The 144,179-nt window shown below is 39.0% G+C and overlaps 2 protein-coding genes across 6 annotated transcripts; one reads left to right on the forward strand and one right to left on the reverse strand.

The window, feature by feature from the left end:
- The first annotated feature begins 22,384 nt into the window (after nt 1-22,384).
- Nucleotides 22,385-100,026, forward strand: AKAP7 (A-kinase anchoring protein 7). 5 transcript variants are annotated; one of them, XM_070733522.1, is made up of 8 exons: nt 22,385-22,996; nt 28,532-28,669; nt 31,802-31,947; nt 38,693-38,829; nt 47,388-47,548; nt 59,152-59,261; nt 71,785-71,932; nt 98,766-100,026. In XM_070733522.1, the coding sequence occupies exons 1-8, from the start codon at nt 22,495-22,497 to the stop codon at nt 98,918-98,920; spliced, it is 1,497 nt and encodes a 498-aa protein (XP_070589623.1). In that variant the 5' UTR covers nt 22,385-22,494; the 3' UTR covers nt 98,921-100,026. The 5 variants fall into 5 exon arrangements, with proteins under 5 accessions (XP_070589623.1, XP_070589624.1, XP_070589626.1 ...); XM_070733523.1 differs by having other exon boundaries at nt 22,411-22,780; nt 97,849-100,026; XM_070733525.1 differs by lacking the exon at nt 98,766-100,026 and adding an exon at nt 78,021-78,091 and having other exon boundaries at nt 22,413-22,780.
- On the reverse strand, nt 62,404-64,842 carry MSH5 (mutS homolog 5). Its single transcript, XM_070739742.1, has one exon. It carries the CDS (start codon nt 64,840-64,842, stop codon nt 62,404-62,406), a length of 2,439 nt encoding a protein of 812 aa, XP_070595843.1.
- Nucleotides 100,027-144,179: the final 44,153 nt, after the last annotated feature.

Genomic DNA, 144,179 nt, shown 5'->3' on the forward strand with positions numbered 1-144,179 from the left:
CCTTCCATTGAGGACCTGTATACTGCACGAGTCAAAAAAAGGGAGGGAAAATATTTACTGACCCCTCACATCCTGGACACAAATTGTTTCAACTCCTACCCTCAAAACGTCGCTACAGAGCACTGCACACCAAGATAACTAGACACAAGAACAGTTTTTTTCCAAACGCCATCACTCTACTAAACAAATAATTCCCTCAACACTGTCAGACTTTCTACTAAGTCTGCACTTCTATTCTACTAGTTTTTCTCATCATTCCTTTCACCCATTTCCTCTCATGTTGACTGTATGACTGTAACTTGTTGCTTATATCCTACGATTTTTATTAATATTGCTTCTTCATTGCTTATTTGATCCCTATGACAATCATTAAGTGTTGTACTACATGATTCTTGACAAATGTATTCCTTGTGTGTCCAATCACACTTGGCCATTCTATTCTATTCTATTCTATTCTAAACAGTCATTCTATAATGTTTCTCAGCTGAACTACATGTGATATCCTACCAGTTTCTTTAATAGAGTACAGTAGTACTGTAGAAGAATTTTATGAATTTTTAATGGATTTAAAATTTTCAATGGATTTAATGGATTTAAGCCCCCTTTGAAAACTCATGAAGTAGCGAATCCGCAAAAAATGAACCCCGAAGTAGCGAGGGATTACTGTGTTTATGTTGTCCGTTGTTTTGATTTCTGTCATGGGTCCCAGGTTCAAGGGAATAATATACTGAAAATACATAAATTAATATTAGAGGTATTTAGAAGGAAAAGCAAGCATAATTTTATGAGGAATACATAAGAGAACATCAACATTGTCCCTCAGGTCTGCCAATTATCACATTGTCTTTTCCCTGAATGATTAACTGGTTGGAACTTCGGTAAAATTTCTTCCCTATTCTTGCAAATAGAGGATTCCAGTTCCATATTAATGTGCACCTGTCCAGATTTACTGAATTATTTGAGCCCTATGACAATCATTAAGTGCTGGACCTCATGATTCTTGACAAATGTATCTTTTTCTTTTATGTACACTGAGAGCATATGCACCAATGACAAATTCCCTGTGTGTCCAATCACACTATTCTAGTATATTAGTAATACTTCAGTGGAGACGTGAAAGTCATTAGCAGGATAGCACTAACAACATCCAAGAATGTACTAACTCCGCTCTACTGCCATTCATAATGATCATAATGGCTAGCCTCTTCTTCCAGCTAACAGGCTGGGCCTTCAACAACATTATATTTCTGGATGACGTAAAATTTAATTTGTATTTTTGAGTTAGAAGCCCCTTAGAGAAATGCCTCCCACTTCCTGGTCATTTTAATTTTCCTTCTGCTTGCATTAATGCCATTACCTACTTTCTAATCAATGTCTGCACATTAGCTTGGTTTGGAAGCGGCATGTTGAAATAGCTTCACTAAATCATCTGTGAGCGTTTAACATTTATTGCTCTGATGAAAGGTGGCTGATAATATGTACAGCAAGTCTCCTTAATTGAAAAACAATAAAAGTCTATTGTATCCTAAGCCATGAATACAAACATGGGGCCCACACTCGTTTTACTTTGAAGAACAAGCAAGAGTGGCACTTGCAAGTGTTAATTGAAGGAGGTGACAGGTCATATGCTACCCCAAGTCCGGCCCTCACCAAGCCAACCACTGTCATCAGCTCCTATAAGTAGGGAAGCAGAGACCAACAAAGGAAACTGCCACCTGAGAATGTGATGCCTGTAACTCCTGCTCCTTCCTCGTCCCAAGTTAGACTGCCTTCTGCTGCACGAATCCCAGCGGCCAATTAGGTCCCACAGAGTTGGCCTTCTCCGGGTCCCATCAACTAAACAATGCCGTCTGACGGGACCTAGGGGTAGAGCCTTCTCTGTGGCGGCCCCAGCCTTCTGGAATCAACTCCCCCCCCCCTGGAGATTTGAATTGCCCACACCCTCCTTGCCTTCCACAAGATGTTAAAGACCCATTTTTGCCGCCAGGCATGGGGGGGGACTAACCCTCCCCCCCATCTTTCTGCCTCAAGCATTTGAGAATGGTGTGTTTGTGTAGAATTGAATGTTTTTTTAGTAATAATGGGTTTTTAAATTAGTTTTAACATTGGATTTTTATCATATTGTATTTTGTTGCTGTTGTGAGCCGCTCCAAGTCCTTGGAGAGGGGTAGCATACAAATCTAATATATTATTATTATTGTTATTATTATTATTATTATTATTATTATTATTATTATTATTATTATACCGTGTTTCCCCGAAAGTAAGACAGTGTCTTACTTTCTTTTTACCCCCAAAAGCCCCACTACGTCTTACTTTCGGGGTATGTCTTACATTGGAAAAAAATTGAAAGGGTCGCGTTCCCGAAGGCATCTCCCCAGAGTCCAGAAGGGCAGCCGCGGGACAGGAGCCTCGTGAGCCCTTTTCCAAGTTCAACCTCAGGGCTCCAAGCGGCGTGCACGTGTGGAGCCGCAGACGCGTGTCGGGGAAGCGTGTGTCTGGAGGGGAGGAGCCGCTCTGCGCAGTTGGGCAGCCCCACCTGCCTGCCGGAAAGGAGGCGGGCGAAGGAGGGCGCAGCTCCGGCCGCTCGCCTCGGAGCCGGTCGGCCTCGCTGGCCACTTGCAGCCGAGCCTCGGCAGGACTCGGTTGCTGGGACAAGCGCCTTCGCTGCAAGCCACCGCCCGCTCGGCTCGCTTCGGACCAGAGCCGTCCTTCGCTTTGCCAAGCCGGGGAAGAGGCGGTGGCGCCACGGTGAGGCGAAGGCGAGGGGCGCGCGGGGAGCTTGGAAGCAACGTCATCGGGCTCCCTCCCCCGGCAATACCCCCGTGTTTTCCCGAAAGTAAGACATATGTCTTACTTTCGGGGTACGGCTTATATTAGCCGACCCCCCTGAAACCCCCGATACGTCTTACAATCGGGGGTGTCTTACTATCGGGGAAACAGGGTATGTAGTGGTATGTGGGGATAACCTTGGGAGGCAGGAGGAGGAGTTGTAGATTGGACAACTGGCATATAAAAGCCCACAGGAGAGGAGGTGGGAAATCATTTCAGAAGCTACCCTCTCTAGTTTTCCGGAGAGTAAAAGGAAAGAGGGGGAAGACTTTCAGCCTTGCCAGATTCTGTTAATGTAATGCTACAGTATAATAAAGGCAGAGTTAGCCGCCCCGAGTCCGCGGAGAGGGGCGGCATACAAATCTAAATAATAAATAAATAAATAAATTCAGTTATGTCCCTGGCCTGGACTACCTTGATGGGGCCATTGAAAACAAGCCAAGGTCAAGTTGCCATGGATGAAAGTTTAAACTGAAGCCACGAACAGGCACAATAGAGACATATGAGTAGTTCCACTATTTACAATAGTAGTTCCATTTAAAGATGGATAAGTATCCATCTTATCCCTTTTATGCCTAGTCTGGCAATTTGTTGCTATCTATGATCAATGAAAAACAGTAATAACCACCATTGGGTTGCTACCAGAATGGGCTGCTGCAACGGTAGTGGAAATGGAGCTGCACGCGCAGCTCCAGGTGACTGGCGGGTGTCTGCATCGGAGCAAGATTTGGCTTCTGCGCAGGTGCAGAAACCAAAATCTCACTAGACGACGCGTGCACGATATTTTGCATTGGCTGCCGATCGGTTTCTGGACACAATTCAAAGTGTTGGTTATGACCTATAAAGGCCTACATGGCATAGGACCAGATTATCTCCGAAACCGCCTTCTGCCGCACAAATCCCAGGGTCCGGTGAGGTCCCACACAGTTGATTTCCTCAGGGTCCCATCAACCAAACAATGTCAGCTTGTGGGGCCTAGGGGAAGAGCCTTCTCTGTGGGGGCCCTGGCCCTCTGGAATCAGTTCCCAAGAATATTTGCACTGCCCCCCCGCCTTCCAAAAGAGTTTAAAAACTCATCTTTGTTGCCAGACCTGGGGTCATTAGATCTTCCCCCGACCAACGAGTGTTTTAAGCGTAAATTATTGGGTGAATGTTAATGAATATTTTTAAAGTATTTTAGAATTTTTAAAAGTTTTTTAATTGTATTATTATTATTATTATTATTATTATTATTATTATTATTTATTAGATTTGTATGCCGCCCCTCTCCGAAGACTCGAAGCAGCTCACAACAGACAATATACAGAGTACAAATCCAATATTAATTGGATCTACTGTAATCCAATATTAATTAGATATACTGTATTGTTTGTCTTCTATATATGCTGTGAGCCGCCCGAGTCCTTGGAAAGGGGCGGCTTACAAATCCAATTAAACCTAAACTTAAACTTTGGCAATTTTCGGCAATTGTTTTGGCAATTGTTTTGATTCCATGCCTGCGCGGAAGCAAATCGCCAAAATCCTGCACGCATGTGCGTCTTCTTGCGAGATTTGCTTTCTGCACATCTGCACACTCCGACGTGCGCACACACCCACTGAATGCACATGCATGCATGCCGTTCACCCGAAGCTGCACACACATCAGCACTGGTAAGTTGGAACCCCTACCTGGTCATAACCAAAACAATAATCTAAGGAGGTCATGAAGTGTAACTGAGATGTTCAAGATTTCATACAGATGTTTTGTACTCAGTTTTCTATATAGCAGTGATGGCGAACCTTTTTTTCATCAGGTGCCCAAAGAGCGTGCATGTGTACAATCGCCCATGCGCGAGTGCCCACACACATAATTAAATGCCTGGGGAGGGTGAAAACAGCTTCCCTTGTGGAGGCCTGTTTCCCAACTTTCGGTGAGCCCAGTAGGCTCATGTTTCACCCTCCCCAGGCTCCAAAAGGTTCCCTGGAGCTGGGGGAGGGTAAAAACGTCCTTTCCCATCTCCCCGGAAGCTCTTTGGAAGCCAAAAACGCCCTCCCAGAGTCTCTGTGCGAGCCAAAAATCAGCTGGCTGGCACACACATGCACATTGGAGCTGAGCTAGGACAACGGCTCATGTGCCAGCAGATATGGCTCCGCGTGCCCCCTGTGGCACCCGTGCCATAGGTTCACCATCACTGCTATGTAGCAACTAAAAATGGTGGAAACATATTTTTTTTATATACTCAATTTATTACATGTAGGTTTTTGGGAATATTTGTTTATTGCCTGCAAATTATCCTACATCTTCCTCCCCCATTCCCCCAAGCTGACAACTTTACATCCAGGATAGCATCTCCATTCGCTTTCATTCAGATGAAAGTTTCATCTTAACTTTCAATTAAATACTCCATTGCCTTTGAAATAGCTTATTGCAAGCTACATTTTGAAAGGCAAATAGTAGTCAGAAGTAGGGCAGCAGGCATCTGTCACATACCTGGCCTGGATTAAAAGCATATTTTGAAACAAGCCCTTAAAGCTGTTTTTGCTTCAAAATAAAAGCAGTTAATTTATATGATGGAGGTGTGGCTAAACCCAAATGGGAAAACAGGTTTGTTGGCTACAAATTTTGTTTTGTTCTGTTTTGATATTCATGAAACATTTGCTTTTCCACTCAACGTTTATTTTGCAATTCAGTTATTATCAGCTTAACTCAGTGCAATCCTCCTCTTTGACACATAAATAAAACTTAATTAAAACAGAAAGGAAACATTGATTGATCTTAGTTATTCTTACCTAAGATAATGCTGTTTTACATAATATATTACATGCTACATAGATCTTTCTATTTTTATAAATAAATGAGATAATTTTCATACCTTGCACAAATTGCTTTGATTGGGAGATGAAAGCCTCTAAAATTCTGGACAATTGTATTTTGATCGTTGTGTATCTGGGATTGTTTACATATTGTCCTTGGTGACTTTACAGCTGTCATGAACTAACCAAATAATATTCCTAAATTCACCTGCACTGATTTGGCTCTGATTTAATAATCCTTGAAATATCATTTAAGTGATTCCTTACATCAGTGTTTCCCAACCTTGGCAACTTAAAGATATTTGGACTTCAACTCCCAGAATTCCAGCCAACATTCGCTGGCTGGGGAATTCTGAGAGTTGAAGTCCAAATATCTTCAAATTGCCAAGGTTGGGAAACACTGCCTTACATTATTAATCAGATGGCTATATAAAATTGGATGGTATATAAGCTTAATAATTCAATATCATTTTGGAAAAAGAAATGCTTTTAACAAGCAAAAATCTCTCCTCATATAAATCTAATAAATAAATCAATTAAATAAATAAATATATATATATATAAGTATGCTTAGTCCAGGTTTTTAAAAATTCTCCTAGATCCTGTACAGATGTTTATATTAAATAGAATATACATATAGCAGTTAAACTACAGGCGGTTAAAGTACAGTTTCAAAACTGCCTATACTTTAACTGCCACATGTATACAAAACTTGTAATGTTAGTATTTATTTCCAATATAATTTCATTTTTGCAAAAGGTATGCCCAAAGTTAAAAAATATATATTTTTACAAAAAAATATATTTTACAAAAACCATTCTACTGATCCTGGTATAATCATTGCATGAAGTGTTTTTGATCATTTATGAACTTCTTAAAGTGTATTTAACAAACTTCATACTATATTTCATCATCAACACTGTAGGCACCACTTACTTGAAATTATAGGGAAGAAAAAAATACAGCAGATGAAAATATAGCATACAACTCAAAAGTATTTATTTATTTATTTTATTTATATCATTAAATAGAATTTTACCTTAGATTTTGGCCTTTTATTATTCCATTAAGGAAAACCCGGCAGCCTTTGTCAAGTGACTATTTATGCATAATTATGCTCTCGGCAAAGCTTATCCTATTTATCTTTGATGCTTCTAATGCAACCCCTTATAATATTTAATACGTAACTATCACTAGTCTTGTTATTTTACTGTGCCACTAATCACACACTTTGAAATGAACAGTGTTTAAGTGGAATAAAGCATTCCTAGTTATCTATATCAAATAATCCACAAGCCTTATGATTCTTTCAGTAGTTGTTTAGTCATTCATATTTGGGTCTGTATTTCAAGTGCAGAATGAAAAAGAAACCATCAATTAGAGAATTAAAATGAGATGACCCAAAAGCAAGGTTTTTTTAAAAAAAAAAAAACCCTTGAGTATAAAAGAGTTCAAAATTCCATTCTTTATAAGCTGGGATCTCTCACATATCAGCTGCAATCTTATTTGAGAATCAGTACAATTGAGTTCGGAGATCATAACATATTGGTTTGCACAAACTGGATTGTGCTGAAAGTCAAATAAACAAGACTTTTTCTGGGAGCAAGATCCAATGTTGTAAAAACAGATGTTCACATCAGTAACAGGATTTTGTGCTCATACTTCCTGTCTCGAAAAGAAATTGCTCCAGAGGTCCTCAAGTCCTCCAGAAATAGAATCTGAGATGATAATACAGAAAGCAACACACTGGGAATCTTTGATTCCACTGATGGAGTAGACTTCTCAGATGGAACAAAAAGTTCCATCAATAGAAACTGATTCTCCACGTAACATGTTGTTATTCACATATAACACTTTGCATCTTTCTTTAAAACCAGAAACTTAGATTTCTTACATGTTGTAGATTTGTTTCTTCTTTATTCTAAACGTGTCATCAGTATACTGGAGCAGCCAAGGGTTACAAAGTTTAATAGGAAAATGAACACAAGAACAAGGGGGCACAATCTGAGGTTAGTTGGGGGAAAGATTGGAAGCAACGTGAGAAAATATTATTTTACTGAAAGAGTAGTAGATGCTTGGTACAAACCTCCAGCAGAGGTTGGTAAATCCACAGTAACTGAATTTAAACATGCCTGGGATAAACATATATCCATCCTAAGATAAAATACAGGAAATAGTATAAGGCCAGACTAGATGGACCATGAGGTCTTTTTCTGCCGTCAATCTTCTATGTTTCCATGTTACAGTTCTGATCCCTCATGATTACATGCTATAATTGCCAATTCAGCAGATAAAGCATCAAAATATGCTGCCCCCAAGTCCTTGTAGATGGTTTATTAGGATACCATGTTTGACCATATCAAAAGCCAATGGGGCCCTGAGTGGTGATTTCCCTCTATCAAGATCTTAGGGACAGTCATTAACTGGAGCATCCAGTGCCATTTCTGAATTATGTAAAAATGATTAGGATTGGACTTTATATGGCAAGGATTCAGATAAATGTTTTTTTATAAGATCCTCTGAATATGAATTACATTACCTTCTCAATAGCCTTCCATTAAAAAGGAACAGTGGGAGATTGAGCAATAAATATCAAAAATAGTCGCATCAAGTGAAGTCTTTGGTTGCTGGTACACTCCCACCATCTTCAGGGCTGGAAGCTGACCAAAGCGAGATTTAACCTGGAAATAAGGAGGAACCTTCTGATGGTGAGAGCAGAACAGCTGAACCAGTGGAACAGCTTGCTTGCGGAGGTTGGGACTTTCAAGGGGAGATTGGAGTGCCATTTGTACAAAGTGGTGTAGGGTCTCCTGCTTGAGTAGTGTTCTGCTGGTGTGTTTCAACCGCCCGTAATTACAGAGTAATTAGTCCAGGAAGACACACACCACACGATAAAACCCAAAAGTTTTTATAAACAGAAAAACAGAAACAACTCCCTTTTTAAATGTCAAAGGGATTTTCTGGTACACACAAGGCACAGGTTAAATGCAATCCAATTGCTCACCCAATAACTGGGAAATTGAGTCCAATTCTAAAGTCCAGAGAGTCCACACACAATCTTGAACAGCACAAAAACCACGATCTTGATGAAACAATGAATCAGATAAACTGCCATGAGGCTAAAGCACCAGTCTGCATTTTTATCTGTAGCACTACAGCAGCCCCACCCAACCATAGGTGGCCTCATTTTCTCTTGTAATAATCCTTCAGTTGTTGTCTCCTATGCATCACTCTACGCATGCATGCATGTGTCATTAATTCTTGTTCAGAATCCAAGGATGATACAGATGATTGATCTCCTCCTGGGCTGTCTGCCAAACTCCCCTCTTCCCTGTCACTCACACTTCCTTGGTCAGAGGAGGCTTTGTCGGCAGATTCTACTGGGAGCAAAACAGGCCTGCGGCATGTGGATGTCTCCCCCACATCCACCTGCACATTCTTTGGGGCAGGAGCTGGACCAGAGCTAACCACAAGAGGCAGGGGGTTGGACTAGATGACCTACATGGTCCCTTCCAATTCTTTTTTTTTTTAAAGGCAAGGCAACATTCCCCTTTCCCTCAAAAAAGGAGTGTCAATTTACATGCTCACATCCCAAAAGAGCCAAGAGGACAGATTATAAGAGAAAGGCTCTTACCCTCTTTCTCGGGTTCTACAAGTTGGGGGAAGTGGGAAAACCCAGTTAACTTAATAAGACCTTGCCTCATTTCCCACAGTAGAGTCTGCCCAGCCAGCACCCATTTCAAAGTGGTAGGTAGTCCAGACAAGATGCACACCCAGAAATAATAGCTCTAACTTTCTTGTAAAGTTAATTTGAAACAGCATTTGATGGCTCCAGGGTCACATCTGGTACTTCGGCTATCCGCTGTTGGAAATTAAAAATAAAAATAAGTGTATGTCAAGCCTGCAATGCAACTACATTGCTTTTATTTTGAAGGTGACTCTTTATGCAGTTTGCAAGGTCAGCATATTGCCAGCAATCTGGGTCCTCATTTTACCAACCTCGGAAAAATGGAAGGCTGATTCAATCTTGAGCCTAGTGAGATTAAAATCACCCTGGCATAACCAAATATGAGAGGAGCTTAATGCTTCCTTTTGCCTTTCCGCCCAACCCAGGGCAGTTAATGTTTTCATAGCCGACAAACTACAGTATATTCTGTATGTGTAATATATTTTTGCTGAATTGAAAATGAAGGGAGACTAGCATAGATCTATTTTGTGGTTGTTTCCTCTCATCAGCTAGCCATACCTTCACTGGGATTTGAACCAGTAAAGCTGAGGCCACAAGATCTCATCCTGTCAGTTTTGTATCAGGGAAGTGTTATATGTTTTTTTTCCTGTCAACAGAAATCTCATAGTGTGATGGATGGCTATATAAGTCATCCATCACACTACAAGATGACTCTGGGCAGATTAATAATAATAATAATAATAATAATAATTTATTAGATTTATATGCCGCCCCTCTCTGAAGACTCGGGGCGGCTCACAACAACGATAAAAACAATATTATAATGGCACAAATCTAATATTAAAAAACTAAAAACCCTATCATAATTAAAAACCAAACAGCACATACATACCAAACATAAATTATAATAAGCCTGGGGGAAAGATGTCTCAAATCCCCCATGCCTGATTAAAATGTTAAAAAGCATAAAACAATACCAAAAACATCAGAGCAATTTCTTATTCTGTTCACTATCTGGTTTACAATGTGGAAATAACATTAAAGAAATCAAATGACCTATAAGTACAATATCTCTGCTAGTGGACGGAGCACTCTGTTGTGAAGTTACAAATAAAAATTAACCACAATATGACGTATTTCAAAACATCACTATCAGCAAATGTTCTTTTTCTCTATTTCCAGTCCAATGGTTTACATCACCATTGGACATTCCATTACTATCCCCTGTGTACATATATACACCACTAATGCAGCTCATAATTCAAATATATTCTCCAGGTTAAACATGTGAGGGGATTAAAGTGTTAATTTTCCTTTTAAAGACGTTAGCTTCATGTTTTTATCTCAACAAAGTTCTTGTTTCTATGGAACCAAGAATATGGAACTATCTGTTCAGGGACCATCGCCAAAGTACAATATTATAGGTTTGAATTTCAGTCCAGCTGTTCTCTTGCAAATCAGTACTGTATACAGTATATCCTTGTGAATAAAATATCCCTTTATAAACAAGGATAAAAGAAAGGCTTTTCTGCTCTAGTAACGTTACCCAGAATAAAGAGACTCAGAAAAGTGCCAAGACACAGAATATAACCAGCTTGTGTTGGCAAAGAAGAGTGAAAGTCTATCTGCTTTTCCCATAATGTTTAGCTGCTGGCTCTGTCAGAAAAGACAATCAAAAGTTATGTTCAAATGTTTGTGCAAGAAAAGAAAACTCCCTCTAAGAGTCTTAGGATCATGGATCTCCTTGGTCAAAGCAACTGTGGCCAATTGATGGGAAATATTCAGAGAACAAATACATGAGAAGAAGAGAAGAGGTGCAAGATTGAAGGACACCCTCTGCTAAGAGCTATATAGGAGTCTTTAAATGTTGTGATAATTTAAAAAAATGTGGTCATCACTAATTTTTTATATTTGGTAGTGAGGCCTGATCCTCTTAGTGGTGCTGCTGGATGCTGGCCACCAACTCGGGTGGTGCTAAGATGAAAACAGATCAAACTAACATAAATCCAGGTGACAAGCTATTACATACCGACGTACATAGTGCGTGTGGACGTACATTTGCATAGCCACCACTGATTGGCTAATCTAGCAGTGGGAGAAATAAACTGCTGTCAGTGGCTAGTAGCCTCCAGGGAAGCTCTTAAAAGCAGCTTCCCTGCAGCCTGCCAGCAGTCCATGTTAGTTTTAGCTAATAGACAATAAAGGTGCTGAACTGTTCCTGTGACTTGTCTCTTCATTTGCACACAAATCTAATATAAGCCAGTTGGTCATTTTTTGTCCCAACCCATCTACAACCATCTCTGTCAAAATGCAGACATGATCTGGATGCTGTCATTTCAAGATGGTGTTCTTTGATCCCAAAAGCAGGAAGAATGCTAGGAGGTTGAAAGTGAAGACAATGACGATGATGCCATTTATCCTTTTAGTTATCTCACTCTAAGTGTAGCAATACAAAATATTAAATTGGGCTCTCCTAACTTTCTATAATAAAAAACAGGATATGGACTTGCATTTTGGCTGTTACAACTGAGATTCAGATTATGAAAACCCATACTAAATCAATTTAAATAAGCAATGTACATTCAATAGTTTTGAGTTAATATTATTGCCTAGCAAGATTGTGCCTGATCAGAGGTCACCAAACTCTTCAACTCATCATGAAGTTTCAGATTGTTCATTGATACCCAAACATCCGTTATGTGAAAATAATTGCATAAATACTAGTTTAATAGTACCATGAATAAAAATAATGATCATAGATCATAATGACTTCATAAAAATAGGTAATATTTAAAATATGAATAATATAAGATTTAGCTTTTTTTAAAGAAACTGAAACTGTTAATATCCAACTCATGTTCAGGATTAGAGACTGGTGTAGAACTCTACACCAATTCCCAACATTGATCACAGTCAACCTTCCCTCATGATTGTTTATCTGCTGATCTCCAAACATTTAGTGACCCCTTGATGGTATCTTCAACCCAATGATCAATACTGACTTCTTTGAGGAATCCTGGCCCAGATGAATCTCTATTACTTATGAGTCCAAATATATATTTTTGGCTTACTATTTACACATGTCAACCTTCTTGCACAGATTGAAAGAGAAGTTTGCAAGGTATTGCTATCTAAGAAAGCTATTCTACTGCAAGTCCCCCCTCCTAAAAATACTTGCATGATCTAATAAGGTAATCTTTAATAGGAATGTATAATTCTACTTTCCCTTTTAAATGGGGAACAGTCTTGGAAAGAGAAACATAGAATGTGTTGTGGTTAGCTCTGGCCGAGCTCCTGCCCCAAGGACTGTGGATGTGGGGGAGACATCCACATGCTGCAGGACTGCCCCCCCCCCCCGTGGAATCTGCTGATGAAGGCTCCTCTGACCAAGAAGACATGAGTGACAGGGAGGAGGAGAGTGTGGCAGACAGTTCAGGAGATCAGTTATCTAGCTCCTCCCTGGATTCAGAACAAGATGATGATACAGCCACGCATGCGGAGAGCGATGCATAGGCAACAACAACTGAGAGATTATTATCAAAGAAAATGAGGCCACCTGTGGTTGGGTGGGGCTGTGGTAATTAGTGATTAGGGTTTGGCCATTGTGGAGGATTATCTGATCGTTGTGTTTTGTGACTGCTTTACTGACTTTGACCTTTTGTGTGCTGATTTTTCCCCGCTTTGAAACTAAACCAGAGCAAAGTGTGTTTCACTTTGTAAAAGAAGAAGGACTGTGAATTGCCTCACAGCTGCAAGCTAAGTATCACAGAACTGATAAGGGACTTGTACAAATTACCAGTTTGTTTGGAGACCAGTGCTCTTTGCTATACCAAAAGAGGGCTTAGTTTAAGTGACTTTTCATTATAAAGAACATTGTTTTGAATTTTCAAACGTGTGTGTGTCTGAAATTTGTACCTGTGAATTTTTGGGAGGAGTGTACCAGAGAGCCCAACAGAACAGAATGGATGCCCATATTTGTTTTATACATTCGGATCTTAGAAGGAGAGTTAGTCTGCCAATTCATATTCTATGAAGATGTATAAAATGATGCTGTTTTTCCTCTGTATAAAAACAAAGGATTACCATTGGGGTTTTTTCTATATTCCCATATAAAAGTGTTCCTAAATTACATGCATTAACCTAGTTTTCTCATTACTTATGAAATAACGTGGATTTTTGCATTACTTTGGTTAAATATTGTTGGGAGTTTCGAATGAAAATTTGAACTTCATTTGTGATTCAAAATATGTGTGAAATAAAAATAAGAGGTCCTAAATCCATTGTTTGCCTTGGATAATTTAGGCAATTGATTATACAATGAGAGCATCTATCAATTTCTTTCTCTGTGTTTGTGCACACACAGGTATACATGAATGAATGAATTTGTAACTATATGGGGAAAGAGGAGCACTTGCAAAACGAGACCAAAAATGAGCAAACTGAGTTTAAAAGAAACTGCATGCATATTCAACATGTTGCTGAATTTCTATAAACTTCTTTTCATTTTGGTCAACTAGCATTCTGTAGTTACTGGATATCATTAATATATCTTTTCAATGTATCCCTCATCTACTGTTTTCTTTATCCTTCTATAAAAGTTGACCTTCCCTATTTCATGGTATCCTACCTAATGCTATCAATATCTTCTGCACCTAAAAAAATAGGTAACAATATCTTTTATTTCATCACATAGCTCATAGACAGATAAAAAGTAAACATATCAATTTTTTTAAATGTTATAACTGTAATGAAGGATACATTAAAAAAACATACATAGAAAAATAGAAAGCATCATGTTTCATAAAAAATAATGTTATGGAAGCAGGTTTTACATCTGGATTTTTATCCAACAATGAATTTAGTCTTAAAACAATGGTTGCAAAAACCCATCTCTTCCAACTGGAACAAGAAAAATTTTGGATCCAGTTCTGCATTCCTCACTGAAAATCCCAGTGAAATCAATTAAGAGCGTTCTGTTTCGTTGGAAAGGATAATCATGTATACGTATGAGCAAAAAATGCAAAATCTAGTCTTGTTCTCGGAAAGGAAATCACTACACAGCATATGCATCAAGCTGAAATTATGCTTTATATTGGGGATGTTGCTTTTTAAATGATCTATCTGACATTTTCTCTGCATTCCTTTTGAGACTAAAGATTAATTCAAAATACAGTGTTGGAAGATTTCCATCCTCCCCCCTGCCCCACCTTCTCTCTTCAGAGTGCAAAGATTTGCCAGTGTTCTTGTACGAGGCACATTTTCCCCCATTAACCTGTTTCAAAAGTATGAGATTTTTGGATTTCGGTGAGCTGTTTCATAGCATCTTGCTTTGGTGAATAACTTCTGATAATGGCCTCTCAAGCTCATATCCTTTTACTTAGATATACATTTTCCTTTCAAAAGGCAGGAAACAAAAAGGCAACAGACAACCCATTGAAGCAGTTTCCTGCTTTGTGCTGACTTCATACAGTAATGCAATGTGGCATCCTGGAATGGTGTCAAAACTCTGTATTCAGAAACTGTACACTATATGGATTTTTCTTAGAAGAATAATAAACCTTCACCATCCAATGCTGAAGATCAGCATTGGAGATCAATAAGACCTGGAAGTGTCTTGGATCCTAAGCATACAGAAAGCTCTCTGATAGGATCAGATCAGTGGTAAGCAAACAAAAGTGAGCCATCAAAAGCCATGCGCCACTGCAGCCCAATTAAAGACATCATCATTCTTTGTTTCCATACAAAAGATAAGATTACATGTTTTCAAAATAAGACAACTGGAACCATTGTCTTCATATCTTTACAGGATTTAAAAACACACACAAACCCAGCTAGTTTTCCATAGCATGTTAGGGAATTTGGAAGAGCCGCAAGAATACAATTTTGAAAATTTAATTGCAATAGTTAAGAAAAGTAAACATCCCAAATTCATAACATTGCAGCTCAAGCCTACAGGCTAAGAAGAACACACATTTTACTGCATAATGCTCTCCAGTGAGCACAAATGATTTACTAGAAAAATTAAATGCAAACTCAGATCTGTCATTGCTAACCCCCTGACTGATTTGTTTAACCAATACCTTTTTAACAGGAGATGTTCCTGATGATTGGAGAATGGCCAGTGTTGTGCCTATCCACAAGAAGGGCAGTAGAGAAGAAGCTGGTAACTACAGGCTAGTTAGCTTGACATCAGTTATAGTTAAAATGATGAAGACTCTACTCAAAAAGAGGATAAATCAGCACCTAAAAACCAATAACTTATTGGACCCAAACCCATATGGCTTTACTGAGGGCAAATCATGTCAGACAAACCTCATTGATTTCTTTGACTATGTCACAAAGGTGTTGGATGAAGGTGGTGCTGTGGATATTGCCTATCTGGATTGGACTTAATCCCTGAATAGTTCAGTGGATTTGAAACTGGCTGAAGAATAGATATCAGAGGGTTGTTGTTAATGGCAAGTATTCTGAGCAGAGCCTGGTTACAAGCAGTGTGCCAAAAGGGTCTGTTCTGGGTCCTATTCTTTTTAATATGTTTGTGAGTGACATAGGGGAAGGTTTGCCTATTTGCCGATGACTCTAAAGTGTGCAATAGGTTAATATTCCTGGAGGCATCTGTAATATGGCAAATGGTTTAGCTTCACTAGATAAGTGGTCAAAGTAATGGAAACTGCAGTTTAATGTTTCCAAATGTAAAATAACGCACTTGGGAAAAAGGAATCCTCAATCTGAGTATTATATTGGCAATTCTGTGTTAGCAAAACGTCAGAAGAGAAGGATTTCTGACAGTGTTAAAATGGGTGAACAGTGCGGTCAGGCGGTAGGGAAAGCAAGTAGAATGCTTGGCTGCATAGCTAGAGGTATAACAAGTAGGAAGAGGGAGATTGTGATCCCGCTGTATAGAGCACTAGTGTGAGATCACATTTGGAATACTATGTTCAGTTCTGGAGACGTCACCTACAAAAAGATAGTGATAAAATTGAACGGGTCCAAAGATGGGCTACAAAAATGGTGGAAGGTCCGAAGCATAAAACCTATCAGGAAAGACTTAATGAACTCAATCTGTAAAGTCTGGAGGACAGAAGGGAAAGAGGGGGGAGGGACATGATCGAAACATTTAAATATGTTAAAGGGTTAAATAAGATTCAGGAGGAAAGTGTTTTCAATAGGAAAGTGAACACAAGAACAAGGGCAAACAATCTGAGGTTAGTTGGGGGAAAGATCAGAAGCAATGTGAGAAAATATAAATATACTTTTGTTCCTTTTGTTCACTTTTGTTCCTAATGCTAATGACATATAAGAGAACCCTAAAACAGTTTTGTTTTGTTCGTGAATATAAATTTAGACAATATTATGAGATACTCATTGCAAACAAGCAAGCAAAAACAAACAAACAAACAAATAAATAAATGCACAAAGTTATTTATCAGTTGAAACTTAGTTTTCCTTATAGAACTTGGAATAAACTAAAATTATGTCTTCTGTATATGATGTGGTTGGTAAATCCACAGTAACTGAATTTAAACATGCCTGGGATAAACATATATCCATCCTAAGATAAAATACAGGAAATAGTATTTATGAGGTCTTTTTCTGCAGTCAATCTTCTATGTTTCAACAACAACAACAACAACAATAATAATATCTCTTTTATTCACTAAAATGAAACTCAGTCAATGGAACATTTTAAAATGTGTCACAAATACCATTGACTGGTGCTAATGGTTCATACGGGTTGCTGACAGCATCCTAGGTATCAACCAAGTATCTTCTTAAAATATATGATGTCCTGAGTAGCAGTTTTTTGCAGTTCTGCTGGTGTTATTGCAGGAAGCTGCAATTTTTTTTATGTTTTGTGAAATTCTTGGACATGTTACCAAGTGCCCATTGACAATGGGTATCACTGTTACCTGTTTTATCCATAGCCATCTAGTTTCAATGTCCAGGTTACATTATTTGTAGTTTTTTTCAGTTCTTTTTGTTCAACTCTGGCATCTCCTGGTACAAAGATATCAATAAGCAATACTCTTAAACCCTTGACAACCATGATATCTGGCATGTTGTGCTGCAAATGACAATCTGTCAGTATTTGAAAGGCCCACAAGATCTTCACCTTCTCATTTTCAGTATCTTTTTCTACTTGGTGATGACTTTTCATATTTTTTTATGAAAGGTGTGTCGTATTTTTTACATAATGACCAGTGGACTAATTTAGCAACTTGATCATGTCTAGCTTTGTAATCAGGAATTGGGGATTTTGCTGCAGTCACATAAGTGTGAAAGAGTTTCAACTTTGTCGTTGCAAAGTCGGCAGATTGGATTGTCAGTGGATTTTTGTATCTTCACTTTCATAGCATTAATTTGTAGTGCTTGTTCTTGAGCAGCGAGTATTAAGCCATTTCTTTCTTGATGGTTCCCATCTTAAGCCTTTCCAATGTAAGGTTGTCATCACATTTTCCTTCAATGTTTTTCAAGTGTTGCCCATGCAAAGCTTTGGTTTTCCATCTATTTAATCTGTAATCCAGCTGTTTTTTCTTATATTCTGTTTTATATTGTTAAATATTATTATTATTATTATTATTATTATTAATAATATTATTTGTAGAGTATAGGCTCAGTCATAGATAGTCAATATAAATTGAAGCTTGAAATAAGAGAATATTCACTACTTTCTTTTGTGACACAAATTTCAGTTGTGTTTCCCTCATCTTTTTAGTTTGTATCTTCATTAGGTCTGTCAATTTCTCTAGGGTTCCATTATATCAGTATTTCTCCATAACATTTAACCAACATTAATGCCAACATATACCATGACCATTGATTCCTCCCTTGTCCATTTTTCAGCCATTAGATGAGGTGACATCTGCTAGCTTTATAAAAGACTCATAAATCACTATGAAGTCTAGACTCCAATAACAAATCCATCTCTCAAACTCCAATCACAAATACCTAACCAAATAAATCCACAATGGCATTTTCTGTTGTAGGGTGTACCATATAAAGGTTAAGCGGTGATTGGTAATATTTTATTTTATCAATGCCACTTGGCGTTTAGACTTCCCTATTTCTGTTCCACATGCAATGCAAGTTTGCTGACTTTATAAAATCTTTGCGATAATTAATAAGAAGTCACTCACAATTAGGTTTGCTCTTTGAAAAGAGCCATTAAATAAGGAACTCAGGCTACCAGGCCAGGTTCAACTGGTCTTTTAACATTCTGTAGCAGAGTACTAATTTTGATGAAAAACATGTCTCAAGCCTGCTGTTTAATTTAGTGATAACATACCTTGAAAATAACTGAATTAAATAGTAAAGAACCAAGATGAATAAAACTACAGTGCTATAAATATCCTTCCCTCCCAACCAATTCAAAATCTGGAAACTGGTAGAAAATGGGCTGCACTCAAACTGTTTTTCTGGAAGAATTTGCTAGCTCCATCTTATTGGTGACTCTTTCCCTTTAATCTCTAACAAAGGGGTTTAAAAATGTTTCAGTTCATTGCCAGCTGTTCAAGATGTGTGTTGTTGCATTTCCAGAAAGATAACTCTTCCATTAGCTAGCTTTCTTCCTCTGGAGGGAACATCCTTTATAATACCACTGTAATTGGTTCCATATGAACACTTTCCCCCTTTTCTCTCCAATGCTTTATTAACTCTTTCCTTCCTTGTTAGATGCCTGCTGCAGCTTCAGTTCTATTTATGCTCTTGCCAGTGAATTTGCAAGGGACATAAACTTGCTTGGTTTTATTTTGTTAAATCATTCAGAGATTAATTGAAGTCTTTTCCACCTTGGGAATTTTGGGTACTGTAATCCCAACAGATATGAAAGGACCAGGTCTCCAGGCAGACAGGTTAAATGCTATGTGAAAACTCAAAACTGTTAAAAATTACAGCATATTGATGGAAATATGTTTCAGAATACCAGAACCATAATATTTTGACAAAGTTAAGGATTATTTTATTTTATTAGATTTATAACTTGCTTTTATTTAGCAGTTCAACAATGCATGCATGATTCTTCCTTCATTATCCCCCCTCCTCCCCAACCCAACACCCCAGTGACCTAGATTGTGCTAACAGAGAATGACTGGCCCAGTGAACTTCCAAGGCTAAAGGAGAATTAGAACTTGTTTACTAAGTTCTAAGTTACTAAGGTGTTTACTACTGAGGGATAATTAGAACCATGTTTACTAATGGGGAGGGAAGAACATGGAGATTAAATATTTTGGGGCTCTTCCCAAGATATTACAGGTGCTTGCCCAAGAGATTATTTATTTAGTTTTCCTAAAAGGCAAAAACAGCTGTTTCAGATTTGCATATACAGTACTCAAATGTTTGGCCAAGACCACAAAAAACAAACAAACAAATGAATTTAATGGGCTACGAATGATGGGGGCTTGAAGGATAGAGCGGCCAAGTAGTAAGAATATTTCAAAGATTATCTGCTAGGAGGGAGATTCAAAAAGCAAGAAGGTGGAAACAAGGTAAGCTATACAAACTCAAACTCAACCCAGACAAGACGGAGTGGCTGTGGGTCTTGCCTCCCAAGGACAATTCCATCTATCCGTCCATTACCCTGGGGGGGAGAATCATTGACCCCCTCAGAGAGGGTTCACAACTTGGACGTCCTCCTCGATCCACAGCTCACATTAGAGAAACATCTTTCAGCTGTGGCCAGGGGGGCGTTCACCCAGGTTCGCCTGGTGCACCAGTTGCGACCCTATTTGGACCGGGAGTCACTGCTCACAGTCACTCATGCTCTCATCACCTCGAGGCTCGACTATTGTAACGCTCTCTACATGGGGCTACCTTTGAAAAGTGTTCGGAAACTTCAGATCGTGCAGAATGCAGCTGCGAGAGCAATCATGGGCTTCCCTAAATATGCCCATGTCACACCAACACTCCGCAGTCTGCATTGGTTGCCGATCAGTTTCCGGTCACAATTCAAAGTGTTGGTTATGACCTATAAAGCCCTTCATGGCACCTGACCAGATTATCTCAGGGACCGTCTTCTGCTGCACGAATCCCAGCAACCAGTTAGGTCCCACAGAGTGGGTCTTCTCCGGGTCCCGTCAACTAAACAATGCCGCTTGGCGGGACCCAGGGGAAGAGCCTTCTCTGTGGCGGCCCCGGCCCTCTGGAACCAACTCCCCCCAGAGATTAGAATTGCCCCCACCCTCCTTGCCTTTCGCAAGCTACTTAAAACCCACCTCTGCCGCCAGGCATGGGGGAATTAAGATTCCTTCTACCCCTAGGCCTTTACTATTGTATGTATGGTATGTTGGTATGTATTTTTGGTTTTATAATAAGGGGTTTTTAATTCGCTTTTAGTATTGGATTATTATTGTATACTGTTTATGATTGCTGTTAGCCGCCCCGAGTTTTCGGAGAGGGGCGGCATATAAATCCAATAAAACTAAACTAAACTAATACAAACTTCACTCTTTTTTGTATATGCATTGATGTCACATACACACATTTAATTTAATTTAATTTATTAGATTTGTGTGCCACCCCTCTCCGGAGACTTGGAGCGGCTCACAACAACATGTGTAAAAACTGCAGGGCGTGCACTTTGACTAGAATTCCACCATCTCTTTTAGTGAACACCTTTGCTCTGGCTGCGTTCACACAACTTACTAGCTCATGATTGACAACCTTAGCTTCCTGAGTTAACATGGATTTACATGATTTAATGGAGCATAAATTAACTACTAAAACTACCACAGTACATCGAGCTACACGTCAATAAACACATCCAAGTTTAAAATGTTGTGATATTGTCTTGGCATTTATTTGCCTACATTGAGTAAATTTGCAAAATATATTTAACATGTAATTTTTAGGTGCAATGCATTGTGGAAATGCACAAATTGATTGCATATCCAAATGCCAACCATTCTAGCATCACCGCATTCTAAGTAAATCATCAATTAAGACATCTCCCAATGAAACCTTGTTCTAGAAACCTCTTCAATTCTTGTTCATATTTCAAAGCCAGGTCAGTGGGCAGGTGTAGAGCAGCTGAAAGTACAAGGCACTAATTATGAAGCTGGCTGCTAAGGGGCATGCAACAGCAGCATGCCATATTACCTTCCAAAATTGTTTGGCTGCCATACCTATCATTTCTTGTTTGAACCAGTTGTATTGCTGTAGTGAAGTTACCAGGGCTTCCCTGGCACAAAGGCTCGTGGGATTTTTATTTATTTATTTGTCAAACATGTATAAGATAGTAATAGTTTGTATAAACGTAAGTAAAAAGTAACAATAAGAGGACAATAGGAGAGGGACAGTAGGCACAGTGGTGCGCTTATGCATGCCCCTTACAGACCTCTTAGAAAAGGTGAGAGGTCAACAGTAGATAATCTAAGGTTAAAGTTTTTTGGGGTTGTTTGGAGAAGAAACCATTGTCAGGTAGTGTATTCCAGGCATTGATCACTCTATTTCTGAAATCGTATTTTCTGCAGAAGTTTGGAGCGGTTTACATTGAGATTGAATCTATTACGTGCTCGTGTACATTTTGGTATATGGTTTTATGAACTACATTTAGATACCACAGAGGACAAACTATTTTCCAAAACGGTTAAAGCTTGATCTGGTTAACAGGAGTGTGTTGCCACCTCCATATGCACCAAGACAATTTCTTTGTGTGTCCAATCACACTTGGCCAATAAAGAATTCTATTGCAACCATTGCAATAAAGAGCAGCTATAGCGGGAATTACGGGTTATTATGTGGCTCAAGAATATTATTCAGGTGCAGTCCATGGACAAATAAATAAATAAATAAAAATTAAATAAATAAATAAATAAATGTTCCACACCAAGAATTTTGCATTCTTCAGAGAATACGACAGAGAACCCCCGAGAGGGAGAAGGAATAATAGCTGGGAATTATTTTCACACGAGCGTAACACGCGAACCAAACTGATCAGTAAGGCCTTAACGCCGTTGACTCCCAATAAACATTCGAAGCGGCGTCATAATCCACGGCTCGCTTTTCCCCCTCGTTTATCGAGCCCACTCTGAAAGCTTGCGTTGCATGCCGGGAGTCGTGGTTTTTCCCTAAATTAGACGCGCGCGGGAGCAAAAATCGTGTCTATTGAGCGGCGGCGACTGGTGGAGCTTTCGTTTGACTCCTCCGTTTTGCCGTAGGTCGGAGAAGGCGAAAGAACCCGAGCTATGCTATCGAATCTGCCGCGATTTCTTTTCCGGACTCTCCGCTCCGTTCGCTTCTGTGCGGGGGCAGCTGCGTCATTTACTCCCCAGATCCCCTGGGCGCCCCCAGAGGTTGGACGGAGATTTGTGTTCTACGGCGCCGTTATGGCTGCGCAGAGATCCTCCCCTCTCCAGGCGGATTCCCAAAGGCTGGAAGTAGAGGAGAAGGAGGAGGAGGAAGCTGGGCGAGGAGGAATGGACGGAAAAGTTCAGCCTCCAACTGCCAGCGAGCCGTTGTCACAACAGATCGGTGAGAAGGAGAAGATAATAAATACTAGCAGCGGCCCCAAAGCCAAGAGAAGGAGCGTCCAGCAGACCCGCCCTGCTATTCAACTTTTCCTTCCTTTTAACGTGGGAGGTGGAGGGGAGGGCACGTCCATTTTGCCTCTCAACGGTTTGGCAGTCGCAGATAGCGAAACCTCCCTTCCTCGTCTAAAACTTGTGCAATGTTTTGTTCCGACTTTAGGTAACCAAAAAAAGGGAGATCGGTCATCATAAGGGCATCAGAATCTCTCTAGAGAGAGAGACCACCCGATGAATGAATAATTATGAGTGTCCCCCCTATGCAATACGAGTAATTATTCCACAAAAGGGGTGAAAATCCTGTTAAAAGAAATCGACAAATTGGGGCTAAAAATACTTTATTTATTTATTTATTTATTTAGTTAGTTAGTTAGTTAGTCCAATACACAATAATACACAATGAAGGTTATAGAGGATATAGTAGAGAAGATATATGAGATATAGAAGAGACTATAGGACAGGGTATGGAAGGCACTCTAGTGCACTTATGTACACCCCTTACTGACCTCTTAGGAACCTGGAGAGGTCAACGGTGGATTCTACTTGAGTAGAAAACTTTGTGACTAAAGGAGGATCTAGTTTTGAGTCCAATTCAACTTCTGGATGTTATATAGACATGTCCCCTTATTGCTTTCTTGGCAAGAGTAACAAAGTGATTTTCCACTGTCCTCATGTTAAAAAAAAAAAAAAAAGTCTAGCTTGCTCTTCAGATGTTTTTTGATGGCCTCCTTTCCAATTTAGTGATCAAGTCTAATCCTGCTTCTGGTTTATCATGTAACTGGCAGCTGGAGGTTACCATTAGGAGTGGGAGTTACGATGGTCTTATTAAAGTGCAATATTAAATAACTACCAAACATGCCACTATTTATTACCCCATGCTTTTAAAAAGCAAATGGTAAGGGAAACCTCAATTTGCACAATTTTTCTGTGCCCCAGATTGGCATAGAAAGTAAGCAACTGCCTTAAAAGTCATTGCATTTGTTTAAGTCACCTTTTAGTTTTACATGTATTACTTCATGTGGGTCCCCCCCCCCAAATTTTTTTAGTGGGTATAACACATGAACTGGTTTTCTTTCACTGTATGATTATCCTGTTAGAAAAATTTGACTAAAACTTGGTGGCATGTAGTAAACTTTATGGTACAATATGACATTGAATTTTCTATCTATCTTATTACATTATCTCAAAGTATTTTAGTTTCTATTAAAATTACAGGTATTTTTTATGCTCCTTCTACTTTCTCATAGAAACCAAATTGCTGAGAGAAATTAAAAGTTTCTATCTTTTAATTTCTCTCAGCAATTTTAAATCCACTTAGAAAGAAAGTGGTATTAATACCTGGTCTGCTTTAATACCTGGCAGCAACTCAGATTTTGTAATAGACTTTTAAAAGTGTCAACGAGATACATTCATATTTACTACTTAAGATAGCAATTATTCAGGTACAACTTACAATTGGTTTAGCCCTGCTAGTTACAATAGTACTGGAAAAAAACCTGACTCACACTTACATCTCTGGTAGCATCCTTGTAGTCACATGATCACAATTGGTTGCTTAGCAACCAGCAAGTATTACAATGGTTGTCACATCCTGTGGTCATGTGATCACCATTTGTAGTCTTCTCAGATGGCTTCTGACAACCAAATTCAGTGGAGAAAGCCAGATTCACAACAACCATATAATTCACTTAATAACCAAAGTGATTCGCTTAACAAGCATAGCAAAAAAAACCCAGACATGATTCAATTAACAACCACTTTTATTAGCAATAGAAATTATGGTTTTGAGTCAAGGGCCACCTGTATTAAAATGTTGCCTGTTTGTTAGTTACAGACAACTAAAATGGAGTACTTTTCTTTCACTGAGTGATACTGAAAACTTCCAAAAAATATCTTACAATGCAGATTAGGCTGAAATAAACCCTAGTTCCTAGTTAATCGGTATTCTCAAGGGCAGATACAATAACACAAATAATGAATACCTATCTTGGGAGATACAAGGGTTGAATCCAGGTATATTTTATTATGCTCCCAATATTTGTGAATAATACTCAAGGATTAAGGTAGTTATAGCTTCAGCAAAGCCTATCTGAGGCATTGCAGAGTTGCAAAATTTCTAATAAAGATTACATGGTTCTGTTTGACAGCAGTAAGAACAACCTTGTTATAAAACCACATGTTGTCTATTCCCGAGAATATGTTTATATTTTAGAAATTGAACATTTACAATATAATCTGATTCAAATCACTGTTTCCCAGTACGGTAATAAGGAGCAGAACAGGCTATGAATCTTTGCAGTATGTTCTCTAGGTCAGGCTCAATTCTTGATGATATAATGAATAGTTTTTTTAATGATTTTCTTGGTAACAGTCCCAGATGTGGTTTGCCATAGATATTTTCTAATGTGTTGTTTTGATTTCTCAATCTAATCTACATCTCTTGTATTCCCTAGATGCTTTCCATTGGAATAGTAGCCACACCCCTGCTTCTCCATAATTAAAAATGCATCTCCAGTTTGAAAACAAGGAAAGAACAGTATATTCTGTGAAAGTAGCTAATCCTAGGCATACAGCACTCAGTTAGAGATTATCATTGTTTTATAACAATACCATCAAACAGTTGAAAAGAATCACTGAGGCTATTCAGTTCAATCTGCAATTTATAGCAGGGAATTTAAAGGTTTTCAGTCCCTAACACTATCAGAAAATGAAAGCGTAAGCTTTTAATATTAGAGATATAGATTACGTTGCAAAGTATAATTAATCTTTTTTGTGAATGAAACTTTTACAAAAAACTATAATTTACTTTAGCGGAAGTTAAATAAATGACAATAACCAACTGTTATTTGTTGGAGTAACTTATGATCTATCACTCTATTGTTGTTAACCAGCAGACTATCCACTCATGACTATGACTCACTTGTTTGTCTCATCCTTTTTTTGATGATTTCCCTTGAGAGAAAGAATACCTGCCTCACTGGCTAATATGGCAAATCATTTTGCTCAGCAGATTCTGCTTCCTTGTATATTGATTGTTCAGAGCATTTATATTTATATAACAGCACAAAGGGAAATTCATCTTACCTGTTTGTTTCATTAAATACTATCTTCATACAGGACCAAAAGTATCAGACTAATAAAAGACAGTTGCCATAATAGCCTTTTTAAAATAATAATTTTGGAAATTTAAGATGGCAAACTAGATTTAGTCAGTCACAGCCCACCTAAAAGGAATTTGTGATCTATGTCCCAGTAAATTGCCCCCATAGTACATACATTTGTAAGCTTTTAGCTGCAATTGAAATTCATACCTCTGATTTTGGGGCAGGCAATTTTTCTTCTCCCTCCTCCTCCCCTCCTGAGATAAAAAGGCACATAGTGGTTTTAAAACCATTAACCTGTTGAAGACAGGATTACTCAGCTAGAATGTTCATCTTAGCATTCCATACAAGAGAAATCTTTTTGCCCACAACCGTTTGCCATCTAACAGCTATTACAATTTCTGTACAGCTTCCAGGAGCAGTTATGGTTTCCTTGTTTTTTGAACACTGAAGCCAATTAGCCTGTAATCAGGTGGCTTATCTCCCCTAGCGCCAGGGATGTGGTATCCAAGAAACACTATACAGGACACTAATAATCTAGATGAAATGTTTGGGTTTTTTCACACTCCCACTGGTTTCTTTTTATGTCTTAAGAGTAGAATGTGCTCTGCTGACAAATTCCCTCTGGGGTAGAGGTGGAATACCCAACCTTGACAATAAGATGTGTCTTTCTGCAGTGATGGGAGATTTTTTTTTTTTTACTTCACTCTGAAATTCTTACATGAGGCCCCAGAGGCCATGTCAGAGCAAGGCCCTCTCAGGTGAGCTTGGGTCTAGAGGCCTGGTGTGTCATCGGAAGTGGCATGGCATATCATCTCTAGTTTATCATTAGTATAAAAAGTCTCAAGAAAAGGAAAAAGCCAAACACACCAAAAAATTTTAAGCCCTCTTTTTTAAAGACAAATATAATATTTTTCCAGCACATGGTATCATCAAAGTGGCACGGAATTCTGGAAAATACTTGAAGGATATATAAATATGGCTAATAAACTTAATGTAGTGATACGGAGCAAAACTTAAACGGATTAACTGATTTTATTCATCCATTTCATTCATTTATTAGATTTGTATGCCGCCCCTCCCCATAGACTTGCTTTATTGCTTTTCAGGCTGGAATCCTGTGCTCATTTTTCCTAAAGCCAGCCTTGGGGACTTCAGCAAGGTTTCCGAGATTCCCTAACAAAGCTCTCTAAATCTGCTTAGATCTGCAACCTTGATCAAAATGAAAAACAATTATTTCAATCCCATTGTTATGTGATTGTTTGATAAGCATCTTTACAAGTTATTACGTAATAGATAAGAATATAATTGAATCATGGCTTTTGATTATGTCCCTGAATGCATACATAACAATAACACAATAGTGGAGTTGCAGATACTTGAGTATTTTCAGATACCTGAGTATTTTGGGGGGGGGGGGGGGTTTACTTTATTTAATAATAATAATAATAATAATAATAATAATTTGTTAGATTTGTATGCCGCCCCTTTCCGAAGACTTGGGGCGGCTCACAACAACGATAAAAACAATATTATACTGGCACAAATCTAATATTTTAAAAAAAACCTAAAAACCCTATCATAATTAAAAAGCAAACAACACATACCAAACATAAATTATAATAAGCCTGGGGGAAAGTGTGTCTCAAATCCCCCATGCCTGGCGGTATAGGTGGGTCTTAAGTAGTTTACGGAAGATGAGGGTGGGAGCAGTTCTAATCTCCGGGGGGAGTTGATTCCAGAGGGCTGGGGCCGCCACAGAGAAGGCTCTTCCCCTGGGGCCCGCCAGACAACATTGTTTAGTCGACGGGACCCGGAGAAGGCCAACTCTGTGGGACCTTATCGGCCGCTGGGATTCGTGCGTCTCACCTTTTATCGTAAGTTTCCCAAATAATACAAATCTAATAAATAAATAAATAAATAAATATCTCTAAATAAGAAATGAGTGGTAACCAATAAAATCTGAAGCCAAGTAAGTGATAGTTCCAGCTATGAGAAGCATTTGAATGTATCTTGGCTGAATCATTTTTTTTGGTGCAGAACTGAGTCACCAACCTTTCTTCACATTAAAGAACACTGTTAATAGCCCACTTAGCCATACCCACAGAAATGTATTCTAGTTTCAAAGCTTAAAAATCAGAGCAAGAGAATTATTCTAAATTGCGGAGTGTTATGAAAGACTTGAGTCAACTTCATCCCAGTTTTTCAAATGGGGATCAAAATATATACAGTGGAACCTCTACCTAAGAACGCCTCTACTTACGAACTTTTCTAGGTAAGAACCGGGTGTTCAAGATTTTTTTGCCTCTTCTCAAGAACCATTTTTCACTTACAAAACCGAGCCTCCGAAATTGTAACTGTAAAGTTCGTAAGTGGAGGTACCACTGTATATGAATATCTCTTATTGTAATGTATTGAATGCTTTAAAAAGTTAAACTTGCAAACTGGAGAAATACGCAAATGCTGGAGAACCTCTAATATTGTGCTTGAAAAATTGCCTTGTAATGAACTTGCAAGTCTAGGACAGAATTTTCTTGGTGATGGTTTAATCAGCTATGAAACCTAAAGCCGAATTCACTGTTTTAAATGTATTCCAGATGGAAAACAAACATTGGAGTGCAAGAGAAAAGAACGGAAAACGCAAAGGAAGAAACCATGCAGCTCTAACAATTCGATTGATAACCTGATGGCAGAAATGCCATTTGCTGAAGCAGATATTGAACTTGAACCTAGCAGTAAGTTTAGTAGAATAGAGCTATGAACCTTTGTTATATTGGATATTGTAGTTAAGTAAATACCATATTTTCCAGAGTATAAGACATACCGTTTTTCCTCCCTAAAAGGCTGAAAATTTGGGTGTGTCTTACATTCTGAATGTAGCTTTTTCGAAGCTTTTTTCCTTAGCCCTAACTAAGTGATAACAATCTTCCCGGCTTCCTACTCCCTTCAAAGAAGATTTTTTTCCTGCCCTAAGTCTTTGCAGGCTTGTTTTCCTTCCTGCTCCCTCTGAAAAAGGCTTTTTCAGGCCCAATCGGGATAAAATAATGACGCTAGATGAATATGTTATGTAGATTCCTCCCCCCCCCCCCATTTTCTTCTTCCAAAACTAAGGTATGTCTTATACTCCGAAACAGTAAGCACCATGTAAGCCAGATTTCTTTTTTTAAAAAAATTCCTTAGCCTTTGCATTTCAAATTTCAGGTCTTGTTAATTCTCCCTTTAGAAATGGCTAGAAGTTTCCTTTTTTTCTGAAAAATGTTTGAATTCCAAGTTATTCAATATAATAATTCTTTCTATGAAGCAAAAGCTGCCCTTCTAATGCTTGCTGCTGCTAACCTGGTAGGGAAATGCCACAAAAGGGCAATTTCAATAATGAAAAATGCAGTTAAAACATTTAATAAAGAAAGATGGGGTTGCTTGATTATACCTGAGGCAACTACGGTAACTAAAAGATTAAGTGTGAGCAGGGTGTATGAACACAGAACTAATTAAAGCTTTAGGAGCAGAGCAGAGCAGAAGGAAGTCTTAATAAGTACCCTGCAAAGGCCACCTGGAACCGAATGATGTTGTAATTTGAGTTTTAAGTTTCAAAACATGCACAAAGGTACACTCGTGAGCACTATGAAAGAATGACATGGATTTAAGGTGCCCCTGAAGATACCGGGATACAGTAATTTTGAAGCAACACTATGAGTGTGTCATAAAAGAAAAAAATGAACAAACAAGTTACCCTTCTGGAAACAACAGTATTTCCTAATCATCTAGACCCCGCTATGTTTTATGTTTATAACAGGTAGAAACTTTTCAAACTTTGAATTTTTGGGGCTTTTTTTTTTGAGGCAGGACAAATGTTTGTTTGGGGCATTGATTTTCCCATCAATGTATTAGAGTTTGAATTGAAAAAAACCCCAGCCAAATTAAGCAAACTGGTTCCAGATATTCTGGGCTTTGGAATTCTTAATGCTTTTTTAGTTTGGCTGCTTGCTGACAGACATTTCATTACCTGACTAGATCATATCATCAGTGCTAGGAATATGGAGTTTGCTCCCCACCATACCTTGCCTACCAGTGTTGATGGGGGTGTCATTTTCTCCTTGATAGTTTCTTCATTTAGGGCAGTGATGGTGGACCTATGGCATGGATGTCACTGGTGGCACGCAGGGCCTCATCTGCTGGCATGCGAGCTGTTGCCCTAGTTCTGCTCCAACGTGCATTGTGTGCCAGCCAACTGATTTTTGGCTCGCACAGAGGCTTTGGGAGGGTGTTTTTGGCTTCCAGGGAGACTCTGAGAGATGGGGGAGGGTGTTTTTACCCTCTCAGGCTCCAGGGAAGCCTTTGGAGCCTGGGGAGGGCAAAACAAGAGGCTACTGGGCCCACCAGAAGTTGGGAAAAATGGATTAAAATCATAGCTTTTATAGCGTTTAAATTTATATACCGCTTCACATTGCTTTACAGCCCTCTCTAAGTGGTTTACAGAAATTAAGCATATTGCCTCCAACAATCTGGTCCTCATTTTACTAACCTTGGAAGGATGGAAGGCTGAGTCAACTATTAGGAAATGTTTAAAAGAAATAACAGAACAATAAACAGTCCTGAGGCCGGAAATATTTTTATTGGGATTATTGAACAGATTAAGGAAACAGAATATGTACTCCTACACGTAGTTACAGCTGCAAGAATAACATGCTCAAAAATGGAAAAATGATAAAACAGGATTGGAAGAAGAATTGATAAGGAAAATGCTGGATTGCCTGGAGATGGCCAAGTCAACAAAAGAGATAAAAGAAGAGAGCGATTACTACTTGGTTTGGGACAAATTATATTACTGGTTAGAGATTAGGAATAGAGATTAAAGTTTAAGGAAGGTGAAATAAACAATGGGTGAAACAGAAGGATGTTATAAGTAATTGACCTATGTACACATTTCTATTTTTGTTTCTTCACATTTATTATAATTAATGTGATGAAACAAAAATAGAAATGTGTACATAGGTCCATAAATATAAAAACAATTAGAGAAGACTAAAAGGGAAAAATGTAAATAATACAATACATACAGAGACAAAACTGTTGTAAAAATGAATTTATGTTTATGTGTGGATGTGTGTTCTTGTTTGTTTGTATTTTGTAGTGTTAAAAAATAAAATCAATAAAAAAAATATCTGTAAGCAAACAGCAAGCTTAGAGAACACCAAGGATGCCACAATTTAATTCTGAACTACTACTTCTATTCTCTTCTATTGGATTTTTAGCTTTAGTTAATCATTAGCTATTGCCAGCATAGTCAGTGGCAAGGAATTTCAATCCAAAATATGTGAAGCTCCAGGTTTAATCCTGGCCTGGGACCATATTTGTACTTAGCAGTGTGTTTTGGGGTGTTTATTTTTTAAAAAAAGGGAAATGTGCTCTTTGTTTTTAGCTCTTCTTTCTGCACTCCTTAGCATTACTTCCAGGAATGGGTGTCTATGGAGATTCTTGATCATCCAAGTCATGGGTATCCCATAGATGCTTTCCAAAAGGGAATTAGACTTTCATTGTTTTAATTGAAGATGTTTCGCTCCTAATCCAAGAACCTTCTTCAATTCTGCGTTTCAGTTCAGAACTAAGGAAGCTGCTTGGATGAGAAGTGAAACAACTTCAAAATAAGAAAAGTCCTTTTGCATTTTGAAAAAAGCATCTTTGGCACTTCCTTGAGCAGAATGGAAGTGTTGTTTCTGACTAAGAAAAGATGAAACTTTAGCATTTGGATTTGAAAATGAGGATAAAATAATGTCTGAATAGCCTTTTGATGTTGTATTTATCAGACGTTATGCATTGTTCTACTTACATGTGCTTACAGTATAATAACTGTTTTGCTTTCTATCCAGCCTCGAGCAAATCTAAACCATCTGTTAAAAAGAAGAGAAAGAGAATAGCAGGAAAGGGGAGTGAAGAAGACAGCACAATAACAAAGAAAAAGAAAAGCCAAGATAGACCCAATTATTTCATTTCTGTTCCAATCACAAATCCAAAGGTGATCTTTTTTTTTCTTAAAATCTACTCTTTTAGTAGCTAACATGTCATACGATTAATAAATAACAGTTTAGTTCTATTCACAACAATCTGTTTCATATTGTTGGCACAGGAACTCCACTGATTTAAAATCATGTTAACTAAGGCTCACCTATTCTGATTGCAACAGTTACATCAGAGATAAATTTTAATAAGAGGGTGGAAGAAGTGAGGAAAGTAAGAGAGTAGTTTGAAAACAGGAAGATTTTAAAGAAATAATTATCTGCCTAACTAGCATTTTTTCTTGCCCTCAGACATGTTATCTGGGTTCGCCTAACATACTAGGTCAAAATATGGCTGGTGAATTTGTTCTCAGTGTTTTACTTTATAGTTTGTTGTATTTTATAAGCCTAGGCCCCTAATGGTGAACCTATGACACTTGTGCCACAGGTGGCACGTAGAGCCCTCTCTAAGAACATAAGAAGAGCCATGCTGAATCAGGCCAAAGCCCACCGAGTCCAGCATTCTGTGTCACACAGTGGCCCACCAATTGTCCTTGGGGATCTTGAGCAGAAAGAGAAGGCAAGATCCTCCCTTTCCCGTGACCCCCAACAAATGGTACTCAAGGGAATCCCGGCTGCCTCAACCAACATAGAAACGGCACATGGACATCCGTTTCAATAACCACCGATACACTTGGCATCCATGAAGCTATCAAGGCTGACAGGTGTCACGACCTCTTCTGGAAATGAATTCCCTAAACCAACGACCCTCTGGGTGAAGAAATATTTCCCTTTATTTGTCCTCGCTTTCTTACCTATGAGCTTTAGGGAGTGCCCCCTCATCCTAGTATTGTGTGATAGAGAAAAGAATTTTTCTCTATCCACCTTTTCTATCCCATGCATGATTTTATACACTTTGATCAAGTCACCCCTTAAACACCGTCTTTCAAGGCTGAAGAGACCACTGGTTATATAAGGGAGGTGCTCCGTTTCCTTGATCATACTTGTTGCCGTTTTTTGCATCTTTTCCAGTTCCATTATATCCTTCTTGAGGTGAGGTGACCAGAACTGTACACAGTACTCCAAGTGTGGCCTCACCATCGATTTGTACAGAGGCAATACAACACTTACTGACTTATTTTTGATTCCCTTCCCAATCATGCCAACCATGGAATTTGCTTTTTTTAAAACTGTGCTCTGGGTTGACATCTTCATTGAGCTGTCCACCAAAACCCCAAGATCCCTTTCTTGGGTTGTCAGAAAGCTTGTTCTCTCTGCGGGTGTGCCAGCCGTCACCCCACTCCAGCTCCACTGCACATGTGCGTGTGCCTCCCGCCAGCTAGCTAGTCTTCAGGTCTCTGCCGCGCATGCGTGGGGGGGGGCACATGCGGCAGGGCGCATACATTTAGGGTGCTGACACTGCATTTTTGGGCCTCACATGGTATTCCTGTGCGCTGTTTTGGGCCTGGAAAGCCTTCTGCACCAACTTGGAAACCAAAAAGGTGTGTGTGTGGGTGAATGGGGAGATTATGAGCACATATACGGGGCACACGCGCAGAGTTGCACGCACGTGCAGGCGAGGGGGGTTCTATGCACATTGCGTTATGAGCGTGGGCACATGTACATACTTTGCACGCGATGACAAATAAGTTAGCCATCCTTGGCCTAGGCAATTAGGATGATTCTCACAATTGTTACAGAATGCAACTAGTAGAGCACACTTACAGCTAATAATACAGCTAGTAGAAAGGATCTATTGAGTTATTTCATCTTGAAGAAAATAAGATCCTGGCGAAGGAAGGCTCCAGTCAGTCAGTGTACTTATCTGGAGACTTGTGGTGATGCAGTGGTTAGAATGCAGTATTGTAGGCTAATTCAGTTCACTGCCAGGAGTTTGATCTCTATTAGTTCAACCTTCCATTCTTTCAAGGTCAATAAAATGAGGACCTGGATTATTGGGGCCATAGGCTGACTCAGTAACCCCTTAAAGAATATGAAAAATCTTTTTAATATGTTTGTGAGTGACATAGGGGAAGATTTGGTAGGGAAGGTTTGCCTATTTGCCGAGAGTGTATATAGAGTGCTGGTGAGACCACATTTGGAATACTGTGTTCAGTTCTGGAGACCTCACCTACAAAAAGATATTAACAAAATTGAACGGGTCCAAAGATGGGCTATAAGAATGGTGGAAGGTCTTAAGCATAAAACGTATCATGAAAGACTTAATGAACTCAATCTGTATAGTCTGGAGGACAGAAGGAAAAAGGGGGACATGATCGAAACATTTAAATATGTCAAAGGGTTAAATAAGGTCCAGGAGGGAAGTGTTTTTAATAGGAAAGTGAATACAAGAACAAGGGGACACAATCTGAAGTTAGTTGGGGGAAAGATCAAAAGCAACATGAGAAAATATTATTTTACTGAAAGAGTAGTAGATCCTTGGAACAAACTTCCAGCAGACGTGGTTGGTAAATCCACAGTAACTGAATTTAAACATACCTGGGATAAACATAGATCCATCCTAAGATAAAATACAAAAAATAATATAAGGGTAGACTAGATGGATCATGAGGTCTTTTTCTGCCATCAGTCTTCTATGTTTCTATGTTTCTAAAAATATTAAAGCATATGAAGCAGCATATAAGTCTTAAGTGCTATTGGTATTGCTATATGGGATTTCCCCCCTCTCAGCTGGACCTTTTCTTTCAATTTTCATGGTTGTGTACAGTATCCTATTAACCAAGTAGTTGGCCATATTACTTAATATATACTGTCTATAACCATATTGTAAAGCATTTCTTATTACTCTTAACCAGGAAGGCATGATCTGAAGAAAGCTGGAAAGTCACTAATAGATGCATGGGTTGGGGTGTTTTTTTAACGTTCCCCCACTTTAACCCCAACTTGAAATAATTTAATTACTGCTTTTTTTGAAGTATTCACCAAAATGACAGGGCTTGTCTTACCCTGGCTAATCTTGAAAAGCTAATCGGGGTCAGATCTTAGACAGGAGCTCCCTAGATACATTCAGGGTCACGAGTTAGGTTGTAAATTTAAAAAAAGACTTTCAGAAAAACATACTGGCAGATCACATCTCTACATTGTGGTCAGGGAACCCTGGCAGTGAAATTTGCAAGGGTCAAGCTCAGTTCAAAAGAATTGACTTTTCAGTAAAATGAATGCTTTTATTTGAGCCAGTTCTTTATCATACTATGTACTATTATTTGAATTTCTATTCCCCTTAAATTTGCACTTATTTCTTGTTGTTTGGAGGCAATAGCCCTGAAACAACAACAACAACAGAGTTGGAAAAAACCTTGGTGATCTTTTAGTCCAACTCCTTGTTTAGGCAGGAAAACCTACACCAGTAATGGCGAACTTCTTTTTGCTTGGATGCCAAAAGCGCGCCCGTGAGCGCTATTTCACACACACGTGCCCACATCCATAATGCAATGCCCCCCACGTGTCCCACACCCCTGCATATGTATGCACGACCCCTCATGCTCCCCCATTTCTGGTAGGCCCGTTTTTTTGCCCTCCCCAGCCTCCAGAGCCTTTCTTGGAGCCTGGAGAGGGCTGAAAACACCCTCCTAGAGCCTCTGCACGAGCCATAAATCAGCTGGCTGGCATGCACATGTACACTGGATTGAGATAGGGCAACAGCTCACCTGCCGGTAGAAATGGCTCCACGCGTCACCTTTGGCACACGTGCCATAGGTTTGCCATCACGGCTCTACACCATTTCAGACAAATGGTTATCCAACATCAATGTCGTTTGGCGGGCCCCAGGGGAAGAGCCTTCTCTGTGGCGGCCCTGGCCCTCTGGAATCAACTCCCCCCAGAGATTAGAACGGCCCCCACCCTCCTTGTCTTTCGCAAATTACTCAAGACCCACCTTTGTCGCCAGGCGCATGGGGAAGTTAAGATATTCCTTCCCTAGGCCATTACAAGTTATGCATGGTATGTTTGTGTGTATGTTTGGTTTTTTATAATAAGGGTTTTTTAGTTGTTTTATTAAATTGGATTGTTACATGTTGTTTTACCATTGTTGTTAGCCGCCCCGAGTCTGCGGAGAGGGGCGGCATACAAATCCAATATATAAAATAAATAAATAAATAAATTTTAAAAACCTCCAATGTTGGAGCATTCACAACTTCTGGAGGCAAGTTGTTCCACTAATTAATTGTTCTGTCTGTCAGGAAATTCCTCCATAGTTCTAAAGTTGCTTCTTGTTTAATTTCCACCCATTCTAATAGTTCTTAGTAAGCACAGTTATACAGGGGGTCCTCCACGTAACCATTTGTTTAGTGGCCCTTTGAAATTACAACAGCACTGAAAAAAGTGGCTTATGACTGTTTTTCACAAATACGACTATTGGAGAATCCCCATGTCCATGTGATCAAAATTTGGCCGTTTGGCAATTAGCCTTGCACTGACCTGGGGTCATGTGATCACCATTTGTAACTTTCCCAATTGGCTTCTGACAAGCAAAGTCAGTGGGGGAAGCCACATTCACTTAAGGACCATATGATTCACTTAACAACTTCAGTGATTGGCTTAACTGGCAAAAAAAGGTGCTACAATGAGGAACAATTAACTTAATAACTGCCTTACTTAGTGGAAATTTTGAGCTCAATTGTGGTCGTAAGTCAAGGACAACCTGTAGTTAGGCTTAACTCTACGAGAGGCTAGGCTTGCAAGAAAGGGAATCTTACGCTGGGAATTAGGAGATACATTAAATTGAAATTGCAGTGAGTGTTGCTGCAGTTCCAGATTTGATATTTGGAAACCTTTTTATTAAAGGCAATTAGGTTTATACCCTAAATTGTGATTAATCTTAACTGATTTCTTTGACTTTGGCTTACTTCAAACCAAACATATGTGACTGAAGATTATACTTTTCTGCTGCTTTCGGATCAAAATGTTGATTTGAAATCTTGTGTTTTTTAAGTTTTACTTAGAAGCTTATATACACAGCGCAGATAAGTTCAAATAGATAAAGTTGAACATAATGTTTAGAAATTTCTTGGAATATAATTTTGAGGGGAAATATGAACATTAATTATGAATCATGCACGCATCAAATAATGATATTCTTATCCTAAGTAAGCTTGGTGTTCTTCCAATTTAACAAAGTTCTTCCAATTTAACAAATATGATTAATATAATGAATAATTATTTGCCTCTCTCTAAATATTATTTACGCTTCTCTTATTAGAGATGTCAAAATTATGGCCTCACAATCCATTTTGTATGACTCTTAGAAATAGAGGTGGAAGAGACTAGATCATCAAGTCCAACCCCCCTATGCAGCATAAGGATCCAAATTAAAGCATATTTACAATGTTTTTGACAGTGCTATCAACCTGTCAAATATTGAGTTTACTTCAGGTTTACATTACAAAATACATTACAAAATGTATGATGTAAATCCTAAATAGGTTTTAAAAATCCTCAGTGAATATCACGGCATTCTTTTCCTACATATTATAGCCCTCATTCTTTCCCATTATATTAAATTTATCCCAGGCCAACAACAACAACAACAAAATGTACGATCTTGCTCACTGAACAGGGAAACATCTTATTCATATGTTTTGTGAATCTCTAACCAATACTAAGATCCCACATCCCATTGCCACAGTTGATTTAACTCAGTGGAGTTACTTTATAATCCTGTAATTGTTTGCCAGACTGTGTGAATGTAATGTCCCAGGCAATGATGACTCAAGAACAATCAAACTCTTTATGTTGATGTGATATAAAATGGACTCTAATTCCTATATGTACAGTATTAATATTTGAGGATGTACTATATAGTCTCACTCCTATAATTTCCAAGCTAGCAACATGTGCTGTTAAAATGAGGTTGATATAACACAGATGTTTTGTGATATTAGCTTCTTTTACTGCTTTGTTTTGGCATTTCCAGTCAAATAGACTGGACATGCCATCATATTTATCTTAAGAGAAAAAGCCAATACAGTCTGACCTTTTTTTCAATGATTGTATTCATTAATCAATGTTATGATTGGATCTGCATGTTTTAATGGGAAATCTTACTTGCCGTCATGTCCTTTGCTTAAGATTAATATGAGTGAAATGTTTGTGAAGGCATATAATCGGGTACAAATGGTGCACAGGGACATGTTTGTGAAAGGAGAAACCATAACAAGATGTGACAGCAGGGTGCCATTTTATCCCCTAATTATTTATTCCCCACCAGCTTCAAATTTACTGAAGCAGATTTTAAACTCTAATCAGAGAGCTGCTTATATACTTGTCCACTGGAACAATTTAGAAAAAAATGCCATACACTGGACTGGTTTTGGGTATAAATCCCACTAAGACATAATGGACACCTTGCCTTCCTTGGTTGCGTTCTTCCATGACACTCCTGACTATACTATATTGCTCAAAAAAATAAAGGGAACACTCAAATAACACATCCTAGATCTGAATGAATGAAATATTCTTATTGAATACTTTGTTCTGTACAAATTTGAATGTGAACAACAGCATGTGAAATTGATTGTCAATCAGTGTTGCTTCTTAAGTGGACAATTTGATTTCAAAGAAGTTTGATTTACTTGGAATTATATTGTGTTGTTTAAGTGTTCCCTTTATTTTTTTGAGCAGTGTACAGTATTTGCTTACCTAACTAAAATGCTCAATATTTTTTCCCTGCAACTTTTTTTCTTTTGCAATTAATTGTAGCAATCTTTATAGTAATTTGGCTTTCTATATGCTTCTGTTTTATCTTAGATTATAGAGGGCATTCAGAGTCTTCAGAACACAATCGTACAAAAAGATAATAGGCTCTCCAAAGCCATGATTCATTATGGGTCTTTCCATGTCACTCTCTTAGTGATGCACCTATCCGGTGAAGAAGAAACTAGCAAGTATGTGTTGCATTCTGAAATCAAACATTGTTTTAAAACCTGTTTTGTTTAGGATAGAACTGGGAAAAGAATGACAATTGAGTAGGAGTAGAAACAATTATTATTTTAATATTAATTATGACATCAATTACCTCTCTAGCAACCATTGATTCATAATAATATGAATTTCTGTACTCCAGGAGGGGAATGATTAATTACTTCTAGAACTAACACATACTTAAAGCTATGTGAAGTGATAGGCTCCTCACTGATAGTTTAATATTGTACATTAGTACTGTACATATAAATAGTGACATTTAAATTTACCTGCTGAAAACCTAGAAATGGACACAATTAAATACTGAGATGAGCTTGTCTTTGAGATTCCACAGTGGCAGTAAGAGCACCTTTTCTCCACATTTATTACATTCATATATTTCTGCCCAGCTATTCAATTAAAAATAATAATTGAATAAATAAATAAATAAATTTAGAGTAACCTTCTTTTGAGAAAAGATGAGTGGGACAGGCACGCTGGATGAATTTGTGGGTATCTTGGTAGATATCTACCTTGGGTTGGATGCTGGTTGGACAGAACCTATTCTGGTGAGCAAGTAATCTTTTAAAATTTTAACCTAGATTTCTTTTGAGTTTGGAACAAGAAGAAGTGATTACTAGTCTTAGTAACCTGAATTATTCCAGTTGTGGACTAGGTCCATGTTCCTCCCAAGGCCTTTGGACGGTTAAGTGAGATCTCAGCAAGTTAGAAGTACCTCTCTGGGAAAGGATGTAAGGATGGCTTTTAAGAATTCATTAATGTGCTTTTCTTTGAAGAGAGCCAGGCCTTTTTAATAATGTTCACCCACTTTCTAACCTTGGTTGAGAAGATGATGACAAATTAGCTTTTAGATTATCCAGATTCTTTGCAGTCAAAATTTAGGCCTGATAATAGGACAGAAATGGCATAGGTTGCTCTGGTTGATTATTTTTGTCTATTCAAGTTTGATTTTAACTTTCTGGTGAGTATATACTGTACTTAATGTTGATGGCACCACTAAAGTCCACTTACATACTTTTCATACACAGTTGCACTTGGCTGAGGGCCTATGAATTTTTACCAGAAAAAAATGTTAAACTGTTTTTGGGAACTTTGTGTTCAGCTCTGACTTTTCACAAAGCAGCTAATGGCTTGAGTTTAGCAAAAATAAATCATGTGGTAAATTGGAGGATATAATGAGTCTGTGGCTGGACCTCTCAACAAAACTGTGCTAAAAGCCAAAACATTTCCATTTACTTGCTTCCAGTAATTTTAGCTGTGATCTTAAATCCTACAGTTAGTAGATGTTGAATACACTATTGATCTATAGCAAAATTTACTTTTAACACAGCCTTAAGTTAACAATGAGAAAAGTGAAGTAGTTTCATTTCTGACATAAACAGTCTCGTAAACATTATGCTTTATTTGATTATTTATTTTTTTAAAAAACAAGCACTGCTTATAAAGACTTATTTTGCTGCACCCATTGCCTTTTCTTTTCTATTCTTTTCCCTTTCTCCCTTTTCCTGCAATTTCTTTGTCTCATAATTCAATTTATGCTTGTGCACTCATTATTTCTGAATGTTCTCTCAGTGCCAACTTGAAGTTCTGTATTCTCTAGCAGGAGTAGCAAAATATGCAAATGACCACTTAAAAATATTGAATATGGAGTTTCATCTTTCACTAATTAAAAAGGGGGTCATATGGAAACAGGTCTTCTCCTTCAGTCTGTGTCTCAGCATACCATCAACTACTGAAAGCCAGTGCAGCATCTAAAATACGCCATTGCTTCTGGAAATAGTTAGGTTCAGTCTGTGGTATATCTCCAATGGAAATGAAACCTACATCTATGAGTTTATTGTGTCTATCTTCACTTACTGTGTAAAATTGGCAGCAGAATTCCTTTGCACATGCTGTGCTAAATATACCACCTAAAAGCAGCATATTTTCCAACACCTTTATATTGGTCAAATATATTTCTAGCCCTTTTCCTCTGTCATCAAATAAAAAGTTCTCTCATTTCTGAATCTGATAGCGCCTCTTGTCTATGCCCCATTTTTTTTTTTGCTTTGATAGCCATCCAATTTTATAAAATGATCACCATTTTATAAAAGTTTGGCTGATGGCCCTTACAATCTCAGATGTTTGTATAGCTGTTACTAATATAATTACCATATTTTTCACAGCAGTCACTCAAGGGTTATCTAAACATCTTGCTATCTTTTCATCCAGCGGGAATGTTACAGTATCATCTGGCTAGATATGTTTTCTGTAATTGATTCATTCCAGGAAAAGTTCAGATGTCCAACCAGCTCATTTTCTCTCTCTTTTTTAAATCCTTATCTGAGAGGAACCAATATCCTGAAAGTAGTTATTTCTTGTGGCCTTGACCTTGTGTTATCTTAACAGTAGTTTCTCCAAAAAGTATATTATACATACTGGTACTTCAATTATAATAGGAGTTCAAGATGACAGCTTGTCTGTTTGTTAAACCTACCATAATGTCACTTGAAATATTGACTTGAGTGCATTTACCTGGATTTGCTTTTTGCCTTTTTACCAAGTGGTTTATAGATAGTAATTAAATTTTCATGAAAAACATAAAAAACAAACCTGAAAAAGGAAAAATCTGAAAAGGACTCACAAGATTGTTTTTTTTAAATGGTTTATGTTTATAACATTGCTTTACATAGGAATGTTTAGCAGCAAAAATAAAGAAAGAAAAGAAATAAAGAAATCTAAGGGATAGCTGTCTGAATATGGTCACTGACGAAAAAATAGAAAGAAAATAAAATACCACACTTCAAAAATCCATGTTACCTTTCAGAATCTTCAAAGTACATTCCAAGATCACATAGCGTGGACAAAAGATAATAGACGCTAGCCCAGTCTTGGGTCACCAGCATGATAAGTTTTTGTTGTAATGTGAGATCTACTTAACTTCAACCATCACAATTCTCCCGTGTGAAAAGGATTGCTTTTTTTCCATATAGCAGAACTAGAAGCAGAAGAAGAATCATTCATGCTTTGCTTTTGTGATTGCTGCCAGCAAATGAATCCACTATTGCTTCATTTAGAAACTGGCAATAGAAAATCTCTGAGACAGTTAAGTTTGTAGGATAGCTAAGAACCATTTGTATACAAAGGGTAGAAAGTGATTAAGGAGAAAGTTGGGTGGCTGAAAGCATAAATCATGTTTAAGAAAATATATTAAAAAACAGTTCCTCTGTTTGGAGATATCAAAACCAGGCAGTTATTAGTATTCATGCAACTTGATAATTATTATTTACTTATTTTTACTTATTTAGAAATTATAAATCTGGTGTGAGTAAATTTTGGAGCTTCCTACATTCTTGGTTGGGAAAGCTATATATAAACCATTCTTTGCTGGTTTCTTCTCCATATGAAATTTACATGTTTACACATGCAATCCAGCTATTTAACTCTTATACAGAACCTCCTTATCAGAGAATGGGAAGAAAAACCATTCTGATGTGTCTGCTTCCTATACATGGATTGAAATAAACAGCTGCCTTTACTACAGAAAACTAACCAACCCTTGCCTCTTTCCTTAGAATGGAAAGGCTTTGAGTTATTTTTTAGACTAATATTACAAACAATCGTGGAAGAAAAGTTGCTGTATGTGAACTAAGCCTCAAAACAGTCTTATCTTACTGCATTTATATTCCAACTTTTCTAAAAACTCAGATTTTTTTTTAATTTTATGGAAATTTATAAAATCACCATACTTCCTTTTCTGTCTTCCATAAAAATAACCTTTTAAAGTTGGTTATGAGACCCATCAGACTCCCTGATCAAGGAGGAATTAAAATTGGGTCTTCGTAGTACAAATCCAAGAGCTTATCCGTTATCCAGGCTTACTGCTTCCTGTTTTGTTATCTTGTTCTTTTTCCTATGAAATCCATGGTTTTACAACAGCAATTTTAAAGCTGTGTTCTAGGAAACAATTACTATTTTGCTGCCTTTCTCAATGAATTGTAGTGAGCATGTTTCCTTGAAAATCAGTTCCTAGCTGTTGATTCTTCCCTATACTGTGGTGTGTTGCTATGGGAGATTATTAAATTTATAGGTACAGTTATACATTGAAATAATATGTCTTGAAAAGTGTGACATATGTGATCTCCAGGACATGTCATGGGAGCTTCTACAATTCACATCAGTATTGTAGCAAAGTCCTTCAGAGTTCACAGTAGAAAAAAAGGAGTGGAAAGAGAAAAGTAGAAAATGATTAATTTAAAAGAAATGATTGTCAGAACTTACATACCGGTATGTCTTATTTGTGTTGATTGTGTTCCATATTACTGTCCTAAGCCACAGTTATGGATTTAGTAGGCTATCTTGGTAATTATTAAAAGAACTACCGATAATTGCACATCTTACCATTTCTTTGCTTAAGATATATTTGAGTCAAAATGCCATTTTTTCCAATACAAAGTAGGAAACCAAAGATCCTTGGTTAAAAGGTAGTTACTGCCATCTAGTGATAGCTATGTGAATACAATGGCAACAATAACAACAAGGGTTTTAAAAACCTTAATAGGCTTAATAAGGCTGAAATCTTAATGATGCCTACTGGCAGAAAATCCCATTAATTATTTTTAAGCTCTATTGTGTTTTAATCCTATCCTTTTCTCACCAGAATAACATTGAATTATAAGATTTAAAAAAACAGGGTCCTGATCCAAGGTTAACCATTTCATTTTGCATTGGATTTGGTATTATGTACTGTACTGTTTTTTATTATTGTTGTGAGCCGCCCCGAGTTTGCGGAGAGGGGCGGCATATAAATCCAATAAACCTAAACCTAACCTAATTTGCTCTGTATCCGACTCTCCCAAGTCCTAGTTTGATACTTTACTTCATCCATAATACTGAAAGAATAAGATTTTTTTTAAAAAAACATGCAAGACAGGTGAGGTTCTTTTTTTTCCCTGTGGCAAAATATGTCATAGAAATATTGCATTAGGTAACTTGATCTGAAACGGCTAGGGAAAAGACATTTTCTCTATTGTGCAAAAGTTGCTGAAATATCACTGATGTCTTTCTTTCTTTCTTTCTTTCTTTCTTTCTTTCTTTCTTTCTTTCTTTCTTTCTTTCAGTCAAACTGCAAGCCTACAAGAAAGCATTGTGGCTCTCTCTGGATTTATCTATATACAGTAGTACCTCTACCTAAGAACGCCTCTATTTAAGAACTTTTCTAGATAAGAACTGGGTGTTCAAGATTTTTTTTGCCTCTTCTTAAGAACCATTTTCTACTTAAGAACCCGAGCCCGGAAAAATTTCCCAGGAAATTTGAGAGCGGCACGAAGGCCCAGCCAGTTTCCCAGCCATTCTCCCTGGGTTTCTCTCTCTGGCGCAGTGTATGGGAGGCAGCCTCGCATCAGGTGTATGGGAGGCATGTGCTCCTCCTCGCCGCCTCAGAATCCCTCTTTTTTTTAAGCCTTAAAGTTTTGAATTTTTTTATTCCCCTCACTTCACCTTCCTTGGCCAGCGACCGTCTTCCTCTTCTTCCTCCTTCTCCCACCCAAATTCCAAGCTTTTATTTCTTTCCTAATGGGTTTGCATGCATTATTTGCTTTTACATTGATTTCTATGGGAAAAATTGTTTCTACTTACAAACTTTTCTACTTAAGAATCTGGTCATGGAATGAGTTAAGTTCTTAAGTAGAGGTACCACTGTACTGCTAAAACTCTGTATGCTGTCTGTAAACTGAGCAAAACCGTGTATCATAGGGCAAATGTTTTTCAGTCAAAGTTTCTCAAATGAGCTAACTTAAAGAATGAATCTAAAATCCAGGATCCATGACTCTTGTGGAATTGAAATTTGGCAGATTTCATAAAACATTTTGTGACATAAAAATGATCAGAAATTATTATTATTATTATTATTTATTGGATTTGTATGCCACCCCTCTCCGTAGACTCGGGGCAGCTAGAAAGCATTTCATGTCACAATACAGCAGCGGGTTGCACCTACCTGCAAACTGTTGCACTGCGCGCACATCCTCTTGAGTCAGCCGCACCTGCACACCCGTGAACATCCCTCGCATGATTTTGTTTTTGCGCATGCACAGGAAGCAAAAATGTACAAAATCTTGTGATGGGATACTCACGTACATGCGATTTCAGCTAATCTTTTGCTCCCGTGCATGCACAGAAGCAAAACATCACTAAACCCTTGCACCTACGAGCATCCCCTTGCGAGATTTTGCTTCTGCGCATGCGCAGGAAGCCAAAAAGGCAAAAAAATTCAGGAAAAAAGATGATGCCATGCAACGGACTGGCACTGGAGCGGTCGCATGCAAATTACGCAATCTGGCATCCACTAACGGAACGGAGTCACCTACCGCACCAATAGGAGCCCACCACTGTCACAATACAAAATGTCATAAAATATTTCTTGTGATCAGCTCCTGATATTCGACAATTTAACACGTGCTCCTTTCAAGACGGTTGCATCTTTTTAAATTTTTGAAGAATTTTTCAAGCATGTTTAGAAGCTCTGCCATTGTTCAAGGCATTGAGCACTCTGATAAGGAAATATCTCTGAACTCATGACCAGGAGGGGTGTTTGCGTCAGAAGTTGTCTAGTAGCTCAATAAAGCTACGAACATTTTATACAACTGCATTTGGTAAAGATAATTTAAATTATTTTTAGTATTCTCTAAACAGGAAATCTATGAAATAGAATAATGAAGGAGCCTATGTAAAAATAATACAGCTAATGCTCAAGTTGCAGTCATAATTGAGACTAGAATTTATTTTGCTAAACAATGCACTTGTAAAGCATCATTTAGCAACCCCAATCCCAACATTCCCTGTTGCTGTCATTATCTGTATCCTATCAGTTGTTAGGTTGAGACTCCACCCTGGGTTAAGTTCCCAGCCTGGACCCTCCCACTCTCAAGCCTTCTAACATAAGGGAGTGCCTCCCCTGCCTCCTCTTTTAATTCTCCAATCCACCTATCCCATCTCTTCCCTTTTGACTGTCCTGTACAGGACACTCCTTAGTGGCAGTACAGGAGCTGAGGTGAAGGCCCCGGGGTCTTCAGCAGTCTAGTCTGCTGTCAGTTTCCGTGGGCCACTACTTCAGTCCCGGCACCACTGCTTCCAAGGAGTGCCTTCTCAAGCCCTACACCAGGGGTCCCCAAACTTTTTACACAGGGGGCCAGTTCACCCCCCCCCCCCCAATGCCAAAAGTGCCCAAACGCATGCAAACCTCACCGGTGCAAAATCCCTGAAGGAAAAAAAAAAAGCAAAAAAGCGGCACTGGAGGGACTAAGACGGTCTGCAGCTGAGCGTCTGGAGGAGGAGGAGGAGGAAAGCCAGGGGGCGGGGAGGAAAGCGGGCCTGCAATTGGTCCCTTTCTTTCTCGCCTTTAGGGAGAGAACTGTTGCTGCTCTGCCATAGGGCAGCAACAGTTTCTCTCCCTAAAGGCGGCAAAGAAAGGGACCAATTGCAGGTCCACTTTCCTCCCCTCCCCTGGCTTTCCTCCTCCTCCTTGCCGCCGCCAGATGCTCAGCAGCAGAGTGGACGGGAGATTTGGGAGCTTGTTATATAGATCGGTAAAACTTTGTACGCTGCCGCAGGCCGGATAAATGGCCTCAGCGGGCTGTAGTTTGGGGACCACTTCCCTACACCATTGTCTGCCGTCACAACACAAAGCCCTTGCTTCCCTGTGCTCTGAAAGCAATGCTACTCCTAGCTTATCTTTGCTTGTTTTCTGCTGACAAGGCAAACCTGGCCTAGCCCCATGTGAAGCAGCTGTTGGTTACCCCAGGCCTTCCTAAGGCCAAATGACATGCACCATTTGTGTTACTTTGAGAGGCTTTTGAGGCCTTCTGAAACCTCGTGAGGCCGCACCTATCATTCTCCAAATAATGCATGCTGGTTCTTGCAATATTTCAGAAAGCCTTCCAAATACTGCTGAGATCTTCCAAAGCATCACGAGAATGTTAAAAGCTATTTGGACAATGGCGTCCTTTTAAAAAAACAAACAAAAGATGCAAGTGGCCTGAAGAAGGAAGGCCTGGTGTGGCCAGCAGCTGCCTTGGCGGCCAGGCTTTGCATGCTTTGTCAGCAGAAGGAGGAAGACAGCACAGGTCAACAAGGCACAGCAGGCTTGAGAGTGAGGCAGCTGGTGAGATTGCTAAAGGTTTCAAGCCTCTATTTCAGCCTCAGCATTTCTGCCACCACCAAGGAGTGTCAGTGTACAAAGTGGCCAAAAAGGCAGAAATGGGGTGGGGTTGGCAGGTGAAGAATTGAAGCATCCTGCAATCCTTATTTTTTGTAAGCTGCAAAGCATTCAGATTCTGATCATGTGACCATGGGGCCACTGCAATGTCAATAACTCTGGGAACCGGCTTTAAGTATTATTCATTGAGTGCTGCTATGACTTTGGTCAATGAACCAGTGATCATTAAGCCACAACTACCTGTAATAAGTTAATGTAGTGATTGCATGTATTAAATCAGATGGATAGATGGATAGATTAATATATGTATTTTTTTTTTTCTGATAGTGGTGTTGATGCTTTCTTGGAGAGTGGAGGTTTAATTGAAGAATTACTTCAAGGAAAGCCTTTGAATTTATCTTTTCAAGGCACTGATCACTTCAAAAATCAAGTTGGATTTGTAAAGTTGACTGAGGGTGATAACAGAGCGATGCTAATGAAGATAGCAGGTAAGTCTTTTTTAAAATATTATTATATAGTAGTCTTTCTTTTTTTAAATGTTCTTTAGATATAGCTGCTATATTAGTTCTTGATCCATTTGTGAATTTGGAGTTAAAGAGAACACAAAGTAATAGCTCTAGAAATGGAGATAATATCACTATACTACCATTCCTATAGAATGATTGGCAACTACAGGATCATTTCAAGGATTAGATACCCAATCTTGATTCAGATATGATATGAAGCCTGAGATTTGTAGGATATGAGAACAAACAGAGATACACTTTGGGCACTTGCAATCCTTTCTTATTATTTTTATTTCATACCTACTAAAATGAACTTCATATTAAAGCCTAAACACAGATCTCTGTGATGCCTGCAGTTGAGGAGCTCATAATGTTGAGGCTAGATGTAGTCTAAAAACAGAGTTTGATTTTGTTTTTGTTTTCAAAGTAACATTGCTTTTAAGCAGCTATAGATCCCACTTGTCCACATTGTGGAAATTCTTTTTTTAATTGGAAACGGTTATTTTTATTACATCCAAAACTGAGATAACAATAAATGAAAGATTATCATTAATATAATGCAGTTATAGACCACTTGCATTCAGTGCAACACTGTATACACTGTCCTATTCTGACGAGAGCAATAATCTTTATTTACAATCACACAGCTAGAGGTTCAAAGGCAGAGATTCAAATTCATTGATAATTTAAGCATCTGGAAATCATTCGTGTTAAGGGGAAAGCAACAGAAGCTATTCCTGTCTTATTCATAAGATTGTGTTTAAAGGTTACAAGGCCAACGGTTCTACATGAGATTGGATGGACTGCACTGAGCAGTAAGGCATAATAATAATAATAATAATAATAATAATAATAATAATAATAATAATAATAATAATACTGTAGTAATAATAATAATAATAATAATAATAATAATAATAATAATAATAATAATAATAATAATTTATTAGATTGTACGCCGCCCCTGTCCAAAGACTCGGAGCGGCTTCCTATGTAGCTAATGCTTCAAACACAGAACTCTGCCATAATCACTAGCTTTCCCTTTGTAAGTGATTCTCAACCCATTTTAAATCCACTCCATGATTGCTATACAGTACTTTGTCCTCGCCATTTCCAGATCTAAACCACTTTTAGTTTAATGTCTTTGTGCTTGTGGGTTTAGAATTTAAAAAGAGCATTTTCTGATGCTGAGGTGGACTCTGTCTGAGGCCACAGAAGGAATAGCCAAAGAGGACTCATCCTGTCTCGAAAATTGCTAACTGTTGCCAGAACTTCCAGTGCTCCTGGGATTTTTTTTAAAAAAAGCCTTTCCCTTTCTTTCGCCAAAAGAGGAGTAATTAAGTTGCTGGAATCCTTGCGTAACCGTGTTTGGACACAGAACACAGACGCACACACACTGCACTGCACTTACATGGTATGCATATGCACATATATCTATTGGGTTGTAAAACATTCTTCCATAAGATCTAATTCATTTCAAAAGTATTAAAAATGTACAGAAAAGTCTTAGTCCATGGCTCTACAGCTCTACAGGATCCTTCAAGATGAAATGTGTATTCCCTAAGAGCAACTCCTGAGAGCATTGCGTGCCTACAGATTTGCAAGCCAGCAAATACACTTAAGAGCTTTTTTCCTGTTCAACTGTTTGAAATGTGAACTGGGAGGTGAGGGGCAATCACAGGAGTATCTTTAGTTAAAAAAGCATGGCAAATATATATACAGTGATCCCTCGATTATCGCGAGGGTTCCGTTCCAAGACCCCTCGCGATAATTGATTTTTCGCGATGTAGGGTTGCGGAAGTAAAAACACCATCTGCGCATGCGCACCCTTTTTTTTCATGGCCGCGCATCCGCAGATGGTGGAGGTGGGGAGCGACGAAAGTGCGGAAGCCGACAGATTGCAGCACCCGCTTGCCCGCTGTTCGCCGCTCGCCCGCCCTTCGCCCGGCCACCTGCCGTTCGCTCACTGCTCGCCCGGCCACCCGGGTTCGGGGGGGTGCTGGGAAGCCCCCCAGGCCGGCTGCGACCTTTCAAAACAGCCGCGCCGCTTCCCAGCTGAGTCCTGAAGCCAAACGCGGAAGTTCGCCTTTGGCGTTTGGCTTCAGGACTCAGCTGGGAAGCGGCGCGGCTGTTTTAAAGGGTCGCAGCCGGCCTGGGGGGCTTCCCAACACCCCCCCGAACCCGGGTTGGGGGTTCGGGGGGGGTGCTGGGAAGCCCCCCAGGCCGGCTACGACCTTTTAAAACAGCCGCGCCGCTTCCCAGCTGACTCCCGAAGCCAAACACGGAAGTGTTTTTTTTTTTAATTAATTTTTTTTAATTAATATTTTTTTTAAAAATCGCGATATAGCGTTTCGCGAAGATCGAGATCGCGAAACTCGAGGGATCACTGTATATAAATAAAATGGGCTCCTACAAATTTTGTCGGTTGCTTAAGTGTAAAGAAAATACTTATTACTTCAAGTTTATCCAGAAAATAGAGTTTTTAGCTTAAACGTCAGTGGAGGTTTGTAGTTGGTGTCTTGTGAAGGTGGGGAATGTGTAAAATTTTTGTAGGATTCTACATCCATATTTGGTATTTGTCAGAGAGTGTAAAATTCATGAAGGTAGGAATGGGAAAGGAAGGTCCAATGGAAAAAGTAATGTCAATGACAAGATTTTGTGACTTTCATCCTTTGGTGATGGCAATACTGCTTTTAAGCCAATATCTTAGAAAGTTTGATTGCAATTACAATTTTGGTTGGCTGCTAATACAGCACTTTAAATAATACAGATTTATGGAGGAAAAAATTATGTCTGGCAAGTGGTCAGGATGGCTACAAACAATTTTCAGAATGAGATGTAACCAGTTGTCATGTATTACTTGCTAAGAAAAGCAGGGAGAAAGTAAAGCCTATATGCATTTCTTGGGAATTACCCCATGACTTTTGCTAGGTATATGAGCAATGAGAGATTTAGGCATTAGATCCAATTGAACGGAACTTAAAATGGGAGCAATACAAAACATGGTATTTAAAAACAGAAACCATCTGATAAAGCAAAGTGTTGGAAAAATAAATTAACAAAAAGATCTCAGTCTTGAAGAAAAGACTGGAGTTTAACATTGTCCTTTTAGACTGTTCCCCAAATTCCAATCATTTCTTGAAAAGTTTTCCTTTAAGACACTATTAGATGCAATGAATGTTCTTTTGTGCTCGAAGGAATGTGAAGTCGTACCATGCCTGAATATTGTGTGACTCACATTAGGAGAATTTTTCAAAGTTGCAAAGGCCACAGCCATCTTGATTATGTTTTGCATAGCTCAATATAAGATTCATAGACGTTCTATGTATTTTGCTAATTTCCAAATGATTCGTATAAAACTGGGGGCAGTTTTAGTAGCATTGAAAACATTCTCAGGGAGAATGAGATAAACATGTTGTTCCACTCATGGAAAATAAAATACACTTCCTTCGAAATAAATCAGGACTTATTAGAAAAGGAGCCTTTTTCCAAGTTGGTAGACCAAAGAAAAGTACTTCCAGTTTTAACTCAAAAGATTCTAGTATTGTATAGTGCAATACTTAAGCATTATTAAATTTTGTAGCATTATATCTCTTTGATAGGGCAGACAATTTGATATAATGGATAAGATACAAGATTATAAAATGCGTTCTACTCCCACCTTAGACTTGGGTAGCTTTGAGCCAGATACTCTCCCCCAACCCTAAGAAGAAGACATTGGCAATCCCCTTCTAAAATTTTGTCAAGAAAATGTTTCAAACAGTTGTCAGGCGTCAATGACTTGAAAGCACAAACAACAAGAGTAGCCTTGTATTTTAATTTTAAATCTGCAAACAAAATGTTTCTACAATCAATAACTAATAGCCAGTTATGAGAAAAACACTAAAATAAATACCAAACATCTAATGGTCCTTTGTTATATCTAGTTATATATACAGTCATGAAATATCTCATATTTTCCTGACAATTGTATTTCTAGAAATTCACACAGTTAAAAAGTAGGTTTCAAGATTTCTGTTATTATTAATTTTTTTGAAATGGCTTAACCCAGAGGTCTTCAAACTTGGCAACTTTAAGACTTGTGGACTTCAATTCCCAGAATTCTCCAGCCAGCCACAAGTCTTAAAGTTGCCAAGTTTGAGGACCCTTGGCTTAACCAAATGAAAATCTGAGTAATTTATTTGACATTGTCAGGTGATTTGAAATGGTGTGTGTGCCTGTGCAAGAAACCAATTAAACATCACACAGCTGAAAATATTCCTCATGGAGAAGAGGGAAAGAGATATTTCCAGTCAATATCAAAAACTGGTAGACACTGAATAAATGCTTACTTGAGTTTGTTTCTGCCAAAAGAGCCGAGGTGCTTTTTCCACAAAGGGAAATTCCTAGGTTAATAAATGATTGCAAAGTCATACAGTCATAAATGGGAGGAAATGGGTGATAGGAATTATGAGAAAAAACTAGTAGCAATAGTAGTGCAGACTTAATAAATAGTTTGACAGGTTTATTAATAGTTTAATGGCCCAGCCATTGTCCTTCCTCCCATATTCCTGCCGCTGGCACTGTTTTCTTTTTTAAATGGGAAAAAAGCCATTAATGATTACATATGAGAAAGAAGTAGATGGGAATCCCAAAGGAGTAAGCAAGTCCTTTGCTAGTGGGAAGCCAGCTGTTTCAAATGTAGAAGGAGCCAAAGAAATCTTTCTGCATCCTTACACTTTGCTTCTGAATCCAGAATTATTCTGAATCTTGCATACTGCTCTTTGTTTTCTTTCTTTTTCAATTTGAATGTATTTTTCTGTTTCATTCTCCCCCCCTCTTAATTAATTTAAAAACCAAGCTTATTTTCTTAAGTTTTCGTCTATTTGTTATCTTTTGTAAGCAAAAGAAACATTGCCAACATGATGACATCATGTCATGTGTTTTCTTTACTAGATATTTTTGCAAGCAACCCCTCACACACACACATTTTATTGCTTCTCTTAGTATAGCACTTTGTATTGTGCTGTATTTATCTAATTCTGATGTTATGGCAATTATATTTTAACTCTTAGGATTGTCTATTGTTTATTACTGCACCAAAGCAGTTTAGAGGAAGAACAATATAAAGAAATGACAGGAAATGAGAACAGTTAAGGTCAGCCAACAAGCAGATTATATGAATTTAATTAGATAATAATCTTGTGCTGGCATTGCTCATGTTGCTAATAACATCAATTTTTTTGAGAAACTTGTGTAAATTTTGGCAGTGAGTCTAATCAAATCATTTTGAGGTAAAAGCAGGTCTTCAGTATGTATACATATTTTATAGACTGTAACTATTGTGCATCAGTTTGAGTATCATACTTTACACAAAATAAGTCTAATAATATTTTCATTTGTTGTTTTGTATTTTGTATTTGTATTTTATTTAATAGCTTTCTTTTTCCTGCTATGCTTACCGTATTTTTTGTGGGTTAGATGCTGATCGAGTAAGAACAAATATCTCAATAGCCGTTAATTAAACCAGGGATTTTACTGGGGGGAAAAATCAGTAAATAAATGAGCAACTTACCGTATTTTTCAGACTGTAAGACATACCGGTGTATAAGATATACCAAGATTTCAAAGAGATTAGTAAGAAAAAAAGTTTTTGTCCTCCCTGGCCCCCAGGAGCACTCTGCAGACCTCCCAAACCCTCTGTGTGCTGGGTTTTTTTTCAAAAACAGTCTCATTTTCACCTGTTTTGCAAAAAAGTGTCCCATTTTTGTGAAAAACAGAATATTTTCACACATTTTTTGGAAAAATGGGGGCATTTTTGCCTTCCCCCGGTTTCCGGAATCACTCTGCAGGCCTTTCAAACCCCCTGCACATTCTATTTTCTGCAAAAACTGGCCCATGTTTCACCCATTTTTGCAAAAAACAGGATAAGCAGAAAGTTTGGGAGGTCTGCAGAATGCTCCTGGGGACTGGGGAAAGGCTAAAACACTCCAGGGTTTGCGAAAAACACCCCATTTTTCACCTGTTTTCCACAATAATATGTTTTTTTACCTTTCCTCGGACCCCTGGAGCATGCTACAGGCCTCCCAAACCCTCTGCACACTCTGTTTTTGTGAAAAATGGGCCCATGTTTTGCAAAAATTGGACGCGGGAGCAGGGCTTCGGGAGGCCAAGTGTATAAGATGCACCAACATTTCCACCCTCTTTTTTTTGGGGGGGGGGGGGGAGGTGCATCTTATACTCCAAAAAATACAGTTAAGTGCTTAGAAAACTCCCCAAAACAAAATGGAATGGAATTAATCCCTTGGGATTCTAAGTGCAGCTTGACAAAGAAATGGCTTTCTGGTCACAGTACAGAAATTTACACTTTGAAATTTACACAAATGGTAAAATATGATAATAGAAATCACCTAGGTTTTGTGCTGTTAATATAGAAAAAGTAATTTTATCCCAGATTGCTATTAATTAGAATAAACAATTTGACAAATATTGTGGTTCTTTAAACAGTAAATTTGTCAAATTTCAACAGTGTCAAATGGGTCTAAGTTTAGAGGGCAACTTGACGAGTCTAAATAGAAAGCCCTGTGAGAGAAATAGGCTAAATAGTCCTCCATCTTTTATTGGTTCCTCATAGGGCTTTCATTCTAGACTTTAAAAATGCACAGAGAGAGGGAGGGAGGGAGAGAGAGAGAGAGAGAGAGAGAGAGAGACTTGTTAATAGTGCTGCATTTTCGGCTATTAATTAGTCTCTATCACACACACACAAACACAATTCACATTTTAATAAACTTTCTCAAGATCAGCCATGGTCAGTAAAGTGCTGCCACCTGCTGTTATACAGATGTGACATTTGGTGTATTAGCACTGCAACACCTATAAGTGAAGTTTTTTTTTAAAAAAGCTCATGGGCACCTTACAAAAATGGGAAGGTAAAAAGAGAGTAGTTGGAAATACAATTTCATACTGTGAGAAGCCTGTGAGGAAGCATTTATCTCAAACAATGACTTTTCTTTCCTTATATAATTTGTGCTGACGGCACACAAACTAACAATTGAAAAGCTTATGTCTTGAAACTGTGTGGGTCTTTATTGACAATGTTAGCAGCACTTACTCTGGGTCTTTGTAGCATGAAATGGGACTCCTATTTCATAAAAGCCTACATTTACTACAAGTGTTACCCAGCAATCAGGAAAGGAGGAGGGGAATGCATTTGGGAGTACAATAAGTCTTTAAATATAGCTATTGGACACAATGTTTGTCGTTCCAAAATATTTGTGCCATTCAAAATTCAAATAGCATAAAAGTTCCACTTGGTTAGTAGATGTGGTTAATAGTGAAGTCAGAATAAATTCAGTAGTCTAAGATCTTCTTGAATCCTAAATTGAACCCAAAATTTCTGCAAAACAAATCATTGTCTTTCAGCTGCTTGCCTATGTTTTTAACTTGAGACAATCGTTCTAAAATTTGTCAGATTTCCAGAGAATCAGACAAATTAATAATTACATTAAGTGGATAAGGAATCTTTTTTTCTTCCAAAAGCCACAGTTTCCTAGAATGACTAAGACTGAAACAGCCAAGAGCTAGAGCTAGAAGTAGAATAGGGTGCAAATTATCTTCTTTTCTCTCTGTCATATTTTATTTTTCCCGTTTCCTTGTTTCCTTGTTTGAAATTGTTGCATAAAATTGAATGGCTGGCTATCATGTTCACTATCAGTGCATGTTTATGCATCTATAACCCAATCCTGTCTGTTGTAAGAAACTCAAGGACACAACAGATATTACCATTTTATACAAAGTACAGCTCAAATCTGTTGATCCTGAATGAACTAAGTAACCTAGAAAATGATCAATGAATCCCCATTGCTGTATATTGCAGAAGACTGAAATCAACATTGAACAAGTTGTTTTAGATAAGCTTTCTACTTTAGTAAACAGTTAAAATATTATTTGAAAAGTACTGACCTTTGAAGGTTTTTTGACGTGTAAAAACCAAAAATGAGCAATTCTTTGTTCCAATATGGATATGCTTTGGTGATACTGATTGCAGAGGAATCTTTCATTACTGTGCTGTCTCGTCTAGATAGTTATTTTTCTGGTCACTTCTAGAGTCTTTCTACATTTATTATAATTTTAAATTTTTATAATTTTCACCATAAAGTACTTCAGGTTCGGTGGGTAAGCAGTTTTTCAATCTTGAGCAAATTTTATTTAGTGCTATAACTTCATTTCTGACATATTTGTCAGACTATAATCAGTAACTATAGTTCTGGTGTCATTTTGCCTTTCAACATAAATCTTAAGTTTTTTGACAGAAAATACAGGTAGTCTTCATTTTGCAAGTGCCTCATCTAGCAACCGTTTGCAATTACAACAAAGATGAAAATGTAACTTTGCAACCAATGGTCACATTTACAACCTTCATAAGTCTGTAAATAGCAATAGTACTTAGACTTCCATACTGCTTTATAGTCTTCTCTAAGCATATTGTCCCCAACACTCTGGATCCTCATTTTACCTACCTTGGAAGGATGGAAGGCTGAGTCAACCTTGAGCCTGGTGAGATTTTAATTGCCAAATTGCAGTGAGCTGGCAGTCAACAGAAGTAGCCTGCAGTACTGTACTCTTAACAATTGCACCACCATGGCCCAAAAAGGAAAGGAAATCAAAGGAAACAAAGGTAAGGAAAACAAAGGAAAGCCAGAGTAAGATTATAAATAGAATTGTTGTTTCACCTAGCAATCATTTACTTAAGAACCAGGTTGCTGGCTTTCAGCTGTGGAACTAAACCAGGACTACCTATAGATTTGAAGATCTGTTGTAGACTTATATTTCTGATTCTAGAAATGTTTAAAAATTGGAACCATAGGGACAAAAATAGTTTTCTCTCTTATCCGTGGTGGTACAGTTGTTAAAAGGCATTATTGCAGGCTAATTCTGCCAAATGCCAGCAGTTTGATTCTGACCAACTCAAAGTCAACTCATCCTCCCATCCTTCCGAGATCAGTAAAATGACGACACAAGTTGTTGAGGGCAATATGCTAATTCTGCAAACTGCTTAGAGAGGACTATAAAGCGCTATGAAGCGGTATAATTGCTATTACTGAATAGGTCTGTTAAATAGGCCTGTAAGTAACTATTTAGCTGAATGAAGAAATGGGCTTGTGAAGACAGAGATAGAATAGATAGAACTCAGTTCTGGGTATTCCCAACTTACATAGAATCTCTGAACAGGCCTACTGAAGTTTCTAGTTCAAAGAGAAAAATCAGAGGACATGTCTGTGAAAGGTCATTGAGGCATGAAATTTGAATTCAGCTGTGTTAACAACTGTAAATACCACAGGTTTCTTTGTATGAAAATAAAGCAAAGGAAATTAAAATGGGAAATGAATGTCAGAAGGAGATACTGAGAAATTCCAATAAACCCTTGATATTAACATTTAAAGTTTAATATAAGCCTTTGATCAGATAATTATAGCCTATTTTAAAAATTCAAAGAGAACAGTTTTTTGATCCATGACCATATTATATTAACAAAGGAGAATAAAAAATTGATATCCCAACTGTTCAGTAAAGAAGGTAAACAAAAAAAATGCAGTTATGTAGCTCCTATTTTGGTCCAATTTTCTCCAACAAAAATCAATGTGTTCCACAGAAAAATATGAAGGAAATGATGAATGTACTAAAAGAACCATGCTAAGGAAAACCTATTTCAGCCTCCAGAATCAGATTAATTGATTTTAAGAGTACTGGAGAAATTAGCTAATAGTCTTGATGAAACCTTATGTATTAGATTTTGAGGCACTCTGGAGAGCTGAACTGCCTCATGAATTAAAGAGGTAAAATATTCCCATCTCCCGTTTCTTCTCCAAGAAACTAGCAGTCAGTATCATAGCAATACCTATGGAAATTCTGTAGCAGCTTTAAAAAGATTGGTCTGTAAATACCTTGAAAACAATTTGCAGTTGCTGGATATCAGCACGCATTTGTCAAGAACAAATTTGGCCAGACTAATTTTATGCCATTATGTCATTAAAAAATATTTTTGATGCAGTAAATTCCTTGATACATTATGGGACTATATCTTAACTGCAGAAAAACATTTGAAAAGGACTCCATTCCATATTGATTAAAAAGCTTTTATGTATGGGCTGGATGGCATGATCATTAGGTGGATTTATAATTGGCTTGAAAATCATACTCATCAGGTTTTTGTCAGTAGTTCCTCATCAAATTGGAGAGAGAATGCTGCTTCTCTCTCCAAAATAGAAGACTGCTGGTTCAGTCTTCTGTTTTTCAGGGTTTTAATTAATGATTTGGGTGCAGTGGTGGAGGAATGCTTATCAGTTTGCAGATGATACAAAATTGGATGTGATAGCTAATATACCAGAAGACAGAAATGAAATTCAAATCAAACATGCAGCATGAAAATTGAAAATGACAAGTGCAAAGTTCTTTGGTAATAAAAAATCAAAGGTACAGCTACAGAATACTTGATTTGGTAATAGTACTGTGATGTCTGTGAAAAAGATATCACAGCAGTGAGTTATTGCATGCTGAATATAAAGCAACTGATGTATTGAAAGATGACAGACACACTTTTTATATCACATCAATAAAAGTATAATTTCTAAATGATAAGTAGTAACCATTCTACTTGGTCAAATCCCATCTTGAGTGTTGTGTTCACTTCTGGGCAAATATTTCAAGACAGATTGAGGAAAACTAAAAAGATTCAGAAAATTATGATCATGGAGCTAGAAACGAAGAGACATCGGAGAAACAGGGCCTTGCAAAAGATGACTGATAATGTTTTCAAATACTTGAAGGGATATATAGACGGGCAATACCTGATCTCTTTAGAATGCAAAACTCAGAACAACAGATTTAAGTAACAGGAAGGCAGAATCCAGTTCAATCGGGAAAATAACCCCAACACCAAGAGCATCTAAAAGAGGTAGTTGGTCCCCTATAATGTCTTCAAGTGGAGGCGAGACAGCGATATGTTAAGAATGCTTTGGTTTAGATTTATGTACTGAGGAGGATGTAAATTGGTGGACTTTCCAGCTCTGTGGTGTGACAATTTTCTCTTCTTCTTTTAAATATGTTATTATGATAAAAAAGTTTAAATTCTTGACATCTGTCTAAGATTAAAAAAATACATTGCAGTAGACTAAAAATAGTTCTGCTGCCTGATCGTACTTTTGTAAAAGTCACAATAGTCTTTGCTTTACTACTGACTTTCCAAATACATTTAAGTTTCATACACAATGTGATTTAGCATTAACATGGCAGAAGCAAATGTGAGCTGACAGTTTGCCTTCACGCATCCCAGTAATAGCAAAATTAAGTGTGAGAGCGACCATAGAATAAGGCAATCCTTGTGTATCACTATATAGCCATATTGGAGGTAGGACTCCTGCTTTCTCTAAGAGATAATGTGTACCATAATTATATGCAATTAATGTTACATGTGTAAAATGATATGGTTTAGTTGTAGCAAATGTAGAAATATTGTGTTTTCTCTTTTCAGTGGATTCTTTTTTCATGAAACAGATATTTCTCATTCTTTGATTTACCTCTAAGCACTTCTATTTTTTTAAACCTAGAAATTGTGAAAAAGAAGTTTCAAGAAAAAGGTATTGACATAGATGACAAAGTTTTAAAGCCTCACTTGACCTTCATGAAGTTGTCAAAATCCCCAAAACTACAAAAGCAGGTGAAGTAATTACAATAGGACTGAGGGGCAGTTTGTGTTGTAAAGATTTAGATTGTCCACAAAATATTTTATGTGATTTTACATTTAAATGTAGATGACTGACAGTAAATCAATATTAAGTCTGTTATCAAGAAATCCTATCTACATTATTTAACAGTTGAAAACTAATCCATGTTTTCCTCCGAAGTATTCATGCTTTTTTAATAGAAATTCCCAACTCATAGGTGTTTTTTTAATGAATGTAAAGAAATACTGGTGCCAAGCACTTATCTGGGCTGTAATAAATATAGTACAGTGGTACCTCTACTTAAGAACTTAATTCGTTCCGTGACCAGGTTCTTAAGTAGAAACGTTAAGTAGAAGCAATTTTTCCCATAGGAATCAATGTAGAAGCAAATAATGCGTGCAAACCCATTAGGAAAGAAATAAAAGCTCGGAATTTGGGTAGGAGGAGGAGGAAGAAGAGGAGGAGGACAGTCGCTGCCAAAGGAAAAAGTTGAGGTGAGAGGAATAAAAAAAAATCCAAAACTTTAAGGCTTAAAAAAAAAAAGAGGGACTCTGAAATGGAGAAGAGGAGCATGCACCTCCAATATACCCAGCGCGAGGCTACCTCTCATACAGTGGCTGCTGCTGCTGCTACCTACTGCCTCTTCCTTCCCATGCTGAAGAGCTCCCCTCTCCTCTCACTCACTCACTTTGTAGCTGGCGCTTTTCCTTCGCTGTGGTGACTCCACAGCTGCCCATGGCGAAGGGAGCGTTTCTTTTCTCTGGGTGCTGGCAGAGAAAGCGCCCAGAGAAAGGAAAATGCTTCGTTCACTCTGGACTGCCAAAGCCTCCTTGAGCGCTACTGAAAGGCTCCTCAGGCAGCCCAGATGGCCGGGATTAAAGGGGGAATGGCAGGAAACTAGCCAGGCTTTTGTACCACTCTCAAATTTTCTGGGAAAATGGTTCTTAAGTAGAGGCAAAAAAATCTTGAACACCCGGTTCTTATCTAGAAAAGATCTTAAGTAGAGGCATTCTTAAGTAGAGGTACCACTGTACTTCTTTATTGACATTTGCCTTGATGTCATTATTCATTGCACATATTTTATAATGGAACATCTGGGAAATAATATGTAAATTGCCCTGATTGATAAGATGTTAGAATGATATATATATCTTACATAAATGAAGTTTCTGTTTTCATTAATTTTAATTTGAGTTAAAAATCAAACAATATTGGTACCGTAGTATATAACCTTTTGCCTGTCCATTTAGAAGTGAGCCTCACATTTATTTCCAAAGTAAACGTATATAGCAATGAAGCCCTTGAGTAATAATGAAAATAATGTACAGTAACTTTCAAGTGTAGTCATTGTGAAGAGGTTTGTGGATACGATTCAGGAAAATACGTTTTTAAAAAGTATGAAAGTAGAATTAAGAATTATTTACATATTTTAGAAATATATTTTTCTAAAATTATGAATAAGTTGAAAATTTTAGAGTAATTTGAACTCAGAAAAAACATTAATAGCAAATTTGTTATCATATAAATTATTTTAGAGCTTCCTCTTTTTTCTCAATACTTCTAGCTTTACTGCATTATCAAATTTTCTTTTTTTTACTATGTATTGAGAAATTTAAGAATAAAGAGATACATCTCCATTTTATAGGATGATAGTTGTTTCATTACTAGTGAGTGTTCAAAATAAATAGTAAAACTAATTTAGTAATTATAACAAGTTCATGTATGATTTTATTTGTTTTCATTTAAATAGGACTTTTGGTCTAATATCAGCCATAATGATTTAAGTTTATGAGTTTAAATGTACCGGTATATGGAAGCTGTAGGTTCCTACTGTGGATGCAAAAGCAAACTAAAAAGAGAAACAGAGAAATATAATCTTGTCTTGATCATATACTGCCATCTATGGTTGTGCCTAAATTAATTCAATTTCTCGTGTATTATAACTGTATTTTAGTAACCAGTAATAAATATATTTTTTCGGTATGCAAAATACCTGAATGTTCTGCATTAAAGAGTTCTATTAGAAAGCTAAAGAAACTGGAACATTTGAAAACAATATCAACATGAAGCATTGCAGATTTTATTTTTCAGAATACCAGCAATACAAAAACATTTAACATACACAACAAAGCAAAGACAAAATTACTATTAAAAAGGAATATTAATGTCAGTTTCTTTGTTTTTAAATGTTTTTGCATTGTATATTTTCTGGACTATTTTTGTGTTATGGATATATTTTATGTACATAACATAAATTTAGAAAGTATTTATCAGTTGAAAAAAAGGAGGTACATAACCAGTACATAATCCACTTCTGTGTCCAAATATTGACAAATATGTTTACAAAACTACAGGGAAATCTATAAATAATCTTCTAAATTTAATTTCATTTATAAATTATTCATGAATACATATTAATAGTTCATCAAATGTAACAATAGCTGTATGGTGGTTTGCAGGATCAGGATCATAATTTGTCATCTCCCGTATATGACAGAATGAGATATGCTGGTTGGATGTGGCAAGCATTGAGTAAAACATAATAAAGACTTGATGGGTGCATTATGAATTTCTCAGGCTTTTTGTCTGAAGCAATAAATGGCATTTCTTTCTCATTTATTTCCTACTTCAGAAAATAACAATTCAATAACAATTCAGTGTACACTAAACTATATAATTCAGTTTTATATTATTTGCATTACAATTACCTATATGCTCTCTATTCAAATCACTCTAGGACTGTGATGGCAAACTTATGGCATGTGAGGCGTTTCCCTATGTCAGCTCCACTGTGAATGTGCGCGCTGGCTAGCTTATTTTTGGCTTTATTTTCTGCCGTTTTGGTCTCCCCAGGTTTCACAGAAGCCTCCTGAAGCATGGGGATGGTGAAAAACGGGCCAACTGGAAGTTTATTTCCAAACTTCCATTTGACCCATCCCATGCTTCAGGTGTCCGTTTTGAGGCCTGTGTGCATGTGTGTGGGGCAGCGGGAGAGTACACATGCATAGGGGAAGCACAGGGGTTGTGTGCATGCACGAGGAGGGCATGGGTGTGGGCATGCATGCACTAGCATGCACACCTGCAGCCTTTTCACATAGGAGTCAAAAAAGAGCATAACTTCTCTAGGTGAATAGGTTACAATATGGAAGCTGAAGAAGGTAGCACCTCTTGATTCATAAACTCCTTTACATCCACTTGGGAATTATCAAGATCTAGGGAGAGGAATTTATCCACCAGAGATTTGCAATTTTGCATCTGTTTCTTTTTTGAGGGGTGGTCAGTCCGTTGGATAGGTTTTCCATTGCGAAACAGTTCTGATACTTCGACTCCTCTGTCAATAATTTTGGAAGGCATGCCAGCCAAAGCTGCAATATTGGCTGCATGGCTGACAGTGGATATGCCTTCTTTAATCTGATAGAAAAATACAAGCTCATCTCCATCTTGATGGGTATCCATGGTCAGATATTGCACAAGAGGACTGTGGGGCAAAAGTTTTAGCTGCATCAGGGTATGGAAATTAGTGGCAACAAAAATGTGTGGGCACTGGCTCACTTGTGCAATCCAATGTCTTAGAACAGCAGCCAAAAGAGAGAGGCCATCTATAGTATTTGTGCCTTTGCCAAACTCATCAATTAACACCAAAGAGTTTTCAGTGGCATTATTCACTGCTTTGGCTATTTGGTTAAGATCAATCATGAAAGTGGACAGTCCAAGAGATACTGATTCTCTGCTGTGGATCCTTGTATAAATTCCATCTATACGTCCTATTTTAGCTTCAGTAGCAGGGACATAACTACCAATTAGAGCCATAAATGTAATAAGACCTACTTGTTTTAGGTACACACTTTTACCAGATGAATTAGGCCCAGTAAGGAGCTTAATCCGTCCATATGTTTCACTGCTGTCCACTGAGTTAGGCACAAAGGTTTTTGCACATAGCTCTATCAGAGGGTGCCTTCCATCTTTTATATGAATAATATGAGAATGAGAGAAGCTGGGTCTGATATATCCATTCTCTCGAGCCATGACTGCCATGGATAATAGCACATCTAAATGTGCTGTATATTCAATCACATCACTAAGTACTGCAGATTTTTCCAGGATCTTAGACTGTAGTTGGTTCATGATTAATGTTTCCTGATCTCGTATTTCACAGTGAAGGTCACCAAGCAAACTATCCAATTCTTTGGTCCTGGCACTGCGATAATGCAGCTTTTCTTCTGACAAGAACATAAAATCTAGACCTTCAATCTCAAAGTCAGTTGTGCCCACCATTGTGGGCATCCGTGGAATAGAGAGTAAGAATCCTATCAAAGGAATATAAATGACACTGCAAGATGTGATCCTACTATCCAGGTCCTCTAGTTCTTTGCGAGCTACCTCGGTAAGGAAGTCTGAAAGCCCCACTAGTTTTCGTTTCTTCTCATCAATTATGGGGTCCACATTTGGTCTGACAATGAAGTGGTTTTCAGAGATGCTGCTTTCAAAATCTACCACTTTGCTAATTAGGCTGGCTATATAGTGTAGATCATCAGTGAAAACATGAGAAATTGTCTGGAAAAGCTCAATGTTGCTTGGGAGAGAGCGACATTTATCTCTTAGGCACACAGCACTGTAAACAGTTTTGTAAAGTGCCTGCCAGTCGCTTACCTTTGTGTTAGAAAGAGCCATCCTCTTAAGAATCAGAGGTACATTTTTTATATTTTTGAGACATTCCTGTAAGGTCAGAATTGTTTCATGGTTCTGAGCTAACAAAAAGAATTGGATAACATCCAGTCGCTTATTAAGCTCTGTAAAGTTGCTGGTGGGCCTCATGAGCCATAGTCTCATCAGTTTCTCTCCCCACTTGCACCTACAGTGGTTCAGAATTCCATATAGGCTCAGGCCTTCTTTCTTCCCAGTGGCCTGCTTATACACAGACGGATGTACTTCACTTTTAAAAATCTGCAGTACACAATAAGTGTCTTGATCCACATTTACAGTATCTGTCAATACAAACTTTTTAAAGGCCAAGATGGGGACGACAACATGACTATCTTCTAGTTCAACTCCAGGCCTTCTCCTGTCAAGGAATTTTAGCAGACCTCCTAATGCTCTTAGCGCAAGAGGGCTCTCAAAAGGTAAAATAGAGGACAAATAGAGAATTTTCTCGGTTGCTGTCATGTGAGAAGGGACAAATGTGAATTGCCTAGATAGAATCCTTTGTTTGCTCACTTCCAAACCAAAATCCATATTTGGATAGAGGACAACCTCTAGTTTTCCTCCTGGCTTTTCTCCTTCAGTAGTACCTATATTGGTCAGGAATTTGGCAATGTTAGAATCTTGTTTGGCACTACTCAAAATACATTTGGGAGAGACCTCATCTACCACTCTCTGAAGCAGTTTGAGGTCTTCGTTGTCAGGTGTGTCAGACATGAAATATACAGAGCAGTCTCCAGTGTCATAGTAAACAATTCCCAGCTCACCTCCATACCACAAAACACACAGGTAGATTTCAGGTGGCCCTTCATCTTCTTCAGTGACATGTTGAGGTTGGAACTGGCACTGGTTGGAAAAAGTAGCAGGAGTACTCATTTTCCTTGACTTCAAAACAGTTCAAGCATCTGTGTAGTTGGATACACAATATTGTATTAGTGGCTCATCCTTTATGGAACATGTGTGCAAAATGAGGATTATATAAACTTTTTAAGCATACAAATCTAATAAATTATTATTATTATTATTATTATTATTATTATTATTATTATTATTATTATTATTAACTGCAGGCAGACAAACCTATAAGATTGTCATACAGAAATAGATTTGGGTGTTATCATTAGACTGAGAGCACCCAGTTCTTTATCTTCTGATGATGCCCCACCAGACATTACATGTAAATATTGAAAAAGTTTGGAGATATACTGAAGCAATTCCCGTATTTTTCGCTCCATAAGACACATTCCCCCCTCCCCCCAAAATTGGGTAGAAATGTCTGTGCCTTATGGAGTGAATGGAGCTGGTTTTTTGGTGAATAGTAGCTGGGCCACGGCAGCAGAGTCCTTTTACAGTGCTGAACCTTGCTACTTCTGTCATTGTCATTGCCCACCTCTGTGGTCCTCTCAGACTCTGCCTCCTGCTGCTCCATATTTGGTGCTCCATAGTGAGACGGCTCTCCATATACATATTTTTTTCTTGTTTTTCTCTTCTGAACCAAGGTGCGTCTTATGGTCAAGCGTGTCTTATAGTGTGAAAAATATGGTAATATCTCCCTGGAAGATATCTCTAAGGGATCCATTGTTCCTAAGATATCTCATAATTGACTCCTTTAAAGAATGTAGTATTTTTATTCATGGTACATTTATTCAGAAATTTACAGAACTGAATAAATCTTTTCTAATAGTCGCTTTGAGAACAGCAGCATAGAAATTTAAATAAATAAATAAACAAACAAACAAACTTCCTAGGTAGAAGTAATAAACAAATATCAGAAGAACATATGGTAAAAAAATCATCTCAAGTCACCTGCCCAATTGCTTTTTGCAAGTAAATCATCCTAATAGAGTCAGTGTCCTCACAAAAATTATGTATAGCCATCCAACATTAATCAGATAGCAGTCTCTCCATGACTCCAAGGAAGACCTCAGACTTCTCCACTGTCAGAACAGCCTCCTGATTAGAACAAAAAAAATCAAATTAATCATGGAAGCTGCATTATATTGACCCACTGCTCTGTTGGGTGTTGTATACTCCTAAACTACCCCAGACAAACCAGCTCTGCAGTGGATATTGAAATCACCCAGCACATTAAGCCCAGATACTTTTAAAACTTAAACATGACATCTAAAATAAACTCAATAGGATTTCCCTTCAATATCAGGACAAGTAGTACACTAACAAAATCTCCGATGCATTCCTGGTCCCATGCCTAAAGTGCCCAGATTCTGCATGAATGGATTTCCTCATAAGTATCCTGCTACTAGAGATACCATGACAGTGTTAATCTATTCCTCATCTACCTACAAGCCACTTTTTAGTATTGAAAGTAGATATTTTCTATGCAGAGCACTTCACTTTATCTTTATCCCTTGTAAGAATTAAGTGGTTTTGTACTAGTGTCGCTGACTGTTTGCTTTCTAAACTGGACTTCCATTTGCAGTATTTTCTAATTATTCCAATGGTGTAAACTAGCTTGTTCAATATTTCCTAAATTCATACCATTTTTTCTTCTTACATTTACATGCATGTATCATATTTTAGTTTTCTGCATGCTTTGAAAATTATTTAGAAAAAATGAAAACCCTTTTGCTGAGATGCCATATTTGCATTTATTTATTTTATTTTATTTATTTATTTTATTAACTGGACTTATATGCCGCCCCTCTCCGTGGACTCGGAGCGGCTCACAACATTCTTATATGTTCGGTTTACTGCATCTCTTTTGAATAATTTCTGATTGATACATAGCCTTATTTTACAGACAGGTATCCACACAGATACATACACCGGCATAAAAGTCCAATTAATAATGATGTTGATGATGATTATGATGAATGATGATGATGATGATGATGATAATAATAATAATAAGTGTTATGCATGCTTTTGCAATACAGTTGCAAAAATACCTTCCTAATACTTCCGGATCAAGGCCCATTGTATATAACCTTTATTTTCTGAATTTGTTTCTCTTACATTCTTTTCTCATAAAAGTAAACCATTATCTCTAGTCATCCATTGAAGTCTTGTAGTCATTTGTTTATATATTCCAGTATGTGACTGTATTGGTTTTAAAGAAAGTGAACTTCTTGCCTTTCTGACAGAGCTTTTAGGGCAGTGATAGAAAATTTTGAGCTTGACATGTGAAAAATGTAAAATTGCCTAACGTGACCCAGCATATCACACTACTGCCATCCTGACCCAAAGAGAAATTCTTTACCTTCCCTCTGTCTCTTTCCCTCATGTTGACTTCCCTGAACAACAGCACTTGATAGCAATACCGAGATTGGGCCTGAAATGGAGGCCGAGGCCTTGACATTAGCTCTAACCCCAGTGCTGCCAATCAAAAAAGGACAGCTTGCCATTCCCCAAGGCACACGAGCAGTGGGAAACAGCACATGATTGTGTACATGTGTACACCCTCCTAAATAATTTCTTTCCCCTAAATAAATCCTCTCACAATTTTCTCTGCCTTTCAGCATTCCAGAGAGGATCCCCTCCCTCCCCCACCTAGTGTTTTTTCTCCAGACTCTTTTCTGTCATTGTCAAAACAAAATGGAGGGAAGGGTTGTTGTCATCTAGCAGAAAACATGCTTTGAGATGGATGAAGAACTTAACATGACTCAAGGGAGCCATTTGTCATGCCACAACATCAAAATCAAATCCTTGTCAGATAGCTTCACTGCCATTATCTTTGGGGGGGGGGCTTAGCTTAACATGTTTCTGTTCCCCTGAATGAATGAAAAATAGTTTTTTAAAATTAACCAGCCCGTCATCTAGATGTCTTAGACATAAGGTGTGGAATGTTCAATCTATCGAGGAAGTTGAGGCTGTATTTTCCAGTTTTGGAAATTCTCTTGTTAAAAGTATTTGCTTTTATCTTGTAAGCCACCCTGAGTCCACAGGAGAAGGGCGGCCTAGAAATCAAAACAAACAAACAAACAAATAAAATAAATAAGTATTGGGGAAAGGGACAAGCTTTTCATATTTAAAGGAATTAACAATCAAGGAGAAAATATGGAATACATGGTTGAAATGAGGGGTCCTTGGTACTCTTTCAGCTTGGTTGTTTACTCGCAGATGTTTCAGTGCACTGATGATGTTACCTAGTTTGGGCAATGAAATGTCTTCAAGAAAACAATCCAGCTCAGAGAGCACCAAGGACCCCTCACTAAAAAGGGTTAGTTTGTTTCCTATTTCTCATTTGTTTAAATCCCTTGGTAGTTGATGGGATGCAAGTATTGTATTATGCTATTACAGTGCATTGTAGTGGCAGTGTAGGTTGTTAATGGCCTCTGTCCATAGTTATTGATTTAGGAACACTTGCTATAGAATTTAAAAGGAGCTAGGGATGAAATATCAAAAAGTTCATATGTAGCACATATGATGCACCACTAGATGTCAGCCGCATTTCAGGCACTAACCCAAAGAGAGCTACAGTATCTATCATATGGTAGGTAGTACTAAATCTCATATGTCCCTTTATTTTTCTGAGAGTGTTGCTTGATTTTTGTGAACGAAAGGGTGCCCAAAGTAAATAATTGCTAGAAGAAAGAAAAAGTATAACAACACTTATTTATAGATAAATTTAAGCAAAAATATGATAATTGATTATTATGTGCTATTCAGTCAATTTTGATTCTTAGAAGCCATTTAGATAGTTGCCCCTAACCTGATCTTTTGGATCTTTGAAAAATTGTACCCATTGCCTGTTATAAATGAGTTTGTGTACCTTCTCCACTTCTCTTTCCTACCACATTTAGCAATCTCTTAATAGATTCTTCTAAAGAACTAGATAATGTCCCCACATATGATACTTTGCGCCTGGTCATTTGTGTCTTGAGTGAATTAAATTTAAAACTGATTATAAGTATTTTTCTGCCTATTTTATTTTTAATATTGTATTTTAAATTTTACGTTTATCGTATGCCTGTATTTTGAAGTACAGGTTATATCGCTTAGTAGGAAATCATTTCAAATTATTGAATCAATACTTTCTTTAGGTACCGAATACTAGGTTGATATCTTAACATTTACTGTTATACAATTGATTGTTGTATATAATACTTTTCACATAGAGTAGCAGAAACCCTTCTTACAGGTATCACAAATGGCAGTAATTGTCATAACCTTTAAAAAAAAATGCACTGGATTATGAAAGTTGTGTTTAGATTCGCTTATGTAAACTACAGTTATTAAAATTCAGTTATGTATATGTGAACATGAGTACAGCACCTGCCTGCAACTTATTAGAGTACAGTGTACTCACAACTTTTCTCAAAATTGTGTAGCTGTTACGAAAGGCATCTACTTGATCCTGGAAATACATAACTATTCTAAATACTGTAGTTGAAACCAACAGCTGAGTTTACAATTTTCTGCAATCCTTAACACATTTTTGGAATCCTATCCCAAATGCCATACAGGAAAATCTCAAAGGACTACTATTCAGAAATAAATACAGGGAAACAACTGAGAAAAGTGGAAGATAGAGATACAATAAAAGAAAAGAACAAAAAACTTATTTTGTTATCCATATTTTTAGTAAGAGTCATATTACAGAGGAAATAATAAAATATTGAGCTGATTTCCATTATTCAACAGAAACCCATAAAAATGACAAAGGTAAAGAATTAGGAAAAAGTAACCCAAACATGGGCACAAATTCTTGTGTATTTTAGTGGACAGTGTAGAGACAATTGAAATCTGATGTGCAAACCTATTGGCACTGATTCTTCAACACCTCATAAGCTTCTCATCACAAGAGAGCAGTAGAGTGCAGGTAGAGAACTAAAATTGTACTGTCTGCATAGCTTTATCTGCACAATTGCCCAGAAGAAGAGTTCAAACAATATGAAGGCATACTGCATGTTGTCACTCTTGCCATTGTCTGCATGATAGAGCTGAACTGCCAGGAACAACTGGGAATATAACTGGAGCTTCCAGAGATAAGATATGAGTCTAGTGTTAAACTCTAATTATATTATTTATCAGTTAAAAGAATTGTACTAATGAACAGGGTACACATGATCCATCAAAGATTGCATTTACAACTGATAGCAGATTTATTTTATGTATTTTATTTGTTTTGTCAAGTACATATTGGAGGTCTGTAAAGATATAATAATATTCATATACATGATACTAGTAAAAAATATAAAGAAACATTAGGACAGGATGGAAGGCACGCTGGTGCACTTATGCATTGTTGATCTTTTTCTTTGTCAGACTGAAGGCTGCTTTAAGAAGATACTAATTTTATCGATTAAGCTATAGTAGTGAAATTTAATGCTTAATATATTCCCACATCTCTAGTACTGTAGTTTTCTAAATTATCTTTTTAGCTGAGAAATAATTTACTTAACAAATTTCCTAACAAACAGGAAGCAGCAGGTAAAGCTAAGCAGAATCACATCAGATACCTGTACCTGTACAATTAGCATAGCCCCCCCCCCCCCCCCAAGGCTGTGTGCTCTCTCTCCACTTTTCTCTTTCCAGGATTAGGCAACATTGGCTCTTGTATGACATGTGGACTTCAACTCCTAGAATTCCTGAATTAGCGTGATTGGCTCAGGAATTCTGGGCATTGAAGTCCACATGCCATACAAGAGCCAACTTTGTCTACCCTTGCTCTATACCAATGACTGTATATCTAACAATCCATCTGCTAAACTACTGAAGTTCACAGATGACACAACAGTGAATGGACTCATTCAAGACAATGATGAATCCGCATACAAATGGAGGTTGAACAAATAACATTGTGGTGCGACCGGAACAATCTGGAACAGTATACACTCAAAACCATAGAAATTGTGGTAACCTTTAGGAGAAACCAGTCCATATTCCACCTCTTACAATACTAGACAACACAGTATAACAGTGGAGACCTTCAAATTTCTAGGTTTGACCATATTGCAAGATCTAAAATGGACACCTAACATCAAAAAAGTCACCAAAAAGGCACAACAAAGAATGTTCTTTCTGCACCAACTCAGAAAGCTCAAATTGTCTAATGAGCTGGTGATACAGTTCTACAGAGGAATTATTGAGTCTGTCATTTGCATCTCTATAACTGTCTGGTTTGGTTCTATAATCCAACAAGATAGACATAGACTTCAGAGGATGATTAGAACTGCAGGAAAAAAGATTGCTACCAACCTGCCTTCCATTGGGGACCTGTATATTGCATGAGTCAAAAAGACGGCTGTGAAAATATTTACAGCCACCTCACATCCTGGACACAAACCGCTTGAACTCTTACCCTCAAAATGAGGGTATAGGGCACTGCACACCAGAACAACTAGACACAAGAACAAGTTTTTTTCCTGAACGCCATCACTCTGCTAAACAAATAATTCCCTCAACATTAAGTCTGCACTACTATTAATCTTCTCATTGTTACCATCACCCCTCTCCTCCCACAAATGATTGTATGACTGTATGACAGTATGCTTGTATCCTTACAATTTATATTGACTGGTTCCTAATATAATTTAATTGCTTATTTGTACCTGGACTATCATTAAGTGTTGTACATTATGATTCTTGATGAACTTTTCTTTTATGTATACCGAGAGCATGTGCACCAAAACAAATTCCTTGTGTGTCCAATCACGCTTGGCTAATAAGATTCTATTCTATTCTATTCTATTCTAACTTTATTTTAAAACTTAATGAGATATAAACTAGTTCTACCCAAAGATTCACATTTTTAGGTTATTCTTTGAAATGTTATATGTATATATACACACATACTGTACATACTCATTTTGGATGTTAACTTTCTCTTTTTTGTCTCTTTTTTGATATTACAAGGGAGTGAAGAGAATTGATTCAAGCATGTTTGCAAATTTCAAAAGTCATCATTTTGGAGATGAACTTATGAACCGTCTAGATCTTTGCTCAATGATGAAAAAAAAGCAATCTGATGGCTACTATCATTGTGAATCCACGATTGTAGTGGGTAAGAAAACATATTTCTTCATCTTTTCTATGCCATCTAATAATGCAAAATATACTGTATGTGTAAAACCTTTGCTGATTTCTTTATAGAATTTTGCAAGTGAACATAATATTAAGAATGAAAATTTAAGTACTAGGCCTGTCATGAGGCTTTGAGGCTTTTTTTTAACATAGCGTTGCCCTGTCTTCAAGCAATGTTCTTAGAAAAGTGGCTGTGTGGCACACCCTATTGTCAGTAGATGCTCTCATTGTGTGTATGTGTGTGTGTGTTTCAGCACTGCAGCATAATTTCAGTAATCTGGGAAGATTATTATAGCATCTATTGGTTGTTTTATCATCACCAAATACTTTCCTGATTTGGATTTTTTTTAATGCTTGTAAGTGTGTGCATTCTTATGTATCTGTATGTGTGTATATTTATATATCCGTTTGTGTGCGTGTGTGTGTGTGCGTGCGTGCGTGCGTGCGTGCGTGTATATGCATGTAAAAGGTAACATGCTTTGGAGTAAAACAGTAAAACAATTCTTCTGTAAAAAAGCTGTAAAAGCATTTCCTTTAAGTTTATAATTTATTTTGATCTCTCTTTACTTTCATAGCAAGATGACTCCTACAAAAATCTATACAGTATATCAATAAATATTTGTACATAGTGGTAGTGATAGTTTATGGATTAGTCTTATGTCCATATTATACAATAAAATACAGGACTTAATTCTAGGGTAAAATATTCCAAAGAAAATACAATATTATAATACATATGTGGTAAATACAAAGGATCAGCATTCAGAAAAATAGATTACTTTTACAGGATATCCTGATCTGTTGCATGTAATTGGTGCCTTAACTTGAAACTTAGCAATTCTGCTCACAATATGTAGTTTAAAGCCCAGGAGGAAATAGAACAATGTGTTATTCAGATCCCAGTGGGCCATCTTGTGAGCCGCCCTGAGTATACGGAGAGGGGCGGCATACAAATCTAATAAATAAATAAATAAATAAAATAAATCTTTTCAAAGAGGGATGTTAAATATGTAAAACTAAGAAGCACATACAGTTGACAGCCAAAAAAACATGAACAATATCTTCAACAACCGAGGCACTTCATGTGATATGGCAGGTGATAGAAGCACCAATATTTAGCCATAGAATCCAAAAATTCAAATCTTGCTCTAAAATATGGTCCTTCTTAAGAATATGTTCACAATAATAGTAGGAGACTTTCTTTGGGTTGAGAAAATGCCTTCTCATTCCTGTCCTACGCACATGTCCAACCAAATCTCTGTTTCTTCAGTTCATTTTCTCTAGAATTTAAATGGAAATGTACAGCCATATGTTAATCATTCTTTGACTGACAGTTCCAACACCCAGTTATCAAGGTAGTATTTTCATTTTGAAAAACTGCCTACTTCACAAACTGATAATTTAGATCTATAATTGCACATTAAAATTGCTTTCTCTGGCATGCCTCAGGGAGGGAAGGCTAAAAGATATATTTGGAATCTGCTTATCTTTTTTCTGCTGCAACTAAGTTGATGAAAATGGAGTAGAAATAGGACTGTTTCTCTCAATTGATTTGAAGTGTTAGGCAGCTGTCCTTGAGCCAGCAAAAGAATTGCCTCTTCTATTCTTTAGAATCCTATTCTGCTACAATAACAGGGTCAGCAAATGGTGCTGTTATTTATTTACTGCAGGCCCCATAAAGAAAGGGATTTGATAGATTCCCTTTGCTTTGTTTATCCCTTCCAGAAAGTGGCTCATGCTGATAGGAAAACACTCTCCCTAGTAAAGAGTGGGTAAAGTTTGTGTGAAGGCTTACAATAAAAGGTTTGGCTACCTGTCAGATTGATCAATTAACAAACATGACAGGCTCCTAAAAGGGGTGTCTAGTAAAATAGATGAGAATTGTTTATTTTAAGCAATGACTGCCTCCAAAAAGCACTGCATGCAAGTGGCTGTACTAGCAATGACTGACCAAGAGATCCAGATGATTTCATAACTGGAACAATCCAGGAAAGAGCTATGGAAAGTATATATACTATGGGAGATTTCTGGAATCATGCAATTGTGAGCGGTCTGCCTGTAAGAACTGTCATCGCCCTGCTGTGAGACACCCCCAAAGCTGGAACAGAATGGGCTAAATGGTGCCTTTCTACTTTGCATTGAGAATAAGAAGTAACCATGGTGCATTACACAAAGAGCATGGAAAGTACAGTTGAATGGCCAGGAGCATTGATTGGTCAAGGCAATAGCTGCAGCATTCTTGTAAAAGTCCTGAGAAATAAGTAGTGAAAAGCAAATCCATGCAAAACGTTTTGGCAGAAGCACAGCAGAAAATCTGTAATACAGGTATTCCTCGAGTTGTGACAATTCGATTAGTGACTGTTCAAAGTTATGACACTCTTCCAAAACAAAAACTATTTTCAACCCAGTCCCAAAATTCCACATGTTGCAACACCACAATGGTCATTTGCCCGTACAATTGACTGCAGAGATGTTGCCACATGCCCCCTGCCTATTCCCCCCACATCCTACCTTGCTAGGTCTGCACAGATACTGTGGCTGCTTTGCTAGCGTTTTGTAGTCCACTTATTCTTCCCCACCTTCTTTCCCATAGCTTTACTGAACTTACTTTTCAAAGAGCTCCAAAAGAGGATGACCCGTGTGGCAGAGATTCAGAAGAAGACAAAATCTTTTATTCAGAAGCTGATGAAGCTGTAAGAACGTGAGATATAAGGAAAACAGCTTCGCCCCATCTGAATAAAAGCCCGGGGGGGGGGGGGGGGTTGCATGAGAGCCTGCAGGCTTCATATGGGCCCAGTTTGTCCCACTGGCAAGCAGCTTCCTACTTGCTCTTGACTGGCTAGTTTGAATGAGCAGCTTCAGGGATTGGGGGCATCTCATTGTCTCATTGGGTTCCATGTTGATTAGCAAATACCCCAGGGAAAGCAGGGAAATTAATCTTCAGGTTACAAATGGAATTGGCAGGCTGTATTACATTCATAACTTGAGGATTTCCTGCATACCCAGTCATATCAGCTACCAATATACATATGCCAGAACTTGTCTTTCTTTTCCAGTTTGTATGTAAATAAAACTATTGCTTAAAAAAACCTCTAAATCCATATTTTAAAAAGTAGGCCAGAATGTTTTTCAGAGCATTAAATCTTGGTTTCCAAAGGGTTCTTTTTTGCCTTCTCATAACTGACTCTTTTGCTGTCAAAGGGTGGTTTATCCAGCTTGCAAGTGCAGATGTTCTTATATCACAGAGAGAAGCAGCATTGAATTGGCCTTTCGTTTGATCATCTTCCTTTAAACTTCAGAAGTAAGATTTGTACAGAAATAGAGCCGGTTCTTTATAACTTCAGACTTGTGCTCAGAAAATGGGAATGTCAAAAGAAGAGCCAGGAGAATGAAAGGAAAAGAGAAACTAGTTATGTACAAAGTTTAAATCTTTTTGCAGAGAAAATTGCTAGACTCCCGTTTGATGGGAAAATAGAAGTGCTGTGTACTATATAAACTTGCAGAAAACCCAAGAATTTTAGGTGCCAAAATAACACCCCCACCCCAAATTGGGTTCAATTTATTCATGGATGAACATATCTGAGAAAACACATGGCAGTACACTTCTCTAAAGTAACCATGCATCATGTATACAGTATATTTTCGTATAAGCCCTCCACATTTAAGTCAACCTTAGATTTTTTATCAGGAAAAATATGACACCTATGATAAGCCATCTGTGCAAACTAAAACATATGAAAGAATGCAGTATTGAATTGACTGGACAGATCTTATGGGAGACAGGTGGTCCCTCAAGTAATCAACACTTTAATATGACTCAAAAGCAGAATTTGTTCCGCAGTGTAAGGGTTTTCTTTTTACTAGAATGTTTAAATTGCAATGCTGAATCTTGAGATCTCTTTAGGTTAGTACGGGAGTAGGCAAAGTTGGTTCTTCTATGACTTGAGGACTTCAACTCCCAGAATTCCTGATCCAGTCATGCTAGCTCAGGAATTCTGGGAGCTAAAGTCCACATGTCATATAAGAGCCAACTTTGTCTACCCTTGGGTTAGTAGGTATACTGTGATTTTGTAACTAGCAACTGCTAATACATTTTAGATCAAAAGTGCTTTAGATTGATTTGTAAACCAGAATATTGCAGTTAGTGTTTGAAAAAAATTGTAGAAACACACAAAACCAAACGTTTTATGCAATAGTCTTATAATTATCTGAAATTAAAAATAAAAATGTGTTAAAGAGTTAGATGTTAAGAACTCCACTTTTATCTATTTGGACAGCAAACATACTTAACAAATTATATGACACCATAATTTTTAAAAAAATACTTCATGAATTTATTGATAGAAAGGACCGTAGGCAATACTAATTAATTAGTTTTAGCTGTGCTTTGAGATAATTGGTAATATTAATTACATCTTGCAAATTTATTAGTTCTATAATAATTCAAACCCTAAGATGCCATTAAATAGTAAAATAATTTATTATTCAGTATTATGTATCAATTTTACATTGACATATTAATACAATGTGAAAAAACATGATTTTAGCAGTATACTTCAGGGTCAACAAATAATTTGATTTAATTTTTATTTGATTGAGATTTTTTCCCCTTTGATTTTTAATATAAAGTAAATGCTTAGTTTAAAACTCCATTTACAATGAACAGATTTCTCACTCAAATAGCATACCTTTTATTTAAAAGAATAATGTCTTGGAAATCAAAGGTTTGTATATTCAATACTGTAATTTGAAAATGCAAAGAACTGAATGATGGAGGAATTAAAAGCTTAATTCTCAGGACAAATAAATGGCAAAAAGGCTAATCTGTTAAAATATGTTAGGGCACTTGGTTAAAATTTACAAAAGATTAATGATGATGTGTCACCATGGAATGATCTTATCTCAAAGCATTATGATAAAGCTTTCTTTGAAGTTTGCCTGCTTTAGCTAATGCCTCCATAAAATATTTTCTCTTAACAGCATTGGTCTATCATTCAGGCTATGAGCTAATGCTCTAAAAATATCCATTTTGATTTGATCAAGCAGTCTGTCCCAATTCTGAAAATATTTTAGGATTGCTGTGTTATTGTTGAGGAACACATAAAGAGTTATAAATAGATATATTGGTCCTATTTTTCTGGGCTAAATTGCTTTGATTTGGTATAAAGGTTGGTCTTAGAAAGTGCCATCCTGCAGTGAAAAATAAAAAGATTTGGGGGCCCTTTCTGCTTTTGATTTAGAGGATTCATCTCCAAAATATAATTACCGGTAGATACAGTTAAAGCTCTGAGAATGGTAGTTTACTTTGTTGAGAAACCACAATGAGGATGTTACTTCTGTCAGTAGACTCTAGAGAAAGTGAAGAAAGACTTTTCAATTAAGATGAGTTATTTTGGACTGATTTTTAAATGGGCATGAACTGGTCTTGTCTAGTAGTTAGAGCAACCAGGCTAGAAAGCAAGAGACTGTGAGTTCTAATCTTGCTTTAGCCATGATCTTGGGCAAGTCACTTTTAGCCCACCTCACAGAGTTGTTGTTGGGAAAATAGGAGCAGGATGGTGTGTTGGATAGGTTCACTAGCTTGAATTAATTCTAATAATAATAATAAAGGTGGAATACAAATAAATAAATCTACTTTATAGTTGAAGGAATCAAATTATTTGCTATAGAACAGTGTTTCCCAATCATGGCAACTTGAAGATATCTGGACTTCAACTCCCAGAATTCTCCAGCCAGCATTCGCTGGCTGGGGAATTCTGGAAGTTGAAGTCCAGATATCTTCAAGTTGCCAAGGTTGGGAAACACTGCTATAGAACATAGTACTGTTTGGGATACCCATTGACAATGTTAGCTGGTTCAAAATGGTGGATGTTATTGGAGTACTTTAATTGCTCCTCCCACCCCATATTAGTAGATGCAAGACATTAGTTGTCAGCTTTGCCTTCTATTTTGATGATATTTACCCTATAGACACTAGTGGGTACAGCCATATATTGATGATTTGGCATTTGTAATAATTCAGGCATTGTGACTTTACTACCATATAACTCTTTGTGCATTGTGCACAGGAAGCAAAGGAGGCAAAGGAGTCTTTCAGAAATACCAAGTGATTTCATGAAAAGTGAACTTTTTACAAGGAAATCTTCACGATGGACTTCTGTTGTCGGAAGAAGTTCCAAGACTGAATCTACTCTTAAGGAAGTCAGAGAACTCGAGTACTAAATCTGAAATAAATATATTTAATCTTTCTAATGGAGCCTTTTAAATCTTTGTCTTATAAACACGCCTATCATGTTTAAGTATATAGCTAGTCCTCAGTTCATTACCACTTGTTCAGCAACAGTTCTAAGTTACAATGGTGCTGAATGAGTATTAACTATGACTGGTTTTTGACGTTCCAGTTGTCCCAGCAATTGGCCAGTCACATGATCATAATCTGGGCACTTGGTAACTGCTTGCACATAACAGTGTTTGCAGTGTTCCACAGTCACATGACTGCTATTTGGCAACCTTCCCTCCCAGCTTCCCACAAGCAAAGACAATGGGAAAGCCAATAAGGAAAGTCAAAAATTGTTTGGGTAAATTACTCACCTCTACCTCTAGCAGCAACCACCCCAAAGCTCTACTGCGTTCCTGCTGCACTTGTCCCATTTGCATCCAGCAATAGCAACCTCAAGTCCTGTGACACTTACGCCATCCCCCATCTTGTGCACCTCTTGCACCCTGCAGCAGCCATCCCAAGCCCCGCTGTGCGTGTGCCTCCCTGCCCTTCACAGGAGTTAACTGTCTGCTAGCCTGTTTGCAAGCAACCTGGGACTTGCAACTTCTTGCTGGTTTCCCCATTGACTTTGGTGATTGAAAGTCAACAGAAAGTTGTAAGGAGGTTCTTGAATAATAATCCATGTACCTCACTTAATGACAGCAGTAAGGTCTTCCAAGATTGCTGTTGCTAAATGGTGTTAGGTCCACATCACTTGTCACTGGAAAGTCTGATTCTGATTACCATAAGTAATAGAGGGCTATAAAAGCGAATCCTGCATTGGGTTGATATATTATACTAATCGATAATGTTTAGTATCGTGCTTGGGTTTATCTTAATGAAGTATCTGAACAAAATTGCTGTGATGTATAAGATATGGATTATGGCTCAGGTTATGGCATAAATGCAACTATCTTGATTTATTCAGAAAATCTTTATTTAACAAGTAGCAACTTAATGTGGTGAAAAAAGAGGCTATTCTTTACAGGAAGAATGTATACATACATATGCATATATAAAGATTAAAGCATTTTTTAAAAAATTCAAATATCTTTTTTTAAGGAATTGACAATGTACATTTGTATTCATGTAAAAATACCATACAAATGGATGATTTCTATTTTAAAATATCACTGTAGTTTTAATGAACTAAATACATAAGGGAATGAAAATTCCTAACAGTAAATTTTAACTCTTACATACATAGTTAGATTTAGTTTAGTTTAGTTTATTGTCACTGTACATGGTACAACATAATTAAATGTCATCTTCAGTTTACATTGTAACTATAAAAACATAAACATACATCCTTTACATTCTGTATAATTGAAATTGAAAACCCAATATTGCACTATACCATAGAATTCAATATGGTTATTGCCCTGGGATAGAGACTGTTTTTCAGCCTATATGTCCTTGTTTTTATTATCCTGTACCATATGCCAGATAGTAATAGTTCAAAAAAAGAGTGCTCAGGATGAAATAGGCGTTGATTGCTTACCTGAACGCCTCTTCTCGTACGGTGAGCGGGTACAGCAGTCACATGGGTTGCTCATGTCCAATCCGGTGGAACTGAGCCTAGTGTTAAAAAAGCTTGCCGGATCCGCCCCTTCCCCAGAATTCGCGAATCCATAGACTAGGCTCAGCTATGAAGCTCTGTAGTGTTCAACTCTTATTGTTAGAGGAAAAAGGATTATAGAAGGTAAAGAAGACACATACAAGGGCGGGAAGTGACTGCTGTACCCGCTCACCGTACGAGAAGAGGCGTTCAGGTAAGCAATCAACGCCTATTCTCCGTACTGAAGGAGCGGGTCCAGCAGTCACATGGGACATACCCAAGAGATGGTCCCTAGGGAGGGAGTAGATTGCTATCGTGTGAGATAACGGATTGGAGTACCCTTCTGCCGAAGGCAGCGTCCGCTGAAGCGTAAGCATCAATCTTGTAGTGCCTGATGAAGGAATTTGGCGAGGCCCAAGTGGCTGCTTTGCAGACCTCCTCCAACGGGGCTTGAGTCGCCCAAGCGGCCGAGGTGGCTGCGCTCCTGGTGGAATGCGCTGTGATGTTCCTTGGGACTGAGAGGGAGGCCGATTCATAGGCCTTAGATATAGTCCCTCTGATCCAACGGCCTATTACTGTTGAAGACACTTTGGTACCCATGACTCTGGGGTGATAGGCTATAAACAGTGCTTCTGACCTCCGAAAGGGTCCAGTGCGTTGGATATAGATTCTCAGCGCTCTAATAAGATCCAGGGTCTGCCATCTAATTGCCAAGGGATGATCTCGTTGGAGGCAGAAGGATGGTAGGACAATATCCTGAGTTCTGTGGAACATGGAACTGACCTTGGGTAAGAAGGTGGGGTCCAGTCGCAAAACTACCTTGTCCTGATGAAATTGACAAAGGTCCTGCCTGATCGAGAGGGCAGCCAACTCCGAAATGCGTCGTGCAGAGGTAATAGCCACCAGGAATGCTACCTTAAAGGATAGGTACCTGAGGGACGCCGATTTTAAGGGTTCGTATGGTGCCTGCGTGAGGGAATGGAGAACCCGTGGCAAATCCCAGGATGGGTACCTGTGGACCTTGGAAGGTCTGAGGTTGGCTATGCCCTTGAGGAATTCCTGAACTTCAGGGAAGAATCGGAGAGGCTGTCTGCGGGGACCCCCTAGGACAGATGAAATGGCTGCCAGATGACGCCGGAGGGTGCTGGTGGAAAGTCCTTTATGGAAGCCTTGCATAAGGAAGGAAATGATTCTGTGTATGGGGATGCACAGAGGGGAGAGACCTTCCTGTAGACACCACTGGTGAAACTTGGACCACGTGTGGTCGTAGATTCGATTGGTCGAACCCCTTCTGGCCTTTAAAATGACCTCCACTGAATCGGGGTCATGACCACGCAGTTCTAAGTCTCTCCTGATAACAGCCAGGCGGTGAGGTGGAACCACTCCGGGTCTGGATGAAATGAAGCCCCCTGCCGCAGCATATCCCCCGAAACGGGGAGTCGCCAAGGGTCCTGGACGGACAGCTGTTGGAGATCCGCGAACCAGGGCCGGCGGGGCCAATGAGGGGCGATTAAGATTACTCGGGCCCTCTCGGTGAGGACCTTGTGAATCACGTCCGGGAGAATTGGAATTGGAGGAAATGCGTAGAGTAGGCCTGGAGGCCATGGACTCCGGAGGGCCAATTCCATCCCGGGGATGGAAATCCAATTCCATCCCGGGGATGGAAATCTGGAAAAGAAGCGAGGGAGTTGGGCGTTCGCATTGGTCGCGAAGAGATCCAGGATTGGTAGGCCGAATCTGAGGCTGATTTGATGGAACAGGTCTTGATGGAGATTCCACTCTCCTGGGTCTATCGTTGCTCGAGATAGCCAATCCGCCTGGACGTTGAGGCTCCCCGAGATGTGGTCTGCTAGGAGCGACCGAAGATGTTTTTCCGCCCAAAGGCCTAACTTGAGGGCCTCCCTCATGAGGGCCTTGGATCTCGTGCCCCCCTGTCTGCAGATATGGCTTTTTGTGGCAATGTTGTCGGTGAGAATGAGAACGTGCCGGTTGGGAATGCGAGGAGAGAAATGCTTCAGAGCCAGGGAAACGGCTCTTAACTCTAGCCAATTGATTGGCCTGGAAGCTTCCTCCGGGGACCACGTGCCCTGGGCTATCATCCCCTGGGCGTGGGCGCCCCATCCCGATAGACTGGCATCTGTGGTGATGACAAATTGATCCGGGCACCTGAACGGGGATCCTTTGTCCATGGCCGGAGACTTCCACCACTTGAAGGATCTGCGAACACTTGGTGGGATGACAATGCGACGATTTGAGTTGCTGTGCCCCGATCTCTGAAAGGGTAATAGGAGCCACTGGAGTTCCCTAGCATGAAGGCGAGCCCAGGGAATGATGCCTATGCATGACACCATCTTCCCCAAAAGGGATGACAGAGTTACTATGGATACTGAAGAATTAGATAAAATGTTAGAAATTAACTCCCCTATACTGAGTTTTCTCTCGGGAGAGAGAAAAACCTGGGAGGATTCTGAATTAATAATGGATCCCAGGTGTAAGATGGATGTGGAAGGTTGGAGGTGACTTTTTTCAAAGTTGATGGAAAATCCATGGTCCTGAAGGACTGACATGGTGACAGAAAGGTCTGTTTTCACTTTCTCTAGGGAGTTCCCATGAATCAAAATATCATCAAGATAACATAAAATGTGGATGGGAGACGCCCGGATATAGGCCGCCAGGGACCCCAAGAGCTTTGTAAAGACCCGAGGGGCCGAGGAAAGGCCAAATGGCATCGCCCTATATTGGAAATGCCTGCCTTGAAAGGAAAAACGTAAAAATTTTCTGTGGCATTTGGCTATAGGAATGTGGAGGTAGGCCTCAGTGAGGTCTAAGGAGACCATGAAATCTCCCGTGTGGATGGCGGCCAAAATAGAAGATAAGGAGTGCATCTTAAACTTCCTATATTTGATGAATAGGTTTAGCTTCTTTAAATCCAAAATAGCTCTCCAACCTCCGGAGGACTTTGGAACCATAAATAGGATGGAGTAAAAACCTAGGCCCTTCTGACCGGAAGGAACCGGTTGAATGGCTCTGATGGACAATAAATGAGAAATGGCCTCCTCCATACGGTTACAATCTGAGGAGGACCTGGGAGAAGGGCAGGAAATAAAACGTTTCGGGGGAGGAGAAATAAATTCTAAAAGAAGGCCTGTTTGAACAGTGTCAATGACCCAGGGGTCCTTGGAGGTGAGACGCCAATTAGAGGCGAAATGGGCTAGGCGACCCCCTATGGGAATTGAGGAAAGATTACCATCTAGGTTTTTTTGAAGCCCTGTTAGAGGACGCTCCCCTTTGGAAGCGAAAACCTCTGCCCCTGGAGTTCCTACCTTGGGAACGAAAGCGGGGGGAATACTGACCTGGAGATCTCTGATAGGACGCCGCTTGATCTTGCTGGCGCCCTGGGCGACGAAAGGACTGCGTTTTGGTAGCCTTTTTTGTGGTTGGACCCAAAACTTTCTTCTTGTCCGTGGTTTCCGTGAGGAGAGGATCCAGAAGATCACCGAAAAGAAGGTCGCGCTTTAAGGGTCCCTGGGATAACTGCCACTTCTGGCGTACTCCCGCTTGCCAAGGGCGAATCCATAGGAGTCTTCTTGCCGTTGTAGAAGCTGCAATAGACTTAGCAGAAAATCTAGTAGATTGCAAGGTGGCATCAGCCACGTACTGGGCAGCTGCAAAGACCTTGTTGAAGTCTTGTTGACCTCTCAAGTCATCGGGAGGAATATGCTGTTGAAGTTGGCGAAGCCACAGAAGCATGGCTCTGGAGAAAAAGGAAGCTGCTGCAGAACTTTTAATGGCCCAGGAATCTGCGGTGAATCCTCTTTTGAGCATTTGTTCAATCCGCTTGTCCTCTGGGCGGAGGACTTCCTCCGCTTCGCCTGGCACAGCCGCTGCCGAGTGAAGGATCTTGACAGGTTCATCCGGTTTGGGAAAGGATAGAAGCTCTTCATAGGAAGAGGAAAGTTTGTACAACTTTCTGTCCTTGGTGGAGGGATTAAGGCCAGAGGCTGGGAAATCCCACTGTTTGAGTAAAGCATCTTTAAACAATTTAGGCATAGGAATTACCTCGTTATCCTCCTGTTCCTCTGTGAAGTAAGGTAAATTCTCCTCCGGGGGATCAGTGGCAGTGGAGGCTTGTTTCTCCTGGGCCGCTAATCCCGTAGAAATTCTAGCTTTGAGGAGGAGAGATTTGAATAATTGAGAAGGAAAAATAGTAATTGGAGAAGGAACCTTTATTTGGGATTCCTCATCATCTGAGAGGCCTTGAAAGGGATCCTCATCATCCTCCATATCCTCATATTCGTCCTGAGAGGAATCTGAATCATCCTGAATAGGAGCTCTAACCGCTGGGGAAGAACCCAAGGGGCGGGAGGGACGAGGAGGAGGAGGAGGTAAGGGAAGCTCATTGATGGTGGAGAGTTTGGCATCAATGGCCTTGGACAACACAGCAAAAATAGATTGGAACTCAGGAGGTAAACTAGAAATATCAGCAGGAAAGGCAGAAGAATCCCTAAAGGCCTGGGAGGATCCTGGCTGGGGGGAATCTTCAATAATATCTGGTTCCTCTGGACCTATGCCCCATAGGTTAGGTTGGGGTCTGTCTAGGTTAGGCTCATCCAGAGATAACACAGGGACCCCAGAAGGAGGTAGATTAGAAGCCTCTGGGGGGTCTTGACTACTGAGTACTTGGGCCTGTACTTTCAAACGTTTTGCTGATTTGTCATGGATTCTTTGTAGGGCTAGGTCCCTTCTCTTCTCGGCCCTGGTGACCTTGGTCGAGGGGCGGGCCCCTGGAGAAGAGGAGGAAGAGGCCTGGGGGATACTAGTAATCTCATCGCCTGTAGGCCTGGCCTCTCTGGGACCTTTAGTTGTGCCTCTCTTGGGAAAAGTAGCCATAGTCTGACAATTAACAGAAGACAAGGCTGAGCCAATAACTGAATAATTAAGGAGAAGAATTTCAAGGACTTCCCAAGAGGAATGGATCCTGCTTCGAGGCCTCGAAGCTGCTGAGACTTGAGGGCAATCTGGGCAAACCCAGAGTTCGTGTCCCCAAATCCAGCGGGGCCAGCCTCCCTAAACTTTTTAATTAAGTAAACCAAGGCACTCTGGTTGGAGGCTTAGCCGGTGGAGAATTAAGCCTGGGCGTCCCAAGACCCGCTCCGGGATCCACGCGGTGGACTGAGGCCTACGCGGCTGGCAGGGAGCCAACACGAGAGGCCTAAATTTAAAAAGGGCGCGAAGGCCTTCGCGCCGAAAAATCGCTCCGTAATATTCTTAAAGGGGAAGCGATGACTAAGTCCAGGAGACTAGAAAGACGTCTCACTCCGCAGGAGGTATTTTTTTAAGCCCTTTAATAATATACAATAATGAATCAATAAGTCAATAAATCAATACTTGCACCAAGACCTCCAGGCCAAAGGATTAAAAGAATCCACAAGCGGCAGCGGGAATCGTAACCGGCAAAACCGCCGGGGGAAAACGAAACCGCAACTTCTCCAAGGAAAAAAGCCGAGCCACAAACGGCTGGCGCTATTAGTGCAAGTAAATAATAAGGATAAAACAATTCTTACTACTTTTGAAGGAAAAGATCGAAGGGAAGGTGTTAGAATGTTGAACGAGCTATCACAATACAACCGCAGGATATGCGAACTGAGCGAATTCTGGGGAAGGGGCGGATCCGGCAAGCTTTTTTAACACTAGGCTCAGTTCCACCGGATTGGACATGAGCAACCCATGTGACTGCTGGACCCGCTCCTTCAGTACGGAGAATGGATCTTTAAGAATGTTTTGAACTTTCTTAAGACAATGGGAGCTATAAAACTATTCTAAAGAGGGAAGAGGGCAACAAGTGATCCTCTGGGCAATGCTGTTAACCCTCTGGAGTGCTGTCCTATCTGCTACTGTCCAATTGGCAAATCATACACACATGCTGTAAGTTAAAATACTCTCTATGGTGAAGTGGTAGAAGGTCACCAGCAATTTTTCATTGTTGTTTCCTGAGAAGTCTTAGGCAGTATAATCTGGGCCCTTTTGACCAGTGCTGCAGGGGTGGGTTCTAATTTTTTAATTACCACTCTGTGGGCGTGGCTTATTTTGTGGGCATGGCTTGCCGGTCATGTAACCAGGTGAGAGTAGCCAGCCCAGCTTTTAGCGAAAAGCATTATTATTATTATTATTATTTATTAGATTTGTATGCCGCCCCTCTCCGTAGACTCGGGACAGCTCACAACAATAACAAAGACAATGTAAGAACAAATCTAATAATTTTAAAAACACTAAAAAACCCATTATTAAAAGCAAACATACCATGTATAAACTGTATAGACCCGGGGGAAATGTCTCAGTTCCCCCATGCCTGACGGCAGAGATGGGTCTTAAGAACTTTACGAAAGGCAAGGAGGGTGGGGGCAGTTCTAATCTCCGGGGGGAGCTGGTTCCAGAGGGTCGGGGCCGCCACAGAGAAGGCTCTTCTCCTGGGTCCAGCCAAATGACATTGTTTATTGCAAGGTATCAGCAGATATGTCCCAGTTCTCAGATATGCCCTATGTATTTTATTGTATCTATTGTTGTGAGCCGCTCCGAGTCCTCGGAGAGGGGCGGCATACAAACCTAATAAATAATAATAATAATAATAATAATAATAATAATAATAATAATAATAATTATTATTATTATTATTATTGATAACATTTCCCCAGTTGTTCAATTCAGTCCTCAGCTCTTGGTCACTTTTTCCTTGCTCTTGTGAGTTTTGGAGTTTTAGTTGGACATTTCTGAATTTTTTCCTAGGATTTTTCTGGACTTTGTGAATCAATCTGGACTATTGTTTTCTGATCTTCTTTGCCTTCTGTGGAGTACTGGGGAGCAGGGTGACTTGTCACCTCCCGCCCTGCTCATGGCTTGGAATTTGGTTTAAACAGTTGGCGTCAAAATGCCTGTTATTCTCTGGCTGGTATGCCCACCATTTTGGCCGTTCGATCAGCTGGCAGACGGTTTGTGTCTTTTACTGTAGGCATGCAATGTGGCTCGCCCTTTTTTTTACGACTTTTTTCCCCTCGGAGAATGCCTTTAAAGGGACTGCTGGGTTCAGATTATCTCTTGCAACACTGGGGCGATCCAATTGATTGACCAGAACCAGGCAGCTTTTCCTTCAGCTTTTGCTTGGAGGATGACTTTCTGTTTTGGTGCGATCGCATTTTCAGCACTTAACAGTTGTTAATTTTGGCATAAGTGCCATTTGGGCAACCATTTTGTCTGATGGCGAGTGAAGTTTTATTAAATTCTGCATAAGAATTTTAAATCCACATTTTTCTTCATGCTGAAATTATTTGGACATATTTCATTAAATGTTTTTAGAAATCAAATATCTGTTGTCATTTCACAGTTGTAAAATGAAACAAAAATTACACTTCTAGCATTTTTCCCAGTTAGTTTCCTTTTTAAATAAATAGGGCATTAGTCTCCTGAAAAGAATAAAATGAAAGAAGTTCCCACCAGACGTATTTTCTTTTGCTTTAATGACAGGCTTTTACTTATGCCCTGTAGATGTGTGTTAAGTAGTCATGTTTAATTCATTTGTTCCTTAGAATATGGGTCATGTGCTTTTTTTTTTACAAGTGATTTGACAGGCTGACAGTTTTTGCTTAAGCAAGGTTTCTTGCAAAATGTAGATGAAGCTGTTCATATGCATGATCGAGTTTTATAGTCCATCTTGACATATCAGAATAATTTATAAGTACCATATAATATCTGCCTGAAACGTATCACACTAGTATTTCCATGAAAGAACCTTCTGACTTCTGTCCCTGATAAAGTACCAAATGACCTTGGAACAATTCTCAGTGTTCTCAGGATAAGGTGTTCTGTTCACATTGTTGTAAATAACAGTTGTGATTCAATATTTTAAAACAATACTATGTTTTTGTTTGTGGATGATACTGCAAAGAATAAATTATTCTAGCAAGTCGATAGTAATTGGTTAAGACACAAAGTAGGATAGAGGCTTAATACATAACTTATTCTGTAATCAATTATTTTTTTCTTTTGATTTATTTTACTATTAAAGATTAAGAGAACCCAGTATCAGTTATGTCATCACATTATCCCTATTGGACTATAGGTTTAGCAATTATCTTACAATTGTTTAAGGTGTCTTAAGGGGAACACTAGAGGTTGCAGTGAAATATTAATTACTTTTCTGATGGTGATGGTAAATTATTGCTTTTGCTGAAATTTGGTGCTGCAAAGTTAAATTAGACTCAGTGAGCACTGCTTGTGGTGAAAACTAAGCTAGGCTATGGTTGTGATATAGACCTTGGTGACCTTAATATAGGTCAGCAAGCAGTGTTCTGTGGACCACTGGTGGTCTACGACAAATTTTTGATGATCCATGGAGAAATCTTGGCCCCTGGTCGGATATGGCTGAGCAGCACCCCCTCCCCTTTAAATAAAATTATCCAAAGAATTTTCAGAATGACTGATGTATAAGGTCAAACCATAATGGATTTTCAATTTTTGCCCTCGTTACTTCAGTGTTGATGTCTGCTTCTGTCTATAGAGCACTACTTCAGGGTATGTCCTATCTCCTGTTTGGCATTTTCTCACTTTTAATGTTTTCCCCCTCTATGACTAATCACATAAATAGAACCAAGCATTATCAAGCATACAGTATTAGATGAAGTCTAGAAAAAGATTTAATACAATGATACCTCAGTACTTGACTACGGTACTTCAAAATTTGTTGAATTTGGTACTTGATGCATTTGGATGTGAAAATGTTGTTCGGTACTCATTGTTTAGTACTTGATGCACTGCAAAAGGAAGTGGGGAACAGCCACAGGGACGGGCAGGAAGTTGACCATGCTAGGAAGGTTATTGACATAGGAAAAGTGACAGATAGGAGGTCCTTCCTGGCTGAAACAAAGGGACATGTGGTAAGTCATATACTGAAGTACTAATGTATTGCGTGTGTATATATGTCACATGTTTTTGCTGAATTTGAAAATTAAGGGAGATTAGGATAGATCTATTTCAGCCTTATTTTAGCCTCATCAGCTAGCCTTACCCTCACTGGGACTTGAACCTGCAACCTTTGCCTTGTAAAGCAGAGAATTAACCTCTAGGCTACAGTATCCAATCCCTTCAGCTCTGCACCAGGGAAGGGTTACATATTTTTTGTAGAATCACCCTGGTGTATTGAAAGAACATCACAGCTCCTTTTTTGCCTCTAGGCCCAACCCAGGGCCATTTCCAAGGTAGTTAATTTATTGATAGCCAACAATCTATTCTGGATGTGTCACATGTTTTTGCTGAATTTGAAAATTAAGGGAGATTAGGATAGATCTATTTTGGCCTTATTTTGGCCTCATCAGCTAGCCATGCCTATATACATATATAGACACACACATATATACATACATACACTAAATAAAGATTTTGCCTGTCTCTGGTTGCATTCATGCATCTTCATAAGCTTTAAGTGAGGTAGAGTTATAAAATTACATGAATCCTTTTAAAATTGAGATGAAGTGATGGAAAATATTGTAGCTCTTATATTTTTGCAAGTATTACAGCTTTTGAGGCATAAAAGGGCAGGAGGAAAAAAAATGAGAAGGAAACTCTGCCTCTAACATTGTCCCAGCTGTAATATTTAAAACTGGCTATTAATACAACCAATTATTGATGGTGATAAGGTACTGTATTTTGACATTCTAAGTTCCTGTGCAAAGAAATTGTGAAACGTGTGAAGCACCCATGTGTGTATGCGTAAAATAGTGTCACTGTAAACCCCTCCAGATGGTAGGAATACTTTTCCTTCTCTACACCTATCAGTGCCGAGGACAAAGAGGTGGAGCCTTTCCCATTCTTTACAGCAGAGAGCTGGCTGCTTTCTCTTTCCCTCCCCTCAGTGTGTGTGTATGTGTGTGCCTTTATGTGTTCTTCTGAGTAGAATGAACAGTTTGCCTTCAGAGTCGAGAGCAACGTCCAGTTTACAGTTTGGGGTGGTGCATACGGAAAGGACGAGGAGGAAAACCAAACAGTAGCTATCATGGGCCAGCTGTGCTGTTATCCTTTTGGGAGAGAGGAAAAAAAAATCAGTAAGTCTGATTGTTTTGTGCAATGCCAGTGCTGGGTGCAGCTATTTCAGAATGTAGTTTACTGCTAGGAGGGGGAAAAAATCCAGCTACAGTATATTCATTTGGAGTATGGGACATTCTCACCTATACTTTAAATTATTATTATGGTTTAAAGGAATGCAGGTAAGTAGAAACTGAATATGTATTGAATATGTATATATCTGTTTATATACATGCTGTATTAAATTTCTTAGGCTAGGAAACAAATTTTATGTCTGTAACTCTGAATTATGGATGGTTATTCTTTTAGTGCATATAATGAAATATGATTTAACATTGGGGTGTGTATTTGTTTAAGTTATTAGAGGTACCCTATCCGATAGGGCAGTGTTGCCACACTAAATCTCATTTCAATTGCAGTGCTTACTAGCAAAATGTAAAGGACATGGAGGACTAAAAAGACAGATGATTTGTTGCTGTTGTACTTAAAAATAGGGGAAGGATTCTCTAGTATTTTTGTTGCAATGCATTGCACCCCTTCAAAGAAGGTCGTCTTTTCTGAACAGCTGCCAGGCACGTTTTTGGGTTTTATTCAGATTATAGAAAGGGCACTTCCAGAGATAAATTTTATTGACTCATTTTACAATAATCATTTCAATGGGATGTTCATTTTTAATTGTGTGATGTCAGACTTCCTATCAGAAAACTAATTGAGATGCCTGCCATATCCTAAATTTAATTTAATTTTAACAGGGAATATTTAGGGGAACTGTTTTTAATGTTGCATTTTTGTTTTATTTTACATTCCATTTCTGTTTTTGCTGTAGTTAGCTTTAATGACAAACTCTGCAGTTGTATACACATATCCTTGTTCACTTAGTGGAATTTCCAAATAAACAGTTATAAGAATATTATAGTAGCTGACCAGTAATATCACTAAGATACTTTAGCGTGGCAGACCCATGATTTAGTCACTTTATTGCTTATTTCCTGATTCTAAGTAACCTTTAATTAATCTAACACTTCCTTCCAATTACTATAAATGAAATAAAATACAATAGAGTACAAAAATAGATTCTAAGAATGTTGGCTGGAGATCCAATGCAGTTCTGAGAAATTTAATGAGAAGTGCAGGATAAGAGCCAGGTTTAAAAGTAAGAGGAAATGAGTAGAAACGTTGCTGAAATTACTGACAGAATCTTGGGGAAAAAAGTAAGGGAGATAGGATGAAACAATGGGTCCCAAAGAAATATTTTTATACTATTTTGCTAAGAAATCATGGAAAGATTAAATAAAAGGCTAATAAATCAAAATTCAGATTAAGTGAAGGTCAGATAAAAATATATAGAAACATAGATGATAACTAGATAAATGCAGATATCTGCATTTCCACTTCACCATGGTATGTTTTCAAATATTAGTCTTTTTTCTTTATTTTATGGAAATATATATATATTTAAATCAATAATTATTGTCAAGCTTCAAAGTACCTGCACTTCATTAATCCCTTTGACTGCAAAACTTTTTTAAATATATTCTTTCACCAAATATCTGGGTGGGGTTTTTTAAGGCTAAAAATACATTAAGAAAACTGAACTTAACTGAATTAGTATGAGTACAAGTTTGTGACATCATAATATAATACGAATGAAGTTTGTTATAAAGTTTGATCTGCCACATACAAAAGGAAAGTTATCATTTTCTATGTTTCTATGTTTCTATCATGTAGATTATATGACATGATTATAAAACAATATTCTTCAAAATATACTTTCAGATCTGTTTCTAATATACATCATTTTTGAATTTTTAACTAATGGGACAAATGAGTTTGATTATACTGGGATATTATTTTAGACTAAATAATTCCCACTTTTAATATTGTAATTATAAAGCAATTTAAAGACATGGAGATCCTTTTCAAGCATTTCTTCCTTGGTAGTCATTCTTTTTTATACAGAATAAACAATAGTGAATATATTATTTAGAAAATTAAACTTCACAGACTTAAAGATTTAATGTTAAATGTATTTAATCCAAGGACTGAAATGTTAATAAGATTTTTCTTAATTGGGGCCATTAACTTTGTGCATGCAAATGCAAAGTTGAATTATGAAGCAAAAATGAGACAATAACTTTCATTGTCTATCTTTGGCCTGTATCTAAGATGCTTTGGTTAAGATTGCAGGTCAACATGGTTGCTTTCCCCCCAATGCAAAGGAATAATACATATAAAAAAATAATCCAAAAGTGAAAATATATTAGTTGCATAAGATTTAATCCAGAGTTTGAAATGATATTTTCCAATAATATTGGTTTGTAGAATAGATCACTACAATATTGGGGCATCAGTGTGGACATATCTCAGTCAAAAACATAAGACTGAAACTGCAATTGATAACATAGAACAGTGATAGTGAACATTTTTTTGGTTCGCGTGCCAAAAGGTGGAGGTGTGGGTGTGCTAGCATGTGTGTACATGCCCACATCCCTTCCTTCCCCCCATGCATGTGCATTCCCCCTGCACATGCGCACAGGCCTTTCTGAAGCTTGGTAGGCAGTGGGTTTTTATCGGTGCGGTCCAGAGTGCCGCACCAGTAGGAACCCATTGATGATGCAATTTTTGGCTATTTTTTTCTGGAATTTCTGTGTCGGAAGAAGCCCTCCTGCCCATTCTCATCTTAATGCTGACCTTTTTTCTTTGTCCAAAGCACAGCTGAGAAGCTCCTTCTCAGGAGACGCCGGAAAAAAGATTGCTGAAAATTGCATCATCGGTGGGTTCCTACCATTGTGGCACTCTGGGCTGTATCGTTAGGAACCCACCATTGATGGTAAGTGAAAAAAAATGCCCAAATGGGCAAACCAGAAGTGCATTTTTCCAAACTTCCGGTTTGTCCGTTGGGGGATATATATATATTGCCTCCGGGGCTTTAGAGAAGCTTCCCTGAAGCATCTGGAGGATGAAATGGCCTTTACCAAGGCCAAAAATCAGCTGTATGTATGATGCTGGTGCTGAAACTCCCATTTTGCTCGCGGTGGCACGTGTGCCATAGGTTAGCCATCATAGACATTGACCTTTTGGAAGAGGTCTACAAAAGAAGCAAAATAAAGAGTGTGCAGGTAAAACTGTTGATGGCATAGATGAGCTTAAGTCAAAGATGAGCTTAAGTCATAGATGAGCTTAAGTCAAAATATCAAATTGCTCCAGCAACCAAGAGGTTAGGCAACCAAATATATTTCTATTGTGTCTAGTATAAGATCACTTTGCAAGAACAAATATCCCCAGTGTTAACAGGCTAATAGGATGATGAAATATGAATAGAAATACAGTATAAAAGGACAAAGGAACGCCTGTAGCTCCATGGCCATCACATATATCCTGGATGATTAAACAGGACTGGCTCTGGCTTATACTTGTATGAGAATTCCAGGGTTGAAGGCTAGTTTGAGAAACTAAAGGACATCCTAGAAGAAAATAACAGTATTGAACTTAATTTTGCCAAGAAAATTGAATGATGCTCTCAGCAGATTGAATTTGACACGAGGCTATTTTTATATAAAATTGGCTTTTTACAAAAGCTGATTCTCCATTATGTTTATCCTCAATTCAGGCCTATCACCAGGCACATGAATATGCATGTATATGAGAAGAGATGTGTGTGAAAGAACAGTTCTGCATGTTTACAACCCTGTCTGATTTATACATGAACTTTGCAATTATAGCAACTTAGCAATTTGCCATTTCTGATGGAAGTTGCTTTTCAGGGGCAAATGCAGCATAGCACAATTTGGAATTGGGTGATCTTGTCCTCTTTAAATCAGCTGGTATCCTGTACAACAGCATATCTACCTTCTTTCTGACAGTTAGAACAATTAATCAGTGGAACAACTTGCCTCCAGAAGTTGTAAATGCTCCAACACTGGATGTTTTAAAGAAGAGATTGGATTACCATTTGTCTGTACGGATAGGAAAACTATGGTTCAAGCCAAAAGCTATGGCTAAAGTAGGGATATGAAAACCACAGCTCACTGTGTTTGGCCTGCCAGTATTCTTTAGTCATTCCTAAAGCTTGCCATAATAATAGAGCATAACTATGGAGCCTTATTTTCCTCCTTGAATGTGCATATGGGTTTGTAAGAGTCACTGTGGTTTAAGGCATCCATTCACTTCTTAAAATTCCTGACCTAAATTAATGCTATGTGAGTAGAGAAGAGGGGCATACATGTACACCGTCCAGAGTCATTACTGAGATGGGCAACTATAGAAATCAAACAAGTAAAATAAAAGAAGAACCAGTGTTCCTGTTCCTGCTTACTTTTTCAGAGTTGGTTTTAGATGCAAGTGACATTTTCAGTCCATTACTTATGAGTTGCTTAGGAGCAAAAAGTCAGTTTCACTTTAAAAATGAAAGCTTTACAATAGTATTAGTTTCATAGCAAAATATAAATTGACTGTATTCAATAGAGTTGTATAATTATAAATCGCATTTTGCTAGGAAAGTGTATGATTAAGCAGCTAGGGCATATTACATTTTCATTGAAAAAGAAAGCACTTCCACACTGGCAGCATTTCCATTTTCCAGTTCCTCACAAAGCAGTTTCATATTGACCTACTATATATTTCTACTAATATTAAAAAACCAAGAATACTATGAGTTCATCAGGACTTAGCAGTTCTGTTTCAACTAACAAATAACAATATGTCACCCAGTACATGAGAGCCCTGAGAGCTACCATTTAACAAATATCCCTCTACTCCACAAAATAAATTGCCAGCACCATGTTTTTCATACATCCCTTTAAGTGGATTCATTTACATTTTTCAAAAGAATTTGAGTGACAGCAGTGATGGCAAGCTTGAAGGCACGGCAATCTTTCAGTGGCTTTCTAGCATGTTGTTGATGATATCTAGCATTCTATTTGCATTTAAAAGCTCTCTGTGTTATGAAAGTGACAGAATAGCAAGTCATTACTTTTTCAGATGCTATTCCCAATACTAAGACCATGGTTGCATGTTGGCTGGACAAAGGGAAAAGAAAAGGAGGAGTTTGGCTTCAGGATCTTATGGGTAGAGAGTAACTGGTAGCTTGAACTCAAAAACAGTAGGTGGTGAAGAAAAGTTTCTGACCACCAGGAAATCCCAATATCTCATAATATTTGCAGAATTGCAAAAGGAAAATATTTGTCTTGCTCCAATTTCTGCCTTATACGATCACTGTGGTATGGAACTAGTCCAAGAGTGTTTGCAAGTATGACTTATGAAGTATATTGGACATAAATGGGAAATAAACAGGATTTCAAGCTAGGAATCTTTAGATAATATTTACAACATTTCAACAGTGTGTCAATTTGGAAAAATAATTTCATAACTTAAAAAAAAAAGCGATTTTTCTGGAGGATAAGCTTTATGTGACTTGCATTTCTGTTTAAAGTTATTTATTATATGTTTCGTTATTACTGCTTAATTAGTTTTCAATAGTCCCTCTGCAGGCTTTCTCATCTCAGCCACAATTTTATAACTTCAACAAGACTATAACACAAATTAGTCCCGAATTGCACCAAGATTTATATTTCAAATTCCTGTAAGAAGATGATTTTCAGAGTATAAGATGAGACTGGGTAATTGTTGGATTAGGAATTTTCTTTGGTCAAAAGAGGTAAATGGAAAAGCCATAATTCATGGAATGAGACAGGCAAAAAAGGCAGGCTGCTTTAAGATTCAGGCAAAGAACTGATGAAGGATTAAGTTCAGCCTCACTATATAGATCAAACCAAGAAATCAACTCTACAAGAAGGCTCAAACTACAATATTTTTTATTATTGGCTATAGTAGGAGACTCTTGCAAACCTGACCGTTCTGTACTCCCACCATATTCATGTAAATTAGGCATGTTGCTTAGGCATATCTTCTTGTTTTAGACTCAGACTTAAGTTGTGTTTTTGCCCTTGTTGCTTTAGGACAGTGATGGGCAACCTTTTGAGCTTGGTGTGTCAAAATTCGCCAAAAAACCGAGCATAACTCAGGTGGTGTGTCACCTTGAGAAAAAAACACTCTCACTCTCTCTCACTCTCTTCCTCCCTCTCTCATCTCTCACTCTTTCTTTCTTGCTCTCTCTCACTATCTCTCTTCCTTTCTTTCCTTCTCTCTTCCTTCCACTTTTTTCTCTTTCTCTCTTTTCCTTCCTTCCTCTCTTCCCCTCCCTCTCCCTCTCCCTTTATATTTATCTCTTCCTTCCTTCCTCTCTTCCTCCCTTTCTCTCTCCCTCTCGTTCACTTTTCTCTCCCTTCCCTCCCTCCCTCCTTCCTCTCCTCTTTCCCTCCCTCTTTTCCCCTTCTTTCTCTCCACGTCTCCGGCGGGCAGACGGCTTTGCTAACCGGCACAAGGCTCAAGCCAGCTGCCCGGGAAAGCCCTGTGCCAGCCAGGAAAGCCGGCTTTACGGGAAAGCAGCGCGCTTTTCAAATGCGCTGCTTTCCTGCTGCAACTCTTTCCTGGGCAGGGGGGGGCGCCCGAATAGAGGGCGGCGGGTTCAAGGGACCAACAGCCGGTCCTTTTCGGGGCTGCGTTGTTGCAGCATATGAGGCTGCCGCTGCCTCCGCCTCCAGGCGAAGGGATCTCCTCGGTGGGTGGCCTCAGAGGCTGCAACAACGCAGCCCCGAAAAGGACTGGCTGTTGGTCCCTTAAAACTGCCGCTGTCGCCCACTGCGGAGATCCCTTCACCTGGAGGCGGCGGGGGCGGCAGCCTCAGACGCTGCAACAACGCAGCCCTGAAAAGGACCGGCTGTTGGTCCCTTGAACCCGCCGCCGCCACCTCTGTTCGGGCGAAGGGATCTCCGCAGTGGGCGGCAGCAGCTTGAAGAGACCAACAGCCGATCCTCATTGAGTTGAGTTTCCTTTGGCTTCCTTCGAGGCAGCAGGTGAGCTTTGCAGCTTTGCCTCGAAGGAAGCCAAAGGAAGCTCAGCTCGGGGGCGGGCCTGAAGCAGCCGCCGCCTACTTTGCCCCACGCTTCGGCCGTGCCGGGGCCAAGTAAGCTGAGGCTAGGCCCGTCGCTCCGGCTCCAAGTGCGGGGCCTGGGCGGGCAAGCATTGGGAGGGCCTCGCCATCGCTTGGCGGGAGAAGAGCTCCCCTCCACGCGATCCGGGACGGCATGGCCATCAACAAGTTAGTGCGCGGGGGTCCTGATGGCTTGCTTACGGCCCCCTCCAGCCGCTCTTGCAGGGCTTCCAGGCTTCCCGCGGGGCGGCGAAGAAGCAAAAAAGCGGGACTGGAGGGACCAAGACGGTCTGCAGCTGAGCGTCTGGAGGAGGAGGAGGAGGAAAGCCAGGGGGCGGGGAGGAAAGCGGGCCTGCAATTGGCCAATTTCTTTCTCGCCTTCAGGGAGAGGAACTGCTGCTGCTCTGCCATAGGGTGCTTTCCTCCCCGCCCCCTGGCTTTCTTCTTTGCCGCCGCCAGATGCTCAGCAGCAGAATGGAGGGGAGATTCGGGAGCTTATGGTAAAGTCTCGTACGTTGCCGGGGCCTGGGTAAATGGCCTCAGCGGGCCGTAGTTTGGGGACCACTGCCCTAAAGTTCCCCGTTTCTCCAGCCGCGTGTCACCGAAAATGGCTACGCGTGTCAGTGCTGACACGCGTGTCATAGGTTCGCCATCACTGCTTTAGGAACAGAACTGGCCTACAGTATCTTTGGCAAGGTCATCTTCCTTACTGCCCATACCAGATGTTCTTTTTTCTTTTCAACAAAGGAAAATATTTGCACTTAGAGTTGAATATAAACTGCAAGCCAACCCCACTCCTGGCTAGTACTGATGATGTTACCTAGTTTGGGTAATGAAATGTCTGCAGCAAAACAATCAGATTTAGGGAGCACCAGTTTTTTCAGGGGTTTTGGAACCAACGAAAGCAAGAGCAAGAGTGTGTATCCTGTGTGCTGAGGAGCTTTTCCCCAGAAGTGTGTATTTGCATGCAGTTTTCTCTGCTTAGTTTTACTGATTTTTGTCTGTTGTGGTGTACAGGTGACAAAAAGGGGGCAGAGCCAGATGATGCAGAATTGCTGAGCCTCAGCAAAAAACTGGTGGAGGCTGCAGTCCTCAAGGCGGTACAGCAGTACCTAGAAGAAACTCAAAACAAAAACATACAAAATGATTGTGGGACCCCAGTGAAAACTGAGGAGGTGGCCATTGGAAATAGCAAAGAAAGCGAGAGTGACATTAGTAGAAAATGACTGTTTTGGAGGCCAAAAAGGCAGGGCTGTAGCACCAACATCCATGTCTCTGCTCCCTACTCTTCAGAGTTATCCTTGCTGGCCTGATGTTTATGGTTTACTATCAGGTATCCTTTCTGAACTGAGAACACAGAGCTTTACAAGAGGCTGGTGCCAGTGCTACTGAAAATGATTATTTAAAAAAAAGACTACTGAACTCTGGGAAAGAAGATAAGACTGAGAGTGGAAAGGACAAGAAGGACAGAGAGATCCAAATCCCTCAAAGTGCCATCTTCTTTCTTGTATTCTTGACTACAGAGTTATTTCTCCATTGCTTTCTTTCTGTGCTGCCTGGAAGCAAAACGAATGGCCAAAGAAACGGTACCTTGGATTTTGTTCAGCAGAACTAAATAAAGTGTTTTGTTGGAGAAGAAGGCAATGTATTGTATCGAAGAGCAGCCAGCCCTGAAATCTTAATGCGAACCACAATTACTGTTCCCCAATAGAATGTAACCGGATATTAAATCTCATATCATGCTTCATTTTTAAGTCCAATTTTCACGCATAAATTGTATTTGTCTCTGATTACCCTTCACAGTAAAAAGAAAATGCATTCAAGCAAAATTATGTACTTTCTGAACAATGATGTATTTTTTGGCAATTTGTTCCATAACATTTTAATCACTTTTAATTGTATACAAACATATATTGTTATTTTTTTTCCTTTAGGGAAGAGCCTTGAAACAGCTCTAGTAAAGGAAGCTTTGCATAGAGAATTGTTGCCCCTGTTGACCAAAGTGAAAGAGATAAAAGAACTTTTATCCAGACCATCAATTCGGATGAAAATATACAAGGAACTGCTTGAACAAGGACAGCTTAGTTGAAAGCATCTTGGAAAATGTCACTGATCCAACTTATTTAGTGTCTTAATTTTTAACTGCAAGTTATACAGGTTAATTGTTAACGATTACTTACATATCCAGTTTGTATTGCTTCTTTTTTAAAGGAAAAGACGTACCTGTTTCCGAATAGTTGAAAGTGATAGGGAAAAATATTGTATTTCCCCGGAAATAAGACCTAACTGGAAAATAAGCCCTAGCATGATTTTTCAGGATGCTCATAATATTAGCCTACCCAAAACAATCCCCTGTTAGGGTTGTCAGTCAGACAGATGCTTTTAGCACCGTATTTTCCCCCAAAAAAGCCTTAGTGGGTCTTTTGAAGCAAAAATTAATGTAAGACCAGGTCTTATTTTTGGAGAAAATAAGTTAGGTTATATAATATGTAAGCTTTCTTTTCTAAGATCCATCCTATTTGGTAAAGAGTGAGGAAATCTGACTGAGTCAGAAGAAGCCAAGTCTATTGTACTGTAAGTAGGTACATAAGGACTTTAATGCTACCAATATTTATCAATACATGGAAATACAGTATAATGCTGTAGTATTGATTGAGAGAAGTCATGATTGTGATATGACTAATATCATCCTAGACATTTTATTACTGGCATGAGGAAAGTCAGTGTATAAAGCTTAGATGGAAACTTTCATTGCTTTAGAGTACAATGGTTTAGTACGATAGTACAATGGTTTAGTTTGAGTTAAGGATAAGTACAGTTTGGAGTGGAATTGCATGCACTATCTCACATATGAATCATCTCATTAACCTTTTTTTTCTTACTCACCATTTACCATATTGACCAGACCATGTCCTCCCTTACTTAGCCCATGTTTATTTTGTAATAGATAATACAGTGGATTATTTCTATGGCTGTAAACTTTATAACAAGGTTAAACTCTACCACTTAAGAGAACATTTTGTATTATCTTCCTGTCTTTTATCTATTTATGGTGATGCTTTGGTTTTGAACTACTTACTTTTTTAACACACCAAAATTTTAAATGTTATGTACAGATTCTGATGTTCAATTTTTGCTATTGTTTACATGCAAAACAAGACGGTTTAAAATGTTTTATTAATATTTGTTGTAAAATTGCAGCAGGTCATTTATTTCATCACTTGTTACGAGTATACTAATTTTAAAAACGGGGGGAAATTCAATAGCTTTTGTGAACATAATTTCTGAAATGTGAAAAGGGCTAAATGGGTGTGTGTGGGCGGGAGGGTAAGACACATCACACTAATGTTTATACAAATTGCATTTTCTGAATGCAGGCTTGTGCTTCCAGTAGATACATAAACTTCATGGGGTATGCTAGTCTCTGTCTTCTACCTCTGCAGGCAAATGATGAAAGAAGGAAGATGATCTCTTCAAATGCCTTAATAGTTCTTTTAATTCTCTTGCTCTTATTCAATCTTTAAATTCAGTTTGCCGTATACTCATTGTTGCTTCTTCCGAGTCCATTCAGAGAGGAACATTTCATACTCCAATTAATTGAACTTAGAGCTGCTGCTGAAGTTTATATGGAATCTGTCTTTGCACTAATAGATGTGTAGTTCAGTGCCAACATCTGCAGGATATCTGTAATCCAGAAACTGACTACAGATATACCATGGCCTGAAGGTTCTGAAGAGAATGCTACCTTTATGCCTTTACCTAAACCTGGGAAAGTAAGACCAGAGAGAGATATCTAATCCATCATGCAGATTGAACACAGAAAAAAAAAGGAAAACGAGTGTTGTGCGTACACGTCCTGATAGAGATATGATTTCAGCATTACAGGTAGTCCTCAACTTACAACCACAATAGAGCCCGAAAGTTCAGTTGCTGAGTGAAAACATTTGTGAAGTGAGTTTTGCTCCATTTAACGACCTGTCTTGCCACAATTGTTAAAGGAATCACTGCAGTTGTTAATTTAATAATATGGATGTTAAGTGAATCTGGTTTCCCCTTCGACTTCGCTTGACAGAAGGTCACAAAAAATGTGATCACACTGCAACCATCCTAAATAAGAACCGGTTGCCAAGCATCTGAATTTTGATCATTTTGATCAGGGATGGTGCAACGTTGTCAGGGTGACAAATGGTCAAAAGTCCCTGTTTTCAGCACTGCTGTGACTTTGAACACTCACTGAATGAACTGTTGTTAAGTCGAGGACTACCTATGTCAGGGAAGTTTAGGAAGGTAAGCTTCATCTGGGTACGTAGTTAATAATGGGAGAATTAAAATTAATGATAGATAAATTAGCGTGTTTATGAAGATGTACTTCCCCGCATTTCTTTCAGCTTCAGTATTGTCCAGTCTTGTCAGATTCACAGGAACCAATAAGAAACAATGTTTGTAAGAAAGGATAAGCTTATACATTTTGAAAACAGTGACTTTTTCATATAATAATTATTTTGTACAATTCCAAATATATTTTATAAGTGCGATGTTTTCCCTGTTTCCAAAGCCAAGATTTTAAATAGGTTAAAAAAAACACATCCAAAAACCTGCTTGACATGAGATTAAACAGAACCAGGATTTTTGCTATGTTCTGTTGACATGAACCTAAGGGTAAAATGCCTAGACAAATAAGCTTGATTGCTGGAATAAAAGTTTGAGTGTTTTACCTTGATGCCATAAGTGACAACCAAAGCCAAAATGTAAATAGATGTACAGTAGTCCCTCGCTATACCGCGCTTCACCTACTGCGGCTTCACTTCATCGCGGGTTTCTGAGGAAGTCGATCGGCAGATTTAAACAGCCCGCCGAACTCGATCGGCAGGTTTTTTTAAAAAAAAAATATATCTAAAATTGTAAATACTGTATTTAAATACTATATCTAAAATAAATACTGTGTGGGAAGCGTTTATAAACACTTAAAACAATGAAAACTTACCAAACAATTACAATATAAATACTTAAATAAGTACTATCAGTCGATAAATTCCCCATCGCGGATTTCACCTATCGCGGCCAGATCTGGAACGTAACACCAGCGATAGGTGAGGGACTACTGTATAATAAATCCATTTATTTCACAGGCTTGAGAACACAGAGTTCACCAGAACAAATGCAAACTATCTCATTCCACACTCAGCCCTGTCCGCTTATTTCCCAGACAATTTGATTTACACTTAATCACAACATAGCAGAATCCATGAATATATATGCAGAGTAATGCTTCATTGGTCCTGCTGTCCGAGTGCCACTGAGATGCTTTTCTGTGTATGGAGCACCTCAGGGGTCTTCAAACTTGGCAACTTTAAGACTTGTAGACTTCAACTTCCAGAATTCTCCAGCTGGCTAGAGAATTCTGGGAGTTGAAGTCCTCAAGTCTTAAAGTTACCAGGTTTGAGGAGCCCTGGTGCACATACTACGCCCACTTTTCCAAATCCTTCTTTTGCCTTCCAAATCCCACTTTGCCCTGAGAGAAAGGAGGCAAAGCCATTGTCTGTATTTGAACTGTACTTTGGACAGCTTGCTAGGCAGGCCAATCAGTAAGGGTTAATACATTCTTGGCACGCGGCTTTTGTTGCATGCCAGTAATTATTTGTGTCTCTGACAGTAATAAAGATTTGATTTGCATGCCAGTAAAAAACAGGACATACAACAAATAATACTTCCTTCTTGGGATGTTTGTTTGCAACATTCTATATGTGATGGTGTGACTCAGTTGAATACAGGCAGTCCTTGACTTGCGATCACAATTGGACCCAAAATTTAGGCAGCCGAGTGAGACATTTGTTAGGTGGAATTGTGCCCCGTTTTACAACCTTTCTTGCCACAGCTATTAAGTGAATCACTGCTGCTGTTATTAAGTGTGAATCCTGCTTCCCCATTGACTTTGCTTCTCAGAAAGTCAACAAAGTAATCACATGTGCCTGGTATATTGCAATCAGCGCAAATATGAGTCCATGGCCAAGGGTCTGAATTTTGATTAGGTGACCATGAGGAATGCTGCTGCGAATAGTCGTAAGTGTGAAAAATGGTCATAAGTTATTTTTTTCAGTGAGGTAACACTGGTCCTTAAATGAACTGCTGTAAGTTGAGAACTACTTATAATTCTCAGAGAAGAAACTCGACAACCTCTTTACATTGAAGAGAAAATATACTAACTGAGCCCATGCATTTAACGAGAAAAGCATCTTACTTCTTGGAAGCCTCAGTTCTGGGTTGGGGTGCTGTCAGATGAGGAGGGAGTGTCCTACGCTGTCAATCAGGATATATTGTTCAGTGATCCTGGCTTTGCTTCTTAATCAAGAACATTGTCTGCTTTCATATTGGCAGTACTGGATTCTACCTACCATCATATTTTGTGAAGGAGACAAATAGTCTTTATTAAAAGAAAGAAAAGGCCTAGCTTGGAAGCATCCTTAATTGCTAGACGTAAGTCATTTCCTCAAATTGTTCAATCGGGCATTGAGTGTGCCTGCAATATTAAAGCAAACACAATTTGTTCTGTATTCTGCTTTTGTTGGCACATTGGGTTTCCCCATGCATGTTTTAGTGTTATTCTTATATAAATCCTTTTTGGTAAATCTGATTCTGGGCCAATTTAACTATAATAGCCTACGCTGAATTATTGCTATCATAACAAACCAAACTCATCAGAAATCCTAAAACTAAACCCTAAAATATTTGGTTTTTACCAGTGGTGAAATCCTGCCAGTTCTGTTCGGAATACATGGACCATTGATGGCAGCACAAGGCTCTGCCCACTTGCCCAGATGTTGTTACTTCCTGGTTTTAACCTGTAGCGGCCGCAGTGCGAGGCTCCGCCCATCTGCCTGCCATCTTCCTGTTTAACCCTCTGCTCATGCGCAAAGCTGCCCGTGTGTACGCAGAGGATCAAAATCCGACATAATGACGGTGCATGCGTGGACTTCTGAACCACTAGGGAAAGTAAGTAGGTTTCACCCCTGGTTTTTACCCATGATTGGGTGTGCTTGAGTAGGTCCATACAGATACTGGATTAAGAATAAGAGCTTCAGGTTGAGTTACAGTTTAATTTGTAACATTACAAAACATGAGGAAAGTGTAACAGCTTAGTGTCATAGAGATGAATCTTTCCATCAAACTGTTCTTTGATTTCTAAAAGGCACTGTGTCATTCAAACATGAATGTTTCATGAAATGTCAGTGTTTATAACGGGGCTCATTAAAAAAGCCATTTGGTCATCTAATTTCTATGAAAGACCTCACAGTGTAGTGGTTTGGCTCCATTATTCTTTTGATCAAAAAAACAAATCTCATTTATATTCTTCCCGTGTTAAATGTTTTCCTAATGAGAACATTTGTACTACAGGGAAACTGATTCTGCAGAGGCTAAAATGTACTTTCAGATCCAAACAATAATTAGAAGCGTGTTGAGGATTTAGAAAAAATAAAATAAAACATTGCTAAAAAGTATCTGCAATGAAAGCAGACTATTGCAGGAATAATAAACTCAAATGTTCCTCTCATACATTTTTTTCATATCTATTAGTGCTTTGATTAAATAAAGCTACTATTACATGTCTTTGCCAACATTCTGAATATTTGGAGAACATATTGGTACTCATTATGTATGTAATGTTAATACTTGAAAATCATAATTACACATTGTTCCCCTCTGTAAAAACAAAGCAAACTTTAAAATAATTAAAATCCTTAGAAACATGAATCTAATATTATACTTAAAGTTTTTAATTTCAAGGCATTCAACTATAATTTTATTCCATGCAGTATATCTGTGATTATATCAACTGGCTCAAATGGTTGATCCATTGCTTTTTTCCATGTCAAACTGCATATAGAAGACTTTAAAAACCTCTTAATATACCTACCTACACACCCTTCCCCACACATAAATCATTAGTGAAAAGAGTGTTGTAATGTAATTAGATTGTTTGCAATCTAAAGTTATATATCAAAGGTTGCTATTTTTTCCAATTCAATTCACATATGAATGCTTGAAAGGCATAATTAAATGCATTTCTGCCTGCAGTTTCTGGTCTCTTGAGATATTGTTAAAATTGTTTGTTAATATTCGACCTGTATATACCCAATATGCTATTCCTTTGCAAGTGTAACTGACATTGTGAAAATACAAAGAATGAGAAGCAATGAGCAACAATATGAAATGCAAGAGATGAGAAGAAGAAAACTAGTTTACACCAAGAACATTCACTAACTTCTCTACACTTTCTAGCAAACCAAACTTGTTTCACAAGTACAGTATGCTACTTGATATACTTTGCTAATTGGTATAGGATGCTAATTCATGTACTTTATATTTTTCATTGTTTGAGGTCATCAACTCCATCTAGCCACTACTTTTTCATTTTATGCTTTCTTCTTGACCCACTGACTTTACAATTATATACTGTATGTATATGACTATGCAAAAGAAACTATTCATGTATTTATTTTGTTAAGTACGTATTTGTAATATACATAGATATAACATTGTTTATATACATAAGATAGGTACTGATAAGAGGAAATATTAGGACAGAGGCAATAGCCATGCTGGTACACTTATTAACCTAGCCCCAAAAGGAAAGCGCACTCACATTTGTGAACCGGTAGTGAAAATAAGTGAATAATACTTCCGCATCAATCCCATTACACTTCTCAAATAAATCAAAAGGAAGCGTTCATGGATGAACTTTCTGTATAAAATCATGTGCTGTACCAGCAAGCTGTGAACTTCTTTGTTTACTAAACTACTAGAGACTATAGTTGAAGAGATTCTTCGTTTAGGCTGAACTTTGTGTTGGTACATATATCTTTGTTGACTTTATAAACAATCCATTTTTGCAAAACTATTCCAAGAACAGAAGGGTATTGTCTAACTTCAGGAAGAATAGAAATTTTAGAGTCTTCACTGCTGGCTTCCAACTGGAACTCAGCAACCACAGGTTATTTTCACAAAAGCCTTAATATTTCTAGGTAAACATTTGTGTAGGATGGTGCCTCTATCTGGTTACTCGGTTGTTTCCATGGAGAAATGAAAGTGTGTTTTGTGATCCACAACAGGAATAAAACCTTTATAACCCTCCACTTTTGCTTGTAGAGTTATAAAAAGAGCAGAGCTGTTGCTTTCTGTATCTGAAAGAGTTGTGATTGTGACAAAGAAAGATTATTAGATGAAGCAAAGATTACTTATGTTGTCCAACTTATAGAAGATGGACTTTTTGCCATCAGGCAATCTCTGTACAGTATTTTATACTTGTAGTGAATAAAAGCACTAGCAGAAAAGAAATTGGCATAGAATAGAATAGAATTTTATTGGCCAAGTGTGATTGGACACACAAGGAATTTGTCTTGGTGCAGATGCTCTCATCGTACATAAAAGAAAAAGATACATTTGTCAAGAATCATGTGGTACAACACTTAATGATTGTCATAGGGGTCAAATAAGCAATGAAGAAACAATATTAATAAGAATCTTAGGATACAAGCAGCAAGTTACAGTCATACAGTCCTAAATGGGAGGAAAAGGATGATAGGAATGATGAGAAAAACTAGTAGAAACAGAAGTGCAGATTTAGTAAAAAGTTTGACAGTGGTGAGGAAATTATTTGTTTAGCAGAGTGATGGCTTTCGGGAAAAAACTGTTCTTGTGTCTAGTTGTCTTGGTGTGCAGTGCTCTGTAGCGACGTTTTGAGGGTAGGAGTTGAAACATTTTGTGCCCAGGATGCGAAGGGTCAGTAAATATTTATGCCCTTCCTAATAGTTTGTTTTCTGTGTGGAGAAGGACTTTGAGTTGGAGGAGTGTGATTTTGAGAGGTTATGGGCTTATTTTATTAAAAAACAGGTTTTATGTTACTGTTTTCTATTTTAGAAGGGAAACACTCCATTTTTTAAAAAAAAAGTATTGAAAGTGGCAAATCAGCACATTCTTTGCAGTTAATTCTGCAATTAGATTGCTATTGCATTCTTCGGAGAGGAGCGGCATATAAATCTAATAAATTATTATTATTATTATTATTATTATTATTATTATTATTATTATTATTAATTATTGCCCCACTTATTAGCTCATACTTCACCTTATTTAGGTTTAATTAAATTAAATTAAGAGCTGTGGCAGCATAGTGGTTACAATGCAGTATTGCAAGTTAATTCTGCTGACTGCCAGGAGTTTGATCCTGACCAGCTCAAGGTTGTCTCAGCCTTCCATCCTTCTGAGGTCAGTAAAATGAGAACAGCAGCCATCTCGATCACCGGAACATAGAAACTTTAATAAAACCACTTAGCTTTCGTTAGCGTGCTGCTAACTTCGTCAGAGTATTAAAAATGCCATGGGAGACAATCACCTTTATAAAGCATTATTCAGTCTGCTCATTGCCCGCGTCATAGGGCCACACCCTTCCCTCCCCTCTGCGGCAAGCCTAATTGTGGGCTTGCTCATGCTGGCTAAAGGGGGATCTACCGCTTTTACTCGTGTCTGTTGCCTCTTTCCCTCCCCAAGGGAGGAGGTGGAGTTACGAGGCTTGCTCATGCTGGCTAAAGGGGGATCTACCGCTTTTACTCGTGTCTGTTGCCTCTTTCCCTCCCCAAGGGAGGAGGTGGAGTTACGAGGCAATACTTCGGAGGTGTTTGGTATTACTTTTCCCCCCCCATTATCGTTGTTACTTTCCATAGTGGTACATGTCTGCTCTTGCAATTTTTTTGCCCATGCCCTCGTCTTAGGTCTGCACTGTTCTAATCCTCCCTTGTCCCCTGTGTTGGAACTGCATTGTGCCCCTCCTCCTCTACCTCCATGTTGCTCCAGTATGTTCCCTTGCTTCCCGTTGGGGGTTGCTCTACCCTCATTTAGCTGGTTTCTATGCCCGGCCTGGGGAATTCTGTTAGGGGCTTTATCCAATACTAATGACCTATCCCCTTTAAGTCGTTGCTGGTGCCTTAAAGCCTGGTATGCCGATGGCATATCAATATGTCTATTTAAAGAATTTTCATTGGAGAACCAGGCTTCCTTTAGGAGGCGACCTCCCTTGGTTTCATCTCGTGCCAGAATCTCAGTTCCCTGGAAATCGAAGCCATGATCCTGCTCCTCCATGTGTGTCCAAATCTGGGAACGCTGTTCATGACGTCGGACCGCCAATTTGTGTTCGTGTATACGAGTTCTCAATCTTTTTGCCGTTTCCCCCACATAGTGGTGTGAACAATTATTGCAGTTTATACGGTAAATTACCGAGGAGGACTCCTCCTTCACTAAGGTTTCCTTCGGGCGCATTACCGATTTTCTCAAAGTTTGATCTGGCTTATGCGCTACTTTGACCCCATGGGGTGCCAGTATGCGTGCGGCTGTTTCGGATACCCCTTGTATGTATGGGAGTACCCTCCACGCTGATGTTTCATTTGCGCTTTCAGTAGGTTGCCGGAGTCTGGGTGTGACGCACCGTTGGATAAAATCTCTCGAGTAGCCATGACGTATACAAGTTTGATAAAGATACGCTCGTTCTTTTTGTTTGGCTGCCCGTGTACTACAGTGAGTTTTTATCCTATTAAATAATGTCCGTATACAACTGACCTTATGTGCGTTGGGGTGATTGCTTTCGTTGTGTAACATGCGGGGATAGGTCATTAGTATTGGATAAAGCCCCTAACAGAATTCCCCAGGCCGGGCATAGAAACCAGCTAAATGAGGGTAGAGCAACCCCCAACGGGAAGCAAGTGAACATACTGGAGCAACATGGAGGTAGAGGAGGAGGGGCACAATGCAGTTCCAACACAGGGGACAAGGGAGGATTAGAACAGTGCAGACCTAAGACGAGGGCATGGGCAAATAAATTGCAAGAGCAGACATGTACCACTATGGAAAGTAACAACGATAATGGGGGGGGAAAAGTAATACCAAACACCTCCGAAGTATTGCCTCGTAACTCCACCTCCTCCCTTGGGGAGGGAAAGAGGCAACAGACACGAGTAAAAGCGGTAGATCCCCCTTTAGCCAGCATGAGCAAGCCCACAATTAGGCTTGCCGCAGAGGGGAGGGAAGGGTGTGGCCCTATGACGCGGGCAATGAGCAGACTGAATAATGCTTTATAAAGGTGATTGTCTCCCATGGCATTTTTAATACTCTGACGAAGTTAGCAGCACGCTAACGAAAGCTAAGTGGTTTTATTAAAGTTTCTATGTTCCGGTGATCGAGATGGCTGCTGCCTCATCATTCACACACATATTAGTAAATATATTGCTACTATATCAATTACCAGCACTTGCATTCCCTTCCATCATGGGATAGAAAATTGTACTATTCCCCTTTTATTAACAGCCAGTTGCATGCCAGATTTTCTAGTGGTGTCCGCCATATATCACTTAGGTAAGTCGTCATTGAACATTTTTGAACTGCTTTCTCAATACAGTTCTATCTACACAATACCAAAGGTGTTCAGTGGTCACTCATTAATAAATAGATCCCTGGCTTTATTGCTATTCTTAGAGCACGATCAAATAACATTTATTGTTACCCTTGCAAAAGCAGAAAGGTCACACATAACTGGCTGCCGATCAGTTTCCGGTCACAGTTCAAAGTGCTGGCAATGACCTATAAAGCCCTACATGGCATCGGACCAAAATACCTCCAGAACTGTCTTCTGCCACACGAATCCCAGCGACCAATTAGGTCCCACACAATTGGCCTTTGTATGCCGTCCCTCTTCAAGCACTCGGGGTGGCTCACAGCATATACCAAAAGATGTAACAATACAATTTATCCAATGAATATTACTAAAAAGATTCTTTAAAATTCTAACTTAAAACCCTTTGACATATTTAAATGTTTCTATCATGTCCCCCCTTTTCCTTCTGTTCTCTAGACTATACAGATTGAGTTCATTAAGTCTTTCCTGATACGTTTTATGCTTAAGATCTTCCACCATTCTTGTAGCCCGTCTTTGGACCCTTTCAATTTTGTCAATATCTTTTTGTAGGTAAGGATTCCTTAAAAAGTAGTTTTTCTCCATGCTGATCTGTCCCTATCTTGGTTATCGGGGGCAAGCATCAACACTCATTCATTCTTTCCATCTTTCCAGAGCCTTCTCCAGAGAAAGAAAGTCAAAATACCTAGAAAATAAAAAATGACAGCTTGAATGTCAAACCATGTCCCTCACCGCAGACGCCCACGTGTTCAGAACAACAAGTAGCAGTTGTTGTTTTTCCAACAGTAGGAGATGGTGGGAAGGAGAGACAGGAATGTACCAATCGGTGCCCTAAATGATTTAATCACCTAAATATTTGTCCTAATGTTTATTCCGGGTAGCAATACTACCTAGTTTGTCCCTGAAGAATGGTAAAGGATGAAGCTTTCTACATCAACGTGCTTTCCTCCTGATTGAAGAATGAGACAACCACAAGTTTCTATGGCCGTGAAGTGGCCAAAGTGAGGTGTGAATTTAGTGCAGACTACTTATTTATCTATTTGATTGATTCGTGTGCTGCCCATCTTGTCTAAAGGCAATTGTTCACCTCAGCAAGGAAAGCAAACAGATTTTTGTCTGTGTGAGACTGACTCAAAGGATTAAAATCAGGTTTATTGACAAGATTGCTTCGAGGGTCTAGGTAGCAGAGCTTAAATTGTAAGAGAAGGGTAGCTAATGCAAGAATTCCCTACAGAAAAGTAAGAAAATAGCCATCTCTGGGCATTATGGAATTCTAGTGTTACAAATGACAAAAATGTTATTATTTTGGCTGCATCACAGCTGAACTGTGTGAGGAATAAGAGGAGAGGCATAAATGCCATACCGCAAAAGACCTGAAGCAGTCTAGCAGAGGTTGTTGAATTAAATGTTACTTATTTCATACATCAATGGATTCATCCGAGGGAAAGAATGTAAAAATCAAGACTGGGAATTTTATGACTTGTAAGGACAAGATATTTTAATGCATCTGTCTTTAGAATTGCCTCTAAGTTGCATGACAGCATTTCATTAGAACAGGAAACTAATATTAACGGTATTCTTTTTTCAGCACCACAACCGGAAACACATGGTAAGAATAGAAAATATTTACTTTTAGGGCATGAATATCTATTCCTTCCTCCACTTCCTCTTAGTAAAAAGCCTGCATTTGCCTCCCATTCCTGATGCTGATCTCCACCTCCAAATAGAAGAACCAGGATGTGTAGCTTTCACCCCCCAGGATGAAAAGGAATGTGAGCAGATTTTTCAATGACCCGTTTCAAATTGCTCTGAACTTGGCTGAATTATGAATCTTCTGCAGGAAGTAATGACCGACCACTAAGCTGCAGAATATTTATTCTCCTTCCAAATAGAGGGTCACTTATCAGGAACAATCTTCAAACTGAAAGGAGGCACCCCACTCCAAAGCAAAAGTTGGCCTCATCTGAAAAGTGGGCCCTGCTATGACATCTCTGCACAGATAGTGATAGACCCAATCAAATAATTACTATGGATTTAGACAGCAGAGTAACTTAGCCCAGCAGAAGAAAGCCAAAGCAAAACTGGAATCCAACAACATGATGCTGCAATCAAGGGTCCTTCCTCTAGAGGAGTATTTTGGAATCACAGATGTTTTCAGTCATTTATTTCTGCCTCCAAATATCTCATTTAAAATTGTGTTTGTGGCTTTTTGAAACACAATTTGGGAATTACTATTCTGAAATGCTTTTGTTAACAACATACAGCAATGCACAATGGCATGAAAGGAAGCACACTGTGGTTGTCATGGTACCACATATTTCAACGTTCAGATTATTGCTATACAGAAAGATTTCAGGCATATATTTTGCCTTCAGTTAATTGAATACACAAGCAAAGTATATTATATAGAGCCAGATGTCCAGTTACAATGTTTTGCAGGTGGTAAGTTATTCAGTTGGGGCTTAACAAAACTCCTTATGTTACTAAAACCAAGCCGTTCTGGCTAGTGAAACTTGGAAATATGTGAAATTGTCTTGGAGACCACCTGTACATCCAAACGTCTTCCAACCAGGTGCCCTTGGGATGCATGTGACTACAACTTCCCCAATTGTCAGCCAATCTGGAGTTCCGATCCAACCTATCTGAAAGTTCCCAAGTTCAGAAAGACTGTCCACAAACAAGTGGCCACTTCCCCAGTGAAATACTATATGTGCACCTCACTTGAGGACACTTGGAATCTTATCAATTCTAAGTGTCCTCAAGTAAGGTGCACAAATTGGAAAGATCACACTTGGAATACTACATCCAGTTTTGGGCAACAGTTTATAAAAAGGATGTTGAAATTTTTGGAAAGAATGCAACAAAGATGATTGAGGGGCTGAAGGCTAAAATATGTGAACAAATGCAGGAATTGAAAGTCTAGTCTAGTGGAAAGAAGGACTAAGGGAGACAGGATAGCAGTGTTCTAATATTTGAGGGATTGCCACAAAGAAGAGGAAGTCAAGCTGTTCTCCAAAGAACCTGAAGGGCTGGACAAGGAATATTGGATGGAAAGTAATCAAGAAGAGTGAACCAACCTAGAACTAAGGAAAAATTCCCTGACAATGAGAACAATTAACCAGTGGAACTGCACCAGTGCCTTGCCTTCAGAAGTTATATACTGTAACTGTATATGCATTCATTTTAATACTTGTATTAATTGTACATTATACCTTGCTTTCCCTATTGTCTCCTGATCCATTTCCATCTCACATTGTCTTTTAGTTTTTTTCTTTATCCATTCATACCATTTAGTCCATATATTATTTATTTATTTTATTTATTTATTTTGTCCAATACACAATACATATTGAAGAGAATAGACATGAAGTATTATATATAAAGAGAAGATGTAAAAATAGAGAAGATATATGAAGGAAGAAAAGATATATGAGATATGAGATAAGGAGAGACAATTGGACAGGGGACGAAAAGCAGGCTAGTGCACTTATGTATGCCCCTTACTGACCTCTTAGGAACCTGGAGAGGTCAATCGTGGATAGTCTAAAGTAGAAATGTTGGGAGTTATGATACCCAGAGTCTTTCTGTCCATCTCGGCACAATCATAGATCTTTTTAATAATTTCCTTCTCCTGGGGTATCTGAGAATCTTTCCATCTTTGTGCATATATCATCCTTGCCGCTGTCCCAATGTGTAGCATTAGATATTTGATGTTTTGGGGATATTGTTTCTTGATGATTCCTAATAAGAAAAATTCAGGTGTATACTCAACCTTTGTTACTACTATTTCCTGCATCCATTTGTATATTATCCTCCAATACTATTTAGCTTTGGGACATATCCACCACATATGAAAGAAGATACTTCACTCTGTTTTGCATTCCAGCAGGTCTATTAAATTTTGGATATATTTTTGCCAATCTTATTGGGGCCAAATGCCACCAATAGTTACACATATGTATTAAACAAGTTTTCCTACTCTGCATCACAGTTGCCCTCTTGGCTAGAAACTCTGGGGTTAGTGCAAAATGCAATATGTGCTTGCTGAATGTTGGTGTGCTCAACTGAATCTAAACACAAACATTTCAAAGTGTTTATGTCCATAACATATCTCTTTTGTCACCTAAGTTCAAGTTGTGGCAATGTGTTTGATCAATTTAAAACTAACAATTGTCATGATTAGTATAGAACACACAAAGAAAAATGACTTCTCTTTCTAATGAACAGCTATAAAGGAGCACAGATAATGCTTTATTCAAGTTAGTATAAGGAGAAGAAGACTGAATAAAAGGCATTGAATGATAATACTTTCACCATTCAGGTTAGTACAATAGGACTGAATAAAAAGGTGTTGAATAAAAATAGATAAGTAGATAAAACAAAATGTAGCTTGCAAACTTTTGTTAAGACTCCTGTAAGACTAGAACTGATCAGTGGAGACAGACAGGGAAGTGAAGGAATGATAGTTTGGGATATGAAACTTCACTACAAAAATATAAAGGTATTGATCGGGAGGCCGAGGAATTGCTGAGCACTGGATAAAGGAATATTTATAGATTTCTTAATTTCAATAAAAACAGAGAAAGGAGATATTTATATAAAAAAAGAAAATCTCACAACCTTTAACAGGAGAGCAAGATGATGGACTAGAGCAGGGGTGGGTTCTAACATATCTCACTTCCTGCCATACCGCGTGGGTTCACATGTAGAAAACCAAGCTTCTGCGCATGTACAGAAGCAAAAAAACCAAGATGGCAGCCCCACAGGCAATTGCCCTTGGTTCAGTGAGTGGGTAGAAATTTCCGCTACCAATCTGAACGAGGAGCAACCCACCTCTGCACCAGAGGCATGGTGGGCTGCTATTATTTATTTATTTATTTATTGATTTGATTTGATTTGATTTGATTTGATTTGATTTGATTCGATTTGATTTGATTCGATTCGATTCGATTGGATTGGATTTGTATGCCACCCCTCTCTGTAGACTCGGGGCGGCTCACAGCAATAATAAACAATATATAACAAATCTAATAATTTAAGAGAAACACTAAAAACCCCATTATTAAAAGCAAACATACACACAAACATACCATGCATAAACTGTATAGGCCCGGGGGAGATGTTTCAATTCCCCCATGCCTGATGGCAGAGGTGGGTTTTAAGGAGTTTTACGAAAGGCGAGGAGGTTGGGGGCAGTTCTAATCTCCGGGGGGAGCTGGTTCCAGAGGGTCGGGGCCACCACAGAGAAGGCTCTTCCCCTGCGTTCCGCCAAACGGCATTGTTTAGTTGACGGGACCCGGAGAAGGCCAACTCTGTGGGACCTAATCGGTCGCTGGGATTCGTGCGGCAGAAAGCGGTCCCGGAGATATTCTGGCCCGATGCCATGAAGGGCTTTATAGGTCATAACCAACACTTTGAATTGTGACCGGAAACTGATCGGCAACCAATGCAGACTGCGGAGTGTTGGTGTAACATGGGCATACCTAGGGAAGCCCTGATTGCTCTCGCAGCTGCATTCTGCACGATCTGAAGTTTCCGAACGCTTTTCAAAGGTAGCCCCATGTAGAGAGCATTATTAATCTTATTAATACTCCTTGTGGTACTCTTTGTGACACTTCTCAAAAATCTCATTAAATTTGAATACACACGTTTCTTTGGATGTTGATAGAGGTCTTTAAGCTGCGCTCTTTGCAGTATAGGACTAATACATTGCAAGATGTATTAAATCAATCATTTGTCAAAATCGTGCTTCGTGAACTCAAACATATGCCTGCTATTGCTGGCTTGCATTCTGTTCAATGTCATTATAAGCCAGGGGCTTTCAGCCTGGAAACACATGTCATTTTTCCTCCCTGACACTCAAGTATTTTACAGCATTGCATGGCTCACTGGTTCACAGCACCTTCTGTTGCCATTCACTCTATATAAATAGCATCGAGTCTATCAGGGAGCAATATCCGCTAACTGTAGGCCTTGAATAATTTCCTGATATATTACACCTTTCATTAAATACTGAACCTGGCTACTATTTTCTGTTCAACATATTGCAATGAGGAATGAATCATACGTGAAATGCAAAATGAATTTGGAATCACCCGGTGCAACTGGGCAACAAAAGAAAGAAAAGCTTAGACTGATTTTATTCCATTAACAGAGGGGTGCTCTGCAGAAATCAGCAGGCAAGACATTTTGTCACTGACTAAAGAGGACTCCTGGGAATTTTTATTAAAGGGTTAGCAATAGGAGGGCAGGCTTAATGTTTTTACCATACTGTGTAACATTAATGAAGGTGTTTAGAACTGTCTAAATAAGACATCACTGGAATACAAAGTAGACTCTGATATGGTTGGTAAAAGAAGAAATACTACGGTATATGGGGGCCGTGTACATTTTGAAAATGAATGAAAAGAAGGACTTCAGAGCTCATGGATCTCTTGCAAAGCATGCTTAGCTTTCATACACACATGCACAAACACAAACCAGGGGTGGATTCCTCTTACCTTCCTACCGATGCACTCTGTGCACATCGCAATGTTTCATGCAATTTTGCTTCCACACATGCACAGTGGGACAATTTACCTTCTGCACATGCTCAGAAAGCAAAAAGCATGCTGAAAATAAGGGGGGAAAAGAAGGCATTGTGCACAGACAGGGAAAAATGGCATGGGAGCCATTGCGCCCAAATTGCACAATTGGTGGACCGCTACTGGAACAGCGCATGGGGCGCACCGGTAGGAACTTACATCTCTCTCTCTCCGCCCCCCTCTCACACACACACACACATGCACAAGTTTTGAGAATGTTGCCACCAACATTCTTAACAACTGTGTTACTAACCTAACAACTCTAGTGATTTGCTTAACAATTGTCGCAAGAAAGGTTGTAAAATGTGGTAAGTTTTATGTATGATATGACTATGTATGTTTTTATATATTGGGGTTTCTTGTTTTTTAGACTTTTTAAATATTGTTATTTTAGATTCTAACTATTAGATTTGTCATTATATATTGTTTTTATCATTGCTGTAAGCCGCCCCGAGTCTACGGAGAGGGACGGCATACAAATCTAATTAATAATAATAATAATAATTAACTGTTTCATTTAGCAACATAAATTTTGCACTTAGTTGTGATCATATGTCAAGGACTACCTGTACTGTTATAATAGGGGTCCCCAATAGTGTTGGCCGAACTTCAGGAAGTTCAGGTTTGGCGAACTCAACCGAACTTTGCCGTGAAGTTTGGGTGAGTTCGCCGAACCCGAACTTTACTCAAACCCAAACCCGAACAGCAGCAGCACTTTTAAAAACTTTTTTTAAAAGTTCGAGTTCGGGTTCAGCATTTGGCCAAACACCACGAGAGGAGAGTGGGGAATCTCATCGTGGGATTTCCCACCTCCTTTTGCTTGCAGTGCCGCAAGCAAAAGGAGGTGGGAAATCCCATGATGGGATTCCCCACTCTCCTCCAGGGCTGCGGTGTTTCGCGGTGTTCAGCTGAACGCCGAACCCGAACTTTACCCGAACTTTAGAAAACTTTGGGTTCAGGTTCGGCATGCAGAACACTGCAAAGTTCGGCTCGCCCAACACTAGTCCCCAACTACCAGGCTACGAACCACTACTGGGCCTTGAGCCATTCAGAACGGGGCTGTGGAAGTGGAGGATGTGCATATGCGCGCATCCCAACTTGCACAAGCAGCAGGGAAGTGGTTGCGCTTCCCAACCACACCTGTGAAACCATCCCTCTCTCCCCTTCCCCCAAGAAGTCACAAAGCACAAAGGGTGGGGGAACTCTGTATTATAACCAACAATCTTAATTTTGAGGACAGTATTCCCTGGTTCTTTTTGACCCTCTATGATACACAAACTTGCCAGTTTAAAACTTCACTGAAGGGCCCCTCTGGTTTACCCATACTCTGAATTATTTTTGTTGTGTTTCTCATAAAATTATTGTGTGCTGCATTCTTTAATTAACTTATATGCTAATTTAGTCATATGCAAACTTTATTGTGAAGACATCTGCTTTGAAAAAAACTAAAATCTAAATATTTGGATAAAACGTAGAAGTAAAATGTTGCAGATATTAATAGTTTTTTTTATTTATAACACAATTTCATGTAAGGAAAAAGGATAAGAAAGTATTGGAACACCCGAAACTAGGGAAACTATTCACATCACTTGCAAACGAAAAAAAAAGGGGAATTGCACTATATATTAAAAGCTGGTTAAATCCAAAAGTAATTGACAGTGATGAAGAGGGTAGAATACTCATAACAGAAATTGAAATTAATAAAAAAAAAACAAATTTAATTGTGATTTATGCTCCCAACAAAGACCAAAAATCTTTTTATAAAATGTTGTACCAAAAAATAATAAAAATTGAAAAAGGAAACATCTGTGTGATTGGGGACTTCAATATAATAATAGATTACGACAAAGACTATAAAGGTAAAGAAAAGAGTAAAAAGAAAAAAACAATACCAGAAAAACTCAAAGATATTATAGAGGAATTTAAACTAAAAGACACGTGGAGGGAAAGACACAGAGATGAATGTAAGTATACTTATTATTCGCACCCACATGACTCATGGTCCAGATTGGACATGATATGGACAAACATAGAATTACAACAAGAGATAATATCAGCAGAAATAGAACCCAACTTTTGGGCAGACCACAACCCAGTAAGTATTATAATTAGAGGAAACCAAACCAAAAAAAATAGATGGACAATGAATACAAAAATTATACAAGAAAATAAATACAAAGAATTTTCAAAAAAAGAATTAGATATCTTTCTAGAAAAAAATTGGAATGAAGACACAACCATACAAAATATATGGGACACAACCAAAGCCTATATAAGGGGGATAACAATTGCATACACTAGTAAAAAAAATAAGGATAAAAATAGGGAGATGAGAGAAAATCAAAAAGAATTAGAACAAATAGAAGCCGAATGGATAAAAGATCCAAAAAAAATCGAACTAAAAGAAAAAAGAGATGTAATTAAACATAAGATAAACTTGATAGCACAGGAAGAAATAGCCCAAAAAATCAAAAGTGTAAAACAAAATTACTTCGAACATGCAAACAAACCGGGAAGGTGGCTTGCCTATAAAATTAAAAAACAGAAAGAGAAGAAATATATCCAACAACTGGAAGACGAAAAGGGAAAAAAACAAATTGATATAGAAGAAAAAAAAAAGATAATACAAAACTATTTTGAACAGCTATATAGGAAAGATGAGATAAAAGAGGAAGAAATAGATCAATATTTGAACGAGATTGAATTACCCCAAATATCGGAGACTAACATTGATAGAATGGATAAAACCATAACTATGACAGAATTAGAGCTAGCAATTAAAAAACAAAACAACAACAAAACCCCAGGAGTAGATGGAATACCAGCCGAATATTACAAAGAAATATATGAACCAGTCAAAAAATTATTACTACAGATGTTGAATGAGGTGTTAGATAAAGGAGCAATGCCTGAATCCTGGAAGGAAGGGTTAATAACACTAATACCAAAAGATTTGGAACAAAGATATTTAATAAAACAATACAGACCAATTGCATTACTAAACTCAGATTACAAAATCTTTACAACAATATTAGCAGAAAGGTTTAAAGGGATAATTAACGAAATCATACATCCGGACCAGAACGGCTTTTTACCAAACAGAAATATAAAAAATAATTTGAGAAACATTATAAATATTTTAGAATACTATGAGGTAAACCCAGGAAAGAATTTGGCATTAATATTTTTAGATGCGGAAAAAGCATTCGATAATTTGAATTGGAACTTCTTCATTAAACAACTGACCAAAATGAAATTTAAAGAAAAATTTATAAAAGCAATCAAGACGATATACTCTACACAATCGGCAAAAGTTATAATAAACGACCAATTAACGCAAAATATAAAAATAGAAAAGGGAGTACGGCAAGGATGCCCCCTTTCCCCATTAATATTTATTTTGGCCATAGAAACCTTATTAAATCAGATAAGGTTAAATAAAAATGTTAAAGGATTAAATTTGAAAGGACAAGAATACAAAATTCAGGCATTTGCCGATGATCTAGTATTCAATATAGAAGATCCAATCGAATCAGGGGAAGTTTTATTAAAGGAGATTACTGAATTCGGAAAAGTAGCAGGACTTAAAATTAATAAACAAAAAACCAAAATACTGACAAAAAATTTAACAAATACAGAGAAGAAAATATTAGAAGACAGATTAGGCCTACAAATAGTAAAAACAGTTAAGTATTTGGGAATAAAATTAACAGCAAAAGCGATCACAATAAAGGAAGATAATTACACGGTTTTAATAAAAGAAATAAAAAAGAAATTAGAAAAATGGAACAAATTGCCTATTTCGCTCATAGGTAGAATCTCAGCAATAAAAATGTCCATCTTACCCAAGATTCTATATCTATTTAGGACGATTCCAATTATATTAAGAAAAGACTTTTTTCAAAAATTAAATAGAATGATTACAAAATTCGTCTGGGCCGGAAAAAAACCTAGAATTAGAATACAATATCTGCAAGATAATATCAAACAGGGAGGATTTGCACTACCAGATTTCGAATTATATTATAATGCAGTAATTATGGATTGGTTGAAAGATTGGTTTAAATTGGAAAATAAAAGACTTCTAATACTGGAAGGACACGATATGAGAATAGGGTGGCATGCTATCCTGTGGGAAAATAAAGAACAAACACATAGTTATTTCAAACAACACATAATAAGAAACTCGTTATACACAACTTGGAAAAAAAATCAAAAAAATGTACTACCACCAAACTCCCAAATGGTACTCGAGCTTAGAAGCGACGGTATATCCAAACTCAAGAGAACTAAACAAAATGTTAAATTATTATCAAATATTAGAAAAAATGGGGAATTAAAAACTAGGGAACAATTAGAAGAAATTGGAATCAAAATCGACTGGTGGGCGTATAACGTAATTAAATCAAAATATCAAGAAGGGAAAAAGAAGGAAATACAAATAAAAGAGATAGAATTAGATAAGATAATTTTAGGCCAAGAAAAAAAAATGATTTCCAAAATATATAAATATATGCTACACTATAAAATGGAGGAACACATCGTTAAAAATAGTATACATAGTTGGGGCAAAAACTTTGGTTATAGCATAAATTTAGATAAGTGGGAATCAATTTGGACCAAGAACTATAAATTAACAAAATCTACAGCTTATAAGGAAAACATATACAAAATGTATTATAGGTGGCACCTTCCACCGGCAACATTAGCCAAAATGTATAAAGGAACAAGCCCAAAATGTTGGAGGTGCAAAAAAATGGGGACATACTACCACATTTGGTGGACCTGCTCAAAAATGAAAAAATTCTGGAACAAAATGCAGAATTGGATAGAAGAGATTTTACAAATGAAGATAAATAAAAAACCTGAAGCCTTTCTCCTGGGAATTATAGATCAAAAAATTGAAAAAAACAAACATTACTTATTAATTCATATATTGACAGCAATTAGAATAACGATAGCTCAAAATTGGAAGCAACCCGAACCACCTGAAGACGATTTGATAATTAAAAAAATATTAGACTGTGCTGAATTTGACGCACTAACAATTAAATTAAAAAATAAAGAGGACTCCGAACACGATAAAACCTGGATACATCTTTATAACTGGTTTAAGAAAAGAAATAAAATTCAAAAGAAAAAATCAAATTAACAATACTTTATATCCTTTTTATTACATAGAAAAAAATATATACAAAAGACATATATACAAAAAACCTTTTTATAAAAAAAAGATCTGTATGACATTAAAGAAATTGAATATGAATAAAAGAAGGCGGATAAGAAAGAATTAAATGATTTAAAGAACAGTGACAACCTACAAGAGAAAATGGTATACGCTGAGGACACAATATGCTTCACCAGAAAATAATTTAAAATCAAAAATCATTCAAAACTTACCTCCTGAAGGGAATACAAGTACAAATATTATAAAATATGCTAAGTGAATAGTTATTGTTATTAATGTACTTAAATAAGCAATTAGATCTTTTTTTTAAGAATATTTTTGTTTGTTTGTTTGTCATGTTTGTTTGTTCGTTTATTTGTTACGCGTTGATTTAGCCTTGTATTAATATAAAACATATATTGTATGTAAATGTGTATATATTTGTAATAAAAATTTTTTAAAAAAAATGTTACCTACACACAACATACACATTACATACAACAAGGCACCAGAAGGCCAGATGAGAAATAACAGGTGGAAGCTGACCAAGAAGAGATTCAATCCAGAAATCTATGAGCAAGCCACACAATTCCTTTTATACCTGTATGGTGTCCTTAGTCTTTGTCACAATGGCAGTGAATGTGCTCTGTTTACAAAAACAAGAGTAGGTATTAATACTGAAGTTCCTGTTTGGTGCAGAAAAAGAGTTTTGTCTCTGCCAAAAATCCACACCAGGAAGCAAGGTCTTTAATGCTTTATTAATAGCATGTGTCAGGCTGAAACCATTTTAGTAGGTGTCTTTGGCCTGCCACACTTTCTGTTATTTTAAAATGTATTCTTTGCTGTGGGAATTTGGGAAGGGTCATCGCATGAGGGATGTCTGCATGTAGCCATAACAAATTCCTTCTAGATTGTCAAGGTCATCCTTTGTTCTTGCACTCCTGCACCTGCACGGAAGGAGATGGGATTTTCTGCCAAGTTGGCAGATGAAGATTGGTCAACGTGATGGACTTGGGGGTGTGGGAACAAGGGCTTGAACTTTCAACTGGGTGGAAAACTCCTGGGACTTCAGATTTGGGTTTCTTCCAGATGTGCCAACATAGCTCTGTTAATAAATTGGAACTTTGAGGAATACTTTGCCTTGAACTCTGATTTAGTTTTGGATGCTATTTGGAACCCTGACAATGCCGATTTAGCATGCACTTGTCGTCTGTCTCAAGTCAAAATGATGTTAGATCAACGCACAGCAGAATGAAGTTCAAACATTGGCTTTCCCAATCTGCAACTGGCTAAGTCAGTGATGGCGAACCTATGGCATGAATGCCACAGTTGCCCTAGTTCAGCTTCAGCATGAATGTGCGTGCCAGCCAGCTGATTTTCGGCTCACATGGATGCTCTGGGAGGGCATTTTCAGCTTCCCAGGGGCCTCTGGGGGTCGGGAGAGGGTGTTTTCATCCTCCCCAGCTCCAGCGAAGCCTCTGGTGCCTAGAAAGGGCAAAAAACAGGCCTATTGGGCCCATCAGAAGTTAGAAAACAGGCCATTTCCAGCCCCCAGAGGGCCTCCGGGTGCTGGAGAGGGAGGCCATTTTCACCCTCCCCAGGCATTGAAGTGTTCTGTCGGGCTCTCTGGTAGACTCCTCCCCAAAATTCACAGGTACACACGTTTGAAAATTCAAAACAATGTTCTTTATAATGAAAATTCACTTAAAATAAGCCCTCTTTTTGTATAGCAAAGAGCACTCGTCTCCAACCAAACTGGTAATTTGTACAAGTCCTTTATCAGTTCTGTGATACTTAGCTTGCAGCTGTGAGGCAATTCACAGTCCTTCTTCTTTCACAAAGTGAAACACACTTTGCTCTGCTTTAGTTTCAAAGCGGGGAAAAATCAGCACACAAAAGTCAATAAAGCAGTCATGAAACACAACGATCAGATAATCCTCCACAGTGGCCAAACCCACAGGCTGCTATTTATAGCAGCCTCATTAATTACCACAGCCCCACCCAACCACAGGTGGCCTCATTTTCTTTGATAATAATCTCTCAGTTGTTGTTGCCTATGCATCGCCTATGCATCGCTCTCCGCATGCGTGGCTGAATCCAAGGAGGAGAGAGATAATTGATCTCCTTCTGAGCAGTCTGCCACACTCTCCTCCTCCCTGTCACTCATGTCTTCTTGGTCAGAGGAGCCTTCATCAGCAGATTCCACCGGGGGCAAAACAGGCCTGCAGCATGTGGATGTCTCCCCCACATCCACAGTCATTGGGGCAGGAGCTGGGCCAGAGCTAACCACAACATGAAGTATGGGTGTGGGCACTCGCGCATGCACCATAGTGCAAGCACACCTGCTTTCAGCAACCGGGGAAAAAAGATTCACCATCACTGGGCTAAGTTGTCCAGATGGACTTGGTATTTCTGTTGTGGGCCAAAAGTCAGGCTCATGTAGATATTGGGGTTAATGGTTGGGTAAGGGAGACCTAACTTCTATCTGTAAACATACAAAAGAACAGAGAATAAAAAAGAGATGGACTATGTATTTTTGGAAAGACCTTGTCCTTTTCTCCATCCTTTGGTTCTTCCAGTTATATGAGGCTAAATTTCCCTTGGTTTCCCAATAGTCATGATTAGGTTACTAATGGTTGTATTGCAACCACCTAAAAGTCACTAGATTGGGCTGTTTTCTAGTTCTGGTCCATAGCCTGCCTACATATAAATGGGCCCAGTTCAGTAGTGAGTTCCTACCGGAATGGATGCCACACTGGTAGCAAATGTTGAGTTGTGGATGCAGTTTTGGGTGTCTTGCATGTGCATGCTTGCAGGTCCCAGTGTGTTTTTGCTTCTGCACATGTGCAGGAAGCAAAACATGCATGCATGCAAGATTCCAGTGATCTTTTGCTTCTGCGCATGCTTGTCCTCGGAGTGGGGCAGCATAGAAATTCAATTAATCAAGCCAAAAAAAAAACACGCTGAAATCTTGCGCGTGCATTCAACACCTCGCAAGATTTTGCTTGCTGCTCATGCACAGAAGCAAAATCACACTGGGATGTGTGCGCATGCATGCAAGACACTTGAAACTGCGCATGCAGTGTGTCAGTAGCAGCGGTTGGAGCAATCTGCCCCTGGCCCAGTTTCAATACTTACAATTCAAAGTGTTGGTTGTGACCTATAAAGCCCTACATGGCATAGGACCAGGCGATCTCCGAGACCGCCTTCTGCCGCATGAATCCCAGCGACCAAAGAGGTACCACAGAGTTGGTCTCGTTAGGGTCCCATCGACCAAACAATGTCAGCTGGCGGGACCTAAAGGAAGAGCCTTCTCTGTGGCGGCCCAGGCCCTTTGGAATCAGCTTCCCCCGGAGATTTGAACTGCCCCCACCCTTCTTGCCTTTCGAAAGAGTTTAAAAACACATCTTTGCCGCCAGGCCTGGGGATATTAGACCTTCCCCTGTCCAGAAAATGTTGTTAGTGTGATTATCGAATGAATGAAAATGAATGTTTTTAAAGTTAGAATTTTAAGAACCTTTTAGTATATTAATTGGTTAACTGTACTGTTGTGTTTTCGCTATATATTGTGAGCCGCCCTGAATCCATGGAGAGGGGTAATATAAAAGTCCAACAAACAAACAAACAAACAATAAATAAATAAATAAATAAATAAAATTCCTAAGTAGAACAGGGAATGTCCCTTTCCTGAAAGATTAGCTTACTGTTCTCATCCAGGAAAAATAATGCTCGCTTAAACATATATAATCTTTAATATAAATCAGCCTTTTGTATTCTTTTTTCTGAAATCTGTAAATAAAGGAAAAGACACAACTTCTTCAGTTCAGGACAGATTACATATGCCCCCTTTATGTTTTCTTTTCACGTGTAACTGGAGTAACTGGGAATAAAATAAAGAAGCCATGAGGAGAATATAACCCGTGGTAGATCACTCAAAGAACTTGACTTTTCCTTTGATGCATTCCATCCAGGGGTGGGCTACTGCCGGATGGGGAGAACGCAATGGGGTAGCGAAAATGGAGCTCCACCCTAGAGCACTGAAAGATGTTGAAAGAAAATGCAGGGTGTCCTGTATAAGCCACGCCCATAGTGTGGTAGTAAAATTTTTGGTAGCCCTTCACTGATTCCATCCCTGGATTCAAAATATGTGGATGTTTTCATTACAAACTCACATAGAACTTTCTAATTATAGAATACAAGTAGTAGCTCATACTGATTTATGCAATGTGTTGGAACAACAGCCATAGCAGCATAATTAGGAAGTGAAATTCAATGACAATTGCAGGAAGTTATTATTTCCAAAGCTAATTAGCTAATCTGATGTTTTTTGCTTGTTTTTTTCTCCATTGTAAATGGAGACAGATGAAAGCAGGCAAATAGGGCTTGGGACTAGAAATTGTGGATCTTCTGTAACCAGTGACACCCACCACATCCTGCCCCATCCTGTAGTCCCAAAAGGGACTATTTTTCTATTTGGAATTTGGAATGGAAACAGAACTGGTAATCTAGAAGGACATATGTTGCAGGGTGTTCATAGCACTCCCTGTTTCAGCAATCAAAAAAGGAATTGAGATGATCATTCATGCTTTGGATGAGTTACCCTTCCAGCATAGGAGCTTAGTGACATTGCCAAATCAAAGACCAACCACTCACAACCCCAACTATGAGAAAGTTAACTGAAGTGTTCACACACTTACAGCAAGTAGCAAATAATCTGCGGTGCTAATCTCTCTTCTTTCTTCTTTCTTTCTCTAATTTATTATTGTCTTCCAACTTGCTTCAGGCCAATACAAATAATGCCTTGCTCCCCCCTTGTTACATGAAAATTGAATATTAAATCCTGCCAGGGACATTCATTCATTCATTTCTACAAACACATACAAGATAGCATTGGTATTGGTATAAAAATAATCATAAACAAAGTAAATACAGATAAATGAAGACAGTAGGACAGGGACAGTAGGCACACTGGTGCGCTGGTCAATTGTGCCCTTATATTGTCAACAGGCAAATTCTCATTGCAGCAATTTTGTGATTGCACCCATAACATGCTTTCAAATATGTTCCCCTTACCGTTGGAGAGCAGAATATCAAAGACCTAATTTGTAATCTGTATCAATCATCAGAGAAGACGATGACCAGCAGCAAGATAGATGGATTCAATTACAGTGGCGATAGAGATAACACAGGAAGATCTATAGATCAAGACTGAAACAGGTAATTCTAGAAAAAAAATCTATGCGGTCACCCGTAGCCAGCACAAATGTAATGGCACATAATCAATCAATTACTTGCTATATCATGCTTACAATAACTATTTTTAGCAATTTCACTCACTTTGAAGTAAACTGAGCTAAAGTTCCAGATGGTCTATAATTGATAGTAGATTCCTGCTGGTCATTGCCAAATGGCCCTGACTCAACATGGCCCCACCAGTCCTATACTGTCACCCTTGCTATCCCTGCTGAGTGGGGTTTTTATTCTTCCTCTCTATCAGTATAACTTGAATCTTGCTTGATAAGAATGTCCAATCTCTGCTTGTCAATGCTGAGTTGTCACATTTCCTCCCTCTGTTCTTTAAAGGATAACCAATACTTGGATTAGCTTCTCCCAGCAGGAAAAGCTTCACATTTTCATTTAAAACTGTTGTTAAAGAGACAGAACTGGTAAAAATACTATTCAGAAATAGTTTTGGTTCAATCTTATTGTCTTTCTCTCTATCTGTCATTTTCACTATTAATGACTATTAATCCAGAATCTGTATTTCTGCCTAAGAATGTTCAAAAAGAAAGAGGAAACCGGGCTCTCTTTTTCTAATTATAGTAACATTTTTGCTTTTCCACAGGTTTTATGATAAAATATTAGCTCTTATATAGCAGGGGTAGGTAGGGGTGGAACACAGTTCCACCGGCGAAAATGAAGCTGTGTGCCCAGTTCCAGCTGACCATCCCACCCTCCCACCCTCCTTCTCCTCCGCCTTGGAAAGCGGCAGGGAGACCAGCACCAACAGGTGTTGCAGGGGCCCATTTCATCCCCCCTCTTCTCTCAACAGCTGATTGGCACCCGTTCGCCTAGCTACCCAGCCTGAGGCAGGGGGTGACCCAGGAAAGGGAGCGCGGGAAACACCAAGCAAATTGTCACCACAGAGAGCGCCACTGGTGAGGTTGTAAGTTGAGGACTTAACAGTTCACTTGAACGATGATGATCATTGAAGCTACTCCCACCTGGTCACATGGATGGCAAGTCAATCCTAGCCAGTCACATGACCATCAAGCCACACCCACAAACACAAGCCACACCCACAGTGTGGCAATAAAATTTTTGGCTGCCCATTACTGATATATAGTGCTAAAACATGATTTCTTGGTTTGGAGCAGCCATTATGGTTTTATCATGGGTTTATTTCCAAGTTAAAAATGCAGGGGATTTAGCTGTGTGAGTAATACCTGCTTTTATATTTTTCACTTTATAGTGACACATTTACTACACACGTACAAAAAAATAGTTGAATCCAGTTCTTATAGCATCTGAAAACAAAAAGTGCCCTGGGACTCTTTCCTATAGCCATTCTAACTTTTGGTCTTCTAGACCAGGGGTAGCCAAAGTTGGCTCTTCTATGACTTGTGGACTTCAACTCCCAGAATTCCTGAGCCAATCATGCTAGCTCAGGAATGCTGGGAGTTGAAGTCCATATGTCATAGAAGAGCCAATTTTGCCTACTCCTGCTCTAGACTAAGGGCATGAATCCTTTTGGCTTGCCTGGGCCATACTGATTGAAGAGAAATTGTCTTGAGTTGTATATAAAACTTATAATATAGTTAATGTATATTAATATCATTAAAAATCACATAACAAGTATACAATCTTGTGGGGCTACCCAAGGCCACATGGACCCCATGGATTGTGGGTTGGATACTCCTTCTCTAGACCCTGAACTGGCAAAAAAAACTGCTGGCATAAATTTTAATGCCCTAATCTAATTCTGTCCCAGTAATGGGACAGTGATTGGGCAGTGTCCTTATTGCTTCAATACAGGATAAATTAGGGGGGAAATCGATGAAACTTTATTTTTCCTGTCCGAGTGGCATGTGCTAATGGGATAAACAAAGACCTATCGTTCTCCTTAATGTGTGAGAGATGGCTGCTGGATGAATCTAGGCAAATGGTTTGAACAATTTGTTTAATCCTTTGATAATTGGACTGTTAGCCATTAATTATTGATTTGTTTGCTATGTTTCCAGAAGGGTGATGGAGAAGAGTGTTCTGAGGAAGCACCAATCTGTAACTAACTGATCTCAGGTCCTGACATTCCCATCAATCATATAGGGGACAAAGAGTCCAACCGTATGTCCATGAAAAAATTAGTGGCAAGAGAAGAAGGAAAAGTCATTTAAAAACAGGATTTTAAAATATTCCATTCAAAATTGTTAGCAGGGCACATCATTTACAGTCAGAAGAACATGAGTTACTATTTATTAAGTCTGCACTACTATTAATCTTCTCATCTTTCACATCACCCATCTCCTCCCATTAATGACTGTATGTCTGTAACTTTGTTGCTTGTATCCTTGCAATTTATATTGACTGGATCCTAATAAGATTTCATTGCTTTTTTGAACCCTGACTATCATTAAGTATTGTACCTTATGATTCTTGACAAACGTATCTTTTCTCTTTGTGCACTGAGAGCATATGCACCAATGACAAATTCCTTGTGTGTCCAATCACATTTGGACAATAAAAAATTCAATTCAATTCAATTCAATTCAATTCTATTCTATTCCATTCCATATCTGTGTTCAAATTATGCATCCACAGTGCTTAAAAATGGGCAGTCACTCCTACAGTTTTTGCCAATGAGCTGTTTTCCTTGATCTAAATCCATTGTTCATTGTACATTTTAAGGGATCTTGGTCTATCACAAGATTTTACTTATTTATTTAGTTTGTAAACATAAAATGAAAACAATGCTTTAATCATACAGCAACATTACTGGTATATTTTTTAAAAATGTGCTGAAACCATACAGTGCAGAGTTTTGGAGTTAATGGTTAGATTTGTTGGTTTAACATGTAGTTGTAAAGGCAGTTGCACTAGACCTGAACAGGATAAAATTTTCTAGCAGGCCAAATAAAATAAAGTAGATAAACAATTGTTGCTCTACCTCTGTGATGGGTCCTGCTAACGTCGCAATAACAGAATCTTCATGTGGTCCATTTTTGTTTGTAAGATATCCTGAATATTGAAATTCAGCCTACTGAAAGGGAAGGTCAAGAGAGTGGAAAAACTAGCAAGATTTTCCTCTTAGGTACAGCTAGTCAAATTACAACAACAATGAGGTCCAAAATTGTTAAGTGAGAAATGTATTAAGTGAAGTTTTTCATAACTTTTCTCACCACATTTGTTAAGTGAATCACTGCAGTTCTTAAATTAGAGCTACTTAACGCTTTTTTTGCTTCTGTCTTTACACAAAGGGAAAAAAACAGTCCAACTTATCAAAAATAGCATCACAAAAAACAAATTAGGAACACAAGTTAAAATAGGGAAGAAAATGGTAAGTGTATACTTGTCTACTCTAGACGAATTCAGATCACCAGGATCAGATGGTGTTCTGAAGGAACTGGCAGATGAGATCTCAGAAACACTGAGCTATATCTTTCAAAGATCCTGGAGCACCGGGGAACTGCCAGAGGACTGGAAAAGATGTAGTTCCCATCTTCAAAAAAGGGGTAAAAAACAGATCAAAGAAACTACAGACCTATCACCCTGACATCAATACCAGGGAAGATTTTGGAAAAGATAATCAAGCAATAAATCAATGAACACCTAGCAGAAAACAAAGTACAGTGATGTCTCATCTTACGAACCCCTCGTCATACGAACTTTTCGAGACACGAATCCGGGTTTTAAGATTTTTTTTTGCTTCTTCTTCCGAACTATTTTCACCTTACAAATCCGCCACCGCCACTGGGATGCCCCGCCTCCGGACTTCCGTTGCCAGGCAAAGGCTCCCCTCATTGGAAAACCCCACCTCCAGACCTTCCGTTGCCAGTGAAGCGTCCATTTTTGTGCTGCTGGGATTCCCCTGAGGCTTCCCTCCATGGCAAACCCCACCTCTGGACTTCCACATTTTTGCAATGCTGCAGGGGAATCCCAGCATCACAAAAACAGGCGCTTCACTGGCAACGGAAGTCCAGAGGTGGGGTTTCCCAGCGAGGGAAGCCTCAGTGAAATCGCAGCATTGGCTTTCTTCATATTGTTTTCTTAATGTTATTTGATTTCTTAATATAACTGCATTTGTTTTCATTACATCACTTGCTTTCTTTATACAGCTACACTACAGTGTTCCCTCGATTTTCGCGGGTTCGAACTTCGCGAATAATCTATACCACGGTTTTTCCTAAAATATTAATTTAAAAATACTTCACGGGTTTTTTTCTATACCATGGTTTTCCCCGCCCGATGACGTCATACATCATCACCAAACTTTCATCTGCCATTGCTAATTGGCTGAAATCTTGGCCAATCAGCATTGTTATCGCAAAAAAAATATTGTTAATAAATAATTATGTTTATAAATATCAGGATCACTAAGTGTCTTATTCAATGGTGAGTACCAGTAATAATGGTGAGTAAATGATTGTTAAGGGAATGGGAAATGGTAATTTAGAGGTTTTCTTTTCTTTTTTTCTTTTTCTTTTATGTACGCTGAGAGCATATGCACCAAGACAAATTCCTTGTGTGTCCAATCACACTTGGCCAATAAAATTCTATTCTATTCTATTCTATTCTATTCTATTGTGATAAGGGATGGCTTGTGATACTATTCATAGCCAAAAATGGTGTATTTACTTCCGCATCTCTACTTCGCGGAAATTCAACTTTCGTGGGTGGTCTCGGAACACATCCCCCGTGAAAATCGAGGGAACACTGTAATCCTCTAATTCAGTGATTCTGTTTCTTGATCAAAAAGGAAGATCTTTCTTAATACAGTGAACTTAGTTTTGGATATTTCTGCCCCCTTCTTAGAAGGAGAATTGACTATTTTGTATTTGTATAGTCACTTATCTAGAAGAAGACCCATTAAACTTAATGAGATTTAATTTTGAGTGTGTATGTGTGTGAATAAACTTTTTCTGGTACTCACAAACCCAGACAGGATTCTACAATTGGTTGCTGTCTGTAGACCTTCAATATAGGAAAGGTTGCTTGCTTTGGCACAGAGCAAACAAAGAAGTAAATCCTTAAAACTGGCAAAGCTTATTTTTAATTAGGTACTCACATTATTGTTCACATAATCAGGTTTCCTTTTTAGAAGGGTAGACCAAGAGGATTGAAAATACCCTGGGATCTTTGCTATATAATTGGGGGGAAAACCCTACATGGACTCCAGTTCCTTTGTTCTTGTACTCCCAAGCAGGCTTGCCAAGCCAAAAGAGTTTGCTAAAACCTCAAACTAGGAATTTTTATTGGGGAATAAAAACATAGGCTAGGTTCAGAAGAGCTTAGACCTCAACAAGTGCACATAGGCTCAAATGTTTTTACATCTGTTGTATATATGTTTGAAAAATGCTTCATGGACCAGAAGAGGTGTACCTTATTTTGTACTGTTCCTATTCTGGCCTAGGCTTTCTTAGAAAGTATGAAGCAGACTCCTGGTAAATGTTTTAGCCTATCCTGACCAGCACTTTACTTCGTGATTTCCACTTATAAATGCTAATTGCTCAAAAGCAGTGAGAACCTTCCAGAACTATAATGTTAAACTATTTTAAACATTTCCATGTGAAGTTTGCCTAGGCCAGTGATGATGAACTTATGGCCTGTGAAATGAATGAGACTCAGACAGGAGTACAAGATGGTTCCGTTTATTCAGCTCTCTCGAAAGTGACTTCAGCAAGGAACGCATCTGAGCTGTCAGTGTCAGAACAGCCCTTTTTATACGTTTGAGGCTCGCGCCTAAAAGAAACGGCCGTGCGTCTTAGCCAATCAGACGCGGCCAAGGTTTATTCATAGTTTAAACAGTATTTACAAGGTCTTTTCTTTTACAGAGTTTTACATTGGTTATATACAGACTTAACACCCCTCCCTCATTAGTTCAGCCAAACTGTCAATCAGTGAGCCAAGTGACGTAGTCCTCCAATCGATTGGGCCGGCGTGACGTGCGCTCAGACCTGCGCAGATCATTACCGGCTGGTATGTCTATGGTGGAGGTTGGCTCGTCGTTGTCTCCTGTCCGCGGCTGGGCCCAAGTTGGGGCTCTGGCCTGCGGAGACAAGTATGCTGATGGCGCACCGTGCCCAGAAGAGGAGGAAGGCTCGGCGTCGCTGGAGGAAGCATCAGGCCGTGGTAAGTCCTTTTGTAATTCCAAAAGTTCGAGTTGCGAATTAATGTCTGCTTGGGGGGAAGAATTTCCGTTAGCGGCCGGCTCTTCATTTGGTGTTATGCGCCCCCTTAAATGATCGATGTGCCGCCTCCATGTGCGGCCATCTTCCAATTGTACCACATAAGATTTTGGGGCTGTTTGTTGCATTATTTTTCCTTTCAGCCAACTCAACCCCCCGTCAAAATTTCTAGCAAAAACAAGTTGCCCTAGGTACATTTTTCTTTCAGGTGCTGTACATGTTTCATTATTTACATTTTGAGTACAATAACGAGGGTGCAACCTGTCCAGGGGGGACCTTATTTTTCGACCCATTAAAATTTCTGCTGGGCTTTTGTTTGTGATGGAATTTGGGGTGATATGCTGCATTAATAAAAATTGATCTAATTTGTGTTGTATTTCCCCTGGGCCTGCCCTGCGCAAGGCTTCTTTGGCCACACGTACATAACGTTCTGCAAGGCCATTAACCCATGGCGAGTAAGGGGATGTGAGTGCGTGTCTGACCCCTAAGTTGCTTAAAAAGCACTCAAATTGTCTGGCAGTTAATTGTGGCCCGTTATCTGAAACTAGGATGTCTGGGCACCCATGTGTGGCAAACAAATGGTATAATGCTTTAATGGTGGCACAAGTAGTAATGTTTTGCATAGCAATGATTTCCACCCATCTGGAGAACGCGTCTACCACAATTAAAAAGTTTTGGGTTCCAATAGGCCCTGCGAAGTCAATATGAATGCGGGACCATGGCCCCGTGGGTCTTTCCCATTCCAGAGGTGTTGTTTTCGGGGGATTGGGCCGTGACTCCTGGCAAGGGTCACAGTTTGCTACCCATTGCTCAATGTCTCTATCTAAACCTGGCCACCACAAATAGCCCCTGGCCAACCCTTTCATTCTGACAATGCCTGGGTGGCCTGTATGCAACATACTTAGTACCTTCTGTTTTAAGGTATTGGGAATGACCACCCTGTCACCCCATAACACGCATCCCTTCAAGTAGGATAATTCCAACCTTTTAGATTTAAATGCAGACAGCCCAGTTTCCTCAGAGTCTCCCAACCATCCTTTTTGAATACAATTGATTAATTTTAACAATAGTAAATCCTTCTTAGTGTGCTCAGCCACCTCTTTGGCAGTGGTCAGGCAGTTTTCCTCAAGGTCAATTAGTAAGACATCCTCTGTGGGGGTTGGATCTGAGACTAACTCGGGCATGGGGCATCTACTTAACCCGTCAGCATGATTTATTGATTTTCCCCCCTTATGTGTTAGATGGTATTGGTATCCTGACAGGAAAAGGGCCCATCTTATTAATCTAGGGGACATGAAGGGAGGAGTTGGTTTATTGGCAGCTAGAAGACCAAGCAGGGGTTTGTGATCTGTTATTAGTTCAAAACTCCTCCCACAGAGATAATAATGGAATTTCTTAACGCTAGAGACTAGGGCCAATGCCTCTTTGTCTAATTGGCTGTAGTTTCTCTCTGCCATGGACAATGTTTTAGAAAAGAAGGCGATGGGGGCCTCTGTATTGTTTGGCATTACGTGAGCTAATACCCCGCCAACCCCATACGCCGAAGCATCGCACGTGAGCCTTATTGGCAAAGTTGAGCTATATTGAACCACTACGCTTTTAGAGGTCAATAACTGTTTTATTTTATGAAAAGCTTCGCGCTCCATTGTGCCCCAGGTCCATGGAACTCCCTTCTGCAGCAGTCGGTGTAGTGGTTCTGCTGCCGTTGCCTTCTGTTTAAGGAAGACAGAATAAAAATTAAGGAGGCCCAGAAATGCTTGGAGTTCTGTCTTATTATTTGGCTCGGGTGCTTTGGTTATGGCCTCTAGTTTGTCTGCTGTGGGGTGTATTCCCTCACTGTCTATTCTATAGCCCAGAAATTCTATGCTACTTGCTCCCCACACACACTTGTCTGGTTTTACTTTTAACCCCTTAGCTTGCAGTCTAGCCAATACTTCTCTGATGCGCATGTTTAATTCTGCTTGGTTTTTTCCTGATATAAATATATCGTCAAAATATGGGGAGGTTCCTTTTATGCCTGCCAATAATCGTTCCATGAAACTTTGGAAAATGCCTGGGGCGGTACTGACCCCGAATTGCAGGCGGGTGCACCTAAAAGCACCCCTATGGGTCACTATGGTCTGGGCCAGGGATGTGGCCTCATCGACCGGAAGCTGTTGGTATGCCTGTGCCAGGTCGATTTTCGAAAATACTCTCCCTTCCCCCAAAGAATGAAGCAATTGTTGGACCACTGGGATCGGGTATGGATGGTGTTGAAGGGCCTTATTGATAGTGGCTTTGTAGTCTGCACAGACCCTTAAGGAGCCATCAGGTTTAACTGGGGTGACAATGGGGGTTTCCCATGGCGCTTGTTCTACAGGGACTAAGATGCCCTGGGCAATCAATTTGTCCAATTGGATGTCTAGTTTAGGCAATAGTGGTAGGGGTACCCTGCGAGGCTTAAGTCTGACTGGGGGTACCTTGGGATCTAGAGAGAAGGAGATAGGGGCCCCATTATAGGTGCCCAAAGTAGGGCTGAAAACCTCAGGAAATTCTTGGATAAAGTTAGGAATATCAGGTTCAGCATTTACATGACAAAGACCCAGTATTTCAATTCCCAAAGGAGACATCCATGTTAACCCCAGGAGGGAGTGTTTGGCTCCCTCAACCACAATCAAAGGAAGAGAATATTCACAATTTTTAAATTTCACAGGCACATCTACTTTCCCCAAAACAGGTATGACATTACCTTGAAAATCCCTTATTATTAAAGTTGAGTTAACAAAATCAGTTTTAAGAAAATTTGGCATATACATTTTGAATTTGTCCCAAGGCATAATAGAATGCTTAGAGCCTGTATCTAATTCTAGGTTACAAGGTTTGTTATTTAAAAGTAGTGAGATGATAATCTTGTTCCCTCCTTTAGCAGTTGCGCAATTTACGTAAGTTTGTGCTTTACCTCGTGCGTAGTCACGGTTAGCGGTAGAGTCGTTTCTGCGATTGAAGCCTCTGGAAAATTTGTTGTCTCGCGGTTGTTGTGCCTGGTTGTGGAAACGTTGTTGGCGGGGTGTAGAGAAGGACTCCTCTGGAAGGGGCGCTCTGCAAGCCTCGGCGATGTGCCCGCGTCGATTGCAGCGGCGGCAAATGGCGTCCCTGAAGGGGCAACGCTGTCGTGGGTGATTTCCTCGGCAACCGGGGCATGGGTTGGAGGGGCGTTGGTATCTGGGTTGTCTGGCTTGCTCGGAAGGCAGCAGGAGACAGGTGTCGTCGTCCGTGGCAGCTGGGCTGAGGTCATCTGTGGTTTCGGCGCGGGAAACAGCAACGGAGATTTTGGAGACGGTGTCTTTCTTTTCGTGTTCCTTGAGTTCTTTGGCGGCCGCGTCAGCTACTTCGGCTGTTTGAGCCAGCTTGATGACTGACTGAAGCGTTGGGTCGTCCTCTGTTAGGATTTTGTTGCGGACGGTCGCATTCTTCATCCCAAAGATCAGAGCGTCTGTGAGGCGAGCTTCTGGGCTGTCAAATTTGCACTTTGACAGCACCGTGCGAAGTCTCGTGGCGAATTGATTGATTGTCTCAGACTCACGCTGGGTCATCCTGGAAAATTGATGTCTGTAGACTACGGCAGGCTTCGTTGGTTTGAAGTGGTTTGCCAGTCTTGCTTGGAGGTCGTCCCACGGAACGGATTTAGCTGGAAGCGGGTCGGTAAGCGTTTGGACGAGGTCAAAAATCTCAGTCCCGCAATAGTTCAAGAAGATCGCCCGCTTCCTGTCGTCTTCAGCTTCTCCCATTCCTGCCGCTTCTAGGAAGATTTCAAATTTCGCCATGTAGGCGTCCCAAGACGACTTCTCGGGGTCGAAGTAGTCGGGAGCCCGGCCGATCTGGAGGTGATTCATGCTTGACTCGTGGATTCTTCGTTCTCTCGTCGCCAGTGAAATGAATGAGACTCAGACAGGAGTACAAGATGGTTCCGTTTATTCAGCTCTCTCGAAAGTGACTTCAGCAAGGAACGCATCTGAGCTGTCAGTGTCAGAACAGCCCTTTTTATACGTTTGAGGCTCGCGCCTAAAAGAAACGGCCGTGCGTCTTAGCCAATCAGACGCGGCCAAGGTTTATTCATAGTTTAAACAGTATTTACAAGGTCTTTTCTTTTACAGAGTTTTACATTGGTTATATACAGACTTAACAGCCTGGGTTCCACAGATGGCACATGGAGCCATATCTGCTGGCACGGGAGCTGTTGCCCTAGCTCAGCTCCAATGTGTATGTGTGTGCCAGCCAGCTGATTTTTGGTTCACACAGAAGCTCTGGGAGGGTGTTTTTGGCTTCCAGAGAGCTTCTGGAGAGATGGGTGAGGGCATCTTTACCCTCCCCTGGCTCCAGGGAAGCCTTTGGAGCCTGGGGAGGGGGAAACACAAACCTACTGGGCCCCCTAGTAGTTGGGAAACAGGCAGTTTCCGCCCTCCAGGGGGCCTCCAGGGGGCCTCCAGGAGGCCTCCAGGAGGTGGGGGAAGCTGTTTTCACCCTCCTCAGGCATTTAATTATGGGTGTGGGCACTTGCATATGCACGATAGCGTGCACACACGCTCTTTTGACACCTGAGGAAAAAAAGGGGTTGCCATCACTGGTCTAGGCTAATCACATGCAAAAAACAAACAAAAACAAGGGCTCTGGATATCAATGGCTGCCAATAAGAAGAAAACTGTATATGCTGCTTCATCTGTTTCCATCCTGCAATGAGGATTTTATGTTCTTTTTCACCCAGATCTATTTGTCACCTCTTTTTTTAAAACCCCATGCTTTAATGCTTTCTTTTTACCTGATGGCCACTACAATTGGTTTAGGCATGACTCATAAGCACAGACAATATATTTTAGAATATATTTATTCTAGAAAAAAAAGATAAATGAAAATAACATTTGGAGAAGTACGTTGGGCCAACCTGCTATTCATTATTTTTCCAACTTCTTCATGAGTCTAGAGTTTTTTTAAAGAATGAATGTTTTAAGAGTTGCATCAACTTTAATGAACTGGCTTGTTTCCTGAAATAACCCCCACCTCATAGAGAAGGGCTGAGCTTCACTAAAAACTGATGTACATTGACTGGATAGTTTTAAAAATGTGTGCTGCTTGATAAAAGGAATTCAGTTTTCCCTCTCCAAATGTTTGTAGTGAAATGTAGCAAAGGATCATATTAGGGCAGTGCTTCTCAAATAGTGGGGCGCCCCCTGCCCCCGGGGAGAACAAAGCGATGCCAGGGAGGGTGCATGACCCTGGGGAACATGGGTTTTTTTGTCACAGAGTAGGATGTGCGTCTGACCTAACACTTGTACCGGTACCTCCATCACATATCCATTGCAGCTATCTAACTCACAGATTTAATTTTGTTGCACTGCTGACATTTATTTATTTAGCATGTCACATTTACCTGACCCATCAGAGCGGGAAGGCAGGGAATGTTGTACAGGTCCCATCCCCGAAGGGAGATACGCCTGATGGGACCCAGAAGAAGGGCCTTCTCCGTGGTGGCTTCCTCTCTCTAGAACATCATTCTCCCAGAGATTAGAATGGCCCCCACTCTAATATTCTTTTGGAAAGCGCTGAAGACCTGTTTCTGCCAGCAGTCCTTGGGAATCCAGAGCGGGATGGAGCTCATTAAATGGGTTGTGTGATCTGCTGCCGCCAGGCCTTGTGTGTGTGTTATTTTATTATATTGTACTATATTATTATGATTCTTTTTGTTAGTTTTTATTGTTTTAAATGTGATCTTTTATTCTGTAAGCTGCCTGGAGTCACCATGGGTGAGTAGGCGGCAATATAAATTGTTTGATTGAATGAATGGATAGATGGGTGGGTGGGTGGGTGGGTGGGTGGGTGGATAGCTGGATGAATGCATGAATGGCTAGAACGGTTGACAGTATATTGGGATGAGGCAACCTACTGTTGATGAGCAGAGTTCCTTCCAACTCTGCTATTCTATTCTATTCTATTCTATTCTTCCATATGTGTGTATGGAGTATGGAGGCATAATGCGTAAAAATGGACAGTCACTCCTATGTCTTTTGCCAATGAGCTGCTTTCCTTGATCTAAGCCATTGTTCCTTAGCCTGGTATAATAGCCTGTTACGTCTTGGTGGTAATTAGCCTGCCACTGTAAATCTATTGAACAAATATTCAAGAAGTAGAAAGGGGAAAAACAAGGACACTAAGGTAGGGGAACTCTTCAAAGCCTGGAAGTGCTTGCGATGAGTTTGGTGGTCATCCAAGTGTGCTGCACATTTCCAAGAACTTGACAGCCTTTAGACGTCTGTTACAATATTGAGTTTTAAAATGGCCAAGGCATTCATAATTCTTGCTGACAGCACATGATTTAGAGAGTGCAAAGAGAGTAGCTAGTGATTTCTCTGTCTGACAGGAGGTCTCTGAAGATATGAGAGCATCTTGCCTTTTTTCTCCGCGCTGAATCATGTGAGATAGACATAACCAAGGGAAGTGAATGCTTTCAGCTTTCTCCATCTCTTGGGTATTAATACAACTTCAAAGGTTATCAGGGTTGCACAAACAAGTTGTTAGAAAGCTCATCATGCAGCTGTGATCTTGACAAATAGATGAGTGGGTTGTTAGGCCGACGTATAAAATAAAGATTTCTACTTATGAACATCAGTGTTATGTCACTGAATCTTCAAGGACTTTTCTATAATACACATTGTCTGCTTCTGTATGTGGCCTGCAACCTTGCTTTTGTAATCATTATTGTTGAGCGTGGGAGAGTTGCAGGAAATACATGACAGTTACATGATCCATTATAATGTAAGGGAAAATACATTCTGTTCTCATTTCTATAAATATCAATGCCAGTCCTTACCATTATAATATTTCCATCCATTGTGCTTCGGCTCTCCCAATATTTATTTTATTTATTTTTATTTATTTGTTTATTTTGTCCAATACACAATACATGTCTATTCTATTCTATATGTATCGTGTATTGGACAAAATAAAGAAATAAATAAAAATAAATAGAAGAGAAGATATATGAAAGGAAGAAAATATACTGTATATGATATATGAGATAAAGGAAAGACAATTGGACAGGGGACGAAAGGCACACTTACTGACCTCTTAGGAACCTGGAGAGGTCAATTGTGGAGAGTCTAAGGGAGAAATGTTGGGGGTTAGGGGTTGACACTATTGAGTCTGATAATGAGTTCCACTCTTCGACAACTCGATTGTTAAAGTCATATTTTTTACAGTCAAGTTTGTAGCGATTAATATTAAGTTTGAATCTGTTGCGTGCTCTTGTGTTGTTGCGGTTGAAGCTGAAGTAATCATTGACAGGTAGGACGTTGCAGCATATGATCTTGTGGGCAATACTTAAATCGTGTTTTAGGCGTCATAGTTCTAGGTTTTCTAGACCCAGGATTGTTAGTCTATTTTCGTAGGGTATTCTATTTCGAGTGGAGGAGTGAAGGGCTCTTCTGGTGAAATATTTTTGGACGTTTTCAAGGGTGTTGATGTCCGAGCTGTGGTATGGGTTCCAGACAGATGAGCTGTATTCTAGGATGGGTCTGGCAAAAGTTCTGTAGGCTCTTGTGAGTAGTGTGAGATTGCCAGAGCAGAAGCTATGTAGGATCAGGTTAACAACTCTAGATGCCTTTTTGGCGATATTGTTGCAGTGGGCTTTAGCACTTAGGTTATTTGATATTAGTATTCCAAGGTCTTTTACTGTGGGTTGGCTGTGAGAATTTGTTTATTCAGTTTATATATGAGGTTAGGATTCTTTTTGCCGATGTGGAGGGTAGAGCATTTGTTGGTTGATATTTGAAGTTGCCAGGTGTTAGAGCAATCTGAGACTAAGTCGAGGTCTTTTTGGAGAGTAAATGTGTTGTCCGTGGTGTTGAAAAGTTTTACATCGTCGGCGAAAAGAACACAGTTGCTTGTGATATGATCGCAGAGGTCGTTGATGTAGAATATGTCATGTGAAGCTTCCAGATACCAAGGACTTCTCTCTATATAGTGGCAAATTATTATTATTATTATTATTATTATTATTAATTAGATTTGTATGCCGCCCTTCTCCGAAAATGTGGGGCGGCTCACAGAATAAATATAGAAACAAAGCGTACAAAACAAATTTTATTTTATTTATTTATTTATTTATTATTTATTTATTTTGTCCAATACACAATGAGGGTTTTAGTGGGGGTATATATATATACACACACATAGTAAAATACATGATGAAGGTTATAGAGGAGATACTCATAGTAAAATATATCTAAGAAAGAATAGAAGAGAAGATATAGTAATAGAACATATCAATGAAAGAATAGAAAAAGAGATATAGGAATAGAAGAAAGGTATAGGAGATATAGGAAAGCAATAGGACAGGGGACGGAAGGCATTCTAGTGCACTTGTACTCGCCCCTTATTGACCTCTTAGGAATCTGGATAGGTCAACCATAGATAATCTAAGGGTAAATTGTTGGGGGTTTGGGGATGAGGCCGGTAATGAGTTCCACTCTTTGACAACTTGGCTACTGAAGTCATATTTTTTACAGTCAAGTTTGGAGCGGTTAATATTAAGTTTAAATCTGTTGTGTTCTCATGTGTTGTGGTTGAAGCTGAAGTAGTCGCTGACAGGCAGGACGTTGCAGCATATGATCTTGTGGGCAATACTTAGATCTTGTTTAAGGCGTCTTAGTTCTAGGCTTTCTAGGCCCAGGATTGAAAGTCTAGTCTTGTAGGGTATTCTGTTTCGAGTGGAGGAGTGAAGGGCTCTTCTGGTGAAGTATCTAATACATTAAAAAAAACTACAGCTAAAACTACAGCTAAACCCCCTATATATTACTCAATCAGACATCCAATCACACCATGCATCACATTTATTGGTTAGGCGGGCAAGATCTAATTGCCCCAGGCCTGGCGACATAGTTGAGTCTTAATACTCTCGTGGAAGGTGAAGGGGGGGGAGGCAGTACGAATCTCTGAATGAACCATGAAATCTTGGAGCGGGTGGGGACAGTATTGGGTTCCTACCTGGATGGGGGGTGGGCAACGCACCAGTAGCAGAATGGACTGTGCGCATAGCTCCGGGTCACTGGCGTGCGTATGCCTGCGCACTGTAATGAGATTTGGTTTATGTGCATGCGCAGGAAACAAAATATTGCGAGAGGACATGCACGCATGCACGGAAGCAAAAAGAATAGCCAAAATCTTGTGCACCCACGCATTTTTTTGCAAGATTTGCTTCCTGTGATTACGCAGAAGCTAAATCTCGCTCCGGCACATGTGCGTGCCCTCTGGTCACCTGGAGCTGTATGTGCACCAGCCACTTATGTAGCGGTAGTGGCGGTAAATAGCAACCCCTGCCTGGGGGGAAGTCAAATTTCTAACATTTTCCTCATCACAAGAACAAGGGGACACAATCTGAAGTTAGTTGGGGGAAAGATCAAAAGCAATGTGAGAAAATATTGTTTTACTGAAAGAGTAGTAGATCCTTGGAACAAACTTCCAGCAGACATGGTTGGTAAATCCACAGTAACTGAATTTAAACATGCCTGGGATAAACATATGAATCCATATTCAGAATGGACAAGAATTTCATTTAAGTCATGATTCGAATGATGAATGTAAAAAACTAATTTCATGAATTGTGGCAATATAGATTTATAAAATATAATGTAGGGATATATAAAATTGAACTTTAAAATATTTTAATCTGTGTTTGGGTTAAATTCTGAAGTCTAATGATGTGTATTTTCTGCATTGGAAGGATTCTTCCTTCTTTTAATAGATCTGTTCATCTTTAATATGGACAAGAATGTATAGTTTATTTCTCTCCATGCTAGGAATAGCTGCACTTATTAAATCTGGTGCAGATGGCCTAGAATGTTGATGTGTGTTGCATATTTTCATTACAATTTACCAAAGTAAGTTTGTTTCCGTAAAAATAACATGACAGAGAATAGATATTAAATAAATTTAGAACAGCAAGGAGAGAGCACAGATATCTCCATCCAAATTTACCAGTTCAGTGAGTGTGTTTGCAAAACCGAAATGAGGTTTCACAACAACTGGGGCTACATAGATTGCAGTTGTTTGATGAATAAATCTGTGCTATTGTAGATTTCCCAAGAGTTTGTTTGCTTGTTTAAATCATTTGATCCATGGCCTTACCCATATTGTATGCCACTGTGTTATCTTAATGGATTTTCTGTTGCACCAAAAAGATTTACATTGAGCGCAATCTAAATCACTCTCCTACTGTATATTGTTGTTACAGAAGAAAAATTCTATCCATCGTTAATGTGTTTTTTTTGTTAGACTCACTACTTGTAATTATTCACTATGTGATTATGAGAATATTGTTGCATTTATCCATCTTCAGCAAGATAGATATCGAGACAGTACATGTTAAGCCCAGATAATCTCTTTCTCATCAGTTACTGAAGTGTGTGCCAGGAATTACACAAAACAAATGGTGCAATAAGATATTCAGGTTTTTAAAAAATTCAATAATCTCAGATGAAATTGCTAATAGCTCACTTCGATACAGTTTGAAATGCTGGAGCACTTAGACAATCCTACCGATTATGATTAAGCCAGCTGTATTAAAATACTGTAGTAATAATGGTGTTTCTTTTCTCATAGCAGGTAATTAAGTTTGCTCTGTTAAATCCTTCCAGTAAGACCTCAGGCAATGCTATCTTGCACATTTATTGGCTTCTAAGCTTACTTCTTGAGTCACTTTCTTTCCAAACTCTTTCCAGATTCTGCGGATTAATCTCTTTATACTTCTTTCTCTAGTTTCAAGCACAGCACTTGGGGAAAAAGCCAATAAAATAGAACCTGAAAAAGATTGAGAAATAACAAGAATTAATCTGGGAAATAGATGATGAACGGATTCTCAACATTGGTTGGAAGTCCCATTGGAATGAACTCTGTCTATGCTGAAGTTGGCCTGACTGAGAGCATCTTTGAGGCTTCAGTGTTGTTACAATAGAATTGCCAAGACCAGAGTCCTTCAGGAGTGGGTGGCATACAAATTTAATTAATTAATAAATAATTAATTAATTAATAAACAGAGATGAAGGTTAGAGAAGGGGGAAATAAAGATAGCTGGGGGTTTATAGCCAAACAAAATATTTTTTCCCTGGGAACCAAGGACATTCCAACAGGTGGCTGAAGAGAGGAGGAGGAAGAGTGATATTGCCAAGCAACTGGATAGCATCTTGATTCCACCATGTGACTGTTTGTTTTGGGAACAGGGGGAAACTATTACGTTTAATTAGGTGAAAGCTATTACTTTTAATTAGGTGAACCTTTAGAGTCAGTTTTCACCAGCTTGTGCCAATATAATAGATCCAATAAAACTGTTCTTTGAGGAATCTACCTGCCTTGGAGTTCTGTTCATTATGAGTAGTATTATTTGGAATCCTGACAGCCACTTCAGGATGGGTGGCTACAGAGTTTCTCTTGTAAAACCTTCAGTCTTGACAATACATTTTCTTAACATATAACAACATAAGAAGAGCCATGCTGAATCGAGCCAAAGCCCATCGAGTCCAGTGTTCTGTGTCTCACAGTGGCCCACCAATTGTACATGGAAATCTTGAGCAGAAAGAGAAGGCAAAACCCTCCCTTTCCCCTGACTCCCAACAAATGGTACCCAAGGGAATCCTGCCTGCCTCAACCAACACAGAGGTGGCACTTGGACATCTGTAATGCCACATTGTGCATTACATAAAGTGAACTACTAT

This window comes from Erythrolamprus reginae, chromosome 1 (genome assembly GCF_031021105.1).
Source record: "Erythrolamprus reginae isolate rEryReg1 chromosome 1, rEryReg1.hap1, whole genome shotgun sequence".
Taxonomy (NCBI): Eukaryota; Metazoa; Chordata; class Lepidosauria; order Squamata; family Dipsadidae; genus Erythrolamprus; species Erythrolamprus reginae.

Bases quoted from the DNA above. Each gene is read 5' to 3' on its own strand.
- AKAP7 (XM_070733522.1), top strand. From the start codon at position 22,495: ATGCTATCGAATCTGCCGCGATTTCTTTTCCGGACTCTCCGCTCCGTT. The intron at 28,670-31,801 runs GTAAGTTTAGTA...CTTTCTATCCAG, and splicing joins TATTGAACTTGAACCTAGCA to CCTCGAGCAAATCTAAACCA. The intron at 31,948-38,692 runs GTGATCTTTTTT...GTTTTATCTTAG, and splicing joins TTCCAATCACAAATCCAAAG to ATTATAGAGGGCATTCAGAG.
- MSH5 (XM_070739742.1), bottom strand. From the start codon at position 64,842: ATGAGTACTCCTGCTACTTTTTCCAACCAGTGCCAGTTCCAACCTCAA.